Genomic DNA, 144179 nt, shown 5'->3' with positions numbered 1-144179 from the left:
AGCAAAAAGACATTCTAAATCACATGCACAGTGCCTCAATGCCACATTTTCAAGGAACACTTAAATTGGACCAAAAATATACTACAAAATTCAATTACAATTAATACTCAAGGCAACTAATTCAGCATTTTACCTGTTACCACCTCCGCCACCATGACTCTCCATTCCATATGACTGGGTCATATAAGAGTCCATAGCTCTTGGGCCACCATAGGCACCATGCCCATAGTCACGATCCATTTCTAAGAAAGAAAGTCTCATTTTAACAGAATGAAATTCCTAAGAGCCAAACATCTCCCTCAGTGAATCAGCAAATCAATGATATTATACTACAAAAGGTGTTACCAACAACAGGCAAAGAACCTGTGCCTTCATGTGGCAAGATTTGAATGGTAATTAGGGTTGGCATGTCAGTGAACTGTCTATCTAATTATTTTACAGAGTCAAATATTTAATGGAAGCTAAGAATCCCACTGTATGGACTGCAACTGACCATGTTTATTTCATTATGAAGCCATCTGTTAGCAAAGGCTGCTTGCCACCTAACCCACAGCTTTAACTGCATCTCCAAAAATGAACATAAGAAATCTCCATTAACAATGGACATTGCGCCTAGGACTACCCTAACTGCATCTTATTTGATAACAAAACAAGACTACCTCTCTAAATTATGTGGCTTTATTGCCATTCCACATTTTTTTCAAACTATATAACTGTAAAGGTAAAGGTAGTCCCCTGTGCAAGCACCAGTCGTTTGTATACTGACTTAATCCCCCCCCCCAATTTTTTTCAGTCGTCATCCACATTTAAAGAAACCTTACAATATTTAAGACTTTTAAACAACGTTAATAAATTTGTTTGGCAATCAGTACAAGTATCAAATGTGTTAACCTACCTTTTTGGTTGTTCTGATAAAGTGCTTAAAAGCATTAACTGATCAATATTTGATGAGGGGTTTTTGATCTTTTAAATGCCCAACCCAAACACTTCAATCTCCAGGATATAAACCAGCTTGGTTTTATCTGTCACTAAGCTTTCTCTCCTTTAACTCTTTGCTGCATCTTTTAAAGTGTTTGGCTGCATAGTTCTGAACACATTGATTTCATTTTTTTGCAATCCATCACAGAAATATATAGCTTCATAAAGCTTAGCACAAATAAGTGCTATTTTGGGTTGTCATAGATAATGTGGATGCCTGAGGTACTTTTAAAATATTTTGTAAAAAAATGTTGATGTCAGCTAGAATCTACTAGTAAAATAATAAAAACTTACACTCTTATGGTTTGACATATTTATGCTTGTTGGAACAAGTTACCGGTAATCACTGTGGTGGAAAAGTCTCACTCTCTTTTTAAGTTATCAGTATCAGAAACATTTATCCCTAACCTAAAACCAATATATATTTGGAAAAAGTACTTATCCTAAACAACTATAACGCAACAGCCTTTTGCTTAAAGGCATTATCATCCTTAAGGAAAATCCAATAGCAATGCAGATGCACAGGAAATAAAACGATGCATGCTTAATGTCAGTTACACCAGGGGTCCCCAACCTTTTTGAGCCTGTGGATGCATTTGGAATTCTGACACAGCATGATGAGTGCAGCATCAAAATGGCTGTTGCAAAGGGCGGAGCCAGCCACAAAAAGATTGCAAAAACTTAACTTCAGAAACACAGTGTAAATCATTGTGCTGCAGTGGCGGCTGCTGTAAATGCACCATTTTAAAAACTCTGCATAGGTAATCCAATCTCCAGTAGTCAATCAGAAACCTTGTTGGGGCAAAAGTCCTACCTGACCCCAACCACTTCCTAAAAACACTTCGGAGGCACCAGAAAAGGTGCTGGTGGGCACCACGCTGGGGACCCCTGCATAACAGAATAGGAATGTAGCTGTATGAAGAGACCCAAGAGCCAAACAGGTATACTCAATTACATTTTGAGAGATGTAATCTAGAAAATTTAGTCAAGGAAAACAGTCTACAGTAAACTGCAGCTTTAATATTCTGCTTTTATGCTTTGGATTGCCACCTGGTGGACAAAAGGAATATCACTTTTAATGCATAATTAATTTAACAGTAAAGACAAACTCCTTTAAGCCATTTCTGTCAACATGTCAATTTAGTCCTCGCTGAAAATCAGTTTCTGTGATTGGGGGAGGGGATTCTCAAATTTCTGCAGATCTGGCAAGTCAGATTTCAGGCTTCCTGTATTTTCCACACAGGAAGAGAAGTATCAAGCACAGCAACAAGCTTAAGTTCACGCTGGTTAGAATTTATATCTCACCTTTCTAACCAATGGGAACCAAAGCACTTATATTGTTTCTTGTCCACTCCATTTTATTGTCACAATATCATGTAAGGTGGCTAGGCTGAGAGTGTGAACAAGCCTTTGTCTTTAATGACATCTGAATGAAAATATGAAGCTGCCTTATACTGAATCAGACTCTCAGTCCATCAAAGGCAGTATTGTCTACTCAGACTGGCAAGGGCTCTCCAGGGTCTCAAGCTGAGGTTTTTCGCACCTATTTTCCTGGACCCTTTTTAGTTGGAGATGCCGGGGATTGAACCTGGGATCTTCTGCTCTACCACTGAGACACCATCCCCCACCCCCAAAAAATGCAGTCTAAATGAGGCAAGCAAGCCCATCTATGGAACCTTTATATACTTACTCAGAAAAAGAACACTTTTAACTTATATGCATCTTCTCTACCAAAAAGCTGCAAATAATTAAAGACATTATATGTTCTCTGCACCACTGTCCATTATTAAAGTGTCCCATTTTATGGAATGGCCTGCCTGAGATGGTCAGGATGGCTCCCATTCTCCTGGTTCACTGCAAACTATGCAAAACTGAATTATTCAGGAGGGCTTTTTCACCCAGGAAACAGGGCTAGCTGGGTTTTTTTTTAAAGGCTCTGAAAAATGTTTTGATAACAGATATGCGGCTGTGGATATACTACCATTCAAAATTTGTACCAACTGCTGCTCTAATTAAGACTACTATGGAATTCCCACATCGTTTAACACATTATATTAATAATTATGCTCTGCTTCAGATTTCTGAAATCCAAATCCTATAGCACTGTTTGCTAAATGACCAATCCTACTGATTTATTGACTTGTACTGTGTAATCTTGCTTTGAGTCTCAATGAGAGGCAGATTAAATGACGTAAATAAATAACTACTCAATATCACAAGCTATTCATGCCCTTGAAGTGTATAACTAGATCTTGTTTAGGTATACACAGCTCCAATTACATACATGGAAAACAGGAATAAAGGCAGCATGCCTCAGCACTACAAGGCGAATATTAAGCCGTTTTCACAGAGATGGAGCAGCTTCAGAAAAAGGGTTTCCGCGAGCTACAAAGAACTAGCAAGGTTACCCCTCTGAAGAGAATGTACTATAAGAATTTACGTTTAACTCTCTTACTGAAGCCTGCCAGTAATCCTTAACTTAGTCACCTGACCGTACCCCTTCCATCAAGGACTACTGCGTAGTTTGAAAGCCCGAATGCGCATCCAAGAAGCAACGGCAGGATGCGGGAACCACCTTGTTTCCACTTTTTCAAAAAATCACAGACTTGGAAGGTATCTCCAGGGACACCTAGTCCAAACCCCTGCACAATCAAGGAAATCACAAATACTCTCCCCCGACACACATCAGCTTATACCAACGTCCATCTAAACGCCAGGATACGGCCAATTCGAGAATAAATCCCGCAACCCCACGGAATTTACACCCAAATAAGGGCGGGAATATTAGGACACGAACCCTATACTGACTGCGATAAGGCGAGACTCGCTCTACACCCTCGTGCCAAGGAGACCGCCGTTGCTAGGAGACCACTTTTCGAGACCGCAAGGCCTGAATCTGTTCCCCAACGCCAGGCCATTCGACTAGGCCTCAGCCGCCATTCCCGCCCCCGCAGCAGCTCCCGCTGGCCGCCATTTTGAGTCAAAGTCAATTCCCTGCCTGTACGGCTTTTAGAAGGAACGAGGGACGCTCACCTTCCCCGTAATCCATGGCGGCTACGACCCCCGCGGCTCGCACGCGGGTAGGGACGGCGCCGGCGTTTTTGCCCTCCTGGAGACTGCTGCCACGGCCCCTTGCCCGCCTCAGGCCTCCGCGACGCCGCTTTCTCTGCAACGAGGCTGGCAAAGAGGCGGTGGAAGGAGCAGCGCCCGCCCCCAAAAGGCGCCCGCCCGCCTTCCTGATTGGCTAGCTAGGCCCGGGTGCGCGTCAGGACTATAGAGATGGCGCAACAAGTCTGTGGAGCACGCGCTGTACGGCCATGTCTGCCTCGTGGTGACAGAAGCGCCTATACTCAATGCACCACCCCCACCCGCTTTTAAAAATTGTGTTGCTAGTGTTTTATTTAAGAGCCTGCAAAACTTCTGCCGAACGCTCCCTACCAGCTAAGGGAGCTCCTAAATATAGATATAATTCTTCAGGCTTACAAAACATAATTCTGTTTCGGGCTATCACGATTTTCTCCTTCAAGAAACTAAGTCCAGGAGGGTAGCCGTGCGAGTCGACTAAGGCAAAAACTGCGGGTTCCCCCCGGCCTTAAGGCTGCAACTAGGCGCACGCTTCCCTAAGAGAAACGCGCAAGACTTCAGTCAACTGGGGCGGGGGTGGAGAAAGACATTAGGTGTACGGCAACGATGCAGCAAAGACTCTCTACGGCACCTAAAAGACTCGCGGATGTTTAGTGCTGTATTCTTTCGTGAGCCAGAACTCATTGTACCGCAGTACACTCCGAATTCGCCAATCGCGGCGACATAACATTGAGAACAGCCCCAGGACCTGCGTTTTTACGTGTAAAGAAGGGGGCAGACCGTAACCCGCGGAGCGAGACAGTTCATTATTTCAGTAAATGCAATTACACACTTACCGAGATAAGGGGGAGTGTAAGGGCAAGAGGGTCGTTTTAGAAGAGAGGGTCACTGGGTGGAAGAAGCACCGATTCCTCCCGCATTCACCCTCCTCCTCCGCCCGCGCATAGACTCTCCTAAAGCAGCTTTTCCTCAACCAGGCGCACTTCCGGTTTCAAGGCCTTGCTTGCCAGGAAGGCCTTTTAAAGTGGGGGAGGGGGTGCCGAGGTTAAGCGAGAGACAGGGCGAAGTAGGCGCGGGTAAAAGAAGGGGTCCCAGTTGCGGCCTGCGGAATTCCTGGCGATTTGGGAGCAAGACTGTGTAACCCTGAATCCACTACGGGGAGTTAGCGTTGGGGTATTCCTTATAAGGATAAAAAGGCGCAATTTCCCCGAGGGAACCTGCAGTGAGAGGTATTGCTTCCTATAAGCTACATATTAATTACTCTAGGGATAACAGAAAATCCTGTAAAGAACAGATTGAGAGACACTGCCCAAAATCAGCTGGTGAATTTTGTGGCTGAGTGGGGAGTAAAGCCCAGGTGTCCTGCATCTTAATCTTCATTCTTTAACCACATAACCTAATAATTTCTCCCTCACATCTTTATGGTACAGCAGGGATCATCTGGCTTCAGTTCTGCAGGATATTTACAAACCGCCCACCTAAAAACCCACACTAGAATCTCCCTGGACCATATAATTGTTTACAAATTACAAAGTTAAAAAATATATGCAGAATCTTGAAACAATTGGCTAAAGTAATTCAGGACTTAATCCTGGCTTTTATGAATAAATAACCTTTCTGGAACAGACCAAGCTCCATCTAGTCCAACTTTCTTTGGAAAACTTCTAGAAGCAGCGGGCTACCAGGTAATGGCTAATTCTTGACTGCTGCCTATCATTGCAGGGCCCATTACAACAGAAACCCATTGCACCCTGAACAAAGCCATTTATTCACCCATGCTTCCTAAGGTCCCAGATACTCAGGCCATTGTTCCATGGTGCCCAAATCTCCAGTCATGTTTCCCATCACCTGCTTTTATTATTTATTTCTTATGTCTCCAAAGATGGGTCCAGACAGAGAGTGGCATGACCAGGAAACCCTCAAGAACTCAGCAAGGAGGGAGAGCCCTGCTTCCTCTGGACCCTGCTTCCCCCCATTTGATCTGGCCCCAATCTCCTCTCTTTGCTGACCTAAATTTTCTGCCAGCCCTCCCCCATGTTCTCTCCCTGAATTTGTCTCCTGGTTTGAGCCACAGAATGTCAGCTGTGATTTTAGCTCCATCTAGTCCAACATCTGCTTGTACAAGTACAGTTTTATGTTAGATTTGGGAGGACTTTAGCTCAATTTTAAATTTTTACATTTTTTTCTAAAAACCTAGGGGCTATCTTAGATTTGCAGGGAGGTATACCTAAGCCCCCTTTGTTGAGTTTTTTTTATCCGACAGTCCCACTCAGCAGCTGCCTGTACACTAATACTCTCTATTGCAGCTCTCACTTTGTGCAATGGCATGCCTGTGGAGGCCCCTGAATTTGTATCATACCACAGAATGTGTATAACGGAATTGTTCAAAAGGGTGCTTTTATTAAATTACTGTGGCTGTAGTTTAAGGGCATTGCTTATATTGTATGCACTATTTTGTTCTTCCTGCTTTATTTTCCAAGTTCTGTAATCCAGTTTGTGCATTGCTTATGATATGCCATGTAACAACTCAGGGGGGTATTACCAATTGTTGCCACCACTCTGGGTTAAGGGTCCCCCTTGAGCAGGGCCGGCGCATGGGAGTCGGAGAAGTAGGCGGCTGGCTCAGGCGCCACTTCACCGCAGGGGTGAGGGCAGGCGCCCACTCCCCGTCCTTGCTGACCCAACTGTCCCTTGCCCAGCCCTCTCCTGCTTCAGAGGGAGCCGGCAAGAGACTGCGGTCTCTTGCAGGCTCCCTTTGAAGCAAGGGAGGGCTGGGCAGATAGGTTCTCCCCCCCCCCCGAAGAAGCTGCCGCCACCACACACACCCGCCAGACCAGCCTTCTTCCAGAGGGGAGGTGCCCAGAGTTACCGAGCGGCTTGTGAGGCTGAGAGCCAGGCTTCCAGGCACGCCAGGTCAGGGAGCTGGTGCTCTGCGGCAGGAGGCTTTTCGCGGCCAGGCAGCGACGGCGCCCGAGGGTGTAGGGCAGCCAGCCAATGACGGGAGGTGGAGAAAGAGGCACTGAAGGAGCTCACTTTCGCCCACCCAGACTTCACCTGAGGAGTCGCCCTTCTGCGCCGCCTTTGCTGGCCGAGCCCAGGGGTCCCATCTCCACAGGCTCCCTTCCCACGAGTGCTCAGACCCTCCCCCTGCAGGGGAGGGCAGGCTGAGCGCTTGTGCAAAGCATGCACAGCCCGATGACGTAACTTCTTGTGATGTTATCAGGCCGCATGTTTTTCGCGCGTGCAAGAAGACACTGGGGGGGGGCAGGGAACAGGCCTCAGCCTAGGGGCGCCAGAACCCCTAGCACCGGGCCTGTCATTGAGAAGGCCCAGAGTACCCTCCCAAGCCCTTCGGGCTTCCTTTAGCTTAGGCCAAATAATAAGCTTGAGGACCAGGCAGAGTGAACAACAGAAAAAAAAGTTTATTCAAAAAGATGCAGTATAAACAAACAAGGTGCATTAAACCAGGGGTCCCCAACCCCCCAGTCCATGGACCAGTACTCGTCGGTGGCCTGTTAGCAACCAGGCTGTGAGTTATATAATTAATTATATATTACAATGTAGTCATAATAATAATAATGCAACATTGGATTTATATCCTGCCCTCCACTCCAAATCTCAGAGTGGCTCACAATCTCTTTTATCTTCCTCCCCCACAACAGACACCCTCTGAGGTGGGTGGGGCTGAGAGAGCTCTCCCAGAAGCTGCCCTTTCAAGGACAGCTCTGTGAGAACTATGACTGACCTAAGGCCATTCCAGCAGCTGCAAGCAGAGGAGTGGGAAATCAAAACCAGTTCGCCTAGATAAGAGTCTGCGCACTTAACCACCACACCAAAATAAAGTACACAATTGTATCAGCTAGGGCTGCTAAGCCCCCGGTCCGGTGGGGAATCTCCCACCTGGGAGGTTCTCAGCCCGCCAGCCCATATTGGGCTGGTGGGGGGGAACCTCCCCCTGCATCTATGGCGCGATGACATCACCCAGAAGTGACATCATCAAATGGTGGCACCCGTGTGGGGCCGCTCTAGGCATTTCTGGGGAAACTCTATGGTTTTCATGGACGCTCTAGCCATTTGGGAGGTAAAACTCTATAGCACGCAAATGTCCCCCGCTGGGGGATGAAGAGAACTTGGCAACCCCAGTATCATCCCAAAATCATCGCCCCCACCCCTGGTCCATGGAAAAATTGTCTTCCACAAAACCGGTCCCTGGTGCCAAAAAGGTTGGGGACTACTTTTACTTTTAAACAGTAAAAGAGGTGAATGGAAAATAAACAAGTGCCCTAACCCGTCTGGACTTAGTGTTCCTAGACTGTCTCAGTCAAACCCTGCAGTACCCCTTCCTCAGCTCTGCCTCCTAGGAAAAGAACCAAGGTGTCTCTCCTCTCAGGCCTTTTATTCAAGCCCTCCTCTTTCTCTGATTGGCCCAAAATGGTGCCAAAACCTTACAGGGCTTCTGGGACTTGTAGGCCCTTCCCACTACTACCACTCAGGCTTTCCTGGGCCCACAGGCCTCTAGGGCACAGCCCAGATGATGACATGCCACATCATACTGTTTTATTGCTTTGCATTCTAATTTTGTAATCCAATCCTACTGCATTGCTTGCGTCTTACAATGTTCCTGTTAATTGTTTTTAAAATGTTGTAATCCACCTGAGGCTCAGTGAGAAAAGCAGACTGTAAAGTAAATACATGTACACACATGTACACAAACACTTTGGTTTCGAGATGGAAAACCAATTACTCACCTGCTTGAGATTACTAATAACCCATACATTAAATTGGATAAAGTTATTGCCCTCTTACATTGCCCATTATCTTCTGTCCTTTCCTTTTACTTACCTTTATTATAAATGTGGCCTTCGTGGCCGTTTTGGAAACTAGCTCTGCTTTCTTCAAATCAGCCATTTTAGGCTGTGACATTCAGAGTAGATAATGTGAAATAATAGTGAGTCACTGACTTGGTTTGCTGTTCTGCTGCTTTTGTATGTGGGCTTCTACTGCTATTTCTCAGTGGGTAGTACCTATGTAAATTATAAATACAGATATTATTATTAGTAGTTTATTTATATTCCGCCCATTCCCTCGTAGGGGCTCAGGGCAGAACACAGCATAATTAAAATCATATTAGAATCATATATTAATAAAAACAATTACAATTATTCCATAAACAAAGTAGCACGGCAGAACAGTTATGATGAGATGGTGCAGCTGGACAGTGCAGCAGTCAGCACATTAGGATATACAGTAGGAGAGGCCAACCAATCTAATGGGCAGATGCCCGCTGCCTCACCCAAAGACCTGGCAGAACAGCTCCGTTTTACAGGCCCTATGAAAAGCTAGTAAGCCAGGTAGAGCCCAGATCTCTATAGGGAGCTGATTCCGCCAGGTTGGGGCCAGGACCGAGAAGGACCTGGCCCTGGTAGAGGCAAGACGGGCATCTCTTGGGCCAGGGACAGTCAGCCTATCCTGGGAGGCCGAACGAAGCGACCTCCGGGGCATATACGGGAAGAGACGGTCCTGCAGGTATACTGGTCCCAGGCCATGTAAGGCTTTGAAAGTCAGTACTAACACCTTGAAGTGGATCCGGTACTCTATAGGCAGCCAGTGCAGACAATGGAGCACTGGCTGCATGCTCACCTGTATAGGTGATGCAGTCAGCAGGCGGGCTGCCGCGTTCTGCACTCGCTGCAGTTTCCGGATCAGCTTCAAGGGCAAGCCAATATAGAGCGAGTTACAGTAATCTAATCTGGAAGTGACCATTGCAGGGGTCACTGTGGCCAAGTCTTGTGGGGAGAGATATGGTGCTAGTTGCCTGATCTGCCATAGATGGTGGAAGGCAGACCTGGCAGCTGCCACGATCCATGGAAAGTGAGGCATCCAGGATCACTCCCAAGCTCTTCACCTGTTGGGTTGGCATTAAATCCACACCATCCAAGGATAGGAGCTGGGTACACAAACCCCCTCCCTCTTGACTCAGGCATTTTGATGCACTGAGACATCGTAGGCAACCTGGCAACCACCCATCCATAAGATTCCTGCAACTAGAGTTACAAATTTATGGAAGGCCAACTCTAACAAGGAGGATCAAGCCATGGGGGCCCACCCATTCCTTGGGAGGGAAGAGTCAAATTGTGGAGCTGAGAGATAAATAAGCCAATAAAAATGTTCCGTTCATCTAAGTGTACAGTTGTTTGATAATTTGAACTGCTTGCAAGTCTCACAGAACAATTGCATTTATACATACTAGCATGCCAGCAGTTAAAACTACTAAAATCCAATTTTCTAGTTTGTCACAAGTGAAAATCAAGATCTCAATAAAGTGGATAATTCTGCAGGACAATCACCGAATCCATGACAGGATATTCAAAACCCATGCAAAACAGATTATTATTCAAGAAAGCAAGCAAAACGATTGAGCTTCTGAATTCATTGCACAGAATGCTATGAAAGAGTTGTAAGGAGGGAGGGAGGGAAGAAAATCTTCAATCCTGGCAAACTTCACCTCCGGGTCTCACCCTCCACAAGCCTTGGCAAAAAGAGTGTGGCAAACTGCATGTGCTGGATAATGCCTCAAGAATTCTTCATGTGAAAGTTCAACAACTGTTCTGGTTGGTCTGGCAATGTGAACTGTTTTGAAAGAAGCCTGTCTTGAGACCAAGGTGGAGAGGTGACAGCAGAAGGAAAATCTGGTATGGGTCTGTAGAAATCAAACCAGCTTCCCTATGCAACTAGCACTGCCAACTCTGGGAAGTTCCTGGAGATCTGGAGGTGGTATCAGTGAAGAGTAAAATATGAGGGAGGAAGCTACATTTTTTCCAGAAAAACAAATAACTTGTCTGGAGATCAGCTGTAATTCTAGGGGAACTCCAGGGTCTGCCTGGAGGTTAGCAACCCTACTCCCCAGAAACTGACCTCTGGTAAGTAAAATCAACCTGACTGGTCAAATTCTACACAGGAGGCAATTCTCTATATAGCCCATCATTGGAAAGAAATGTGCTGAGGCAGGCTCCATAGTTCTGACAATTTGAACTGCTCATACTGAATTATATGAATATATGAAGTTGCCTTACACAAAATTAGACTTTTAATTCATCTAGGTCAGGGGTGGCCAACGGTAGCTCTCCTGATGTTTTTTGCATACAACTCCCATCAGCCCCAGCCAGCATGGCTGATGTCTGGGGCTGATGGGAGTTGTAGGCAAAAAACATCTGGAGAGCTACCGTTGGCCATCCCTGATCTAGGTAATATTAGCAGTGACTTTTCAGGGTCTAAGAAAGATAAAGTTCTAATGCAATGCTTGCTATCTTTTAAATGGTGCTGCTAGGATTAAATTGAGACTCATAACATGGCCTCTGCCATAGTCTATCCCCCCTCCCCCATGGAATGGGCTCCTTCAGGCCTCATTCCAGATTATTACTCATCTGTTGATGGGGCCTTGATAGCACAACCTTAGTACTCTATTTCTTGCAGGAACATCACAGTAAAATAGCACTTTCTTGCTTGTAAAAATGAAATTTTTATTCCTCTATACAGGGGAATAATTTATCATTAATTTTAATTGCAAACCGCCTTGAAAGCTGTTCAAAGGTAGTCTATATATTTTGTTAATAAATAATAAAAAGGAGATGGCTCTTTATTCCAGAGCAAAATAGTAACCAGGGTACTACAAATGGTCAAAACCACCAATCTAATTACAGAGAGACATAACCATTGGGTCCCATCTGTCTCAAGATAATCTTTTACTGCTTTGTTCTAATTACATAGTGCAGGGGTGGCCAGCGGTAGTTCTCCAGATGTTTTTTTCCTACAACTCCCATCAGCCCCAGCCATTGGCCAGGCTGGCTGGGGCTGATGGGAGTTGTAAGCAAAAAACATCTGGAGAGCTATTGTTGACTACCCCAGACATAGTGCATAGATCTGTACTATTAAATCATATATAAGGTCCAACTTTAGACTGTCTCATCATTAATGTCAAGAAAAAGGAGAAACACCTAATGAAGAAAGCACATCACGTTTGCTTATGAAATCCAATCAGAATCATTGGGAAAACTTATGACTGGATCTTATACTCCATTTCAGAAATCACAGTACCTTCTGCTGGCACAAAACTCCTTTTTGTGGGATTGTGTTCTGCCAACAAAAAGCTTCTTGCGCTTGCATAAGTTTCTACCATTAACACAGTCCAGATTCCAACCCATTATCAATAATAATTAATAATGCATCATTCTGCAGATATAAACAAGATTTAAAGGATGTCACCTGAAATACAAAGGGCACAAGTAATTATAACATTCAGGACTATGTATTTCAGTTCCAGTTGTTATGCAAATTTTGTAGGCAGAGAAAAGTAGGAATTTGGTGATAGAATAATTAGGCAAATAATGGAAAGGTTCACAATAGAAAACTTGCTGCAAAAGCAAGCCAGCACAGTGTTGTTCTGGACAAGAGGTGATTTTATCTCCACTGTTACCAGCACAGAGAATAGCGAGAACATACTTTGATATTAAGTGTTGCTGTCCGAGATAAGCAGAAAGAGAATGACATGAAACTGAATCCACCGACAAGATGGAGGGCGGAGTAGGTGTACTGTCAGAGACAAACAGGTCAGCAAGAGTGTATTGTTTTAGCCTTAGGAGCTGTCAGCAGGTTTCTGCTGGTTTGAGGCTGTGGAAAACAAAGGCTCCTCTCTTCAGGACTTCAAAAAAAGTGAAAGGCGAGGGAGGAGAAGGAAAAGAAATGGGAGGACAAAAAGAATATAACAGAACCGGATTGTATTCGCCAGCAGGGAAAAGGACTCAAACCACAAATGACTAAGCCCAGAAGCTTTCCCAGAACACTGCCTTTGCTTATGCTCTGTCTTAGCCTTACTCCAGTAACGGGAGATGGGTGGGTATTTTGCTGTATAATTCCCTGGAAGAGAAGAGGAAAGCAACTTTGTATTTATCCTAGCACCAGAACTATGGGCCTGAACCACAAAGAGAATGGATCCTGTAGAAACTGATGGACTGTAGGCATATTCCTCTCATCCTTTTAAATTCCTGCCTTCCCAACTTTGAATATCTCTAGAGTTACCAATTCAGCTTGCCTTTGTCTATCTTATAAGCCATAACAAAGCTAGGAAAATGTGTCACCACTATAATGTTTTAACTGTTAGTTTAACACAAATTTGAAGATGATACAGTGTGGGGAACTCATTCCACAAAGTCAGTTCCATATACATGCGTCCTATGCCTATCCCTGTTTTATGGCCTGTTTGGTTATTATAAATTGTGGGTTGCTGCCTTTGTATCATTTTACACATGCTGTAATGTACAGCACCTCATGCAATTTGTTGTAAAGGTGACTAAGAAATGATCCAAATAGAAATATAGTTCAATTTTTTTGTACCCAAGGAATTCCTTAACCAACCTGCAGTTTTAACATCAAGATTTTCACTTGTCTCGGGTGATGGAAGATGAAACAAGAGTCCTTCCCTTGCCCATCGCTTTGTTATGACTTTTCTATACTAGTCCTTTAGCTGGGAAATGTCACTGTCACTGGCTAGTGTTTTGCTTGTTCTAGCCAGTTACAGTCAACTCCACATTCCCAGAAAGGGCAGAATGAAGTTTGTCCTGCTATAAAGAGGTGAGCTATCTTATATATTGGAGGTTTGTTCACTGTCCCTGGACATAAGGATAACAAAGCCACAAATGAAAAAAAAGTAGATATTAAAGTAATGGAAGGAAAGCCTTATTATAATTTCAGATGCAAACAGATGATGGTATAAAAGGGCAGGGGCAGGGCTTCTGCAGAAATATCACACTTACTGACCAATAGGTGCCAATGACAGTCATTCCCTAGAACAAGATAGAGGCTAAATTATCTTGGACTGGAAGAAAGTAAACAGTCTTTGCAAAGCAAGGGAAGAGTAACAGACATATGTTAAGTGCCCTGAGTTTTGCCTATAAAATGCCTAACAATAATACTTTTTAGATTTCCAGCTTGAGCTGGAGCCCACTCTTGAATGCCAGCAACAGCTGTTATCTGATCGGCACATGAATTAAAGGGCTGCTTTTAATTAATGGGAGCCTAGCCAGAATGGCATGAGTAATACTTCACCCACTTTTCCTCTGACCTTAACTGACCCAACTCACGAGGGAGTTTTCTTTTTTTGCTAACCAAAAGCTAAGAAGTGCCAAGATGACGAACACATACGGTAATAGAGGCACAGCCTGAACTCTTGTTTTGGTCTAGGCAAATTCAGCAAGGGGAAGTCTTTCTCCACCAGATGGAGTAGTGGTGCTCCACCATTTTAAGAGCCTTTGTCTTTTTTTGATTTAAAGAACACTGCAGGTCAACCATCATAAAAGCCAAATTGTATCTAAACAAATTCAGTTATATTTGTTGGCAACCTCTAGGACCAAATTATGACCTGAAAAAGAGGCTAGATTGTGTGTGTGTGTGTGTGTATATATACACACACACATATATATATATGTATATATGTATATGTGTGTGTGTGTGTATATATATATATATATATATATATATATATATATATATATATATGTATATATGTGTGTGTGTGTATATATATATATAAAAACCAGCCGCTTGGCGCAGATTGGTAAAGCTGCAGTACTGCAGTCCTAGGCTCTGCTCACGACCTGAGTTCAATCCTGGCGGAAGCTGGGTTCAAGTAGCCGACTCAAGATTGACTCAGCCTTCCATCCTTCCGAGGTCAGTAAAATGAGTACCCAGCTGGGGAGAAAGTTTAGATGTCTGGGGAAGGCAATGGCAAACCATCCCATAAAAAAAACTCATGAAAACGTCATGATGCAACATCACCCCAGAGTCGGAAATGGCTGGTACTTGCACGGGACTACCATATATATATATACACACACACACACTCTTTGCATTTCATATCACCCCCTCCTGTTTTCCTTTAACAAATCCAGTTCTACCTCCTCAGAGCTCCCAACATAGCAAGTCTACCTGTTCTCTCAATTATATGTATATTAGATATTGTATTCTTACATTCAAATAGTCCCTTTTATTATAGCAGTGTTTAAAATATGAGTGAGGCACATTAGTGCTTGAATTTCTGGGGCACAGGGAGACCCTGGCCACCCTCCTTTTGTTACTATTTTTAGAAAGCTGTCGGAGGCCAAATCAGTGGAGCTCAAGGGAGGGGGACGTGGATTTAATTAAAGCTCCCCCTGTTTGTTGCTTCATAATTTGAGCACCATTGCACATTCTGATTAGGAATGAACATGAACTGGGAAGATGTGGTTTGGTTTGTGGTTCATGACATGCTTTGTTTGTAAACCACTAAAACGAGTTTTTAGCTACCTTTCGAGGTTTTATGAGGTTAATGGCCCAATATATGATTTGTATCCCGCCCTGAGCCACTTGCTGGGAAGGGCGGGATATAAATCATAAAATAAAATAAATAATAAATAATGCCCCCCCCCCCCATGCTAGAAATGCCAAACTCATGGGGGAATCTCTGTCTGATTCTCCATTATAATAATAATAATAATAATAATAATAATAATAATATTTTATTTTTATATCCCGCCCTCCCCGCCGAGGCGGGCTCAGGGCGGCTGACAGGCATGGGAATCCCATGAATCATAAACAACATAAACAATTTTAAATATCAATTACAGTAAAATTATTTAAAAGTTAAATATATAATAAAATAGGTGCTAAATGCTGTAGTCGTGATATCCACAAGATGACTAGTTGTCCATTCATCAAATTAGTCGGGTTCCATCTCAAAGGCCAGCTGAAAGAGACATGTTTTGCAAGCCCTGCGGAATTGGTTCAAGTCCCGCAGGGCTCGCACCATCTCCGGAAGGTCGTTCCACCAATGAGGGGCTATCACCGAGAAGGCCTGCTCCCTAGTGGCCCTCAGCCTGGCTTCTCTTGGCCCAGGGATTGTCAGTAAGTTCTGTGAGCTGGATCTCAGTGCTCTCTGGGGCACATATGGGGAGAGGCGGTCCTTTAGGTAGGCAGGTCCTCGGCCATATAGGGCTTTAAAGGTGATAACCAGCACCTTATAGCGAACACGGTAGACAACCGGTAGCCAATGTAGATCCCGCAGCCCAGGCCGTGCAGTTTCCCACCGTGGTAGTCCCTCCAACAGCCTGGCCGCCTACCAATGACGAAGGCGGGTTATTCCATCTGGCCCTGCTACCTGTCTCCCTTGGGATGGGACGCAGACTGGAAGAGGACCGAGCACTGTCTTGTCTCTTTCCTCTTCCCTTATAATATCTGCTCCCACCGCTGTATCTCCCCCTCCCCAGGAGCACTGGGATCCCTGAGCCTGCCATCTCTCGCTGGTGGCAGCTGCTGAGTTCACCACTATCGGGTTGGAGTCAAGGATATTTCCACTACCTCGACCCACTAGGTCCTAGTAATCTAATTGACCCAAGAATTTGAGAATCTTCCCTCCCTCAGTTTCTTATATATATTTGGTAAATTAACTCCTATAGCAAATTAATTTAGTCCCTCTTATTATATTAAATTAACCAGCTAAAAATTTGTACAATTCAATCCAAATATACAATAAATTAGTCTAATGCGTCAATTAATAGCAATCCGATTTAAACCAGTAGGTTACGAGGTGCAGTTGTAAAGTGCAGTGCAAAATCCTCTCATGGAGATAGTGAGGTAGCAACAGAGTACTGTGGGTATTGCTGCGAGAATGTTTAGCAGCCAATGTAGGTTAAAGTGCAAATGCAACGCCAGAGTTCCAGTTTAAAAACGTTAGCAGCAAAGTTGTTATACAGATGTTCTATAGATGTTCTGGGTGATTCTGTTGGTCGTAGGCTCTGAGTACCGGGTCTTGCGGTAAGGGGACTACCCGATGTTTCCTGCATAGGCTGGTGGGTCCGCGGTGAGTAAAGACCCCCCACGTACTCCCTCGCCACACAATGGGGTCCCCTCCCGCTTCGTCTATAGGGGCGACCAGTTCGTAAATGGCCCCATTCAGCCTGTACATCCCGTTGTAGACCACCCAGTTCACCTGCATCGGCTGACCGCGTCGCTGATTCCACCCTCGGCTCCACTCTCAGCCCTACTCCGACGCGAACCAGCGGCTCCGGCCTCCGTCGGCTGCCGGACCGCGGCGTCAATTTCACGCTCGGCCCGGGCGTTCGTATCGCTGTCCCGGTCGGGCCGTAGTCCACACCGCCGCCGCCGCAATTTCCAGCCGGCAGGCACCGCCCTCAGTCCATCTGCCTTCAAGTGGTAAGGATTGGATTTACGAGGTCTGAATTATGCCCCCCCCCCCGAAGAAGGTGCCCACAGGAAAGTGCTCTCTGGGGAAGTGACCATTCTGTCATTCATTATTTCTCCACAGGATGCTAAATGCTTTACTTTAAGCATACTGCTCATACACCTGATTTGGCTCTGAGCAATGTCATACTGAGACTAAAAATAAAATAAAATTTATTAATACATGCACCCGAAATGCTAAAGCATACTGATCCAGGGTAATGGACATTTTCCCAGCCTTGCTATCTTCATCAACACTAGTTCATTTTTATGAATGCTAATCCCTCCTAAAATGTCTGCTCTCATCCATAATAGCCCCAAGTTCAAGGCTGTTGGGAAGTTGTTGTCCTCCCTCTTTCATCCCCACAGTATTGTGCTGCAGTTGTACACCCCCTAACTTTCTCCCAATCCAACCTTCTCAAACTGCCCTTGTTCCAAAGTTTTGCAAAAGATTGCAGCAAAGCCTTGACAACTGATGTGTAGGTAGAAAAGTTCAGATTTTCCTGGTCCTGCCCATAGTTTTTCTTTTTAAATACCATTTTATTGATATATAACATTATTCCAAAAATATGACCTGGTTCTCCGAATTCTCATTTTTTTTAAGTCCCTAGTTCTTTTCCTTGTGAAAATATATGAATACACATGAAGCTGCCTTATACTGAATCAGACCATTGGTCTACCAAGGTCAGTATTGTCTACTCAGACTAGCAGCAGCTCTGTAGGGTCTCAGGCAGAGGTATATGGGGAAAAGCATATCTCTTTAACTTTAATGAAACAGAGAAGAGGGAGGGAGGGAGGGAAGGGAGGAAGGAAGGAAGGCCAGACTCAGAGAAGCTGACTCATATTTTGGTATAACAGTATTAAATCACTGATTTTTTTATTTTATTTTATTTTGTAAACCTGCTAGTGAAACCTGTTGTGTGAAAGCTCTGCTTTAGCCATAGCAGCAACAGGGAAACAGCACAGGCCTGTTCTCATGTGGTAAACATCATGTTCTCCTCTAGGATAAATTTAATGTTTTATTATAGGCCAAGACATTACTCAAAATGCTTTCCCTGAACTGTGGTGTGATTATTTTTATGTAAGAATTTCCAGCATTCAGCAGTAACAATTCCTGTGTATGCTGCAGACATAAACATTTTGAAGTTTATTGCTCAAATGTGGCTACATTTGTTCATAATTAATAAGACACATAGGCTTGTATCCATCGAGATCCACTCACAGAACAGAGTAGCACTTGCTGTCACCCCCTGAAATAGTTTCTAGGAGTCTTGTTTCTCAGACGGCTCATGTGACATAGTGGGTGCAGAAATTTATGGCTGTCTCTAATAACAGTATTTATTTGCAGTTTCATGTGAACAAAACTAAGGTGATATATTTTTAATTTCAATGGTATAACTGTCCAACAGTATAATGTGGTATACCAGTGAAGCTACAAATGATGCATTTTTTTTATTCTTAAATGGATACAGCTTAGATCTGATAACATCACTATTGCTTATATTTCACTACCTCCCAAAATTTACATTTTACTATGGCATCAGAATTTCATAAAAAGCTGGAAATGAGATTAAGTGGAGAGCACCTAGCTGACTATGGAAGAGGAAGCAGGGATGGATTTGTTTGGCAAATGGGGTAAGGATATTTGGTTTTGATTGAAGACCTTGTCTCCAAAAGGATGTGGGAAGAGGGACAACTTGGCATTTAGGGCATATTACCTAAGCAAGAGTTGTGGTCATCAGCTTTTCCAGATCCAGGACCCATCAGGTGGCAGCACAAAAGAAACTGAGCTGCAAGCCTGTGACAAAAAGTCATGTTACAGCAGTTTTAACAGGAAGAGACTGAATTATTACCTCACCAGTTGGGGGCTCTGTGTGTCACCTGGATGTTGCACATTAGAAGTTGCAGACAAGACTGTAAAGGCTGGGTGGGGGATAAAAGAAGGGAAGGGAGCACTTCTGCATTGCCTGTGTTCTTCATCACCCTCTCTACCAGCAGCAGGTCTTTTCAGAAAAGTGGGGGTGGGGAGGCTTGTAACCTAGTAAGGGGCTCTGGGACAGATGGTAAAACACTGGGTCTAGACAAAGATGAAAGACTTTCTGTTGTTGAAAAGCAGCTTGACCAATTGAAACTGGAAAGGCAATGTAAATTTTTTTTTGTTTAAAAACGTTAAGATTGGAAATAAGTTTTTCGGTTGCTTAAAATGCATAATTCCAAAATAGTAACAATGCACTATGTTATTTAACTCACTTGTTATGTCACTCAGGAATGGCTGCATACTGAACCATTTATGATAAGCCAGAAGACTGAATTTTTCCTGTTTCATATTAACATTTAAATTTCCAAAGAAAGGATTGCTCAATTATTTCCTCTGTAATCTGCAGCCGAATCAGATGACATTTCTCAAGCAAGATTCCTAAATCTGCCCACTGGAATAAGAAAGGCTGGTATTTGGAACACAAGTATATGGGATATTGGTTCTGAGCCCTCTACTGAGGTTAAAGTCAAGGTTCAGAGTTTTCCAAGAATGTGATCACTATGCTTTCAGCATCCCGGTAGTGCCTAACTAAAAACATCTTTAGTTTGCATACCTGTTGGTGACCTTCTTAAACATTTTGTTAAAAGTATGTCTTGTTTGCTAGTTTTGGAAAGACTCATTCAATTCTCTTATTTTTGGGCAGCATTTCTCTGCCTCTGCCCTTGCATAACATTACTTAAGATCTCCAAAATATGCAGAGAAGACTAAACACCCCAAATGAGCAAAAATAAAACTTTTCTCCAAGTTACATAGACTTAACAAATGCAAAGGGATGCATTTGTGTCCAAACAAGAAGCTGAAATGTATGTGGGTATTTGCCAGCCTTCCTCTTATGTAAGAGGAAGGTCATTTTGAGAAAGAGATGAAATGTGATAAAGACTTCCTTACACTTAAATTGGCTATAATCTGCTCAGAATTCATAAGGAAATACGGAAGGGCAAAGAGGGAGTCATTCCCTACTCCCATTTTCTTACCATATGTCAAGTATGTCTTATCTGAAATTGTAGATTAGCTGTAGATCAGATAATCAAATGTATCTCAAACTTTACAGGAAATACTTGGAGATGCAAGAATTTCAGGGGAAAACAACCCAAGTTACTCTGTGAAAGAAAGAGAGTGTAAAAGAAAGAGAGAGAGAGGGAGGAAGGGAGAGAGAGAGAACATGAACCAGAGTGTTGTGGCATTTTTAAAAGTAGCAAGTTTTCTTCTAGCATAAGTTTTGTTGGGCAAGAATGTACTTTGTTAGATGTATTATTTTTTCTCACCATTCACTGCTCTTTTATTGACAATTCCTGCACAGTTCTATAATAAAACATATTTTGTGGTTTTCTTGAATTCAGGAGGCTTCAACGTGAATCCAGTACTTTAGCACCCATTGGCAACAGCTACCAGATTAATTGTTCTGAGACATTCACATTGTAAACATCCTGCCTTGCAAGGGTGACATTCTTTATCTTAGTCCAGAAGGGCTGGAGGCTTTGTCCCTTGACTTTTGGCTGTCTGAGTAGTAAGAAAGGGGCTGGTGGTAGTACTACCATGGGGTGTAAGAATTCACACTACAGCCTTTTTTGCTTTGTTCTGCCCCTCCAAGGAATCCTGGCTTTAGGTCCCCTTGACAAAGGTAACTCTTCAGACATGCTGGCCCCCAGCCATGTGGGGTTAAAGGTCAAAACCAGCACTTTGAATTGGGCCCAAAAACAAACTGGGAGCCTGTGTCTACAGAACAAGACTGGAATTATATGGCCCCTTTGACCTACTTCAGTCAAACATTCTGGCTACAGCAGTCTGTACCAACTGTAGTTTCCAAACTGTCTTTCAGGTCACCCTACATAGAGCACATTATTAGATATTACCAGAACACATCCCAGAGTAGCAAGATCTTTCCAGCCCAAGAAGAGTCTTTGCGCACCAAGCAAAGCTGGTGAAAGGTCCCCCTGGCCACAATTGCCATCCTTTTAGGGTTGCCAAGTCCCTCCACTGCTCCAGCAGGGGACTTGTTCTTCTTGTGAATGATGCAATGATGTCACCTGGAAGTGACATAAGCGTGCCAGGGACACCACGCAAGGACGCTCTAGGACTCATGCTAAAAACTCTATGGTTCAGGAGGCTTCAATGTGAATCCAGTACTTTAGCACCCATTGGTGCCATAGAGTTTTACCACGATTCCTAGAGTGGCACACTGGAAATACTCTAGTATTCGCAGTTAAGTTATGGTACCATAGAGTTTTTAGTGCAACTCCTAGAGCATCCCCGATGTGATGACCTCACTTCTGGGTGACGTCATCATGCCAGGGACAGCTCACACTGACGGGACTCTTCAGGGGCAGGGATCCCCCAGTGGCCTGCTCCCTGCTGGCGGGTTGGGGCCCTCCTGGGTAGGGGATCATCAATGTTATAAAAAGCCATTGAGAGGTCCAGCAGAATTAATAGGGTTGCACTCCTCTTGTCCATCTTCTAGGGCACATTATTCATGAGGGCAGCTGAGGCCATTTCAGTACCATAATCAGGCCTAAAACCAGACTGGAATGGAGCCAAACAATCCACTTCATCCCTAAAATTACCCAGCCACCACTGTTCAATCACTTTGCTCAAGAATGGTACATTTGAGTCTGGGTGGTAGTTATTCATTTCTCCTGGGTCCAGAGCAGGTTTCCTTAGCAGTGGATACACTCATGTTACTGTCACAGTGGTTCATAAACCACAGCAATAATTTTTAATTGGCCTAGAAACTGTATTTCTCTGGAATTGATTAAACAAGGCATAAGGGGGATGGCATAAATGTTGATGTTTTACAGAAGAGGCAGTGAAGTTTTCCCATGTGAAAGCCCTGGATTCCTTAGAATAACATTCTTTCTATCCAAAACCAGGCAGTAGAATTCAGTTTTCTTTCAGTGTGCCTCACCATCTTGAAATAGCAAGATGCCCCTTTTTCAGTCTAATCATATCCTTCTGTATGCTGTGGTACAATGGTCTGGGAAGATCTAAGCTCAAACCCCCACTCTGTCATGAAGTTTTATTGAGTGATCCTGGACCAGCCTCTTTCATCCTAACATACCTCTCAGGATTTTTAGGAAGATAGAATGGAGGGACCAGGTATCCTACCCTGAGCTCACTGGAGGGAAGTGGAATCAACAACACTCATAACATTCAAATTAAACCTCATAATGAAGACATGATGACAATATAAAAATGTCCTTACGCATGCATAATTTGCCCATTTTTGTGGGGGAGGGGGAAATCACCCAGTGTTTCCCCAGGATAGCGTTTTCCAAATTGTGGTTAATTTTCATGTTCTAGATTCTGCAAGCCAGACATGCAGAATGTATTTATTGTTGGTCTGTCTCTTCTCGCAGCTAATGCTAATTGTGCTCTGTAGCAATTAGCTGCCCTTTAGAGTAAATGGTGTTAAAACTTTCAATTAACCAGATTAGAGAGATACAAACAAACTGCTGAAGCACACCAAGAGTGACAGCATAAAGATTCCCTTTACTAAAATCTTCTGCACTATTCTGCGTTTTCATTTAAAGTGCTGCCTGCCTCAACCGTTAACCCCACATTGAGAGGTGTGGTTAACACAAAGCTGGTACTTTACATCCCTCCACTGTAAATTAATCGCAGACTTGTATTAAGTATTTTAAATAAATACTACGTACATATAACACCAGCACAGCATAGCAGTCAAGTGTTGGACTGGAGAGATCTTGATTCAGATCCCCATTTGCCATGACACTTAGGGGGGGAGCTTCAGCCAATCATTCTCTCCCTTTGCCTAGCCAAAGTCATGGGGTTGTTGTGGAGATAATCTGGAATAGGGAATAGATCAAGGTGGGTAGCCATGTTAGTCTGTCTATAGCTATAGAAAGGAGCAAGATTCCAGTAGTACCTTAATTTAACAAAATTTATGGCAGGTTATGGGCTTTCATGAGCCATTACTCACTTCTCTAGGTGCAGCCAGAATGTGAGTACATCTGAACAGGGCCAGCGTGCCCATTAGGCTACCTTAGGCAGTCGTCTAGGCTAGTGGCCAGGGGGTGCGCCGAATTGGGTGTCCCCTGGGAGGGTGGAAGCCATCCCCTCCCTCCTGGGTGATTTAAATTGCACAGGAGAGGACCCAGAAGCAGCCACTCCCCTCCCCGCACCAGTGAAAGGTTCCACTGATCAACAGGATCTTTCACTGGTGTGGGGAGTGCAGCTCAGGTAAGTCCCCAGGTAAGACCATAAGGCCACTATTGGCATGACTGTACGTGTCCTTTTTATTTTATAGACATTGTTATTTGGAGCTCGTATCTTAGCTAATGCTGTTATTTCATGCCGGATGCAGCAGAGCAATATATTTGGTTTAGACTGTCTTAATCTTACTTATTTAAAATAGCTATATCTCACCTTTCTCCTAAAAGTGTTATACAGAAGCAACAAAGCTGCAGTAAAAAAAAAACCCACACAGTATGTAACTTACCACCAACTTGGCGGAGTTGGAAGCCTTCTTCTGGACTAAGGAGCCTTTTGGCAACTTAAGTTGCTTATCTTCTGGTGGAAGAGCTACTTAAATGAGACAAAGGCTCCTTAGCTTGGAGGAAGGCTTCCAACTTTACTAGGGAGAGTGAAAGGATACATTCCATTAATTTTTCAATGTTGCCCCACTCAACATACATACCATGGAAGAGCAGCTAGATCTTACTCAAGTTATTTTACCCTCCCCCCAGAGCTAACAACACCATTTCAGTCCCAAAGCCATGTAAACAAATGCTTCAAGGGCAGGTGTCCTCTCGAAAGGCCTCTAGACACTCTCCCCCTACCTGCTCATCCACTTTGCCTTAAAAGGGAAGCCTGCACACTTTTATAATTGCCTACATCCCATTGTCCAAAGATAGTTTCTTAAGAGGTTTAATCACAGCTTCCTGTAACTACAAAAGGACTAAATCTCCAAAGGAGTTAGCAGGACATGATTTTTATTTATCCATAAAAGCTTTTTGTTTCAGTTTCTTGTAAATATTCTCAAGTGCTTCTAGACAGAAACATGGTACATTTAAATAATAATATTCAGTAGCAGTCTCTTGTTTTGCCCATAACTTGCAACTTGCTTGCTGGATTAAGACATTTTGGAACAAAATTTTGCAGTTTCTAGTATAAAATTGTACAGACTTATATCAGCATGGGAGCCAGTCTCTAAACTCACGAAGCAGAGGGACTTATCTTCAAGCCAATATACAGAGGTTAATGTCTTTCTATTGGCAAAATACTCCAGGGTTTTTTTTAAAGTAAAATAACAGTATTTTTCTCATCCAGTTAAGTTCTAAGGTATTTCACTTTTCAAGGAGTTTAGAAACTTGTCTATGAAATGATGGTGACCATTATGTTATCTACAAGCAAGTGTTTTGGATTCTAGCAATATAGGCTGCTTAGTGTAATTGTAACAGGGCAAATGCTCATCCTCATGCCAGCATGAGGACACCATAATTTCATCCCAGGCCAAACAGATGACAGTCATTTCTTCTCTTTAAACATGGAGTTTGCTTCATTCTATAAGAGGCCTGTGGCACAGAGTGGTAAAACTGCAGTACTGCAGTCTGAGCTCCCTGCTCACCACCTGAGTTCGATACCAGCGGAAGCTGGTTTCAGGTAGCTGGCTCAGATTGACTCAGCCTTCCATCCTTCCGAGGTTGGTAAAATGAGTACCCAGCTTGCTGGGGGCAAAGTGTAGATGACTGGGGAAGGCAATGGCAAATCACCTTGTAAAAAGTCTGCCATGAAAACATTGTGAAAGTAACGTCACCCCAGAGTCGGAAACGACTGGTGCTTGCACAGGGGACTTCCTTTACGTTTATAGGAGGAGGAGGCTTGGACCAAGTTTTAAAAATTCGTTTTTCTGCTGGTAAAGAGCACTTCTCTCAGTGGAAATGGGTGACTTTTGTCATTACCTCTCCTGGTAAAGCAGAAAAGTTAAAGTTCAGCTCATGCTGCTTTGCTTGCTTCTGACAAAATTCAAGCCTGGGAGTCTAAGCCTTTCGCCCAAGAACCTCAAGGTAGAATCATAGCGTTGGAAGGGACCTCCAGGGTCACATAGTCCAACCCCCTGCACAATGCAGAAAACTCATAAATACCTCCCCCTAAATTCACAGGATCTTCATTGCTGTCAGATGTCCGTCTAGCTTCTGTTTAAAAACCTCCAAGGAAGGTAGTATCAATGGTCTCTCTGTACATTTTACCTTCACAGCAAGAGGTAGGTTAGGCAGACAGTGGTTCACATTACACTAAATAATGCATTTTACAACTGGATTTCTGCTATTTGTACACAGTAAAAATCCAGTTGCAAAACAGAGTATTTAGTGTAGTGTGAATGCACCCAGTGACTGTTTCACCCAGTGAGCTTCATGGCCAGTTTGGTGTAGTGGCTAAGTGTGTGGATTCTTATCTGGGAGAATCGAGTTTGATTCCCCATTCCTCCACTTGCAGCTGCTGGAATGGCCTTGGGTTAGCCACAGCTGTTGCAGGAGTCGTCTTTGAAAGGCAGCTGTGATAGCCCTCTCAGGTCCACCCACCTCACAGGGTGTCTTGTTGTGGGGGGAGAAGATATAGGAGATTGTAAGCCGCTCTGAGTTTCTGATTCAGAGAGAAGGGCGGGGTATAAATCTGCAGTTGTTGTCATTGTGTAAATTCTTATCTGCTGTCTGACAAGATGCAACCCAGAGACAGGCTTAAGAGCCTCAAACAAAACCTTGGTAGTTTGGTCAGAGATGGGCGACCGATTCAGTACTGAATGAATATCAGAGTTGCATGGTAACTCGGGATGCATGAAGCACATGAAAAATGGGTCTCACGAATGAATCATGAGCCCAGCTGTGATTTTGTAAGCTGCTGCTGTGTATCACATGGCTTGAACAAATGACCCTTATTTCTAGTGTATCATTTTGAAGACTGTAAGCTTCTTTATAGTGGGAACTCCATAATGATACTTTGAATAGTTACTAGCAGTGGTTGATTTCTAGCTATTTTATTTCACAACTACAGCACTTATTTGTTCTGCCCTTTTTTGGAAACAGTTATTTAGTGCAACATTTGAAGCACATTGGCTTAGATCCTGCCTAAAACTTTAGGTGATGGATGGAACTTCTGCCCATGCAAGTCCAACTTCTCCACCTTTCCTGTCCCAATATAGCCCCATGGGACCCCTCTGATGCTGCTCCTGGAGTATGAGAGCCAGGAATCTACCACAGCAAAGGGAAATCAGCAAAAAAATCCATATGGAAATTTTAGGCAGGATTCAAGTAAATTTGTTTTGTTTCCTTTCTCATCAACAAGCTCTGCTCACGACCTGAGTTCCATCCCCGGCAGTAGCCGGGTTTTCAGGTAGCTGGCTCGAGGTTGACTCATGCTTCCATCCTTCCGAGGTCGGTAAAATGAGTACCCAGCTTGCTGGGGGAAACGTGTAGATGACTGGGGAAAGACAGGTTGCTTACCTGTAACTGTAGATCTTCGAGTGGTCATCTGTGCATTCACACTCATGGGATAGTGCGCCTGCGCCGATCCCCGAATCGGTATATGCAAAAGCCCGGGATTTTTTCGCGCCAGGCGCCAGCAGGCATGCGCAAGCGACCCACTGCGCATGCCCACCGGCGCCCGCGCGGCAATCCCGCCAGTTCCTCCCTGACCGCTGAAAGCCCCCTTCTGGAGAGAGAGAGACCGTCAGCAGTGGGGAAGGAGGGCGGGTAGTGTGAATGCACAGATGACCACTCGAAGATCTACAGTTACAGGTAAGCAACCTGTCTATCTTCTTCGTGGTCTCTGTGCTTCACACTCATGGGAGATTAGCAAGCAAAGCATACCTGGAGGCGGGAAGACGGTCAGCCTGAAGACACAGCCTGTAGCACCGCAGCTCCCAACCGAGTCCTCTGCTGAGCATGCACGTCCAGCGCGTAATGCTTCATGAAGGCATGCGGAGAAGACCAGGTAGCCGCCTTGCAGACATCGGAGAGGGACACGCCTTTCAGGAATGCCACCGACGTAGCCATCGCCCTAGTGGAGTGTCCACGCACAGGTCCAGGTAAAGGCTTTTTAGCCAACAGATAACAAAGTTTGATCGTCTCAGTAAGCCACTTGGAAAGTCTCTGAGACGAAATCTTGGACCCTAACTTAGGGGCAGAGTAGGAGACAAAAAGCTGGTTATCTTTACGAAAACCCCTTGAACGGTTTAAATAAAACAGGAGGGCACGCTTAACGTCCAGTGCATGTAGCCTCCGTTCCTCGTCCGAGGAAGGGCTAGGGTAAAACGTGGGTAACCAAACCTCTAAGTTAAGGTGAAACTGGGAAACCACTTTCGGGAGAAAGGTAATGTCCGGGGCCAAAGAAACTCCGGCCTCCCTAAAGGCAAGGTATGGGTAGTCACACCGCATCGCTGTGAGCTCCCCCGCACGGCGTGCTGAAGTGATGGCCACTAAAAACGCAGTCTTCCATGACAAAAGCTGCAGGGAGCATGTAGCCATGGGTTCAAAGGGACGGCGAGTTAGCTTGTCCAAAACTAAAGTCAGGTCCCACAACTGTGGAGGGGATCTCGAGGGGGGATGAAGCCGGAAGAGCCCCTTTAAAAACCTCTTGGAATGTGGGTGCGCAAAAACAGAGTGACCCTCAACCGAGACATGGAAGGCAGAAATAGCTGCCAAATAAACCTTGACGGAGGAGAAAACTAACCCCTCATCGATCAAGGACAAAAGAAACTCAAAAATTTTTGGGAGCCCAACCGAGTTGGTTGGCACAGGAGAGCCAGCCACGAAGTCACTGAACTTCTTCCACTTCCTCTCGTAAGAGGCACGGGTGGAAGGTTTCCTGCTACTCTGGAGCACATGTTGAACTCTGGTGGAAAAGTCTAGTGATCGATGAACCACGCTGTCAGCTTCAGGTGTGGCACGTTGTGATGGAGTACGTGTCCGCCCTGGGCCGACAACAGGTCCGGTTCCGCCGGAAACTGGTAAAAGACCCCCTCCGACTGCTGGAGCAGAATCGGGAACCAGCTCTGACGGGGCCACCACGGGGTCACCAGAATGCATCGTGGCCTCTCCTGCACTAACTTGTGGACCACTCTCGTCAACAGGGGTAAGGGTGGGAACATGTACAGGAACCAGCCCTCCCACCGGAAAAGGAGTCCGTCCCCCAGGGAAGCTGGGTCCGCACCCCCTCTGGCACAAAACAATGGGCACTTCTTGTTCCGCGCTGTGGCGAAGACGTCTAACTGCGGGTAGCCCCAAAGTTGGAACACCGGTTCCAGGAACTTCCACTGCAGTTCCCATTCGTGTGGGGACGCTGCGCCCCTGCTGAGCGAGTCTGCCCGTACATTGAGGACCCCAGGCAGATGCGTAGCCTTCACAAAAATGCCCCACTGGAGGCACTCCCTCCAGAGATCTAATGCCAGTGAGCACAGCCTGCGAGACACTGTCCCTCCCTGCCTGTTTATATAACACATGGCAGTGGTGTTGTCCGTCAGTAATGCCACTATCTTCCCCGCTAACAAAGGGCGGAAGGAACGAAGAGCAAAGTGGACCGCCAGCAGTTCCAGGTAGTTTATGTGGTACCGGTTGAGTTTCAGTGGCCACTTGCCCCCCACACATAAGTTCTCCAGATGAGCTCCCCACCCCCACATGGAAGCATCGGTGGCGATAGTCACGGAAGGGGTTGGCAGATGAAAGGGAGCCCCTTGGCAGATGTTGCCCTCCGACCCCCACCATTGCAGGGATTGAAGAGCCTCGGATGGGATGGTAAACCTCTTCCGAGGTGAGTCTCTGAGAGGGCGAAAATGGCGCAAGAACCATAGTTGTAAGCCCCTCATGTGCAGTCTTGCAAAACGCAGCACGCTCGTCGTCGCAGCCATCAGTCCCAGCATCCGCTGGATCTGCTGTGCTGTGCCCCACTGTCGTCTTTGGAGAAGCTGTACTAGGGTCATGATGTCCTTTGCTCTCTGAGCGGGAAGAAAAGCTCTGTGCTGATCTGTGTCCAACAGAGCCCCTATGAATTGAACTGTCTTTGACGGGGTGAGATGAGACTTCTCCACGTTGACCTGCAACCCCAGGGTGCCGAGAAGGCGCAGAGTGATGGCGATATGAGATGTTAGACTCTCCCTCGACCTTGCCACGAGAAGCCAGTCGTCGATGTACGGAAAAACAACGACTCCCTGAAGACGAAGGTGAGCAGCCACCACACTCATCAGCTTCGTGAACACCCGAGGAGCAGTAGACAGTCCAAACGGCAGGGCCCTGAATTGGAAGTGACGAGCACCCACTGCAAACCGCAGGAAACGCCTGAACGCAGGATGGATGCTGACATGAAAGTAAGCATCCCTGAGGTCCAGGGTCGCCATCCAATCCCCTTGGTTGATGAGGGGCAGGATTGTTTGCAGTGTAGCCATTCTGAATTTCTGATATAGAATGAATTTGTTCAGACCCCGCAAGTCCATGATAGGCCGTAGGCCCCCGTCCCTCTTGGGGACCAGAAAGTAGCGGGAGTAGAAGCCTCCCAACCTGGCCTCCGGTGGAACAACTTCTATGGCTTGTTTCTGTAGGAGGTTGCTCACCTCCGCCAGCAGAGGTGGGGAAGGGGGAGTGGTAACTACCACGGACTGGTTTGGGGTCTGGATAAACTCTATCTTGTAGCCCTCTCGTATAATGGACAGAGCCCACCTGTCTGTGGAGATCAACTCCCAGGCAGGCAGGAAAGGGCGTAGGCGAATGGAATGGTCGACAGTGGGGGCGATGACGCGTGCTTGCGGGAAGTCAAACCCCCTGCTTCTGTGGCCGAGCCCCCTTAGATTTATTAGAAGGCTGGCCCCCATAACGGTTTCTACCGTTGCCGGAGTAGGGCGGTCGTTCAGGTTGCTGCGAGCGAGGACGCCACTGCTCAGGGGAGAACTTCTGATAGGGCTTCTTGGTCCAGGGTTTGGACCATTGTTTCGACTTCGGAGACTTAGAGGAAGGCTGGACCCCCAAGTTCCTGGATGTCTTGACGCTCTTATCAAACTCTTGCAGCGCCGCGTCGGTCGTAGTGCTGAAGAGCCCCTCACCCTCGAAGGGTAAGTCCTCGATAAAGGTCTTGGTGTCTTGGTGCAGTGCCGTTGACCTGAGCCAGGAGTGTCGCCTGATGCAAACTGCCGATGTGATGGCTTTGGCTGAAGCTTCCACCATATGTTTCGCTGCAGCCAGCTGCTGTCTGGCTACAGCGAGACCTTCCCTTTGTAATTTCATTGCCGCCGTCTTCTTGTCCTCACTTAGTGAAGAGAGGAAGGGGGAAAGCTGTTCCCACACAGCATACTGGTACCTGGCCATGCAGGCTGCATAGTTGGATACCTTGATGCCAAGTGCCCCCGCTGAATAGACCTTGCGGCCCATCCCATCGATCTTCCTGCCCTCCTTGTCCGGTGGGGAGGAGTGCACCTTCCTTGCCTTCGAGGAGGAGGAGACGACCACGGAATTCGGACGTGGGTGGGTGAATAGAAACTCAGCACCTGCTTCCTGAACCCTGTACATGTGGTCCAGGCGTTTAGAGGAGACAGGTGTGGAGGAAGGCTTGTTCCACGATTCTTTGATGGCCTGCAGAATCACCTTGGTGACCGGAAGGGCCACCGCAGTGGACGTGTTCCTCTGCATTATGTCGAACACGTTGTCGTCCACTACGGGTTCCGGTTGGATCACAGGCAGTTTAAGGGTGGAAGCGATGCGCCTCACAAGGTCGCCATAGGATTTCAGGTCTTCCGACGGCGAGATCGGGAGATCCTCCGCCGTGTTGGAACCAGGCGAAGGCTCCAGATCAGGGATCTCACTGTCCGACTCCGATGACGAGGAGTCACGCTGGGCGGAATGCTCGGAGAGCCTCGGTGTCGACTCTCGCGGTTGGAGTTGCACCGACGAAAGTCTCGGGGGAGCTTCGACCGGGACTAGCTGTCGATCCGGGGGGACCGACACCGACGCCGACGCCTTCCGGGAGTGATGCGAGACCCTCGACGTCGCAGAAAACACCGAAGCTTGTTCCCAGTCTTGGTAGTCCTCCGGGTACCACCGACAGGATTCGTATCGGGAGTAGGGAGGTTGCCACCGCCGTTGCTCCCATGGTGGTATCGGGAAGCGTTGCGGGGTGTAGGCTAGGTCCCGCCGGGGTCGGGGCTTGAAGGGCGGGTCTATGACCGGTGCCGAAGCGTCCACCCCCGACGTCGATCCGCTGCTCGACCGACGCCGCGAGCCTGAGGATGAAGACCGTTGGGTAAGGTCAATTTCCGGTTCCTGCTCCGACGCCGACAGGCGTTGTTGGGCTGCTGGGCTCCTGCGCGGGGAAACCCGAATCGATTTCGGCGGTTTTGCCGATGCCGATGCGCCCTCCGACGGAGAAGGAGTGCGGGGTCGCTTGTGCTTCTTCTTCGATTTCGCCTTTTTCGGATCTCGGGTCCCCGAGTCCTCTCGGCGTTTTTTAGCGGGCGTATCCACCGAACCCTCGTGGGGACGCTTCGTGGAGCCACGCTCTTCCGGCGATTCCAAGGTCAGAATCGGAGCAGCATCGGCCGATGCAAGCTCCTGTGCCGGGTTGTCGGTCGACTTCGGTGCCGAACCCTCCATCGGTCGATGGGGTCGAAGCGCCGATTCGGTAAGCGCTGCCGATAGCCGAGCCGCTCGGTTCTTCCTGGTCTGTTTCGAGAACCGAAGGCAATGCGGGCACGACTCGACTCTGTGCGCCTCCCCCAAACACAGTAGGCACAAGGAATGTCCGTCGGGGGGGGCAATCTTCCTCCCACAAGCCTGGCAGCGCTTAAAAAACCCCCAGCGACTTTCCATAAGCGGTCGCGCGGGAAAAGCTTTTTTCTTTTACTCAGAAACGTCTGAGAGAAAGGGAGGTCAAAAACGGAAGCGGACCACCCCAATGGGCGATCCGCCGGACTAAAAGCAAAAACGCTTCTTCTTTTTTTTTTTTTTTTTTTTCTCTAACACTAACTAACACTAATAACTGGCTAACTAACTATATACAAATCCAAAACGGGCTGAAAGAGAGAAAAAGATCGCTCTCACCGACCGGAGAATCAGAAAGGGAACCTCTCTAGCGCAGCGGTCAGAAAGGAACTGGCGGGATTGCCGCGCGGGCGCCGGTGGGCATGCGCAGTGGGTCGCTTGCGCATGCCTGCTGGCGCCTGGCGCGAAAAAATCCCGGGCTTTTGCATATACCGATTCGGGGATCGGCGCAGGCGCACTATCCCATGAGTGTGAAGCACAGAGACCACGAAGAAGATGGCAATGGCAAACCACCCCTTAAAAAGTCTGCCGTGAAAACATTGTGAAAGCAACGTCACCCCAGAGTCGGAAACGACTGGTGCTTGCACAGGGGACCTTTCCTTTTGTTTCCCATCTGGAATGATGGATAGTGTCTGGTTTTGTAAAGAGGTAGCACCAGTGATGTAACTATAAAGAAGCTGACACTAATCCTGGATTCCACTCGGCAAACTAAATACAAACTTGATTTACACTTACATGCATATTGCATGAAATATGCAGGATGGGCCCTTGTTGAACACATTAATAGGGAAGTAGTAGGCTGAGCATAGCTAATTTATCTTCTGTCCAAAAAATATGCTGAGTTACTTAATAGATGAGCTGAAATGGAAGAAAAATAAGCTATGGGGATTCAGAAAAGGACAGTATTCAGACTGTAGTCAGATTTTGGAGTCGTCCATTTTATAGTTTGTTTTTTTTGCTTAGCTCCTTTCATGCACCATAAAGAATAGTCTCATGAATAAGGTATGAACCTGGAGGACAGACTGCATCCATACTAGTTTCTGCGCAGCCTTCAAAATGTGAAGTTTGATGTTCTAATCACGCTCACCTTTGATTAACACAGGCTGCCTTTGGTAAACGTCTCAATATTTTAACTGGTTCTGAATAGGATGGTCATGCTATCATAAGGGACTCTTTGTCCAGGCTTTCAATTCAAGTCTTAGCCAATTATTTTGAGCTGGTTGTTTGATAGTCTTTGTACTACTGTATGGTTAACTATTGCTGTTTTATGACTACTGTTTGACTTCTCCAGCAACATGTTGCTGTTTTTATGCTCCTTCACCGAGGTTTTATCAACAATTTTATAGCAGTTTTTATAGTTTTATTGGGTTTTCTTTACTTTATTAGCTGCCTCAAGTAGGGCTCTGGAGAAGTTGCCTATAAATCTCCTAAATAAATCAGCAGAGTAAATCAAACCCCCAAGGAGTACTTTAAATTTTGCTGATGCTTACAAAAAACCCTTGAGTTTCACTACAACTGTATGTACTACCTGTGAGCCTCCAGACATGATTCAAGAAGGTGGTTACATCCAATGAATCCATAAAGCACCTAGGCATAGCATTACACCAGCAGTACTTCTTCCTTACATGAACCCTCCTGCCATCTCCGTAGAAACTGTTCCATATACCACCTACATGTTTGTTTAGCGAAGAGAGCTGGGGTGTGATGCCACTGGGCCGTGATAACTTTGCTATATAAATTCTCCCCATGAAGGCCAATCAAAGCCCATCTCCCACACAGGCCCCACCCCTGACCATGATCCAAACCAAATATCATAACAAAAAAAAATTTCTTGCCATTACCATGAATCTATAGTAAGAAAATAATTGGCTTGTCTGTACATCTGTGGCAAACATAACTCATCAGAGAATAAAGCTAGGAGACTCAAAATTGGTCACCAGCCTCAGGATGATTGGGGAGTTCCAGGGCCAAAACTGAAAGGCATGGGAATATCCTGACCGAGGTGAGACACCCTCAGGCCATTAAGAATAGAAGCTAAGGGTCTCTTTTGTGGCAGGCAGAGCTCATCAAATAATTATGGTATATATTTGAATATTGGTCACCAACTCCAGAATGATTTTGGGAGTTGCAGTGTCAAAAATTAAGGAATTAGAAGACCCTCAATCAGGTTATCTTAACAATAGGCAATATATAATAAGAGAGCATTTAAGCAACTGGTCTCTAATACTCAGATTCCCAATCTGCCATAAAAGGTTGCTGGGTGATGCATTCTCAGCCAGACCTACTTCACAGGGTCATTGTGAGAATAATGGACAGGAGAAAAATGCAGCTTTGGGTCCCCAGTGGGAAGAAAGACTGGGTATGACATTTGTTATAAATCTAATTTTTAATTACATTAAAAAGAGTATGTCATTTGTCATATAGCAAAGTAGCCTTTCCAAATGGCTATTACATCTTCCACCCTGGCCATTTCAGATAGCTGAAACTGAGCCCCATTTGGCTTAAAAAATTGACCCCTGTTTGGCTATTAAAATACCCAGAAAATGCCAGTAAGGTATTTTTGGGTTGTTGTGTTTTTTTACTCAGTTTATTTCAAATGCACACTGCTACTGGAAAAGCATTCAGCTGGATGCAGCATGAGGCTGACTTCAGGGGCCCTCCAGCTGACTTGGGGCTCCCCAGTTTTGTTCCTCCAGTCCAATTTTGTTCCTCTCATCCTGTTGGCAGCCCTGCTCTTCGGACTTTTAAGAAAGGAATATAAGTCTCTTGCTGTATTACACTAAATTGTATAATGGTGTTTTTAAAAGCCCAATTTCCATTTATTGCATTTAAAAATTATTTTTAGAAGCTAATTTTTAACAATTTTTACATTAAAAAAAAAACCTCTTAGTACAGCATGGCATAACATGAGGCCCATAGTAGCAGGAATTAAGTATTTAAGGTGGGTTGAGTAGTAAGTGGCTTGCAAAAGACAGGACTCTTCCAATTATTTGAAAGTGGAGACTATCATAAATAACAGTACCAAGAGAACCAGCCAAATATCCTTCTGCTGCACACCTAAGTCAAGCCATTGGCCATGATCCAGAAGACAACACTGCATGCACTATGTAGTTGACTAGAGGTCTAGAACCACTAAACAGAGATTGCTCTAACCTGCATGGCAACACCTATATCTCTATTCATGCAACAGTGCAGATGTGGTTCATAAAAGATAATTAAGTACTGGATGTGTCCACAACTCCCCCTTGCTGATGCCAATTAACATCTCACTTTGAGAAACTGAATGAAACGTTACTTCAAATAGGAAATGAACTGAGGCCCTGAAGTTATTTATAGTAAGAAAAGGTCACCAGTTTAATAATATACATTAAGCAGGCGAGCAAATTTGTAAACATTCAAAAGCGGCAGCATCCAAGTTACAAACAACTTAAAATAGAAAGAATCAAAATCGTTTCAGGTCCCCCCCCCAACCCTCTTTCCCTTCCAAAAATGTTGGAAATGATGTTTTAAAATACTACGGACACCAAACTTCTTCTACCTTCTAACAATTCTTCTTTACAAAAGAGTTCCAGATTTCTTAACGCAGGGATTTGTTAACTTATACTTCAGCACTGTCTATGGTATTCTTTTAAAGAGTTCTATCACTGTCTAAATCCCATTAGCAAAGGGAATGTTTGTGTCTTGGTTCAATGCTTCTTTGACTTCTGAAGGCAACGTGTCAAAGAGGTGATCTTCCACAATGAGTCCACCTTTCCTGAGAAGGCGACACTGCCCCAGTGTGGCCGGGAGCCGATCTAAACAGTTCCCTTTCAGCTCCAGGTGAGTAAGCTGCAGCAATTGACCAATTTTTTCTGGGATTGAGGTGATGCAGTTCTGCCCCAAACTCAAAGTCCTCAACTTTGAGCATTTAAACAACTGTTTTGGCAAAATATCAACTTTGTTTCCTGTGATATGCAAATGCTGTAGGTTCTGAAGCAAACCGATTTCCACAGGAATCACTGCAATGGAATTGTAGCTTACATCCAAGCATCTGAGTTTCTGTAAACTGAACACTGCAGCTGGTAAAGACTCGAGTTTATTATTGGAGAGATAAAGGGACTCCAAGTTTTTTACATGAGTAATGGAAGAAGGAATGTTGACTATTTTATTGTGCCACAACTTCAGACAAGTCAGTCTTTTTAAATGTTGGAAGCTGATGACTTCTTCAATTGTGCGTATGCTATTTGACTTTAAATCTAGTTCCTGTAAATTAGTGAGACTGAAAATGGCATGTGGAATTCTCTCCAGCTCACAGTTCTGCAGTTCTAGCTCAGCTACATTCATCATTTTTTTAAGGCTGTTCAGTACAAAGAGCTTGGTGCCATCGTTATGAATTACGAGCTTGGTTAGATGTGGTGCTACATCAGTGATGTTAGAGGGAATTTTGGTCAAATTGCTTTTCACATAGAGAATTTTAAGATGCCTTAGTTCTCTGAGAGACTCAAGTCCTATCATTTTATTATTTTCAGAGTTCAAGTTGCCTATCAGGTATAACTCCCGAAGATTTTTAAGCAAGTATACCCAAGCTGGGATTTCTGCCACATCTGTGAACTTCACATGCAGGCACCTCAGGTGGTCACGAAGAAAACTGAAGGCTGTTTGTTCCACCTTTGCGGGGCAGTGATAAAGATGCAGTTCTTGAAGGTTAGTCATCTGGGAAATTTTAGCTGGGATTTTTGCTTCAGGAATCAGTTCAAGCTTCAACACATCCAGATCTGTCAGATCAAACACTGCATCTGGGACCCCTGACAACATGAAGAGATGCAATTCTTGCTTATCCTGGGCATTACGGGAAACATGCTGCCGCAGCTTTTCAAAAGTCCACTCATGGTTCAAACTTATTTCCCTCAGTTTGTTTTCACTCACCTCTGACAAGAAGACACCAAACCGCTTGGAGTACAGTTGATCGTACTGGTCAACCATGTGCAAGAGAAATGCAAAATCATTCTTAACATCTGGAATATCACTGAAGCTACTCTCTTCCCTAACTTTCTCAAAAGAATATTCCTTCAGGGGTAACCGGAACAACCAAAAAAGAGTGTACAGACACACAAAACCATAGACACAAATGAGAGAAATGTAACTAATGAGTAACTTCTTCAGCATATAAGCCATATTGTGTGTGCATTCAAACTCCTGATAGCCTGTTAGATGCTCCACTTTGGGCCTACAGCTATGCTCAAAACTGATTTCATTGACAAAGTTTGCTGTGTAGCAGAGAATAAATATGAACTTCACAGTTTTTATGACAGTCTGTACAACGTAGAGTTTATAAATCAAATCACTGTCTTCTACATGGGCGCGAAATTTACGTACTTTCTCAAAAAGGGCTTTGGCTTGTTCGCCATCTTTTTTATCCAAAATGGTCATGCTGGGGACCTCAACAACTGGCTTTTCTGCTGAGAATTTGAACCCAGATTTGCTTATCATGGGGGTACTGGCACTTGGGCTGCCTTCATCACTACTGGTTGAGACATGCTTTGGTAGAGACTGGGCCCCAGTGAGCCTCTGTTTATTCTCCTCAGAATCCTCACATGCTGTTTCAGATAATGCTTTTGTAGTCCAAGGCGACTCAAAGCATTTCCCTAAAATAGAAACAAAGTGTTCAATCTTGGAGCAAGTTTTTGGATATTTGAACCAAAAATTGCTGCTGACCATTAAAATAATAGTATGTATAAGAGCTAAGTAGGGAAAATACTTTGAATACCAAGGAAGAGCCAAGTGATAACACATCTGATTAATGAAAACATATTGTTGATAATCCAAATTTGTTTTTCGGCCCAGAGAGTCTTTTTGCTCCTTTTTTGCTTCCTGGTTTGCGACAGTGGAGTGCAATGGTGAATAGGTAGTTCTGCTCAGAGGTATGTCATGTGTAACAACAGATGCCCCTTCAAAGGAAACTGTCCCTGCTGACCATGTTTTTTTCTCTTCAACAGCAGTTGCTTCAGATTCTGGTATAACATCAGCTGTTTTGGCGCTTCCTGGGGAGCTGGGCTGCACTTTTGCATTTACAGCAGACTGCAACACGGGCAAACAGACCACCTGGTCTTTGGTCAGCTGCATAGTTCCAGCAAAGATGGCGACCATTAGCATAACAACTGCTAGATAATCCATAAATACATCCCACCATGGTTTCAGGATACGGTATGTTGGCTGAATGTCATTAAGAGATGCAACTTCTGCAAGGGTAAACATTCCTGTAACAGAACAAAGAAACAAGCATTTATTGCTGGCCATCACAACTATAACAAGTTCAATTAAAAAACCATAAACCTGATAAAACTACAGAATGCCAGAACTTTTCACCTAGGTTCTTAAAATACTTCTTGATATACATGTAGAGCACTGGACTATATTTTAAATAGGGTTTTTTTTTTGCCATTAACAGTCAAAGTGGAGCTGGAAGTAATGAAAGTTGTATGTTCAAAATTATACATTACATTTTAATCATCATGTATTATGTAGTTTAGTATAAATTATGTCAGTACCAAGATACAGATTTTCATGGCAGTGTTTTCAATAGACTGGTATAGTCAATGGCAAAGAGGCATTGGGGAGACAGAGATTAAATAGACAAGAAACATTCAGCTAAGGAATATGGTTACCAAATAAATGGAAAACTATTGCCCTGACTAGTTGGGGGAATCCATTTATCTATTTCCTGAAAAGAAGGCTTGCCCTTTGTACAGATTGTGCCCATTTTTAAAAAATGACATGTGCCTGGGATGTTCCTAGAAGCCCTAAGATACATAGCGGTAGCCCTCAGATACAAAATTTAATCAAGTAATCATGGATTTTCTCCCTACCACTGAACAGGCTACTAGTGACAGCAAACAGAATGCTGGAAGGCTGCCTTTCTGATCCACTTAGAGTGGACCCAAACATTTTCATTATTTCTGAAAAGTCCCAGATCTGAATACCATACCAGTATTTGGATCCAAGATTTTTTTAGGAATCTCAATGTTTTTTCAATAGACTTGAACAAAAAAAAAATGCTGGTTAAAAAAAAATACACCCCTAGTCTTACAACCTACACACTGTCACCATGCAAGTACAGCACAGTTCTGCCCAAGGCAAGTCAGCCAGACAGTGGTCCATCTGCTTGTGGTGGAACCAGTTCATTTCAGGATTAGCTTAAATATCAGCTGCAGTGAGTGGATCAAGTAATGCAGAAGGCAGCTGAGAACACAGAAGATCTGAGCAGCAGCCGCAGCCAGAAGGGGGGAAGGAAGGCTTGTTTACTACATGCTTATTTTTGACTGTCATTCCAAGTGCTCTGCCTGGGTTGAGATCTTTACCACAGAATCAATGATTGTCCTTGCAACTTGGCACTCAGCTTTGGCACTTCCAGTCTGCAAACTGGCTAGTGGTTTCCTACACTGCCTTCTAAATGCAAGCAATATGTTGCATGAGTGTGTGTTATACACATGGCAATGGATCCTCTTTGGCTGGGATGTCTTACTTGAATTATCTTTCCTGCATGCATGCCTAGTCTTTACACTTGTTATACAACTAAACTTATGATGATCTTGGTAGACTCTGTAGACTAACTGACATCATTTACATGCACATGGCATAGCGATGGGGCACTTTTAAGTAGGGTGGGCACAAACTGGAAAAATGCAGTTCTTTGCCAAATCATGAACTGAGTCAAACCAGGAGGTTTGTTAGCAAACTTAATTTGTCTGAGGCCTTGCAAACCCCATTAAAAGGGACCACAGCCTCTTTCACGGGTGTTTGCAGAAAGCCCCCAAATAGCTGAACCACTCAGCTGTTTCAGGCAGTCTTGTTTTAAAGGGATCGCACAAGACAGCCCAAAATTGCTGAGCAGCAGAGAGCAACCTAAAAACAAGGAAGTTCTCCTCTGCTCAGCTGCTTTTGTGGATTTCACAGGGAACAGAAAGCAGGGGTTTAAAGGCCCTGATCTGGATACGTCCAGGCAAGCCCAGTCTCATCAGATCTCAGAAGCTAAGCAGGGTCAACTCTGGCAAGTACTTGGATAGGAGATCTCCTTGGAATACCGGAGCCAGAGGCGGGAGCAGGATTTATTTAGCTACTTCTCTGAATATCCTCCATGCCCCCAATAGGGGTCAATCACCATGACTTTCAGGTATGTGTGTGCACATACAGACATGCACATAAAAATGTAAAAAAACAAAACCCCCAACTCCATGGGTTTGAAGAGACTCAGAGTCCCTTTAGACCCCTGCTTTCTGCTCTATCCACAACAGCCACAAACTGATTTAAAAATTCACGGAAGTTTGCGATGGTAGACTCATCACAAACTTCAGTTCACGAATCAAGAACAGCGCAAAATTTGTGATGAATGTTGCTTTGTGGTTTGGTTCATGCCCATCCCTACTTGTAGGCAACAACTCTACATTTTCGATGGACATTTTTTTTTCATGCTGGTGTTGCCTCTTTATTTTTGGGCTCTGCCATCCATAGATTTTACTCAGATACCACTTTTTATCTGTTGAGAGCTGGTAATCTCAGCAAGGCACAGTAGTGATTAGAGAAGGACAGTGTAAGATACTAAAATCTCAACTGCTTAGTCACTGCAAGTCCTATTCAGATTATCTCCATCACTTGAACCTTTAGCACTGTCCACATGTCCAGCTTTGCCTCTGTAATTAAGACCATTTGATTTAATTTAAAACCAAGATTCTCGGGGTGCCCATTTCATATATCAAACCTATAGATTCTTGGCATAAACAAGGCCTTAGCTCTGTGACAGTGATGGAGGCATAAACAAGACCTTAGCCCTGTGACAATCTGAAAGCTTGCCTTGCTACTTAACTATTCATATAAATCACTGAAATATAAAATAAACAGGTTTTCACAATTGCCAATTTCAAGCATAGCTGGCTGGTCACTTGTCCTTGCAAACAGATTCCTATGCACAGGCCCGGCACATGGGATTCTGCCACTCCAGGCAGCCCCCTGTGCTGCGCCTCCCTCCCCAGCTCTTGTCAATTTTGCATGCGCACAAAGTGCGCACACGGCACAATGATGTCACAAAGTGACATCATTGTGCAGGACCACCTGGCTCTTGAGAGGCTTCGTTAGAAGCCTCCGAAGGGCTCAGGATTTTAGCGGCGCCCAGCCACTTTTGGATTGAAAGGTGCTGCTCAGCCACTTTCAACCCAAAAGCAGCCGGGCACTGCTAAAACACGGCACTCTTTGGAGAGCACAGTGTTTTAGTGGCACTCTGCCACTTTCTAGTTGAAAGCGGCCAGACACAGCTAAAATGTCGCACTTTAGTGTAGGGCAGTAAGGGGGTGGTGCCCTAGGCAGCTGCTTACCCCACCTACTCCCATGCGCTGGTCCTGCCTATGCAACTAAGAGGCATCAGCAACATGAAACAATACAATTCTGGAGTCGGGGGATCCATCATAAAGTGCTTTGTCCTGTGTTCAAAATGGTTTCCAACAGCTAAGAACACTTAACAAGGGAGGGACGGTGGCTCAGTGATAGAGCATCTGCTTGGGAAGCAGAAGGTCCCAGGTTCAATCCCCAGCATCTCCAACTAAAAGGGTCCAGGCAAATAGGTGTGAAAAACCTTTATCTTGAGACCCTGGAGAGCCGCTGCCAGTCTGAGTAGGCAATACTGACTTTGATGGACCCAGGGTCTGATTCAGTAGAAGGCAGCTTCATATGTTCAACAGCTCTCTGTAATCCTTTTACCTATTATTCAACCAATGGGGCTAAGAGTTTTAGACACAAATTGCAAGGTGTTTTATTAAAATGTTGATGTTCACAGAAAAATTAACATCCCAAGAACTGCCTTGCTGGATCAGAGTGAGCATCCATACAGTCCACCAGTGGGCCTCCAGATATTCAGAAAAAGCTGACCAACAGGGTATGACAGAGACAGATTATCTTGGTACTGTAACCAATGCCTGATAATCAAACGTATGATGCAGAGATTCCCTTTATAGTAATTATCACTAGAGACAACTGATAGGCCTGTCCTCCATGAGTGTGACCAATCTCTTAGAAAGTCATCTAAGCTGTTGGAATGACTTATATGAACAGAGCACTGCACTGTTTTTCTAATGTCCAGGCTCTGTGCATGATAGAGATAGTGCCATTCTTTCAGTTCACATAGGGCCAAACTACATGTGACACCCAATGACTGGCACTCCAGAACCGTAATTTGAGATGTGGCATTGGGGAAGGGCCTTTCTTCACTCCTTTCCCATGCAATTTCTTTAGGAACCAGCAGAAAAAAAATATACAAATGGTTGCATTATGTCTGTCTTCTCCCATACTGGGGGATGTGTATGTGTGTGTGTGTGTATATATATATATACACACACATACACACACCATGGATTGCTTTTAGTCTAGTATGGAAGAAGACAGACATAATGCAGCCACTTGTATATTTTTTTCCTATAATTAAACACATACCCCTTCCTTGACACCGCACTCTTGACCTATATCAGGCCTCTCTCACACCTGAAACTGTGTTTTAGGCCTAATATAATTTGACCAGGATAGCCCAGGCTAGTTCAATCCCATCACATCTTGCAAGCTAAGCAAGGTCAGCCCTAGTTAGTATTTGGATGGGAGGTCACCAAGTAATACAATTGTTGTGACACAGAGATGGGCAATAGCAAACTACCTCTGAACATCTCTTCTCTTGAAAACCCCACGGAGCTGCCATATGTTGGCTGTGACTTGACAGCAAAAAAAAAATAATAATAATTAGCTGTGTCCTGCCACAGCTCCTGCAAGCTGGAATGCACACACCTTTCTGCAACAGTCCAAAATTTAATTTCCAGGGCAGGTACAGGCTATTCAGATCCATCCAATGTGAGTTTAATGAGAAAGAGTTGTTGTCAAGTGCACCACTTTAGAGCAGGGCCAATGCGTGGGAGTAGGCCAAGTAGGTGGCCGCCTAGGGGCACCCCCTCTCCTCACCTGCTGCACCTGTTAACTTCCTGACCTTGCCAAGCCTTGGAAAACCTTGGCGAAGTCGGGGGGCGTGGCAGCAAGTATGCTCAGAGCTCAGCTCTGAGTGCGCCCGCTATCTTCCCAACCTGCCCCATGCCCAGCCCTCTCCCACTTCAGAGGGAGCTGGAAAGAGGTCTTTTCAGCTCCCTTTGAAGAGGGAGAGGGCCAAGCACAGGGGTAGGCCGAGCTCTCGTGCTTCGCACCCCCGATGACATCACTTTCAGTGATGTCACTGGGCCAATAAACACAGGGGGGGGCAGAAGTTCAGGTTTCGGCCTGGGGCGCTAGAACCCCTAGCACTGGGCCTGCTTCAGAGTCACTCATCCAAAACATTGTCTGCCATTCTACTGCCTAGTCACCTAGTCTGGAGTCTTTTCTAGTATACTTCATGGCTTTACTAGTCTATTCATGGCTAAATTGGCATCACTTCCTACCAAACATTTCCCCACCCACCCCACCCTACAGTCCATTTATTGTTAAAGACCAGTACTAGATTCAGGTGAGTAGCTGTGTTGGTTTGAAGCAGCCAAAGTTTGAGTCCAGTGGCATCTTTAAGACCAACAAAGTTTTATTCAAGGTGTAACCTTTCATGTGGATGCACATTTATTCAGATACACATAAATGCAAAAGATTAACAAAATCTTCTAGTTATTTTTTTTTAAGTGCTTACCAAGCCAGTTTACATCAATATATTAATTCTGTAGATTCTCTTACTACCCAGTGGAGGGAGGAATGCATTTTTAAAAATTTCATAACTGCTTCTCTGGTTCTTGGCAGGGGTCCTGCATTAAGCTATAACTCTCAAAGCAGAACAGAATTCTATGAATGAGCCAAAATTATATTAAACCTCGGATATGTGTCCTACTGTTTTTAAAGTTAGGCTTCTTTGACAGAACACTCTGCTTAAAGATAATCTCTTAATTAAAAAAGCCAGGGGAGAATATGGCCTGTCACGGTAATGTCATGGTAATGGAGGCAGCAGAATTAGGGACTAATAAAAGCATCTATGTCCTCTGACTACAATCCCTTAAATAATCAAAGCCATGAGTTACAGCAGCATAAAACCTTTCCATCTATAGTATCAGCAAGAGTAATTAGAAGACTGAACAGACTGGGATTATTTCCACTTTCCCATGTGAAAACTTCCTGTTTGTGAAGATCTCTATTACAGGTCTTAATCTATATGCACCTGCTCCAATTTATTTACCTAGTGGCCTCTCTCATGAATTCTGGACTCCAGATTAAAACTTTTATTTCAAGGGAGGGCAGGATATCAATATAATATTATAAAATAAAAAAGGGTTGCCAATCCCCAGTTGGGGGCAGGGGGCACTCCCTCCACTTTGGAAAATTGGGGAGGGGGTGAATGTCCACTGGGCTCTCCATTATAGCCTATGGAGACTGGTCCCCATAGGTTATAATAGAGAATCAATCCATGGGTATCTGGGACGGGGGGGGGGGCTTTTTTTAGGCAAAGCCACCAGATTTTCAGCATAGCATCTGGTGCTTCTCCCCCAAGTTTCAAATGACTGGAACGGGGGTCTTATTCTTTTAGCCCCAAAAGAAGGTGCCCCTGTCCTCTATTATTCCCAATGGAGAGAAGGCATTTAAAAGGTCCCTTTAAATGTGATGGACAGAACTCACTTTGGAGTTCAATTGCGCTTGTCACAACCTTGCTCCGGGTTCCACCCCCAAAGACCACGGATATTTCCTAAATTGGACCTGGCAATCCTATCTCTGGGTGAGGCACAATATCGTTTTTTTAAAATCTGAAGTTTTATATATGATTTCACATGAGTTTTTTTTTTAATTTATGCTGCTATGAATGTGTATGTATTTTTACAGCTACACACTGTTGCTGCTCTTGGCTCTTACTGGGATCTTTTATCATTTTTTAAACCAGCTCTTTTCTTTTGGCTCTTTGGAGTTATTTGTAGGTACTACTGTTATGAAATGTTATCAGGTTTATTAATTTATTGTTTCATAACGGTATCAGTTGTGAGTATGTGATAGAAATGTTTTAAAAGGACGCATTAAATAAACGTCCGAGAGAGATCAACAGGCCTAATCAAGTCCCTCAATAGGAATCCTGGGCTACACAGACCTCCTGACAGCCTCACCCCAGCCATGGCCCTCTAGACACAAAAGAGCTGCACTCTAGAGCTGACTAAACAAATGCCTGACTATGCCATAATGTGTGGATAGATCTCCAGTGATCTCTTCACACTGACAGGATCCATCCCAGTGTAAACAGTGTGCTAAGCACATAATAGTAGATGAACTCTCAGCTTCAAAAGATTTTTTTTCCCCATCAAGTCACAGCTGATTTATGGTGACCCCCTAGGGTTTTCAAGGCAAGAGACATTCAGAGATGGATTGCCATTGCCTGCCTCCAGGTCGTGACCCTGGTATTCCTTGGTGGTCTCCCATCCAAATACTTGCAGGAGCCAACTCCTGGCTTAGCTTCCAAGACCTGATGAAACTGGACTACCCAGCACTATCCAGGTCTGGACTCAGAGGATCATGCACATGCAAAATTTTAAAAAGTGAAGAATATACAGAAGCTGGTGTCATGTTGCAGCTAACAGCACATGATGTGACCAAAAGAGTTCTTGGTTCCAGTTGGCTATATACAATAAAATTTCTGAATGACTCACTGTCTGGTTCCAACTGCAGCACAGCTATGAACTCTTTAGTTCTGTTTAAGACCCTGTGAGGCAAAGCACCCCTGGTTTCCCCCCTTCAAGGGTTAATGTGAACAGTTACAGGCTGGTTTCATCCTGCAGGTGTTACTAATTGGCATCTACAAAGCCAGAGCTGACAACGTGGCAACTAGCTTCTCATGAGAAGCTGCAGTCCACAGGATAAGAGGGGGAATCAGGAGTGATGAGGTCTTTTCCTAGAGGATTCCAGCAAGAATGTGTTCTGTTTGAATGCTATCACCTGATGCTGCTTGGCCAAAATACTATAACTGAGCCAAGGACCTGGAGAAAGAGGCTAGGTTGGATTCTGACGGAATTGAAGGCCTGGATTATTATATGCTTATATTGCAATAGACAGAAACATAGAGAACACATGAGCTATGGCCTTTGACTTTTAGACTTAATGTTTGTGCCATCTAACACAGGTTCTGAAAGAGTGTTATATAGTTAAGCTATAGAAAAAAGCAGTAGACACGTTGCACCTGTAAGACCAACTAAGTTTTATTCAGAATGTAAGCTTTCGTATGCTCTTAAGCAAACTTCATCAGACAAAACTGGAATGGCAAGCCATCTTTATAGAGAAAAGTGGGCAGTGAGTTGGTATGAGCTAGTTTCCTTGGTTCCTTTTTTCTGCTCTACAAGTTTAGTGTCATGTTGCCTGCACAGTAAATATTTTGTTTGACAGAAATTAAATAAATCTCCACATAGTTTTAATAAAACAAAGAAAGGTTTGGTTACTTGTGCACTAACAGCCCTGGGGACCCACAGGATGCAGTTTTGGGCTCTTTGACAGGCCCTCTCAAGTCTCAACCACCTTCAGAGCTCCACCCCCCATGCCTTCAATACAAAACTACTGGCCTACCCTGCTAGGCTGTTCTAAGTGCTCTAAGCACTCAAGAAAATCACTGTATAAACATTCTTTTAAAAATACTATGAATGTTTCTAAGGCCGAGAAAAATAACATAAAAGGAGTCTCAGATGTGTTTTTCTGCAAAGAACAATGACTTCATGACTGTACCCAACTGATTTAGAAACTGAGGAGGGTTTTAAAAAAACTGTGATAGGCTGTGGGAGTCAGCTTTAGAAAGAAATTGGTGCTTGTTCATGTCTCTTTGTAAACTTAAGCAGCAGCTTGGATCTTGGCCATAATCCCTTTCAAGGCTGAAAACCACAGCTGGCCACATGAACCCTTTGCAGCATCAGTAGGAACACATCTGTCAGTAGCACTAAGAGTATACCAGCAGTCCATGAACAGGGGGAAATGCAGTAGACAGCTATTTTAAAACATTAGAAAAAGCACCTATGCAATTAATCAGCAAGCACCTGTACCACTGAAACAAAAAGAAAAAAGCACTTCCCCTTCTTTTAAACAAGGCTTTGAAAATCCAAAGAAATTACATGCAGCGAAAGCAATCAGGTCAGAACAAGAACCAGTGTGGCAATTAACACATCTATAGACAATAAAGATAATACTAAGAAACTAAATTGCAGGCCTAGGTTAAATCAGTAAGTATAACTATTAGTATAAAAATAGTTTGCCTACCCAATTCAATTTCCTTTAATTAGATGTTAGGAAAATCCCTTTTAGTAAACCCCCCACCCAGACGTTCTGTAACAGGTCAAAGTCCACAGCTATTAGACTCATTCTATTATTGAATTGAAGGTAAGATTATTTTCCATGTGAATAAAAGTTCCAGTTATTATTTTACTGTACATAAATGAAAAATTAATAACAATGGATTATTTCATCCTTATCTAGCATATCGTTTCTCACAATATTTTGTTGTTTCCAAATGTGGAAATCTGCAGAATGGGAACTTTAAGGGTGGGGAAGCTAAGATGCTATCTCACCACTCCTTGCTTTTCACAGTGGCCCTCTAAGGCAAACCAGTTGCCAGCTGGGGCTTTCTAGTTTATGTACCATGAGTGTTTTGTGGAAAACTAAATCACTTGATCCAATTTTGATTTTATATAGTTAGCATGTTCAATTCGCAAAAGAACAACAAAAAAGGCTTATATAATGAAGAACTTACACAGAATAAATCTTCAAGATGACTATCCCTATTAGTTAATTACTTGTTAAAAAAAAGATTTTCTTCAGGTGTTAGATAAGCTCTTCTTAGTGTCAATGTCAAAATGTTCTTTATAAAGATCAGAGGGAGATTACTGAACTCCTTTACCAAGAAAACCTTTCATCTCCTCTCTTCAGTTCAGAACTATAACAAACAGCAAAGATCGTAAAATTTTTTTAAAGGTATTAAACTGCAGCCAGGGATTCAAAGAATCCTTTCAAAAAGGAAGACATGTCTCAGCTGAAAAATATTATCAAGCTCAGGAATTTCAAGCCAATTACTCCAGGTTCCAAGAGGAGAGGCCTGAAATAAAAGTTTGCATATCCAAGACAGTAATTTTTACTTTTAACATCATTTTTAAAAATCCGTTATTTTTATTAGCACTAAGGGTACTAAACTACCAGGTTATGGTTAGAGAGCCATAAATATCCCTGGGTCTGATCAGTGACTAACGCTTTCAGAGAACTCCAAGTCTATTGCCATGTGTTCTATGGTGGAAGAAAGCTGGCATATTAAACAAAGTAAAAATGGGAAATCATTTTTCAATTCAACTAGACCCAGCCGTAGCTTCAACTTTCTATAGAATGGAGTATCTGAAGTGTCACAATCCTTTTACCATAAACTGAAATGCTTCTGGAACAATTCCTACATGCCAAACACCCATAATCCAATACTAGATTTCTCCTGGCTCCTGCTCACAGATCTTTCCTGAATGTTTACGTGCCTGACCAATTCAGACAGGGTATTTTCAGCATATATGGCTTCACAGGATTTATTCCAAAAATATTCTGTAATCCTTTCCATATACAGTGAGAGAACACACATTTGGCACATACAAGGGTCCCTGGGTCAACCCCCAGCATTTCCAAGTAAATAATTTCAGGTAAAAGAGCTGAGAAAGACCTCTTCCCAAGAACTGGGAGTACTGTTCCAAGTCAAAGAGTACAGGGATATACAGGCCAATGATCAAAGGCCAAATCATAAAAGACTTTATCAGTGCAGTCAGCAGTTTTCAGGTTTGAGGCAGAGGGATATCTGTGCAAGGCAAAGAACAGAAACAGGAGAGGTTGTGGGGGGGAAGAAGGAATATGGATTCAGCAATCATATAAATGAAGGCTAAACTCTTCTTGCCTTGAACAGGGAAGGAGAGAATTTGGACATCAATAGATGACTGACATATTCAAAAGGCACTAGACTCCATATCTTACTACCAATTTATCACTGATCATTAACTGCCACAGACTCCAAAGTGCAGGTTATTAGCTGCAAAAGAGAACATGTGCTAGTACGAGGCATAAGAGTGAGGCAGCAGCAATGTTACTTTGAACCTAACAACCCCAGGCTATAATGAGTCATCCAGAAAAGCACTGGATTTGTATAATCAGATATGTGATGAAAGGGCTCAAAACAAAGGCATGTCCCCAAAAGGGTCTTGAATTAAGACCTACAAGGTTAAATGCATAAAACAGGAGGGCCCGATCTTAAAATCAATAGATATAGAACATTAAAATATTGCTAATACAGGTTATCAAAAATACATGCATTTATTAAAAATGATTTAAAAGCAGTTACTGGCCCAAATGTAGCCTCATTAAGAGTTAAAATTGTACAGTATTCACAAACAGGACCTTATGTGACCCAAAATGTTTCAGCAAACTGGCCTTCTTCAGTGGTCAAGCATAAAATAATACACAGAGGCTTCAGTGTTGCAATAATAAAATAAAGTATTAATCAGTAAGGGACCAAGTGGAAATAGTAATTATTATTATTATAATCATCATCACCACTACCAGCTCAAGGCTAAGGTGTACCACACAGGTCTCATATGATATTGCCTTGTGTCCTACTCAGGTGCATATACCATAGTATTGCAACAAGATGCTTTCCTCTTTTGGTTCAAAAGATACAATTTCAAGTGCAGTCCAGGTGTGCATTTGAAAGTGTACCTTTTGGACCAAAATAGGAAAGGATATTATTGCAGTACCATCTGCTCAGAACACAAGACGATATCATATTAGGCCTCTATTGTATATCTTAGGCTTGAGCCACTGGTTATTATAATTTCACTTTTCACAAATTTTCCGGATGTCTGATCACACTGTTGCATACTCAAGCTGTTTGGGAAGTTTGAAGCATCTGCTCTATAGCTGCATTTTTTTTAAATACTAAGTTACTGATGTGCACATAAGTGCATATTTGCACCTAGGTCGTGAATCACCACCTGATGGTGAATAAGTGCTTCTGTGCATGTACAAATAGGATTTTTTTAAAAAAAATTATTATTTTTTATTTTTATTTTAGTATATTTCTATGCCACCCATTTCCCATAGGTCTCAGGACGGAGTACAACATATGCTAAAACAATAAAATCCAATAAAAACATTTTATAACAAACAAGCTCAACAGCACTCAGAAAATTTTCCATATCATCACATATTGCCCAGCCTGGTTGTCTCACATCATGATGGGAGATATGATTCCATTTTATAGCACAGGTGACAGTGCCAGCAGGGGAGGCCAACCAGATCAAGAAATAGATGCCTGAAGCCTCAACTAAAAGCCTGGCAGAACAACTCCATTTTACAGGCCCTGCGGAAGGCTAGTAAGCCAGGTAGGGAGCTGATTCCACCAGGACGGGGCCAGGACTGAAAAAGCCCTGGCCCTAGTTGAGACAAGGTGGGTGACTCTTGGGCCGGGAACAGCCAATAGATGTTGGGAGGCCGAATGTAACAACCTCCCGGGCATATATGGCTGCCAAAGCACCCACTCCGTGGCTACTGTAGCAGTAGTCTGACCATGGAGTGAGTGCATGATGAGACATGACAAGGGTGGAGTGTTTGGACAAAACTCTCAGTAACAAATAGTACCAGATAAATTTGAGGTGTGGCCCGACCTTGCCAGCTTCTGTCACCTGATTGCAGCCTATATGTTAATGTTCTAGATCTACTCGTTTTAAGATTGGGCCCCCCTATTTGTATCTATTTAATGGTTTTAGGTTCTTAATTTGTATTTCTTGGGGTAAATTTCTTGTTTCCCTTCCTTTTTGAGAGCACTTTTATTGAATTTCATAGGACAGGCATGACCACTTTAAAACTTCATTCAATTTGTGAAGTATATGAGAAGGTATCAGCACCTTTTTGAAGATGTTGAAAATCATATAGATTGAACTGTGAATGAGAATGGGACCTGAGATCTCCTGGTATTACAGTTTATTTGTTTTAATTATTTAATTTGGCTAAACTTGACTCATATATATTTTACTTATTTTATGTATATTAGCTCCCTACGTACTCTATTATCTAGGATTTTATATTATTTATATTGCTATTTTACTGCCAAATCTGTTTTATGCCAATAAAGGCTTGCTGCTGCTACCCTTCCTTTTTCGTTCTTTTTCAAAAGGGTCTTGCCCTACATTAACATCAATGAGCAGCGAGACTGTAGGCAAGCACTACATGCTATAGTGGATGCAGTTAGATATTGAAAAGCCAGGTTCAACCCCCCTCCCCGACTTGGCCATGCCCTAACAGGACTGAGGACTGAACATCTCTACATCTATAACCCAGAGTGCCTTGAAGAATAGAATAAATAACTTTATTCTTCCTTTAAATCTTCAGAAGCAGCAGCACCCACACCAGAAGGACAGAACCAACATAGGACGTGGTTTTCATACACAGGAAAGGGAGATGGGAAAACAGGCAATGCCAGCTATTGTTTAACTGACTGAACACTTACATCACTGAAAGTAGGAGATGTTGTCTTAACCTGACATGGCCAGACCTAAGCTAATGATTAGCTGACAAGCTCCCAAACCATATAACGCTTCTGAAGTATTTCATCACTTTGCCATTTTTTCTGAAGTCTGTTTACTTCCAACATCCTGTCCCTAAGAAAATACTTTCCAGAGTACTTTGTGTAACCATGATGTGGCAATGCAACGGATTAAGCATACTTAATACCCAACTGCACGTTTCTCCAGTTTCATCTGAGAGGCCAAGCTCAGGTGAAATATTAACACACAATGCAAAATGTTTTGTACTAGTCTACCAGCCTTAAAAAATGCCAATATAAGGCAACAAATGGCTACACCCAAACCAACAGTATGGAAGTACAGACTCTTCAAAGGACTGCAACACTGGACAGAGGCAGCCTCAGAGTCTGTCAGGTGGAAAAATTGCGCAATCACCAGCAAGCATTTTCACATTTAAAGAAGCTGTATACAGCAGGCACCTCCTTCTCACCAGACACCATGGAAAAGGTTAGCAGATACTGAGTTTATCCTCCACGTAAGAATATAAAAAAGAGCCCTGACCTTGACAGTTCAAGCTTTTAAAGTTTACTTATATTGCAGGGGTGGCCAATGATAGCTCTCCAGATGTTTTTTTGCCTACAACTCCCATCAGCCCCAGCCAGCATAGCCAATGGCTGGGGCTGATGGGAGTTGTATGCAAAAAACATCCGAAGAGCTACCGTTGGCCACCCCTATTATATTGGATGGAAATAACTAAACAAATTAAACTTTGCCAAGAATTCTTCCTCCTCCTTGGGCTTTGTAAATGTAATAGATATTCCCTGATTATAGTTTCAGAGAATAGCCATGTTGGTCTGCAGAACAGTTAAATTCGAGGCCAGGAGCACCTTAGAGACCAACTAGAGTTTCAGGGTGTAAGCTTTTGAGAGTCAAAGCTCCCTTCCTCAGACAACAGATACAGGGTCAGAAAGTGGGAGGGGGACTGAAAAGAATGCTTGTAAAGGATGCAAATGTACAATGCGTGTTGTAACCAGCTCGATTAGAGGAGAGGGGAAATGCTTGGGGGGAGAAAATTAGTATGTGTAGTGAGATAAAGAATGCTACGTCCCTATTCAGCCCTGGGAGAGTCCATTGTTCTGAATTTCATGTTGCAGTTTCCCCTTGACATTTCTGTTTGAGGACTGCTACTTGTAGGTCAACAATGGAACGACCCAAAAGATTAAAATGTTCTCCCTCCAGTTTTTGAATGTTGCGGTTTTTAATCTTGGGTTTATGTTCATTTATTCTTTTACACAGGGACTAACCTATGTGTCTGGAAGAGCATATCAAAATTGAGTACACCAGGAATCTCTTTATGCTGGAAGTTGCTTACTGTGGTGTATCTCTAGAAGAGGACAGTAAAATGAGAAGAGCCCTCATGACCAAGTGTGTGGATCTCTTCACAGGGCCTAGGGATTATGCTTCTGATTGGAGAAGTAGGGGAGACAGTTTGAGGGATTTTCATTATCTGTTTTTAAAACTTGTGTTAGACTGCATTTGAATGCAATAAAAAATGAACACACACTACTCCAAGTTTTACATTTTAACAGTGTGAAATACAAAGCCCCAAAGAAATAATTTTATAATTAATTAAAAATTAGTAAAATAACAGATTATTTGGCGTTCATTCACACAGAGCTTTTTTCACACCAGAAATACTCTCAGGCCTACAAAACTCAGTCATGCCTGGCTGTAAATATAGTACACCAAGGGCCCCCCCCAACATGGTGCCTGGCAACACCTTTACTGGTGCCCACCAAGTATTTTAGTAAGTGGGTATGGCCTGGTGGAGTTTTTCCCCAGTAGGGCTTCTGATTGGCCTCTGGAATTTTGATTGCCTGTGCAGATTTTTAAAAAGCTGTTTCAGCAGCAGCTGCTCCCACAGCATAAGAACTTCACTGCACTACTGAAGGCAAGCGGTATGTATGTAAGAAAATGTTTTTAAAACAACATGTTAAACCTTAAAAGACATCTTATTAAGCAGAGTTTCTGTCATAAAAGGAATCCTGTTAAACAGAGTTTCTGTCTGAAATGCTGAACAGTTACTATCAGAGTTATGCATGACCCGAGTCTCTGACATTTTGTGCTTGACTCCACCTCCTGCAGCAGTCATTCTGTGGTTGCACCCACCACACTGTACCAGAATTCCAAAGGTGCACACAGGCTGAAAAAGGCTGGGGACCTCAGCAACAGACCAGGTGTGGATTTGCAGCTCACAATTTCACTGTCCACAGCCTGACTGTGTGATGCGGCACAATACCCCTCCCCAACTGAGGTGCTGAAAGAAAAGCTAGTGGTGCAGAGCACACCAAAGAGAAGGAGAGTAAGTAATGAGCAGGAATAAAATGCTTCAACTCCAGCCTGTCTTTACATCCACCATGCCATCATCATATTCAGTGCATAGTTACAAATCTGTAGGAAATGTGTAGCTATTTTGCTACTGGGATTGCCTTCCAGTATTTGTGGATTTCATCATTCACAGTGATCTCAGGAACAAATCCTCCTCAATTGGTGACGGTCTGCTGCAAAGTGTTGTAGACTATCAACCACTGATGGCTGCCCCAGTGTACACTATGAAGCCAATGCAGATAGTTACATAGGAAGGATATGTCAGCCAGGATGCAAATCTTGACCATCTTTTGTACTCAAGAAGCATAGTTTAAAACAAAGGTGAACAGGTCAACTACTACAAGGCTTATTGCAGAGCAATACTGTCAACAGCACAGAAATAATCTAGATAGTATTCAGGACTAAATTCAGCACTAGTTAGCAAGAATCCAGGTTTTTGCTAAGAAATGAATTACTTTTGAATGCTGTTATGATTAGCTAGGCACCAGGTCAAGTGATGGATATAGACAGACTCATTCTGCTAGGGAATGAGATTATAAAATTTTACTGTTTTAAAGAGTTCTTGAGGAATTAGTTGTTCAGATTTTTTTTATTCCCTAGTTAAAGGGGAATAAAGAGGAATAAGAACACATTTTACAGGACACTGGATCCTCTGGTTCACTGCTCACCAGGGAATGTTGCTCCTATGCATGAAGACTTCTCACTACAGCAGGACAAAGAGAAAAGCCCAGAAGTACAGCAAATGATAATTAATGCTACAGGTTATCCTGCAAGTTAAAGCAATGACTTGGTGCATCAAGAAGGACCACAAAGGGCAGTTCAAGCTCCTCAGAAGACATACTACATCCACAATATTCTCCCTCCCACCTGCCCCCCCTTCCCAATCAGATCTTGGGTAAATAAACTGGTCCTTGAACTGGATGGTTCAGGCTAGACCAATCTTGTCAAATCCAAGAATTTAAGCCAGGTAGCCCTGGCTAGTATCTGGATGGGAAACCACCAAGGAAATCCAAGGTTAGTACACAGAGGCAGGCAATGGCAAAACACCTCAATGCCTCTTGCCTTGAAAACCCCGTGGGGTTGCCATAAGGCTATACATCATAATGTTTCAAGTGCATCTGCTCTTAAAAACTACAGCACTACATAACAGAGGGTTTTTTGCAAACCACTAACATAAAAGCAGGAGCCACCAAAAAGCTTTTAAAAGTTGCTTCATTTCACTTTCTCACAATTTGTGGAGAGGTTCCATCAGACACACCACATTAAGCTCTTTCAAGCTTCTCCCAGTCAATACAAGGTTTCAAAGATTATTTTCTCTCCAAAATACAGCACACTGCTTAACAATAGTCAGATAAGCTTCTTTCTTGAAATACTTTCCAAACAGCACTTGGATTATCAGGGTTTTTAACAAAGTTTTAAATGTTTGCTTCATAACTGAAAATACAACATGGAGCTCAGCAATATAACACGGAAGGATCTTGTTTAATTGCACTTCAAAATAAATTTGGTGCCCTTTATCACACCATCTAGCTTTTCAAACATTTAAAATGCAATTTAAAATGCATGTCTTTAGAAGCTCTCCAATGGTTTCACTACACTGTATCCAGATTCTAATCACCACTATTGCTATGATTCATTAATAGGCACAAAGGTTTCCACCAGGCACGATGATCAAAGGCATCTATTTAAATTTCATTTTAAGCCTTCTACTCTCATGGCCACCATGAAAGCCAGGTATATTATCAAGCAAGCAATCAGCTGAGACACAGCATGTTTACTTCCCATGGTAACACTTCTCCCTAGTACATAACTTCCCACAGAAACTTGTTTTTGCCAATCTTTGCCTGAGTTGACAGTGCTGGGGCTGCAAATATGTAAAGGTTCAGTTTGGTCCTCAGCTTGTGGCTGGTAATTCATTAGCACTCATCCATTTAACAGCTTTTCTAGGACTCCATCAACATTTACTACCTTTCCACAGGGCATGTAAGGCAGAGATGTTTCGCCAGGCCTTTGGCTGAGGATGGTGACTGGACAGTAAGTAGGCTGGTACTCCTGAGTTCCCCCCATGCCCCCTTTCCCTACCTCCTAGAAGCTCTGGGGAGTTTCCATCTTAATTCAAATCATCTGCCATCTGACATTGTTTAAGAATTGCACTGTTTTATTATTAATTTAAATTAATCAATGTAGACTGTTGTGTTTTTTATCCTGATGTAAGCCGTCCTGAGCCCTGCTTGCAGGGAAGGGCATCCTAAAAGTCGAAATAATAAACAGTCACTGACAGCAACATCGTCAGTGGTGTTGGGTAACCTTTTAGTCTTCTGTTTCTCTACAGCAATTTAATCATCATTATTTTATTTTATTTTAATAGCTGAAACACAGAGGATGTGCAAGCATTTTTAATTGCATAATCCTGCTCACAAAGTCAACTTTACATGCCTCAGCTGCAATCCTGTCTGACTCCGTAGCTGCCTATGTCAGAGAAAAAAAAAGAAACCACCCTGTGTAACCTGTTCTACTCTATTATAATCACAGAAAACAAGCACAATTATGCTTCTTATTTAAGTTCTGTAAGTGTAACAGTTATTTTCTGTCTGGAGAAGAGAACAGTTACTGTCTGAACTGAAATTTGTCTTGCTTTTTCCTGTAACACTATCTCTACCCAAAAAAGGCTTGAAGAATGACATAACTATTTGAGAGTGACGTTTCAAATTCAGGAAGAGATTTTCTGTCCATACCAAAACATAACAGTTGGATTTTGCCATGTTTTATGAACAGGGCTGCAAAATGGAGTTTTCCCCCTCATGTCTGACCAAGTCAGATTTCAGTTCACATATGCATAGGACCACAAAGTCCACCTGTAGTATAGCATTCAGATTCAAGTTATGTCTCGTCATCATCTTAACATTTTGGTTCCAGTAATAATAAAATGATGAGAATAAGGAAAACCAGCTACAAGAGCATTACAACAATCTAACTAAGTCAGTGTAGAGGGGAAAAGACAGAACACAAGCAGTATCAATAGGAAGGGGGAAATGCACCAACATTTGACAAGTAAAAATGACAAGACATAGCTAAAATCAGAGAAGAAAGAATGGAATCAAACCCTCTAACTTGAGAAAGAGAGATGAAGACAGAGCAACAATCATCTTTAAAGTTTGGCAGCTTTAAAAGACACCTTTAAAAATTGGAAGAAAGGAGTCTGGAACAAAACAAGAAATCCAGTCTTTAAACTTTTAACTTCAAAAGAGTGATAACGACAGCTATCATGAAATAGCAAGACAACAAGCTGAAAGATCAACAAAAAAGGAGAGGACACCATGGAGACAGCAAAGAATACTGAACACTGTCCTCACATATGTTATAATACCAAAAAACTGAATAGGAAAGCTGCAAATCCGGGTTTTTTGTTTCTTGAAGAAGGAAAAAGCTATAGTTTTTGATAAATACAAGGATAGAAAGATAATCCAAAGAAATCTTTGAGAAAGAAGGAAAACAAAACAAAGACAAATTAAGTCAAATTTCGGAAAACAAGAACAAAAAACTAAGGCAGGGGTGTCAAACATGCAGCCTGGGGGCTGAATCAGGCCCCCGAGCAACTGGCTGTCATCTGTTTCCTTCTCCCTATCTCTTGCTTCCTTCTGCATAACAGCTTGCTTTTCAGGGCTTGATCAATCGCACAGGAGCTATAGAGCAAAACCTCTATTTGCTCAATTGGCTGAGGCTCCTCCCTTGGGGAGGAAGGAGGAAATGCTGAGCTTGTTTTTCCAGGCTCTCTCAATTGCACAGCAGAGCTACTGAGCCAAGTCTCTCTTCCTTCTATTGGCTGAGGCTCCTCCCTCTCTTGGTCCCCTGAGGAAGGAAGGAAAGAGCCAGAGCTTCTTTTGCCCATTCCCTAACTCCCATGGGAGAAATACCAAGAAAGCACCTTTAAGACCGAGTGCTAACATTTTAAGCATGTTTTAAGCTTTTTTAAAAAAAATAATAATAATAATAATTGTGTTTGTCTGTGTCCTTTGTAAAGTTTATATCTCTGCTACCTAATCTTAAACAGGTACACACATGGCCTGACATGGCCCGGCCCAACAAGGCCTCATTATGTCAGATCCAGTCCTCATAACAAATGAGATTGATACCCCTGAACTAAGGAGTGGAGTATATGATATGTCATAAACATTCCACATCCCAGCATGAATTAAGATAATGTAATGAATTAGTAAACTAAGGCTGAGATAGAGGGAAAGAATGTAAGGCCAGAGAAAGAAACTGGCATTAAATAGCAAAATAGTCTCATTAGGGAAAGTCACAGAGGAAAAAATAAGAGGAAAAGAGCCAATGAATTAGAAGAACCAGGCCAAAGAACATGAAATTCCCTAGAAGGTTTGCTAAGATCATCAAGGTAGAATAAAAGAAACTAGTGTTGAGCCAATAAGGGAGTAGGAGAATAAATCCAGGAGGCAAAGAAGGGAAGAGCTATTATCTGTCCCAAAATAAAGGAGACAAAGTGAGTAGGAAAAAAAGAGAGCAAAAGAAGACTGAACCCTGAGGATGCTGAAATCGTCTAAAATAATGAGGCAAGAAAAATTTAATAAGACAGGAAGAAAAATCAGATTACAAATCAGCCATTCTTGAAGGCATTTGGAGGAAGAATGGATACTTGCCTTCATTAGTGTCCGCTGTAGGAGATAATGCAGCATAAGAGGTAGGCTATTTAAATACTAATTCTGGGAAGTGTTTCTGAACAGTTTTATTAAAAAGGTTTTAACAAGCTGCCCTGGATCATCAGATATTAATAATAAACCAGGAGTGAATCCAGCCCTTTGGTGCTTCCCTGATACTTCACACTTGGAATTCTCCTTTTATTGATGTCTTATTCTCCTCAGCCACAAAAAGAACTGTGATTATATGACAGCCAGGGCAAAGACTGCATTATACTCCACAGAACTGCTGTTTCAAACTGTCTTTTAGCATAGGGGGGAGGACTAACAGGACCCCAAAACTATTTAAATCTGATCAAGCAAATAAAGACTAATGAATGGCAATGAATACTTTGGATATAAAGAAAATAAAATCCACTGCAAGAACTATGAGAGGAAAGGAAGGAACAACATCTAGCTAAAACCCAGATACCTCTCTATAAAAAAAGCTGTAGATGCAGAACCAGCACCTCTGACACAACGTTGGATATGTTCAAGCTTGATCCTTAAGCAGTCTTTCACTTTTGGATTTAAGAGTGAAATTTCTAAGGACTGGAAACAAACGAACAAAAAACTGATTTTGAACATTCATTCAGAAAATAATTATCCATTTTATGTTCTATTCCTAGCTGAAGCCCCACTGATTTCATGAGGACAGTGCCTCACCTATGGCAAGATACTCAAAAGGACTTATCTTTGGATACATCATGCCCTTTATACTGAAAGAGAAAGAGACCGCGCATGCAGAAGCATGCTAGATAGAAATAACAAGTGTTATCTTACGGGGAAAATAGGAAAAGTAATGCACAGGTTGGATCCCTGCTTTTAAGATGGTTGGGCAACATCTTCAAAGCAGATTTTATCTCAAGTATATTGCTCAAACAGCAGCCACACTATATTCTTCACTGAATCCTGTGGAAATTTTACAGCATGATCTTATCTTCAATTTGGAAAAATAGCAGTGACTTGTTTGCTTACTAACACTCTCTCCCCCTTAAACTGGCCCTACAAGAGTTTCTGGTTTGAATATGTATTCTAAAATCCAAACCATTTCTGCATCATTTTTTATTTGGCATCAAGACATCATTTTCTCATTTTGATTAGATGGATATGCGATTAACAGCACAATCCGGGGGAGGAAGGCCTGAAAGCACTCTGGAAGCGGACTTACCGCTACGCCGGCGGATCCTCCTCCGCGCCAGCGGAAATGGGGCGTGAGCCACTATCTGGCCACCACAGCATGCCGCTGCCGCGGGCTGATGGCAGCGCGCCACCGTGCTGCACTTGGGGCGCAGCAGAGGCGCAGAGTGGCACTTCGACGTAGGAGTGGGCTGACCCAGGGGCGTGGCCACTGCTGGTCTGCTCCCAGAGAGCTTTTGGTGTGGGAATGCCGCCACCACCACCAGGCGCAAACTTGCGCCACGCAAAATGCTGCCGTACCCTATAGGCACTAGTGGAAACAGAAAGCATACTCCAGCACTGCCAGCACGGCAGTGCACAAACCCGTTTGGGAGCCATGTTATCGCCCCACCAATCCCCTCCCACTCTGGGCTGGGCACTGCCCCCCTCCCGCACCCAATCTGTGCCCCCCCTCCCTACAAAGGTTTCCACTCCTGCCACGCACAATTCGCCAGTGAGGGCAGGGCACACAGCATGGCACTCTGCTCCAGAGGGCCCCGCCGTGCTGACTCAGCATGAGGAGGGGTGCACTTGATGGAGGAAATGGCACAGAGAAGGATGTTAGTTAAGTTAGAGCAGCTGGACTTGGGAAGAGGTGAGCTAAGTTTGGGCTGCCTGTTTAACCACTTGTGCTTCCCAGTCCTAACAGGTCTTGCTTCCAGAGCCCCCCGTATGGACAGGTAAGTCCGGCTAGGAGTCCCCGCGGCCCCCAGCCCCCACGACTGTCCAGCATGGTTGTGGCTTCGGCCGGGGTGCCGGTCACACACATGTGCATGTGGGGGTGCACCCTGGCCACCCATCCCACTGGCGCCCCCCCCCCCAATGTCTTGGGCATCCCTGTGCCGGGGCAAATGGGATGCAATACGTGTCCCGGCTTTCTGCAACCCAGCCAGCAACTCACCATCTAGGGCAGGTCCTGCATCTTGCACCGGCCCCTGCCGCGGCTGCTGTGATTGCGGGCTTGCATGCAGGACAGCTGGAATTGTGTGGGCTGGCTCTACTGGAAGCAGCCGGGATGCTCGCCGTGCTCCCCCCTGTCTCTCCAGCCTCTGCGGCTGCCGGAGCACAGCTAGTCGGTCCCATCAGCCCCGCAGCTGTTGGTGCGACCTCCAGCAACAGCATTTCGGACTGCAGGAGCCAGGAAGCTCTACATGTGAGCTTGCTCTTCCTACTGTAGATCAATAAACTTAGCCCAGCACGCCCATCTTGTCTTTTGTGTCTTTCACTTTTCTCACCTCGCCCTGGCCCCCTGTATCCCCCGCATACTCTGCTCATGGCCGTCCCAAGGGCATGGCTCTGTGGCTGGGGGGACTCTCGGCGACCCACTTAGTGCAATTGTGAGGGAGATGCAGTGGGTGATAGCGGTGAAGGGCGGGGGCTGATAGGCAGCAAGGCAGACACTTGTTCAGGGCTGCACCATGTGTCCACACGGGGTGCCTGGGTCTGTGATGCAGCTGATAGGGGGGCTGAGATCGGGGTGGGTGCCCACAGGAAAGGAGGGGCAGCCCAGGGAGCTGACTTGTGGCTGACCAAAAATAATGGCAGCTGGATGGCAGGCTCAATAAAGAGGGACACTGGGCATGTGTCCTGCTGCAGGGCGGCCTCAAACCCACAGGCCCAGACCCTGGAGAGCCGCTGCCAGTCTGAGAAGACAATACTGACTTTGATGGACCAAGGGTCTGATTCAGTATAAGGCAGCTTCATATGTTCATATGTTCATAACGAGGTGGGGGAGTAACTCACTAAGCCAAGTTGCCTCCGCTACGTTCTGAGGTGGCTTACTGCCGCTACATGCCGGGAGCTGGCTGAGAGTGTCAGCATGATCGGCTCCTCCCGGCCCCCTTCGGAGTGGGTTCGGTGGGGTCATGAAGGGGCCACAAGCAGGGGGCGGCAAGGGGGCTTCTGGATATGCAAATGAGATAAACCTGTGGAATTGAAGGTGCACCTGCTCAGCCCAGGGAGCACGTGGGGAGGTATGAGTGGCGGCTATCATCCCCATTGGCCGTTGTTTGCTGAGGGACGGCTTTAGCTGGGAGTTGAGTCTGTGGCCACTCACACCTCACAGAATGACTGCCGTGGTGCCCTGCCTGACAGTCCCACGGCCATGGCATGCGGGAACCCTGCTGAGGCGCGTCCAGCATTGCACAGGGGTTTCCGGGTCCCCTCCCTATGTTTTTCTACTTTGTCTTTCTTTTTTGTGTCTCCCCCAAGGACTTCAGCTCTGCCTGCCATTTTGTCGTCTTCCCCATGCCTTTTCCAACAAGTGCATGAATTTTTGAAGGGATCCCGAGAGTGGTCCCGACAATTCTGGTTTAATAATAGAATGAAGTGCCCAAGAGGCATCAGCATACATGAGAATGCGCAGTGTCCCCCCAGTGGCCCCGGGTGTGTGAGCGGCCACACTCACAGCATCCTCTCATCCCTGGGTGCCCTGGCTGCATGCTGATTGGCTCATATGTGAGCTCACACATGCTCCTGATGCAAGTGACCCCCAAAGTTCTGCTGGGCGGCAGCCCATGCCCCCACCTCCTCATTCTCCCCCATTGGTGACCCGGGGTCTGGGAGGGGAAGGTCCTGGAAAGCTGGCAGGCATTGATGGGTAGCGATGTTGTGTAGCATGACGCACACAGCGACCAGCTTAGCCACAGACAGGGGCTGCATGCTGCATCGGCCACCTGTGTGGTGCAAGCAGCGGAACCTCATCTTCAGCTGCCTGAAATCCCGGGGGCCTGGAATGTGGGGGGGCCATGCATGGCAGACTTGTACGCAGGGCAGCCCTTGTCCCCCCCCCCCCCCGAACCCAGACCCTAACCAGGGGGAGCCACTGGGGGATGCAGAAGGTGGCAGTGATGCAGAAGGCTGTGCAGGTAGCCAGGAACCAGGACCCAGGCCTCGGGGACCATGACCAGCTAAAAGAATCCCCGCCACCCTGTCCTCCATGTGGGCAGCCATAGAGTGGGACCAGCTGGAGGGGCACCAGGAATGGCGGAAAGCAATGACTGCAGGCCAACGCTGGATGGTGGGGATGGAGGGGACTGTGTCCACGGCCACTGGCCACCTGTCCAGTCTCCTGTTCATGGTGAGGCAGTCGCAGGAGTGGGGCGCGAGGGTGCAGCGGCTGCATGCCAATATCGATCAGTCCTTGGTGGCTGGTGGAGGGGCTGCTCCCAAGGTGGGCCCCCCCGGCAAGGCGGGCGGGGAGATGCTGCACATGGGTGCCATTGGGGACGATGTCCTGGATGCCGCATCCACCCCTGATGGGACCAGCCGCCTCTGCCACAGTGGCTCGAGATGGCTTCCTGCAAGTGGGCTGGGCGTCAGCCCCTCTGCAGCCCAGTGCTTTAATAAATCTTATCCCCGCACATTGCATTGAGTCCTTATTCAAGGCGGATCTGTGGGTGGGGGGAGGCGAGTCCTGCACAAGGCCACTTCGAAGCCACCTCGCGCCCCTCATAGGTGTCTGATTCTCTGAGGGTGGGCACGAGCGCAAGCCACTGCAGCGACTGTTGCCAGCACCTTTGGTGCATGGGTGCCTGCAGCGGGTGACCTACTGTGTCCTGGCAGGGGGCCCCCGCGGCATTTGGGATGCCATCCGGCCATGCAGCCCACGGGAGGGACACTGACAAGGGCTTGGCTTCACCCCTTTGGTGGGTAGGCTGCTCCATGGAGCTAGTGGTAAGTGCTGACCGGATGCTTTCCCAAGGTTTACACAGTCACACCATGGGGTTTGGTGTGTGCGTGATGGGGGTAGGGCATGCGGGCAGCCTATCACCAGGGAATGCTCTCTCTGCCTCCGAGTGTCACGCTGGCCGGCTCCCTAGCCGCCACCAGCCAATCCCTGGCATCCCTGCGGAAGTGCCCCCTCCTGTCCCCACCCTCACGCCTCTCTGGGAACCCACACTCCAGCGTATTTTACACATCTTCAGGCGGCGGCCTTTGGAAGCCAATGAGCAGCGCCATAGATCCGCCCACGCCTGAGTGCCCAGCCGCCACGTATGTCTGGATTGGGCTGCCCGTGAACGCAAAAGAAACACCAAGACAGAAGTGTGCACTCATAGTTAAATTTGCAGAACCTCAAAGATCTGTATCCTAACTTAAAAGTTGAACTATCTGGGGGTTACATTGTATAAATATGAAGACCATTTATATGAGCTATAGTAAGTAAACAAAAAAAATCCAGGACAGAAGGATACCATAGATTTATATTCCTTTCACAATTTCTAATCAGCAAATTTGCCTCAGTTCTAGACTTTTACAGATGGTATAACTGCAAAACTGTTTGTTTTTCTAGCCTTGAAAAAATACATTTATGACTTACATAAAAGCCCTTATCTTCAGAAAACCTCAATCCAATCTCTATATTAAACAGACTTAGTTCCCACTACAACTCTCTGCTAACATAACAGAGCTCAAAAAATTTCATTGCACATATAAATAGCATAACTTCATCCTCATTAGCATAATTTATTTGCTTCTTCCATACTACAAAACAGAAAGGTATAGAAGGTATACAACTAAGCATTTTTCAATGTGCAACAAATAATATTCTCACTAGTTTATGAGACTGCCATAGTAGGACTTCCCAGAGGCATTATGCCATAAGTTTAAGGTTATAACCAGGGCTATTTTGAGCAGGAACGTGCAGGAACACAGTTCCAGCTGGCTTGGCATCAGGGGGTGTGGCCTAATAAGCAAATGAGTTCCTGTTGGACTTTCTCTACAAAAAATGCCCTAGTTATAATATTAAAAAAACATAATAAAAACAATAACAGCTTGATGGGCTAAAGACATGTATTTGAGCTGGCGAAGCTGAGTGAGAAATCTGGATCTGAAAAGAGACTTAGCAAGTTCAGTGGACACATAAAGAAAAGTTCAGGAATAATCAAAGCTTTGACTAGAGATTAGAAAAACTCAAGTCACAAGTAGAGTAGGCATAAGGTGCTGTTATGCTCTTCAGGAAAGTCCTTGAAGGGGAATCTGTTGTTTACAGCAACAAAAAACTTCCTACAAGTTCTGCTTAGAATGCCAAAAATCCTGGGCTTCTTTCTTTTCACAGCCAGTTTCTAGCCCTCACTGTAATGAAGACCAAAGTTTGCTAGCAGTGCATCCTAATGATGCAAATACAATGACAAGAACTTAATAGGCATACATCAGACACATGTACAATTTCTATATCTACATTGGTCTTAAGGAACATTTGTTTAAGGTCCTTGCTGAAGACTGATCAGTATTTTCTGCCCAGGATTCCATACATCTGGCATTAGCAGAGCTGCAAATCACTTACATTTATCCCACAGAAGCAACTCTTTTGGTTCCACAGGAATGTTTCTTGAGATGAAAAATTATGATAGGACATGCTATGGAAAAAGAAACTTCCTACCCTGAAGCACCAAAACTGCATGCAAAAAACACAACAGCAACAAATCCCGAGGTGCTCCTTTGCTCTCATTACCACTGACATCATTTTAGCATATAAATAATGGCCTACTGTGTATTTCCCCCAGTTTATAGTATATAGCAGGGGTGTCAAATTTGTGGCCCACAGAATGTAACTAGCTTGTCCAGAGCTTTAATCAGACCCACGACTATTTTCTCTCCCCCATTCCTCCTGTCCTCACCCTATGAAGCTCTGAGGCTGCTGAAGTTCCCAGGTTCTTCTTTGCCTGCTTCAGCAGGAAGATTTTCTGGGCTTGCAAAGAAAATGTGAAATAGATTTTCCATTAAGGTCTTTGCACCCAGAAAGTCTATCTGGACCTTAATAAAAATTCATTCCATGTTTTCCTTGCAACTTTGTCTGTGCTGCAATGTGTTTCAATGAAGTGGAGCTCAGTTTCACTTTCCAGCTTTCCTGTGGTCAGCTGAAGCTGTTGCTTCCTGGAGCTTGTCCTTGCAAATTAAGGGCTGATGCTGTGAGCCAGCTTGTCTCTACTGAATGAACCTGAGAACTGGTGCCTAGTGAGTACTCTAACCTGGGAATCCACAATCAAAGGGAGATATTACACTGGAGAATCACTGCCAATCTGAGAAGTGCCAGGGGTGGGGAGAAGCTTGCAATGCCCAGTCATTTCATATTTTCCTAGGCTCAGAGCATGTTATATTTTAATTGATATTTTTAGTTTCTGCTGTGATCCTTGTGCTTTTTCTTGATGTTTTATTTTAAAAATTGCATTGCCAAATTCCAAATCCCAAATTGAGTTGCCAGATCCTACTATTCCCCCATCATTCAATATTAAACAAAATATCACAAGATTTTAAGTATATTTGTATTTTAAGTTTAAAAAACCCCTTTAATTGTGTTTGTATTCTTTATAAAGTTTATATCTCCACTACCTGGCATTACATTTAATGACCTGGCAGCACAAAATCCTATTTATGTCAGATCCGGCCCTTGTAACAAGTGAGTTTGACACTCGTGGATATAGCATGCAATCATTCAACAAGGTTTAATACTACCATAGACAGAAAATGAGGTTCTGTTTCAGTTCTGGATAAAGCTACTTGTATGGAAGCTCTCCACTCTAGCTGGCAGCAAGCAGACCTCAGTGGATCTAATACCAAAAGCAGCCAAAAGCCTAGGAGGTATGAGATGGTTTTTAAAGCCCCTTCCTACTGGCACTCAGCATTTGACTGAACCCCCGCTGGATTTCTTCATTGCACAGTTCTGCTACTGGATGCTTCTGGTATCCCAATGAGCATCAATCCAACATATTTACTTTTGGGGAAAATGGGTGCTGCAACCAATTTGTAAAATGCTTCAGTCATTGCCCTGGAAAGCTCATTCATTGTGTTTCTATCTTAACCACCTTTTGCAGCAAGTACAGTTATTTATTAAAACATTTAAACCTCTCTTTTTCCCTACTGGTTCAAGATGGCTTTACAAGCCCCCAGTTTAAAAGCATACAAAATATGGTAAAACCACAGTTTCCACCTTCCCCAAGAAAATCTGTATATCTTAAGTACCATTAAAAGTCCTCACAAATAATAGTCTTACAGCCGATTTTGCATTGCAGCATTTTTTGCATTGCAGGCACATAAATTTTCTCCAAGGTAGGAATAGTACTCAGGCTTTGGACCCTCAGCACCTTGGACAGCATTTCTTAAGGGCACTGCCCATCATGAGTGCCATGCATTTTTATTTTGCCTCAAGAACATCAATGATCTCACTAGCTAATGCATAAGTTTTGTGTTACAGCCACTGTTCTGGACCACACCACCTACACTAAAACTGTTAGCCTTCAACCTGCAGTTTGGCCGCATGCAATAAGCATAAGGATTAGTTCTTGAGTTGTCTGGGGCCTGCATATCTTCATGCACGCCACCTCTGGTAGGTACCCATAAAAGCTCTATGCTCTGCTGAGAACAATCTACAGGTGGTCCATGGTCTTAAAGATATTAGGCTGTTCTCAACTAGAGTCAGGGCTTTTTCATCTCTTCCAAATACCACCAGGACCCTCTGCAGGGCCTGTAAGGCAGAGATATTCCACCAGGCCTTTGGTTAAGGACATTGACTGTTCCACCATAGCTGGCATCCTCCTCTTTACTTCTACCTCCATCTTTGTTTTGGCCCACTCCTTGCCTGCCTGCAAGATGATGGCGCAGTCCAGAGTGGGGTTGTAAATATCTGATGCCGTCCAAAGTAGTGTAGCTGGAATTTTTTGTTCTGTTTTATACTGTTTTCATCAGTTGCAAATTGTCCAGAGCTTTGCACCAGTAGGGAATAAGCAATTAAATTCAATAATTAACAACAACAGCTACTACTACTGCTGCTGTCTTCTGGAAGAATAAGGTTCAGATGAAACCTAAAACTCTTCCATTACAACAAACGAAGCGCACACAGCCATATAAAGTATGGTGCAACAGAGGGACTCCGTTTTACACCTAAATTAAATACTTTTAATGATAATTTGTAAACACTATGAAATGAAAACGCCCCAAATGATAAAATCATTTTATGTTAGAGGCTTGGCTTTCTACAACAAGGGATCTGCCAGCGGTGATTTTGTGGGCTTTTGCACCCTGCCCCACCCCCCAAAAGTCAGGCAGATGAAACTGATGCAGTTAACTTTTCCTATGGCCTAAAGTAGAGGATTAACACTAGCAACAGGTAGCACAATTAGCAGACACCATGGGGGGTGGAGAGAGAATATAAATTATATCCAAAAGGGGGGAGGGGAATTTCTAAGAAAACAGTAAAAAGGTGGAGGAGGAGATTGGATTCATACCCCACCCTTCACTACCCGAAGGAGTCTCAGTGCGGCTTATAATCTCCTTTTCCCTTCCCCTTCCCATAACAGACACCCTGTGAGGAGGTAGAGCTGAGTGAGTTCTGACAGAAACTGCTCTTGAGAGGAACAGCAATGCGAGAATTTGTGACAGACTTAAGGTGACATCAGCAGATGCATGTAGAGGAATGGAGAATCAAATCCAGTTCTCGCAGATAAGAGTCCGTGCACTTAACCTCTACACCAAACTGGCTCTCAACTGTGTTATATTAACTGGAGGCCTGGAACAGAAAGACTGCTGTCTCCCATTGCTGCGTCATCCACCCATTTACAGACACACCACAAAGCCCTCCATAACCACAGCCACAGAGATCCAACAATTATTCCTCTCCTAGAACTCATTAAAAAACCCTCTCATGGCACAAAATACTGGTGCATGGATACACAAAAGAGACAGGCAGTATTTTCAAATTTTAATTTCAAAAAAGTGCCTGATAATACAAGAATAGGCAAATTACTCACCCCAGCCTATCACATATGCAAACATTTGAGCTCAATTTAGGAGCATCTTTAACCAAAATACATACCTACGGTTCTTATTTTAACACCTGAGAAAACAAAACTTCTCACTTAGGACAAATGATCATAATGAAAGTGCAATTTTCAACAAGTGACTATAAACTGACATTTGAAAACTAGAATGCACATGTCACAAACTGTTTCCCTCCACAGAAGAGGCAGTGTACCAGCCAGTTCCTTGCCACTCCTGTCTTTTCACTCTACGCAAAACAAACGAAATCACTTTGACAAAGTCAAATAAAGAAAACTCGGCTTGTCAAACAACCAAATATTTGACCTCCACCACAATCAACTGCAGTCTAAGATGATGGTGTCCAGGAACAGTTTTACCATCTGTTTATGTAAATGAGACCCATGTAAAAGAAACCCACAAGCAATATTTTTCTTATGTCACTTCTGGCGGAGGAAAATACTTTGTCCTAAAGCATGAAAGAGGTTTTTAATAACTTACATTTCTGTTCAAGAATATCACCTATTCTCTGCTGAAGATAGTATTTTTGAAAATTTGGAAGCTCATTCACAAAAAAACCACGAGCCCTGTCATCATAAACCTATGACAGGAAGCATACACCATGCTACAAAATATCACAAAACACCATCTGCTCTGATTTGATTCATATTAATGACCTTATGTGGTTCATTTTGAGAGATTTCTGAGAGAAACAGTACGTTTTTGAGGTAACTGGACAACATGATGTCGTATCCTGAGCACAGTTGCACTCTTTTAAACCCATGAATCTGGAGGAACATAATGCTGATTAGGCTTACACTGTATATTTCTTACCTTTTAAAAAAACCTTACTGTGGCAAGAATACACAGCTGTATGAATGATCCCCAACAAATCTGGTTTTGTCAACGCTTATCAGATATGGAAACTAATTGCATGTACCTATTTAATTAGCTAGATATTTTCCTTATTTAGCCAAGAATTTAAGGTTGTCAGTATAATATGACAAACATCATAGTGCGCTAATTTACTATCTGACAAACACTTTCAATGTTATCAAACCAACAACACTAAAATTAATTCCAATTTATAAAGCTGTCCATTCTCCATCTGTCTCCAAAACAAAGCTGTTGTGACCCTTGCACTAAAGGAAAGACTTGCTACTTACTCACTGAAGAACTCAGAGAACCCTCAAACCTCAGTTTGATAGCTGAACACATTAAAGAGCATAATTAAAAGTTATCCTGAGTTTTTTTGTTAGATCTTAAAAGGCTGTAATGTTTATTCGACAAAGTAATCAAATCAAGCTGTAATTAAAAACTCTGCAATGAAAAGGTTGTCCAGATGAGTCAGGCAGTTTATTTTTTAAAATATTGAATATTAAAATAGTTTTAATACAAGGACGCAAGCACCATCACACAAGAAACATCTCTCATAAACAAGAGAAAATTCCTCTTCTAAAATGACATCTGCCATAACACATGAGCAAATCTTAGCAAACAAGCTTACAGAGTAAGCATATGTTGCTCATTCTTATAGTAAAGTCCTATGATGAATTTCCTGGGAATAGACATGAATAGGATTCTGAGCAGACCTGCTTAGGAATGTTCTTTAACCTGCAAATGGGATCTGCTGGGACATTACAAGATCTTCAAGATTCCATTCAGAGAGAGACTAGAAGAATTCCAGTCCAGGAACTTTATTCTTACTACAAAATAATAACTTCTTTTGTGAGCAGGGAAATGGGAGGAAAGACCATGCAAACCTAATACCTACTTCCTCACTCCGGATAAAACTGTGTCACTCACATTATACTACCTAATCCAATGAAGCCAGTTTTAAGATGAACATGCGAATTTTCTCCACAAAGAAGCATTACATCTGAGGTGATACCAAAGCTCTGAGTCATCATTAGCCATTTCAGCTTTCGAGTGTCAGGCAAAATAAAGGATAATGGAGAAAAGAACACCAAACAAAACATGTTTCTCAAAACAAACAACCAAACAATTTATCAATTACATCTATTATTTTATTTACCCTTTGTATACTAACTTGCACACATTCACACACACAGCCAGTTAGTTTGCAGTCAAAACTGGCTCCCAATATGGTACGCCTTATAACAAAGTCCCACAATTCTACTACCAAATAAATTCTGTGCATGGCAGAAAAGATATAGCAATATTTTTGTACCCAAACATTACCCAGCACAGAGGACTTCCAGGGTCATTTTGCAGATGTGAGACAGCTGCCTTCTCTCCTCATAAAATACCTTCCAAATGTCCACAGTCATAGGACTTTATAGAGAGGGGGAAAGGCCAGACAGTTTTGGAAGCTGAAAATAGTAAATGAAAAAGAGCCTTGCAAAAGGATGCAAAGCCTGCTTTCAAAACAGCTAATCAGCAGCTGTAAGTTGTTCTAGAAACACAATGTGTAGGCCTTGTGTTCCTTGACAATGCCAGGAAGTAACAAAAGCCTCCCTTCTGGAGGCCTATACATAAAATATCAAAAAATAAGATGCCTAAACAAATGCTGAAGTAAAAACTGAGATGAGTTGGATCCCAATTTTATGCCAATTTGAAAAGTATAGGGACATGCCAAATTCAAACCAAACCTATCTGGATTCCAGCTGCTGGGTGATGCCAAGGCTTTTTTTTGTAGTAAAAGCCCAGCAGGAACTCATTTGCATATTAGCCACACCTCCTAACACCAAGTCATCCAGAACTGCGTTCCTGTGCATTCCTGCTCAAAAAAAGCCCTGGGTGATGCCAATCGGAAGTTTCCATTCTATTCACCTGAGGTAGGGTTTGAGCAACCCTTTTTAAACAGAGTCTTGCAGGCTGCAACTATAATCTGGATCCTATACTAATAAACTGAACTGATCCTGCACAAGCTAACTGCCAACCCATCCCTAAAAGGCCTTTCTGCCATTGAGAGCAGGGTGGATTGCTAAAGAGGGTACACTCTGATACAAGGTTTATTACCCAGCTACAACAAAAAAAGAGCAGATTTGAGTTCAGGCACACATGTGACATGTTTGTAGAGAATATGGTAATCAATGCAACTTGTGAAACTCTCTAATGTACACAGCAAACATTCCATAACAGCTGAAACTGCATTTTACCAGAAAATACTATGACCTGCATCACTCCTCTATCTCAGTTCTGTCACTCACCACCAGCCACTGCCCTTGTTTTTATTCCTGAGTTGCCTTCTCAGATTCATTAACTTGGTTAAGCCTCCAGACTTGTATCCTACAGCTCTGCTCTGCTAAGGCCAGCACATGGATACAACCCCTAGTTTCAAGCTTGCACCCAGTGTTCACACGCATGTACATTAAGACTGCCTAGAAGCAAGCAGTTAAAAGTATACCACCCAGCTTCTGTGACCCATTCAGGAACTCATTGACTCTGATCTCCCATCACTATCAGATCCTGCCCTTACACACACAAACACACTTTTTAGCACGCTCTCTCTCTCTCTCTCTCTCTCTCTCTCGCTTGCTCACGCACACACACACTCATCCTTCCTCCTTTACAAGTTAGGAGACAAATCTAAACAGCTCTGAACATTCAGGTTAAATGACTCCCATGCAAAGGAATACACAGAACAATATCTTTTACAGTCTATCATTCGTCTCTCAGTGAGCAATGTTGTAGATTCAAGGGAAGGACAAAATGGGATACAAAGGGTTGCAGTAAGAAGCTACTGGTCTCAATTGCACTATTATATGGAAAATTATATAGGCCATAGCCCACTTTCTCACTGCAAAAAGTTCCCTAGTCTTTTAGATTGATTCACTAGCCATGTGCATCATAGACAACATGCTTAATGTTGCAACAGGCAAAAGAGGCAGTTAATTAATTCATAATGGCAAAGGTGTGCTTGTCAAGTAGACTAAAAGCTATAAATGCTGGAGATGATAGGTAACCACTAAAAATGGTACCTTATTCTTCACTTGCAGATATCAAGTGGAATTAATAGATCAGTGTCATCCCTAACCACTACAAGACAATAAGCCCTAAAACAGTCAACAGAAAGCCCCACATCATCTGAAGAAACTGTAGCACAAAATAAAGGCACAGAAATCCCAAGGAAACGATAACACAGAAAAATAAAGCTTTTCTTGGAGATAAATAAAGGTCACCCTAGGGGAGATTCTAATTTACTTTTGGCCCATTTTATTTATTTAAGGTAATGAACGTATCACATTTCCAAGGTTTCTTGAAATGGTGCCCAAAACACTTATCTGCAGCCCCTCAATCACGGCTTCCTGGAGCAGACAGCTTCCTGGAGCAGCAAACAGCAATAGAAGGTCAACAATAAAATTCATACTTCAAACAATATAAAATTTATTCCATCAATAAAGATAAATTTTAAATTCAATTAAAATCCAACTGATAAAACTGCAATAATAAAAACCAATGAAGCAATACAAAAAATACAGTATTTATTGCATATCAAGAATTGTGGTGGGTTTTTTCCAGGTATGCCATCAAAAAAGGTGGTTTGTCTTATATTTATGTTGCAGTTATGTCCAGTAAGAGAAATCTTTTTCCTTAATGTGCATTTTTTATTTAAAGGGGGGGAGTCATCTTACATTCTGGACTGCCTTCCTTTCAAGTAATTACAATATATTTATACAGAGGATTAAAGGAAAAAAACCTCAATCACACCACCACCTTCACAGCTCACCATTGCTTTAAATGTCTTGTTAAATAAATATGCTTTCACCTGGTGCCTGAAACTAACAGATCAGGCACCAAGCAAAGTCCTGAGGAGAGAACATTCCATAGATGTGGAGCTACCATGCAAAAGGCCCTATCTCTCTGGCTGCACCCATCTTACATCAGAACACAGAGACACAAAAAGTAGGGCCTCACTGGAACAATCTAAGATGACAGCTAGCTACTACATTATATAAAAATTATGCCCCACAAAACAAACCATAATAATGGGGGGGGGGGAGGAATCAGCTTAAGACAGCATAAAATAACAGCACTAAATACTACATTGAAACCAGCAGTAAAAAGGTTCAACTGAGAAACCTGTTCCTGAGGCAGGATCTCCTCCTGTACAACAGCAATTGTTTAAAACCAGAATGCAGTGAAATTCTGTGTAAGTTCTCCCAGTGACAATTTTAGGACCAGACTTCACTAAGATATTATTGTTCGCCTACCTAATTTGTACCAAAAGCACAACTAGTGATATTTCATACTAGCCCCTTACCCCAGGCAAAAATAAATAGTAAGAATTTATATAAAATATTAAGTATGTCTAGTCAAGTACAACCCTTATCTTTACCACCACCCCATCGACATCTTCACAGATTGATGCTTCATTTCTTCGAGCACTTTGGGTTTTAAAAAGGGTACTTAACCCTGCTCTAGCTTACTCCACCACCTATATCTGCCAGAACAAGAGAAAACTGGCCCAGATCAATATCTAGCTGCCTAGTCATGCCAATATTTTGAAGGACGGATGCAACTGAAATAATTTTGCATAAAGCAGAAGGGAAAACTGCCAAAGTAAGGGAGACAGGCAGAAATGTTATATACAGTTCAACAATTATTTCAGTGGACTGGCAGACTTTAGGTCTTTTTTAGTTGCTTATCCGAAAATTATAGCCACTGAGGAGAACTCATTCTTCTGTTAACTAAATATGACTGCTCAGTCAGTTCAGAAAGCCTTTTGGATTACTGGACAGGATCATCAGCTAGTGAAGAAGCTCCACACACCATTTTCACAACTCCCTCGAATGTACTACCACTGGTTGCTCTTTAATGCTGCAAGAAGTAGGTGTATAAAAACTGGTGATGAACATGCATTGCTGTTTAGTTCTGAGCACACCAATGACCCACTTACTGTTACTATATGTGCTTCCTTTCATGTATATTGACACATGTAGGCTGCAGTCACACATGCTACATAATGCTGTTTCAATCCACTTTCAATGCACTTTCCAACTGGATTTTACTGTGTGAACTGACAAAACCCAGTATGAAAGTGGATTTAAAATGGGTTGAAATGGCATTATTTAGCATGTGTGATTGCAGTCGTAGACTCTCTAACTTGAGTTTGGATCACTTGCCCAAAACCATAACCACTTTGGAGGAGTTAAATTCAGTGTCAGGCAGAAACATCTTCCTGCTTCTACAGTCTGGCTAGATTGGAAAATGGACACACTCACCAATTCTGTACCAGGGAATGGCTACAAGGAAAAGTGAAGGGCAATTTAAAGAAGAGAAAAAGAGAGTTTTTAAGAGAAGAGGAGTGAACAGAGAAGGAATCTTCCTATCCTCAGTCTGCTGACCTTGGTAGAATATCCCATCTCTTTAGATTATTCAGAGTAGAGGACTTAGACAGAGCTCCCAAAGGTCCCAAGGAAATAGTAAGAAGTTTTGTGGATTCCAAAGAGTAGAGCCACCAGAGGGATGAGACGGCACAGTTTTGGCAGGCAGTGAAAGTTACAGAGGCCCACATAAAAGAATATCAAAGATAAAATCATAAAGACCAAGAATCCAGGTGAGGCCAGGATGAAAATCTGTGGATTTCCTGACTTTGAGTTAGGAAGGGTGACTGCACCTAGGCAGAGTGGACGAAAGGGCCAGCAGGATGGAGGCTTTACCTATGCCTGAATCAGGTTGGGAGGAGACATTCAGACAAGGTCAGTAAAAGTAATCAAGCCAACCTGATTGCTTGATAGTAAGTTTTGTACTCAGGATGACTGGCCCTTGCTGATGAAATTTCATTGATAGATCTAGATCAGAGTTATCAAACTCACGACCCATGGGCCAGAATTGGCCTGCCAAGGGCTTTAATCTGGCCCACAGCACACTTCCCCCCACTCTCTCCCCTGCCTATCCTCACCCTTTCAAGAGCAAGCTGCGTGGTTGCTGGCTTCTCCTTTGGGCTCCAAGAAAACACAAAAAAAGTTGCAGAGTGGATTTTCCGATCCCAGAGCACTCAGTCTGTGCCCAGAGACCTTAATGGAAAATCCATTCTGCATTTTCTTTAAAACTTTTTGTATGTAATGGAACAGTGTTTCCTCCCTAATATCTGTATGGTTTAACACAGTCCTACTGGGTGGAGCATTTGTTTCAGTTTCGTAATTTTACTCCAAAAACCAATAGCTTCAGCTGTCTCCTTGCAAATGGCTGATGTTTTGAGCCAGCTTGTCGCTGCTGAATGGACCTGAAAACAGGTGTCTGAGTGTGTGCTCTAACCTGGAGTACCTTTGTGTCTGCACGGAATGATATATGCTCAAACCAGAATCTGCAACCAGATAGAAGCAGATTTGCAAACTCACATTTCAGATTAACAGTGGCTGGTCTAAAGAGGAAAGGGGGGGGGGGTATCTGTAAAACATGGGGGCAATTGCATGACCATAATTTTCCACTCATGGTTAGGAGAATGAGAACACTATACCTCTCCCTAAGCCTAGAAGCTAAACCAAAAGGGTATCTTTTAAATTTTATTTTACAATGCTCTATTATGGAGTGAAAAAGACATAATTCTGTTGCAAAGTCCAAAGCCATTAATTTCACTTGAAGGTAGGCAAATGAAGATCTGTCTCCAACAAGACTTTATTCCAAACAAATGATGCTGCCAAGGTTATTACTAGACAGGGTCAGAAAAAAATGGAACTGATGAACAAGGTCTTGAAGATTTACTGCCAGATTCAAAGAGGACCTTGTTGTTGAACTCATTCTCACCTCTTTTTCTTTATGTTCTTTTTAAAAAGAGACTCAAAAGATCATGGGAGTAGTTTTTGCTAGTTACAACTTAGCAGTCATCCTCATATGTGATTTTAGGTGAATGGAATAAAATGCACCATCAATATAAAAGACTCGGACAGGCATTACATAAGCAGCACCATTCAAAGGACGGCCAGACCATGAGAAAACACAGCAAAGATACTGCTGTTACATCAATAAACTTGCATAAATGACCCAGTAATGTGTTCCATCTCCTAGCTTTGCTTCACATATTATGAAATTTCCTGTCAAGGAACATGTTGAAAGTGTAGGGGAAAAGACAGAATACAGGGGAGGAAATGAAAACTAAACTATGAAAACAACTTGTTCATTTGTTCCTATGAAGACTTAATATGAGGCTCTGGATAGAAAAAAAAATACTATGGCCCAGATTAAAATATATATGTTATGTTGAAATATCTCAAGATGGCTCTTTAGATTGTAACTTCTATATTTGTGGGACATCTGAAAGTTTTGTGTTATTTACCTGTGCTTTTATACCAGTACAGATCTCATGAAGAGCATTTATATCAGATGACTGCTCTGGATAATGCAAATTCTAAAATCATGAACAAATTAAAAAAAACTGGGAGAATACTATGGAGTGATCTGTAAGGAGTGATGTTGGATTCTGATCCATATTCTGATCAATATCACAATCCTTAATGCAAGAACATTTTAAAAACAACAAAATTATTTTCCAAAGTAAATGATTTTTTTTGCACCACAATGTAGAGACTTTTCTTCGAACAAAACACATGGGGAAGAGTAATACTCTTGGAACTCTTAGACATCTCAGTAGTTTTCTATCAGTCATGGTATCCTCCTGGAACATTTGCCTGGCATAGAAAATGGAGACACCATGGGTCAGATTGTTCCATTCCTACCAAGCAGATAGGTTCCAGGAAGAGGTACTGGAAAACTTTTCCTTTACTCCATGACACATTATGGAGTACAACAGGAACACACATTTCCCCCTTGCTATTTATTAGGGACATGTGTATGGCTAAATCCAAGCTGAAAAATACCTTATTGGTATTTGGGGGTTACTGATTCAGGCAGATATAGATTTTGGATATTATTCATCTATCCAAAATGGCCAAGCCCTAAAAATATCTGGGATTTTCAGGACCACTGGATAGACAATGGGCATTTAAAGGGATTGCAGTCCCTTTAAACGCCTTCACCAAGCTGCACAACTCCATGGCAAGTGAACTCCAAAGGACTATAATGGTCCTCATAGGGTATAATGCAGCCATCAGGTTTCCTGAATACTTCCCGAATCCAAATACCATACTAGTGTTGGGATATGGAAATATCAGGAAATACCAACAGTTTTCGGGTTCAGTATCCTTGAACCCCAAAAGTACTGTTGTTGGCTTTTCTGCACATCTTTACTGTTTAACATCTAAATGAAACTAGTGGATTAGGTTGTCTGCAGATCTGGAATTTATTTCTCTTTCCCCTCTGATCCATGGGTGTGTGTGAATGTTCTAAACCTGTTAATGGACTGAATCTCAATCTAGAAGCGATATAGTTTGTGCATTCTGTTATATATAGGGCTATATATACATTTAAGAACCATGCTCACAGTTTAGGGGTGCTATTAGACACAGGTCTGTCTTAAGATAGCAACTCTGATTGTTTCCATCATCTTGAGCTCATACACAAACTTCAGCCCTAACCAGGAATATCAATCTTGCCATTTGTTCATGTGCTGATATCATCTACATTGAACTACCACAATGTATTAGACATGCAAAGGCCTTTGAAGACCAGAGGGGAAAAGAGTAAATTGGTTTAGAATACAATGGCCAGACATTTAACCCACCAGACTGAAGATATTTTGGATCCTAATTTGTTTCTGAATATGATTTACACAGCTTGTTTTGCACTATAAAATCCTGAACAGCTTGAGACAAGTACGGTATATTTGAAAGACCATCTTCTCTCATATGAACCTGGCCATTTATACTAGGGCAGCAGTGACTGGAGAGAACTTCTTCTATGATGGCACCCAAATTACAGAACTATGCAGATGGCAAATTAAAATGGTTCTGTTTTCCAGGTTTCTAAGAAGGATAACGCTTATCTTGTTCTACTGTTGTTTTATTTTTATCACTTCTAAGGCATTATTTTGGAATTTATTGTCATTTCACTGTCATTGCAAACTGCTTGGGGTGGTGGTGGCAGAAATTAAATTAAGCCTAACAAGACTTTCATTTCCTCAAGCAAAGGAACTGGAAATTATGGACATAAAGATTCGTAACAAACATGCATGGAGTCACCTCTAGCAAAAAATAAAAAACCTTTTCCCAGGTCAAGCTAGACTGTAGTACTTTGGTACTCCTTACCTCTGCTATGCTATACCCTTAAAGCTGATTAAAAGAGAGATCCCCAAAGCAACCACCCCTCAACCTCAGAAATTTAGGCTAATGATTTCAATAACTGGGCTAAAAATGCACAGTTGCACCTTTCAATGGCTTCTGCCCACCTTGCCAGGAATCAGCTTATTCCCCACTATACATCTTTTATTAAATTATTACTTTTCCACTTACAGTTCTGAAAAAGTCCAAAAGACCAAGCATGCATGCCTTTTTACCCTGCCAGCAGCACTCAGACCATTCCCACCTACAACCACCCCAATTCAGAAATCTCCATTTGATGCAAAGAGTCTTTTGATGTTCTTGAAGAAATGTTGCAAGCCAGTGGACAGTCATACTGAGATGGGGGGTTGGTGCACCTTAAGGTGCCCTGAGTTGGGGCACGGTGATAATGGAGTGTGGACATAAAAGAAGATAAAATAAAAGGAGTACAAGAAGAAGGAGTAGCAAGTCAGCAGCAGAGATAAGGGTGGGTTAGAACAGGCCCACAGTGGTCACCAGCAAGGGCACCTTCTTGTGAGCACCAACCAGTTTGGAAGACTAGTTTAAAGGCTACTCAGGCAGCTTAAAAGACAATTTGGGAGTAGGGTAAGAGTCAAGAGGTAAGAGGTAAGTGAGGCTGGAAGCAAAGGCAGAAGAAGAAGCAAACTGTAAAGGAAGATGCTAATATGGTAGGTTCAGACCATTCCAGGAGCAAAGGAAAAGTCATTCCTGACTGGACAGAAAATATTCACCACAGGCTGCTCCATCAGGGATAGTTGAGGGGGACCTCCCTCAGGGGGTGATACTGGAGTGAATCTGAAGCAATACAGTGACTGGAATAAGAGGTGGAATACAATACAGAGGTGGAATAAGAAAGACTGTGAAAAGTTCAGTCCCTCAGAAGCAGATGTGAAGACTAGCCCAAGACAAGAATGAAAAAGGTTTTTTTGTTGTTCAGTCGCACAGTCAAGTCTGACTCTTTGTGACCCCATGGACCAAGTCACACCAGGCCCTCCTGTCTTCTATCATCCTCCGAAGTCTGCTCAAATTCATGTAAGTTATATCAGTAATGCTGTCCAGCCATCTCATCTTTTGCTGGCCCCTTCTTCTTTTGCCTTCGATCTTTCCCAACATCAGGGTCTTCTCCAGTGAGTGCTCCCTTCTCATTTGGTTGCCAAAGTATTTGAGCTTCAGCTTCAGCATCTGACCTTCCAGGAAACAGTCAGGGTTGATTTCCCTTAGGACTAACTGATTTGATCAGGCTGTTAATAAAAGCAAACCTCCTTGCTCCAGCCTGGCCACTAGGTTAATGAACTCTTAAAAACAGTACTGCATTAAGAAAGAGACTCACTAGTATTGCTGTGGCCAGAGGAGCATAGGCTCTCTCTCACACAAGGAAACAGGCCTCTGACCCAGGAAGATTCATAGGTTCTTCCTGTAATGTTCAACAAAGTACTTCTAACCCCTTTCCTCCATCAGGGTTTCTCTTTAAAAAGAAGCTCCAACTGAATGCAAAAAGTGGACACCACATTTGAGTGAACGGTGCTTCTTCACAAGCCCCTGAAGCCCCTTAGAATGCTACAACTTCTCTGCCAGACACAGTGTAACTTACGAAAAAATATTTATTTGCTTCCCACCAGGCAAACTTCCCCCTATCTACATGGTTTCATATAGAAGACATGAAACAGTAAAGGCACAAAGTTCCTGGTTACAATCAAGAGCAGCACCTTGTTATCTACACAGACAAAATATTCCTTAAAGAATAGGACTTATCGTGCAAAACATACAATAGCAGAGAACTTAAGATAAACAAATGCTGTGTAATTGATCTCCGGAGGCTCCAAATGAAACAGTGGATCACTGCAAGTTGTATGAACAAAAGGCAGTATTTTTCAAATTCTTGGAAGTCTGGGGGAAATGAAACAAGTCACTGAGATGAAATACTGAAAGGAGGCTGAAGAACTATCTTCCCCAAAGATCTACTTTTCTGCAGCTTAACTCCACTGACTCATATGACTTCCAGCGTTTAACAAAAAAGAAAGAACAACCACTCTTCATTTTTTCTTCCAGTTGCCTTTTAAAATGTATGAATATAAAGATGAGAACACCCAAACCCGTAACCTAGCATTATAGGTAGTGTTCATTTAGGATTATCATAACTCTCTTTCGTTTCAAAGAATCTCATTAAAAGGCCAAGCCAACAAATAAAGATTGTAATCATAAAGTCATTAATTTGAAACCTTCACATCACCTGATTTATTTCAGCCCTGGCATGTTCCCAGGGCTTAGGAGAGGCAGCACCACTTAAAAACAGTTTGTCCCTAAGATACACTACATTAAATTCAGAATTAGGCTATTACAATCTGTCCATGTAACTACCTAAAGTGCATGAAAAGCTCATTAAGAGTCTGCAGATGGTGACCCACAGCAAGCCAGTCATGTACCTCAATTGCCATTCAGAATCACCAGAAAAAAAATGTGGACATGATTTCAACTCAGTTGAACTCCTGGGTATAGCCCTCATAGTTCACAACCACCCCACCATATTTAGGGATGGCCAAGTACACGTGTTTTTTTTACCCAGCTCCTGAAAAAACATCTCTGTGTAGTCATGTTGACAAGTCATATCATCATGCTGACAAGACAGCATAGCCCAAAGAGTGGACTCTCAGCTCAGCTCAGGTTTTGATAGGATGTCACTTACTTAAGCTATAGCTGGCCATGTGGCAAGTCACTCTGGGGCCAGTCATGTCAGGGTGCATGTGGAAATAAAGTAATAACTAACTTACCCTTAAACACAAACTAAATATGACAATATGACACCAGAATGTTTAAAAGCAGATGTGCCCCAGTCACATAAGAACAGCGGGATGGATGTTCATCCTTAAAAGCAGGATCCTCTTCTTACCTACAGCTTATCTTGCTGCAGACTCCCTGCTACTGGAAGTGTGCATGGCTGGTAGAAAAGCACTTGGGAACAAAAAAGTAAAATTTCTGGAAATGTTGATGTCACAGGGGAATTTTTTTCCAGGGAAAAAACGTGAAATTTTGGGGAAAACTTGCATTTTCATTTTCCTTCTTTTACTGAGTGAACATAAAATGCATAATTTATAGTTTAGGGAGCATACAAAATTGTACTGCTTTGGAATATTTACAGAATTAAAAGTATAAATGCCCTCATTTTTAATAAGAAAAATTAAAAGTATACCCAAACACTTGAAAATGAGTTGCAAAACTGCTGCGCCATATGGTAGCACAGCATGTATATCTTTAATTTTTGCCATCTCAGAGGTAGAGAAAAAAAAATAAAAGTTGGAAGTAGAAAACAAATTCTATAGTGAACAAAAATATATTGTTGTAGATTGAGACTCTCATAAAACATATCAGGCAGGACTACCAGCCAATGTTCCCTCTAAGCTGCAGAGTCTTGTGAGCAAAAATTTTACTTTGTGAACTACTGGCATTAAAGTTGTGAGCTACTGCATAAATAAGTATGCTCTGGGGTCATCCTTCCTGAACTAAGACAAAAATCTGTGAGCTAGCTTACGCTAACACAATTTAGAGGGCAGCACAAACTGCTGCCAGCATGTTTGAATATTAAACTAAACTCTAAACCCCTGAAATACTGAACTGCTGCCAGCATGTTTGAATATTAAACTAAACTCTAAACCACTGAAAATACTGAACTCTTTAAAAATATATTACTCTGAAATAAATTATGAAATATTAATTGTTACCAAAATTATTTATATTTAACCAAAAATATTCTTGAAAATGTTGTATATGTCTACAGTATTAAGTGCCTCCCCCCCAGCATCTTCCAAAAATATCTCAAACTTTCCATTGGGGAAAATTGATTCTTATTAATGCTGAACATATGGAATGAGACTGTCAGACAAGGTGTTTCCTCACACAAAATGAAGAAAACATTTTAGGAGTTTTTTTCTTAGTACTCCCCAAAAATTTCCTGATCCCACCCCCCCAGGAAAACTGAAAGTCATCAGGCTTTTTCATGACACATTTTGAGAGTGAAAAATCTTGCCTGAAGAAGCAAACCTTAGTCTAAAAGAGACAATATCTCATAGGAGATGCATTTTTTCCCTCATTGCTCCAAACTTTTTCCATTTTCTTTATCAGGAAAAAAATGGGGTGGGGGTGCCCTTGAAGGAGAAAAATGACTTTCCTGGGTCTTCAGCTTAGCGATAGATCGAGGGGGAGGCTAAATATTCATAATCCACCAGTTAATTCTCCAGTGCCATGGTGAGACACACCATTTAACCCCTTAGTGAGGCACTCCTGTTTTTGTTCGCCCTTACTTGAAACACAGTTGCCCAATCAGACATCCTGACCATAATCCACCTTGCTGAGTTCCTGTGCCATCACTGACCGATCAGACAGCCCAGCCTTTGCACATGTGCATAATGCTACTGATTGGCTCGCCCACATAGGGACTATTTTCTAGGAGCATGAACTAAACAATGATTGTGTTACTCACAAATCTCAACCTAAAAAAAAAAACTTGAAAAAAGTGTTTGCGGTTGCTTGGAATGTGTCTCTTGCAGTGCTTGAGGCACCCACCACCTTTCACCGATTATGCAGTTATGCATGTATTGCTAAAATTTCTTAAAATGGCACTGAACCAGGATTGACGGGGAAGGGAGTTGCGATGGCTTGATGATGTTGGAGCAATCAATCAGACAGGGAAAATCTGTTCATGGCCCATCATCAAGTGTTTAAGGACCTTATTTGAGCTGTCAAATTAGTCCAGAACTGAGTCAGGGCAGAGCAGTTTGCCCACAACTCACAGACCATTCCCAGATGTTGCTGTCTGGACGTGCACTTTAAATATAACAGGCATCCATGGCTATGTCAGATATAAATGCACATCTGACTGCAGTCAGATAAAAATGTAACATTCTTCTTTTTAATGTGATGAGGTAAACAGAAATTTCACAGTAAGACCAATGGATCATGCAGGAATGGATTTTCAGTAATTCCCAATAAGGTATCATGGGTGCCTGCAGACTCATTGATGTGCTTCCCAGCACCCTCTTGCTTCTTGAGTATTGGGAATACAATCAAAAGGGTCTCAAATGGAATAGGGAAATAAGACAGAGTGCTTCAGGGGGTGTCACTGTCATTTGTTTTTGACAACAGACACAAGCTTTCTTACAATTCTGGGTTTAGAAATGTCTCTCTGTAGGCATTCAGGGTACAAACTATCCCCTTTTTTGAAAACTGAAGCCAAACAGCATCTGTTCTCCAAAGTAAAGAACCAATCCTGGGTTTTTTTCTCCATCTCCTTGTTGCAAGAGATTGTTTTGAACAGCTCAAGAGGCACTGCCTCCCCATCTTCAGAGAGAATCTACTAGAAGCAGCTGCTTTTGTCATAGGAGGGCAGGTGTCCTGGAATCTCACACCATCTTGTAGACCTTCCATCTGCTATGTCAGCCATTTTGTGACTGTCTTTCCCCACCTGTGAGAGTCATTTTATGACTGCAGCCACTACCTCTTCTCTAAATTCAAAGACTGCCCTCAGCTTAATAAGGGTGAGGACCTCTGGGTCAACTGCTTGCCTAGGCAGGAGGAGAGATCAAATCTAAGTTGATCCCTCTCTCTGTCAGGCATACGTCTTCTAATATTGGAGCAGCCAACTAGCAGAGGAAAGAAAACAGTAAAAACTCATAACAACAAAGCAAATAGCAGAGCAGACTCAACAAGAGATTTGTTCAACGGTCTGTTCAGAGATATGTAAACACCACACATCCACTGTGAATCATAATACAGAAACAAACGATTGGGACTGCATGGTTTACCTGTTGAACAATGAAGTCACACAGCTGCTTCAATTTTGCTTTCTTATACAAGTGAGAAATGGGGAAGGCAATGGCAAACCACCATGTTAAAAAAGTCTGCCATGAAAATGTTGGGATGTGACGTCACCCCAGAGTTGGAAAGGTATGGTGCTTGCACAGGGGACTATCTTTACCTTTTTTACAAGTGAAAAGAGATCAGACATGAATGGGCTGCCCTAGAATAGTGCCTATAACAGGGATCTTCAACATAGTGCTTGTGGGCACCATGGCGCCCAACACCTTTCTTAACACCCACCAAAATTTTTCAGAAACTGGATGAGGCAAAGTGAGGTTTTTGCCCAGAGTGGCTTCTGACTGGTTACTGGAGATCAGATTGTGCACATTCAAATAACATTGTTTCAATGGCAACAGCCACTGCAGCATTGGTTTTATTGTCTATCACTTCTTATTCCCACAGTATCTTTAAAGTTTTCCCCTTTACTTGGACTACTACTCTCTGTGTGTGGCCTTCCTGACAGCCATTTTGTAGTTGTGCCCACTACCCTGTGTCAGAATTCCAAAGGTGCCTACAGGATCATAAAGGCTAGTCAAAATCTGAAAAATGATGTCTTTCAGGACTTGCTAAAGAAAGTCTCTGCTTAGGTCCATGCAACTATTTGGTGATGTTGAACAGAAGTAGACAACTGAGAGGTAGGATGACAATGTAGCTTATGAGGGAAGTTCCAAAGACCACTGACAGCCAAACCAAAGCCAAACAATCAACTGCTGTCAGTGTTGCAGGGGCTATTTGGCTTGGACCATTCAGCACCAACAATGGTTACTGTAAGCTCACTAGTTGGTTCCTCCAGTTCAGTGAGGGGACATATAGCTGGGCTTACCCCTGGGCCATTTTAACTCCTCAGTCAGTCCATAATAGATATCCTCCAAGGAAACTTTGAATTTGATACACTACACTGACATGCTACCAGATCCAGCTGCTGCTGATACATCCAGAAAACCTGAGAGCTCAGCTTATGAAACATAAACAATGCATCTGACAGTCAAATCTCCGTGGCAATGTCCACATAAATGTTAGGAACCCTACACATGTCAAGATGGTAAAGTCTGGGCAGAAGTTCAAGAGAACAATTAATTTTGAGAATAAGCAAGGAATCTGAGTGTAGCACTATGTGGTTTCCACTGTCTTGACAGACACTTTTGCTACTAAAAGTAGCACCTTCTATATGAGCTTTCTCAGAAGGATGAAATAAATAAGCTCAAAGGGAGAGCTCATTCATCTTGAAAAACAAGGGCAAACATCCTAGATCAGGAAACCTCCTGGCAAAATAGGGTTGCGTAGTGCCTTTCTAGTGCTGAACTGAATAGCCCAAGTTAGCCCAATCTTGTCAGATCTTGGAAGCTAAGCAGGCTCAGCCCTGGCTAGTATTTGGATGGGAGACCTCAAAGGAATACCAGGGTCATGACACAGAGGCAGGCAATGGCAAACTACCTTTGAATGTCTCTTGCCTTGAAAACCCCACAGGATCAACATAAGCCAGCTGTGACTTGACAGAACCTTCCACCAACAGTGCCTTTCCTGTTCTGATTTGGATAGCCCAGGCTAGTCCAATCTCATCCGATCTCAGAAGCTAAGAAGGGTCAACCCTGGTTGGTATTTGGATAGGAGACCATCAAGCAAATCCAATGCAGAGGCAGGTGATGGCAAACTACCTCAGAACGTCTCTTGTTTTGAAAACCCTACAAGGTAATCCTTAAGCTGGTTACAACTTGATGCTATTTTCCACCACCAGTGCCTTAACATGCTGACTGCAAGAAATTGACAATTTCCATGATACCTTACCCACAGTCAAGTACTATGCAGAGCTGAACCTTTATAATGCATTAGGATGGAAAGGGAGAGCAGAAGCTGCTCTTGTGACTACAGTTCTGTGTGTATGTGCACACACGCTTTCACCCTTGGCATCAAGGCCTCAAACAGAAACTCGAGGAGCTGGAAGAGAGGGAGGAGGAAAAGGGGAGAGGTGCGCCTCTCCCCTTGCCAACATTTGCAACTTTATGCTTATGTCCAGGGCTTTTCTTCCTGCAAAAAGAGGTGCTGGAACTCTCAAGAGGGAAATGAAGGGGAAACATGTGTGCTCCCATGAACTTTTAAACACTTTCTGAGAATTTTGTTTCCACAAAGACGTTCCAGAACTCTGATCCACTGTGTTCCCCCAGGAAAAAAAAAGCCCTGCTTATGTCCTTTGGCTAGAACTGGCCTCTTTTAACTACTGACCTGCTCAATCAAAGAGCCCCGTGGGGGAGAGCATTAAAGCTGCAGTACTGGCGGTCCTAAGCTCTGCTTACGACCTGAGTTCGATCTCCGGCAGAAGCTGGGTTTTCAGGTAGCCGGCTCCAGGTTGACTCAGCCTTCTATCCTTCCGAGGTCGGTAAAATGAGTACCCAGCTTGCTGGAGGGAAAGTGTAGATGAGAGGGAAGGCAATGGCAAACCACCCCATAAAAAGTCTGCCATGAAAACGTTGTGAAAGCAACATCACCCCAGAGTCAGAAACGACTGGTGCTTGCACAGGGGACCTTTCCTTTCGTTTCCTGCTCAATCATTTCAGCAGCACAGAGAGAAGTGAGTCCCTCTTGGCTCTGCCTTCAGGCTGAAAAAGAAGTTAACTCTTTCCTGATTGGGCCCTTTACTTTCTTAAATACATAGATCTGCCTCCCATTAAGTTTCATTTGGCATTCAGAAAAAGGCTTGGCAACTCAAGTGCCTATGAGCCTCATGGTTCTTCAGAAATCTTCAAAGGGCAGAGTAAGTACTTTTTAAGATTAGTAGTTAAAAATTCATTACTAAAAATGCAACACATGCCTTTATATTTTCAGTACTGGCAAATGAGCAACCCAAACACTGAAACTAAGATGTTTTGTTCTCTTCAGGCTCCCTGCACACTCAAGCAGAGCACATATTTTGCTGGAAATTCTTTGCACTCCTTAACTATATTCTTAAATTAGAGGGTATGTGTGCTCTCCTGCGCACATAAACTCCTGAAGCCTTGGGTATTTAAAGGATTTTTACAAAGATGTACACAATAAAACAAGTATTGAGTCATTTTCAGCAAAGCTGAATGCCTCACACCTTTGCCCACCATCAAGAACGCCAACTTCAAGAAGTTCTGGCAGTGCAGCAAGAATGGACAGTATTGTAATGGATTCCTCAAAAAAGGAGGGACTGGGCGCCTTGTGCTTTTAACAAGTTGGCTGAATTTTTGCAAACTGGGCAGTGAAACCTTCCCTGACATGAAAATGAAACAATGAGAAAAGCAACAGAACAAAGTTTGAGTGCAAAGCTTCTGTGTGCAAGCACACTTCGTCGAACACACTGAAACATTACCTGCTATTTTCCCGTGTGTCAGATACTCATCTAAAAGGCATAGGAGCCTTGCTTTCGTTTGTTTTGTAAAGCTGGCAACCCTGGAAAGTCACACTGCCAGAAATGCCAGAAGACCTGTTGATTTCAGCTATAGCCCATCAAACTGGATTGCAAAAAATGCTATCAGTTTTATCACTGCACAGTCTGACATTTGGATGAGAAATTCCTAAACTTTTTGTTTTTACCTTCAGCAACCAACCACCATTACATTCCGCAATGGAAAAATGGATGTTAGGTACTATTGCAGGATTCAACAGTAACCTTGACCACCCTAAAGAAACCACACAGTAAGTTTTCCCATTATCAACCATGTGCAGAGTTACTTCACTATACATCCATTGGAGTAACTCTGCAATGAAGTTTCAAATGAGAAGTATTACATCATTACTTGCTGCAAAGGGAAAACTAACACCCAACAAGAATATCAGGAAAGGGGGGGGAGGTTATTAAGATATAACAACAATGAAATGTACATGTAACATAAGCAAAATTATGATGCGGAAAGCTAATGCAGGAATGGACTCTCATGTAGTTATTCAGGAGAGAAGGGGTAAGTCAGGTGTGGCTGCAATTTTACTTGGGTCAAGCCCTATGCACAGACAGGGCACCCAGTCCCATAAACAGTAGTGCTGACCAAGAAGTCTTTATTATACAGAAGACAACTCAGCTATCTGTCCCAAAGGCAGCACTTTATCGGCTGTTACTAAACACAACCAGACTGCTTTCTTTCTTCTCTAATCCTTGTTTGATGTACACCATAATTGTTCTATGTGGGGGAAATAATGTCTATTCACTCATTCTACTCACACACTCCTACATTTCCAACAATAAGAGTGCTCTTTACAAACACAAGAAAAATTATTAAAGGAACCCACCAAACCACAATGTTCACAAAAACAGCAGAGAACATTGCACCTGGACAGAAATGCACTTCCCCCCCCTCCCTGCCACCGCCAAAGGGTGCTTTCTTCAGTAGGTATTTCAAGGCAAGAGTGGCTCCACTCTTCTTCACCAACACCCCCCCCCCCTTTTCAGCCTTTGCTTACCTACACCAACTTCAACCACATCTTGCCAGCCTCTTGCAAGCTTGCCAGATGGCTAGACAACTTGCAAGAGGCAGCAAATGGAGGGAACACTGAAACGTAGCAGTATTGATCGATGCAGGGACATCAGGGCACAATGACATTGACCTGCAGCAGTCAGTGGCAACAATCTCTGGAGCTAGGATCTTTAAAGGGGAGGAGTATTTTACTCATATGTACACCCACAACAGCGGCAGCTTTCGTTCATATTACACTCTTACATGCAGTTTTCAGATATGTCGCCACTCATCACAGCTCGGAGTTCGAAGCTCTGAGAGAACAGGATGCAAATCTGAATAAACTACGGGGGGGGGGGGGAGCACATCAAAAAGACAGGCCACCCACCTTCGACGGCTGAACCAGAATAACTTTGCACCGAAAACCTTTGACATCCCTTACTCATCTCCAGAAACCCATTAAAAACCTAACACAATTAGCCCCCCCCCCTTTTTTTTTGCTTCGGTGCACCCAGGGAAAACTTACTGCTTTGACAGGGAAGAGGCCACGAAGCCTCTCCCAGGCCTTCTTTCTCTCTTCCTTTTTTTAATCTACAAGAGACGACCGGGCGATCCCGGAGTTGTGCCTGCTGCCGTTCAAAGTCGCGTCTTCAGTTCAGCGTTGCTTCCCCTCCTCCTCTTCCAGCAGCAGCTCCTGGCCGAGGCCGGCGTGCCCTGATGCTCCCGGCTTGCTTTCTGCTTCCTGGCCGCCGCTGCCACCACCATTGTGTGCGAGGCTCCCCGGGTCGTGATCAAATCCCTCGGGTGCCGGCACGGACGAACAAAGGGCCAGAAGCGACAGCCGGCGCTCGCAGGCTGGAATAAGCCGGTCGCGGGGAAGCATGCTCACTGCGAAGCCCTGCTCAAGGAAAACAACGTGCCGTTTCCCATCGCCGCTCGCTTCTCCCGCCCCCTTCTCCCGCCCCTCCAAGCCCGGCTTGCCAACTGCGCATTTGCGCCAGGCGCGCAGTGAGCCAGCTGCTGGCGTTGCCAGGATGGAGGCAGGCAACAAAACGGGGGTGGGAGGATGGATGGGAGGCTAAAGCTATTTCATTCACCTAAGGACGAAGGGGCCACTCATCAATCTTGCACTCAACCTCTCCCCCCCCCCCCCCACCTTCCGTACCTGATCAAACCGCGCTCCTCTTCCTGCTGTGCGCCGAGGCTGCAGTTCCGGGGGGACACAAACGGGGCCGCGGACCAAAAAAAAAAAAAAACCAAAACAGGCGAATCCAAGCAGTCACTCAGTCATTTTAGCCAAACCTTCAAGCGCTTCCTGTTAAGCAATGAAACGGAAAGAGAAAAGATCCAATTCGCAGTCGGCTAGTTACTAACTGGCAGCCCTTTTCGCCCCATTTCCTAGCCCTACAGATCCCCTTTGAGCAAGGATTTTCGGCTTCCTTCAGCGCCCCTTCATGCTCGTTGAGGTCTTGGCTGCTGTTTGGGCTACCTGCCCGCCTTCCCTCCAACCTTTAAAGCGCACCCGTGCTGGCGCTCTCCCATTCCCCCTCTTCGCCCAAACGAGTTGAGGAGGCTGTTGTACAACCGGCAAAGTTCCCCATTTCTGGCATCGTTTGCCTCCTCTCGCATAATCTCCAACCCAGGCCGATTCCCGGGGTCAGGATGGGAAATCATCTGCATCTATATACTTTCTGCAGACTTTGATAAGGGGGCTGGGCTGGGGCGGGGGGGGGGGTTAGGCGCTGGAGCTAGAAGGCTTGGACCGTTGCGGCCAGCAGTGGAGAGTGCTGCTCGTTTTGCATAAGTCACTAGGTTGGGCCACTGCAAGTCTGAGCATCTGTGTGCTTGCATAACAAAAATGTTCTTAATAAAGGCTTGCATCGGGCTGCCTATATCCTTATTTAATGTAGCAAACTCTAGCGCCTACTGAAGAACCGACCACTGCAGCAGATCTTGCTGCATATTCCTGCAGCTTTGGGCAGGGGTGGCACTTAGGATGTATCCTTGATGTTTTCAGTCTCAAAACATCTCTTCCTCTGTGGTTATGGATTTTTTTTTTAAACACACACCACAAGCGCTCTTAAAATGTGTGGGGATGTACCTTTCTTGTACAAATCTGCAATGGAGGCTGTTTTTTTTTTTTTTAAATCAACAAGGTGCAGACAGGTAAGTAAGACATTCAGGCTAAAAGGTCAGGGAAATAAAGACAGGAATGGACTAGACTAGTTGTAAGCACTATGCCTTACCACACCCTTCTCCCTCCTGGAACAACCTGTATTAGCATAATCACTGAAATGCAACCCAACTATGGACAAAGCAGAAAAGAGAACTGAAAAGAGAACTGAGGCAGGAAGTACAAGAGACAAGTGCACAGAACAAGTCTGCCTTTCCTGTTCACTGAATACCTTTGCAGTAGGAAGATCAGAGAACTTGGTATTTATTACTGGCTGCTAAGAACATCTTCATGACTTTAAGAACATAAGAGAAGCCATGTTGGATCAGGCCAATGGCCCATTCAGTTCAACACTCTGTCACACAGTGGCCAAAACACACACACACACACACCAGGTGTCATCAAGAGGTCCATCAGTGGGGCTAGGACATTAGAAGCCCTCCCGCTGTCCCCCACCAAGCACCAAGAATACAGAGTAACACTGCCCCAGACAGAGGGCGTTTTCCCACAGAGCTTACCTCGGAGCGACGTCCCTCTTCACCGCGCAGCATCTGCGTGGATTTCCCACCAACTGCTCCGCATAACCAGGAAGTGCCGGACCTTTTGCGTCGCAGATGTAAACCGCTAAAAAACAGTTTATGTTAGTGACGCAAAAGCCGCAGCTCTTCCTGGTTATGCGGAGCAGTTGGTGGGAAATCTGCACAGACGCTGCGCGGTGAAGAGGGACGTTGCTCCGAGGTAAGCTCTGTGGGAAAACGCCCAGAGAGTTCCATCAGTACACTGTGGCTAACAGCCACTGATAGACCACTGCTCCATATATTCATCCAATCCCTTCTTGAAGCTGGCTATGTTTGTAGCTACCACCACCTCCTGTGGCAGTGAATTCTATGTGTTAATCACCCTTTGGGTGAAGAAGTACTTTCTTTTATCAGTTCTAACCCGACTGCTCAGCAATTTCATTGAATGTCCGTGAGTTCTTGTATTGTGAGAAAGGGAGAAAAGTGCTTCTTTCTCTACCTTCTCTATCCCATGCATAATCTTGTAAAACTCTATCATGTCACTCCTCAGTCTACGTCTCTCCAAGCTAAAGAGCCCCAAGTGTTTTAACCATATGGCTCAGATGACTGGAGAGGCAATGGCGGCGGATTCATGACGAAGCAACCAGAACATCTTAAAGAGAGTATATGAGAACCTATGAGATGGCAGTCAAAGCCACAAAGAAAGTTTACTTTGCGGCCAAGATTGCATCCGCGAATTCATGCCCGGCACAATTATTTAGTATTATTCGGGCTCTTACAACTCTGCCACAAGGCAGACCAAATCATAGGGAATTGGAGATAGGCTGTGAGGCCTTTGCAACATTTTTCGCGGATAAAGTCTCGTTGCTCCGCCATGACCTCCCTGCCACAATTGAAACAGTAAGTGAACTCGAGGCTCCGTGCCTGTTTTCGGGATCAGCTCTAGACAGTTTTACAAAACTCAGCTTGAAGGAAGTTGACAGAATCCTCGCAACTGTGTACACCCAACAACATGCGATTTGGACCCTTGCCCATCCTGGCTGATTAAAGCATGCCGGATGGAGCTCCAATATCCTGTATGGGATATTGTGAATAGGTCCCTCTCGGATGGGCTTTTCCCAGAGCCTCTCAAAGAGGCGATAGTCCATCCCCTCTTGAAAAAATCAACACTAGATCTGGCCGAATTGGCACACTATCGGCCGGTCTTGAATTTACCCTTTTTGGGTAAAATTATCAAGAGGGCAGTAGCATTACAGTTGCAGAGTTTTCTGGAGGATGCTTCCGTCCTAGACCCACAACAGTCCGGCTTTCGCCCGGGCCATGGAACGGAGACAGTGCTGGTCGCCTTAATAGATGATCTCCAGCGACAACTGGAGGCGGGTCAGCAGTACTGTTGTTGTACCTGTCAGCAGCGTTCAACATGGTCAACCACCGGCTGCTGGTTTACCGCCTCGCCGACACGGGGATTCCGGGGTTGGCCTTGCAATGGCTTTCCTCTTTCCTCTGTGGTCAGGGACAAAGGGTGGTGATTGGGGGACGATCGTCCCAGAGGCATCCACTTAATTGTGGGGTGCCTCAGGGGGTGGTGCTTTCCCCGATGCTGTTTAATATCTATATGCGCCCCCTTGCCCAGATTGTCCGGAGATTTGGACTGGGTTGCCATCAGTACACTGATGACACCCAGCTCTATCTGCTGATGGATGGATGGCCTGCCTCCGCCCCAGAAAATCTGGCCCTGGCACTACAAGCTGTGGCAGGGTGGCTCAGGTTGAGTCGTCTGAAGCTGAATCCAACGAAGACAGAAGTCCTTTGTCTGAGCTGCGGTGGCCTGGGAAGGGAAATCCCTTTACCAGTCTTTGATGAGGCGCCACTGATATCGGTGCCCAAAGTCAAGAGCTTGGGGGTGCTACTGGAGCCCACATTGGCTATGGAGGCTCAGATAACAGCCACTGCGATATCCGCCTTCTTTCATCTTAGGTGGGCATGACGGCTCCCTTCCTAGAGCATGGTGGCTTAGCAACAGTGATTCATGCAATGGTCACCTCGAGACTAGCCTACTGTAATGCCCTCTACATGGGGCTGCCCATGTTCCGAATCCGGAAGCTGCAGCTGGTGCAGAATGCGGCAGCCAGGCTGCTATTTGGTCTCCCTATGCGGGACCATATACAGCCGGGGCTGAGGAGACTGCACTGGCTGCCAATAGAATTCCGGATTCGCTACAAGGCGCTGGTTATTACCTTTAAAGCCCTATATGACCGAGGACCTGCCTACCTTAAGGACCGTCTCCCCCCATATATTCCCCAGAGGGTACTTAGATCTGGATCACAAAACCTATTAGTAATCCCCGGGCCGAGGGAGGAGAGATTGAAGGCTACTAGAGAAAGAGTCTTCTCTATTGTGGCCCCCCACTGGTGGAACCAACTCCCAGATGATGTTAGAACCTTGCAGGACCTTACCCAGTTCTGCAAGGCCTGCAAAACAACATTATTCCGAATGGCCTTTAACCAGAGTACAAAGGTGCCCAACACCACTGAATGTATGGCATGGAACTTAGCACCAAAACTGTTGTTTTAAAACTGTTGGTTTAAAATTGTACTAATAATTTTAAATGATAAACTGTTAAATTTAATTGATATTTAATTGATATTATTGTGATTGTTTTTACTGTTTTATTGTTGATATTACAATGCTATTAGCCACCCTAAGCCTGCTTCGGTGGGGAGGGCGGGATATAAATACAATAGATAAATAAATAAATGTGTTCCAACCCTTTGATCATTCTAGCTGCCCTTTTCAGGACTTTTTGCAATGCTATAATATCTTTTTTGAAGTATGGTGACCAGAATTGTACACAGTACTATAGCCACATTATTAAAAGTTTTGGGCACAATGTGAATGGAGAATGAAGTGCACATGCAAAGGCATGAGGCTGAACAAACAAGAAAAGACCCAAGGAGTGGGACACAACAGAAGGTTGGGTCACCCTATTCCTTCTTTTATTTACTAGCATGCAAAGCAGTGATTGAGACCTGTGAAATACCTATGTCTGTCCACTCACCCATATCAACTCTATCATCACTTACTAGCAAAATAGAAAAGGAAGGCAGCACTACCTAGCTTCCCCTCCCCCCATATTTGTCTTGCTGTTTCCCTGCCTCCTGTCCTTCCCATGTGACACCAAATGACTCAGGTCCCACTGCTCAGGGAGCTGATTCTTGATCCTGGCAACAAACGACTGAGTGTTTTGACAATGGAAACTCTCAGCGGAGGAGGAGAAGGTTTTGTGTTGCCATCCACTAAAGTGCAGCCTGCAGAGTGGGTTGGGTACCTCCAAACCTTTCCTTTCCCATAGACAGAAGATCCTTCACAGGTACACAATACAGTTTTAACTAGTACACATAACATGCACAATAGGTTCATGTACTAATTTCATTGTGTGTACATCATAAAAGCAGGTACTGGAGACCTATGATTAACTGCTGGTCTCATCAGCATGTTTTCATGGGGTACATGTGACAAAGATATGTGTATCTACCTTTTTTGCTATGGTGTCCTCACAGCAACACACTAAATCTTTAACTTAAGTCCTGTAAAATGTATGAAGCAACTGACCAAAGGCCAAGAAACAAGTGTGAAACACACAGTACTTTCTGCTAGAATACATCCATACACCATTTCCTCCATTAAAGTGCAATGCATCTTCATGACTCAAGGGAAGCATCCTAAAGAGCATATTTTCAGCATGCGCTTCTATGGGAAATACCATTGTGTCCTAAATGAACAAAATATCTTGATTCTCTGCCAACCATTCAAAAACTACCTTGAATGGTATTTATTTGACCATTTCCACAGCTATATACTATACAAACAAACAAGGTAGTGATGGGGAGAAGCAGTTATCCAATGGAACCAAAAAAAGGAAAACTTCACAGATAGGGCCAGCCCTAAGATGTGCGGTGCCCTAGGCAAGCCCACCACCCCTGCCACCCTCCTTTGCAGCACTGCCCTATGATGCCACATCCTGCTGCCTGCACCCTTCCCCCCTGGGAGGGGGCTCACAGTGAAGAAGGGCAGGGAGGGGACCCGGGTGGCTGACTTTGCACTGACTGGCTTCCTTTGCCTCCCTTCTGATTCCAGAAGCCAGCAGTTGAGTGCTGGCTAGCTTCGCTCGCCTTGGAGCAAAGTCAGCAGGCATACAACAGCTGGGTAGCTTCACTTCACTTCTCTTCTGAAAATCAGAAGGGAAGCGAAGTGAAGCCAGCTGACCGGCACATAAACCCAGGCATTTGCCTAGGGCACCAGGAGGGTAGGAACACCCAATTCAGTACCCCCCAGTCCGGTGCCCTAGGCAAATGCCTAATATGCCTAGTTGAAGGGCTGGCCCTGCTCATCTACAAGAGAGAATACTATGCAGGAGAATTAAACAATAAAGTGGTTTTATAAAGTATCATTCGTAAAGCTAATGACTACAAATTGACCTATAAAAACTGTATTTAACCAATCCATTAGGTTTTACTCCCCCATGATCCAGTTATACACTTTGTACTCCAAAAAACATGCAATGCATTTTTCCTCCTTGTGGCACATATTCCAGCCATTGCAATAGTTAAGGCTTTTGTACATATACACAGTAGGGAAGCATTTCCAAACTATGGGCTGTGAAACCTGTGAAACTGGTTCCCAGGCTTTTGCAGTGTTATGGATTTGCTTGGTTTTTTAGGGTTTCTAACTACTAGCAAGTGGCTGGAATTACAACTGGTCTCCAGGTTACAGTTTCCCCAGTTCTAAGGATGGTAGAAATGCTGTTGTCCTGCTTGCTGTCATCTATACATGAAATAAAATTACTGTTTTGAAATTATAGTTCTTGCGCTGCACCTCAAAAGTCATCTGGTCCTGTGGCCCCACACAAGAAACCCTGTGTGGTCCAAGTGACTTTTAGATATTTGTGAGACAATGAAATGGTTCTGTTGAATTTGTTCAGTTAGTATGTGACATATTTTCTTCCAAGTATGGAGAGCACACAAGCCAAATATGACTGGCAGTCCTCCAAGGAGATTTTTTTTGAGGAGGGGGGGCATTCCATCAGCAATCACACAGTCCACAGTAATTGGTGATCCACATTCCTTTCTAGTTGTTTTGAAGAGAATAAATTAAATATTTTGCATCACACCATCAATAAGACAGAAAGCAAGTAATATGGGAGAGCAGACAGCACAAATGCGAGTCATGTCCAGTTTTCTTTCAAAATTAAAGCATAGGATTTTCACTCTTAAAGTACATGGGACTTTTCTGTCAACATTTCCTTCTCTTAAAAAAAAACTTTTCACTCTAGAAAACAAAAGTAGACCTTTGGAATAGACCATTGTAAAATCATTGCAAATTCTTACTAAGTGGTAAACCTGTGTGTGGGTTGTACTTCAGACTAGGGGTGTGCATTCAGTTCAGCCTGTATACAGAATCGCATACAGCCGATTCCAATTGGGGCCCATTATGCGGGAGCCAAGTATGGCTCCCCGTATACTTCCGTATATATATTCGGAAGTATACGGAAGTCAATGGAAAAGGTGGGAAAGGGGCTTCTGCAGCCTCAGGGGAGCTGCTTGCCTCCTTTCCCGCCTTTGTTAGCCTTTTCCCGCCTCTCCCATAGCCTCCCTGGGATCAGGGAGGGGGGGAGGGGGAAGAGGAGCCCCAGCAGCCAATCCAAAGCATGCATTTGCAAAATGCATTGCAAATGCATGCTTTGCAAGGCTTTTGTGTAGCTGATCCCCCAGCCATCAGCAACATTGTTGTTCTTTTGATCTTTTGCTTACTTGGGTATCCAAGTAAGCACTGTTGTCTGGCCAATCACAGAGCAGTGCTATTTTTTGAAACTGCTCTCTGTAGGGCCAGAGAACCTTTTTAAGGAGTCTGCCTGGCTGGACTCCATTCCATTGCTCCTGTGTTGGTGTGAGAGAGAGATTGTGCTGTGCTGGCCCTTGGCCTCAGCTGCTGCTGCTCTCTCTCAGCATTACCAGACTTCCCTGGAGTAGAGAAGACGTCTAAAGGTAAGACAGTCTTGGGGTTCTTGTTTTTATTTTAGTTGGTAAAAGGACTTTTTAAGACTCAGAGTCCCTTTACTTATCCAGATTTGGGTGGTAGGTACATGTGGCTGGGAATACAGGTGGCAGGAAGACTCACAAGAGGGGAAGAGTGCATGGGTAGGTAAGGGCAATAGTGGGTCTGTCGGAACCCTTGAACCCTGGAGGAATACAATTTCAATTGTCTATGTGGAGTAAGAACCACTAAAACTTTGCTGCATTTTTAAAACTTTGTGGACTAACACATACATCCACACAAAATGGGACAGATTGCAAATCTCTCTCTCTCAAAGATACTTTCAGAGGGTTGGAGTACTCTATAAACTATAAAGTTACCCAAAGTTAAGACTTTCATTTCTTGTATTTATTTATATTACATGTTGCAATGGTGTGAAAAATATGTGCCTTATGAAGAGGGCAAAAACCCCTTACAGTTCTTGTCCAGTTATTAAACACAGATACATTATGGCCAAATACCATCAGTAATAAGGAAGTATCTACATTTATAGGTTATACACAGGCCTCAGATTCAGTGGGAGCTCACAGGAATGCAGCTCTTGAACCTTTCTAAGAGTTCCACCTCCTTGTCCATTGAATAGTATGTGCAGCTGCATAATAATCCTTGGATGAGCTCCACCACCTATTTTTCCACAAAACTACCCCTGGTTATACATATACTTCCAGAGTCTGAACTTGATATCTGATACAGTAGCTGAATATATTAGCAAGATTACTCCCAAATAAAAGCTAGTTTTGCCTACAACCTAACTGGCTGCAATTTGCAATATATAACATTAATTGTTACCCATACTATGGAAGGTCCCCGTTTCTCTATTTAAAAATTCTGCTATGTTTGCAGTCAGGGAAGCATTGTCCTGGGCACCACACAAATTATTATCAGTGCTAACTGGTCTTGTGAACTCCTTTGAAAGGAATTAATATCAGTGGTATTTTAACTCTTTTCAGAAAGGTGGTGGTGGGGGTTGCATGGTAATATATACAAGGCCTGAACTATACAGTACAGAAAGCAACCTCCAAAGACAATCTGTGGGACTATCAGGAAGGTGTGTGCTTCAGTGGTTCAAGTACATCAATTCCTTTGCATTTGTGTATACAGCAATTCAGGCTATCGATATTCAAAGCTCTTTCACTAGGTAAGCAGTTGCTAGTAAAAATGTACGTAATTCTCTAGTCGACTGATTTTCAAACAAAAGACCTTTGTAGGGAAGAGAATTGGTACACTATGCACAGGCACCACAGAATCTACTTTTCAAAGCATTCCATGTGGCAGCTACCTGTAAAGCTGCTCAGCAGTTGGATGAGGTGCTTTCTGAATACCACCGCAGAAGGGGGAGAGCGGAATCTGCTGTGATGTGCTAAAAAACCAGCCAGAGCACATAAATGTGGAGACCATCACCATGATACATTTAAAAAGGCTTTGGAGTGATATCCATGTTGGTTTCAGACCACGGGAAGCTTCATCAGAGACAGTTTCTGTTACTTGAACAGAGAGAAATGTCAGAAGACACCGCAAAATAAACAGCAAGTTCAAAGTATAAACAGTGAAAATTAGGAGAAAGATTCTCACTGTCACAAGCATTTGACTGATTCTAAAGTAAGGCTTCTAGGCCTGTGTCTGCAGATCCTGGAATTTTGTGGGAGTAGCCCCTGGATAGGGGAGTGTGAGAGATGCTCTAATATCATTGCTGGATGATTGCCCAGAAGTGATGTCACAGCTTGCTAGATATACTTTAGAAAAGTGCAAAAAGCACAGCAGAAATAAAGCAGCATCACACACATGTGTGTTTAGCTTCTAATAAAAAGTTTACTAAAAGAAAGGGTTACATGGGAAGAGAAAGCAATAACAGATTAACGCATCTTTCTTATACTAACCTCATCTTGGTTCTTTCTGTGACTAGAGTCTTGTGCTTCTGTGTGCAAGAACAAAGTACAGGAAGTTTCCCCCCAAAGCTCCACTCCTGGTGTACATGCAAAACTGCATGCACCAACTTCCAATATACTGATTAACCTCAGTCAATCCTAAGGGAGCCTCATAAAGAATAATACTTCCCCCTTTCTGGGAGAAACATTTACTCAGTATTTAATTGGTTCTAAGCTAACTACCTAACATTAGCATACTGGGACAACAGCTTAACTCTTTCATGACTGAAGGATGATGACACTAGGAAAACCCAACACAACCCCTGCAACACTCTAGGAATTCCCCCAATATCCATGATAAATATCACAGAAATTAGAGGAAATTCCTAGAGCATCACTGATGTGTAATGTCAGTCCTGGGGAAGTGATGTCACATTGTCTGCAAGTCTCCCATTCCACCATTTTTCATTCACTGCTCAAGCGATTAAGCATGGGCAGCTGAGAGCTGGGGCGGGAGTTCACTCATCTTGGGTAGGCACATGGTAAGCCTATCTTGAAGAAAACTGAAAGTAAGGTCATGGTATTATCACTGTATACTGAACTTTGGTGTATACATGCTCCAGCTGACTTCTTAACTGACAAGTGTTATTTAGTGTTGTTGCATGCAGCTCCAGCATGATATAACATGTTACCTGAAACACAGCACATGCTATTACAGTATCTTCTATACAGATGCTAGACTGCTTTATCGATTAGACTAAAAGTCCTGGGAAGCAAAGAAGCAGAGCATGGCATGAAAGTAGGCTTCCCAATCCCCAGAGCCCAGCAGGGGATCCCCCGGTTTTACAGGCTTCCCTCCTCCCCCAGCCAGCTGGCCGGCGGGGGAAGCCCCGCCCCCAAAGCCATTATGCACCTCCATGAACAAGTCCCATAGGGAATGATGGGGAATTGATCTGCAGGTATTGGGGGCTCTGGGGGGGCTGTTTTTTGAGATAGAGACGCCAAATTTTCAGTATAGCATCTAGTGCCTCTCCCCAAAATACCTACCAAGTTTCAAAAGGAATGGGCCAGGGGGTCCAATTCTATGAGCCCCAAAAGAAGGTGCCCCTATCCTTCATTATTTTCTATGGAAGGAAGGCATTTTAAAAGGTGTGCTGATACTTTAAATGTGATGGCCAGAACTCTCTGGGAGTTCAATTATGCTTGTCACACCCTTGCTCCTGGCTCCGCCCCCATGTCTCCTGGCCCCACCCCCAAAGTCTCCTGGCTCCACCCCCAAAGTCCCCAGATATTTCTTGAATTGGACTTGGCAACCCTACATGAAAGAGTTTTGCAATTCCTTCAGGTGTGGTTCCAACATCTTCCCAGAGGCATACTGCCTATGAATACTGAGGTTCTATTCGGCTTTCCCAGTTAGTAGCCATCAATGGAATAATAAATAGACAAAAGGCTCTGAAAATCAATAGCCTCTAAATTTATCTATTTTCTTGTTTAAAGCTGGCCACCTGCATGGATAGATATGTGCAATACATTTCCATATTATGAGTACACTGCAGATCAACCTTTATCACTGCAAAGACACTCAATTTCTTACCGTTTTGCCTACTTCCTCCACTGCCAGTTAACATGTTAACACATCCAGAATCAGCAATGTTGTATTTGAACAGCAATACAGATATGACAACAGGATAAAAGGGATACAGTCACTGTATTCCATTCTGATTCCATTCTGTTAGCAGGTTCAATAATTTACCTTCACTTTGCATATTGCTATTGTGCAGAGCAGAGTTCTGCAGCTGTGCTGAGCCTGTGGGCACTTTGAAATTTTGAGAACAGCTAATGGGTTGTGCACAAAATGGCTGCAATGGGGGCAGTGCATAGTTATTATCAGTACAGTAAAATTAACAGGTCACTGTTTCCAAAGCAAGGGAATTAAATTATGCCTTAAGATATTCATCATATCCTATGAAACAGCTAACATTATAATTCAGCAAAGGTTAAGCAGTTCATTTAATGCTTTTGCATGTAAACAGAATTACATAGGTTGTACTTTGGCCTGGATCTTACATTTCATTCCATTAGCACCTGTGTGTTCCTTCTGGAAGTGGTAGCTGCCTTGTGCTGGAGAATTCATGAGACGCAAAAGTATTTAACTTTGGCTGGATTACCATTTCTAAGAACAATGGGCATTGCCAGTGCACAGAAATTGCATCTTTAAAATTCAAATTATGCACCAGCAAAAAGCTTCTTTATTTTATTTTCTCAATAAAAAAAATTAGATTTTTTAAAAATAAAATGGAAAGCAGGAATTCATATTTTCCCATTTTCTGGACTGTAGTAATGAAGAGTTCTAATGTACAGTTCTAAACATTTATTAAACATGAAGTCTGGAACCCTTGTGAATATTTTATGAAAGCAATTGGAAATATGTGCAGTAAGTGTTTCTAGCTTACTTACTAGCAAACAGGCTTCAAAATATGTTCATTTGTTAAATATGTTCAATAATTTGGAACCTGGGGAGGACAGGGACTACAGAGGGGTACAATAACATAGAGTCCACCCTCCAAACTGTAGGTGGCCAAGCTGCAGCTCAGGAGCCACATGCAGCTCGTTCACACATATTGTGAAGCTCCCACAGGAGGAGAAACTTGATGCTTAGCACTTGGACCTCAGTCAGCCTCTGTGCACTGATGCATACGTAGGCAATTGAAGTAGGGAAGGAGGGGGAAATACGCAGGCTTGCAAGCTCTTCTCTGCCACAGAGGTCACCAGAGACTAGAGTGGGGAAAGAAAACACAAGAGCTGATGGATCCACTGGAAGGAGGGACAGAGTTGAAGAAGGCAGCACAGAGTTCCCCCTTAGTTTCACAGCTCTTGTAGGAACTGTATTTACTAATCTTCATGTCAAGGCACAGAAAGGTGCATAATGATGTAAATGGTGGTCACTGATTTATATGGTATATGTGCGTTTCCTTCTCCCACTGGTGCCAAAAATTAATTCCCTAACCTTTCCCTATCCTTGGTCTTATGGGGACTGTTATTCCCAGCTTTTGTTTTTAAAAAGTCTCCTCCTAGCATTGTTGTGTTGTAAAATACATATATATGTATCTTATCTTTCTGTGCAAAAGTATTAGGAGTTTTAATAAAGATGTGTGTGTAATATTTGTTCATGCCTTTCAGCTCTCAAACATCTGACGTTTATTCTGTGTGGCTCTTATGTTAAGCAAGTTTGGCCACCCCTGCTCCAAAGCACCCATTTTCTCCAGAGGAATGAATCTCTGTAGTCTGAAGATGAGCTGTAATTCCAGGGGATCCCCAGGTCCTACTAGAGGCTGGCATCCCTACAGAGCACACTCAGGAACAATAAGACAGGTAAACAGCGGCTTAACAGTCAGTAAGGGTGATCTGTGAAAATCACTTCCCCTTCCACTGGTAGAAAACGACCCATGGATCCAACTTCATGAATTAGATAAACACATAGAAACAGTAAATCTCCATTCATTTGAACACTAATGTTCAGATGCTAATAATGGGTAAGAATTTTTAAGGTCTAATACTACAGCAAACCTTGCAAGCAAGTTTATGTCAACATATTACTCCATCCTGCTTCTGTTCTCTTTCGTAAGTGAAATCCAGGCTGTCATCAGTGAGGGACTAAAGTAAAACCAGAGTATAATGATGTGAAATTCTTTTACATAAACACAGCATTATGTGGATTTCAATAAAAGCTAGCAAAACAAAACAGATCACAAGCAAATACGCTGGAAAAGGTTAAGCCATTGGAAAACAAAACCAGGCATTCTAAATGTAATTGGATTTCCAATTCTGCATACATCTTACTGTATCACATAAAAGCTTAGTAAGCTACAGAAAGTCTGCTAGTTTTGAATGTACCACAACACTCCCTTTTCTATCTGGGTGTATGGGAGAACTTGAAGGCAGTAACGTCCCACACTTTCCTTTCATTATGACTTAAGGGCCTGTATAATCATGGCCATACTACATGAAAGTCAGGCACAATGTGTTCCTACAGAATGCCTAAAAGGAACCCCACTGGGACTCCTCGTCAGCCAAAGTAAATCCCCTCAGAATTCTCCCATGCATGTCTTAGCCTTTTCCCTCACTGAGAAAAGTAGGCAGCAGGCGTTGGGGTCGTCTTCTCTGCCCAGAAAAAAGGCTCTGGTCCGCTCCCCTTTTGAGAAGCGGCTCAGCTCTCCATGATCCAACCCCAGAAGTCACCCAGCTCTATCTGTTGATGGACAGCAGACTGACTTCCACCCCTGAACAGCTGTCCAAGGTGTGAGGAGCCGTGGCTGGATGGTTACAGCAGAGTCGACTGAAGTTAAATCCAGCTAAGACAGAGGTCCTGTACCTGAGTTGAGGGTGTGTGGGTTCGTGAATCCAGCTCCCAACCCTGGGCAGTGCCGCTCTGGTACCGGCCCAACAGATGAAGTCTGAAAGTGATTCTGGATGCCTCCCTCTCCATGGAGGCCCAGGTCACAGCTGCTGCTGGGTTTGCCTTTTTCCATCTGCGGCAGATCAGGCAGCTAGCACCATATCTATCCCCCCAAGACCTGGCCACAGTGACCCATGCAATGGTTACTTCCAGACTGGATTACTGTAACTCGCTCTACGCTGGCTTGCTCCTGAAACTGATCCAGAAACTGTAGACAGTTGCAGAATGCAGCAGCTCACCTGCTGACTGCATCACCTGTATGGGTGAGCATACGGCCAGCGCTCCGCGGCCTGCAGTGGCTGCCTATAGAGTACCAGATCCATTTCAAGGTGTTAGTTCTGACTTTCAAAGCTTTGTGCAGCCTGGGGCCAACATACCTACAGGACCATCTTCTGTCATATATGCCCCGGAGGTCACTTCGCTCGGCCTCCCAAGATCTGCTGATAGTCTCCAATCACTAATATTGCCAACTGCATCTTTCAGTTCTTTAACTTCCCATTATTATACAGATTCCAATCCTCATTCTGCCATAAAGTATTCCTGTGACTTTGGATCAGCCACACTTTCAACCTAACCTATCTCAGGATGAGCAGAGAGCAAAATAACAGTGAGGAAGATAATTATGTATGTCTCCCCTGAGATCCTTACAGAAAGAGCAGGATAAAAATTCAGTCACTGTGATATAAAAAAACTCTAGAAACAATGATTAATTTTTTGTGTGTGTGGAACAATTAAATGGAAAAGAACGATGTAAGCCACTTTGGATTCCCACCGGAGAGAAAGGCAGGATATAAATTAAATATAAATAAAATAATATGTCTAACTGTTACTGTATATACTTATGACAGTGTTATGAAAACGATGGCCTTCTGGCTTCTAGTATTTTGAAAGGATTTCTTCATAATCAGCTGGTTTACATGGTATAAGATTGTGAACCTGCCATCTATTCAATTTAAACATGCTTTCAGTTCTATCTTGTTTTCCCCTCAAAGCTGAAGTATTCCAGATTCTTGTCTCCTCTCAAAACCAATTCTTCTTGGGTGGTTTGCAGGCCAATGAAGTACAGGGAGCCTCAGATGTTTTAGATAACAGGAAGAAACAAGAACTAGCCTAATTAAGTAATGCAGATGGAACAAACAAGACCAAGAATGTCTGTACTGAATATTGCCACTGCAGTACTGCTGGTTTCATACTGATTATGCCACTTGCCTTAGCATACAGAAAGTTCAAGAGCAGCGCCGGATCGGGGGGGGGGGGGGGGGGGAGGGGGCAGAGGGGGGTGCTTGTCCCAGGCACCGACAGAGGGGGGGCGCCAAATTGGGTATGGAGTCCATTGTATTCTATGGGACCATAAGACAGAATGGCCCATAAGGGGGCATCATTTTTTAATTTTGCCCCCCCCCCCCAAAAAAACATGTAGATCCAGTCCTGTTCAAGAGATACAATCTACACCCTTAAAGAACATTTTGGGGCCCTAAAGCTTTTCTACTGATGCCAAATGAAGGTCCACTCAGACAAACTTCTACAGTTGTTTGTCAAAGAGGCTGGGAAACCACTTTCCAAGGCTTTAAGAATGCTGTTGGGAGAAAACACAGAGGTACTGCTGTACTTCAAAAACAGCTTTGATTCCCCTGCATGAAACAACGTTTGGCAGAAGAAAGAGAGCGAGCAGGAAAGGCCATGCCTTTTTACAATTAGTGATGTGGAAAGGATCATTTGCAACTGTGCTGAACTATTCGTTTGGCAATTTTGCCAAAGCAAAAGAAGTTTTTTTCCACTGTAAAGGTGAATAAGGCTGGCTCAAGCACTCTTGTCTAAGGGTCAAGAGACATGCTAGGCAGAAGAACTGTAACTAACACTACCATGTTGTGGTGCTTGTGTGAGGGTGGAGCTGTTGATTTGACCAGAGCTGCAATATCTGAGGAAGGGAGTTTAACTCTTTATCCAATGTCATATTCTCCATTCCCGCCCCCCTCCCCCCCAAAAATTGGATTGTGATAGTTTGTATATGATTAAGAGCGCAATCCTAAGAAGAGTTACTCCATTCTAAGACCATTTATTTATTGGTGGGGAGTGTATTTATATGTGCATGTGTCCATCTGTGCCTGTGTGCGTGTGGACCTGGAAGTCATGGTGACCTCTGGTGAGTGACCCCTACTGGAGGCCTGGAGGAAATTCAGGGAGGTGGCTGAATAAAGCCTGCCTCCACCTCCCAACTTCTGGTATTCCAAGGTCTCCCATCCAAATACTTGCTAGAGTTGACCTTGCTTAGCTTCTGAGATCTGATAAGACTGGGCTTTCCTGGGCTATCCAGGTCAGGTCTAAACCCATTAATTTCAATGGGATTAGACTCGAGTAATTCCGTGCAAGATTGCAGTTAGGGGACCAGCAGCCCTCAGTAGCAGCTAGAGACATGCCTTCTGTGCTTACATGCTTCATTTATGAATATACACACATGTCTATACAGACAGAGCATAAAAACACATAATCCTATCATTGCACAGAAGTGCATGACAAATCCCTGCAGCTCAAAATACAATGGCTTTTCACATATTATGAGATAAAGGGCAGTAGATACATTTGCTGAAGAAAAAAATTATAGGCTACTATTGGAAGATTCCAAGTTACCTCAGAAAACCTCAGGCCCAGGATATTCAGGAACCTGTGCAACTGAAGGAGTCTCCTAGACATTTGAAACTGAAAGCTAACTTAGTGCTAACTTTTCAATTGGTCTTAGAAGTGGATTGAAATGGGGCAGCCATCATGCAATGTTCTCTTTCTTGAAAATTTCATCTACTAATCTCTGCATATCAAGCTGCTTCTGAAGGCACAACAGAAGGCCAGGCCAACTTTTTTCTGACCTGAGTTGTGGCTCAAGACTATGGAAGAGATGCACCTTGGTTGCAGGGGTTTTTTTTTTTAGAAAAAGCCCAGAAGGAACTCATGTGCATATTAGGCCACACACCAAGCCAGCCAGAACTGCATTTCTGTGCATTCCTGCTCAAAAAAAGCCCTGCCTTGGTGTCTCTCTCCTTCTGATGAAGGAAAATGCAACAAGATGTTGAACTGCAAGGGTCTTTTGCTATTCCACATAGAAATTCTAGAAAAGTAAATTAATATGGAAGTACTAATATTACCAATCCCCAGGTGGGGCTTGGAGATCTCCCAGAATTTCAACTGGTCTGGACTACAGAGATCTGTCCCCCTGGAAACTACTGCTGTTTCCAAGCATGGCCCGTATGGCATTAATCCCTGCTGAGGTCCTTCCTCAGGATCCACCCTCAAAGTTCCAGATTTTCCAATCCAGAGTTGGAAACTCTAGGAGACACACTGTGAAAGAGAAAAAAAAAAAACTTGGGTCGGTTTGTTTTTACAAATCAAGGAATCCTTAGGAAATTAGAGGAAAAACTACCCAAGCAATGGCATTGGGACACAGATTCTGCTTCAAGACAATGGTCCATTCTGCGTACACAGCTTACTTCTGATTTTCACTGAAGTCAAGCCGGTTGGGGTTTACCTCAAATGCTGTTGTGACGGTAAGGTATGGGTTAACAGAAAACCAAGGGGGGAAAAAAAGACGCACAGAGCCTGCATCAGGTGACCTGAGGGTGGGGGCCAGAGGGCTTAGAACTCTCAGTGTGAGATTGACAGCTAACGGCTGAGGAGAGTCAGTTAGTGTCCGACAGAGGCTGAAGTGAGTTAGTGTCTGACAGAGCTGGAGAGAGTTGTTGCCTGACAGAGTCTGAGAGAGTTGGTCTTTGAGGGAGCTGAGACAGTAGCTAAGGAGAGTCTTCGTGAGAAGAAAAGCTGACTGCTAGCTCTATAAAAACAGCAAGGGGCTGTGTGTGACTAAAAGGAAGAGTCACCGTGAAGACCTGAACAGTCACAGACACATATACATCTCTTAAGAGCTAGAGAGGTGGTTGAGGGAATATATGTGGGTCTAAAAGTCTGAAGGGCTGGGAGTAGAAGCTCCAGAGGTGTTGGAGAGTGTATTATATGTGAACTGAAAACCTGAGAGACCTAAGAGAAAGAAAAAGATATATTAGAAAGCCTGGAACAACTGAGCAACTTGTTAACTGTATGAGATACTTTATAGCCCGTGTATATATCACCCATATCCCCAGTTTAAGTCTTTGTGTTGAAATAAATATCTGCGGTTTACGTTAAAATTCTCTGGTGCCTATAATTTCGGAAAACTGTTAAAACTGCTGTGGTCCCCTACAAATTGAACTAAATATCCATCTGAAAGCAAAAACCCCGAAGAAACTAATATAGAGAGAAATCCAAATCATACTCACCCCTTGAATACTATATTCCTGAGGTAAAAGTTTTAAAAGGAAGAACTGAGGAGAAAGAGGGGCTGGGGTAGCCAAAAACAGCACATAGAAGCGATCCAGTGGGACCGTGAGGTGGGTGCTGTCATAGCTGTGCCTGCATTCTACATCTTTTTCTCTCTCTCCAATTTCTAGTGAGAATTGTGGTGTATATATTCTACATAACAATGAGAAAACCTGGGTAATGTTCTGGGATTGGTTTCTCCTGAATGGTTAGTTTTACACTGGGCATGCCTTGCGAAATAGGGGATTCTTCCAGCTGAATTTACTGTGGGATCGCCATTACTGCCCCCCCACCCAGTAGTCAAGGAGTTTGCTGGAGAAAAAAACACTGGCAGACACAGCTTTAAGAATTTAGTGAGAGAGGGGGGAGGGGGAGACATCAGTGCTTGCAGCCTGAGTTCTCTCCATTGTTATTTAGAAATGAGATGATAAAAGGGGAAGAGACTGCTGCCGCCACAAAGTAGGTTCTGCAGCATTATTCTCACGTTTGAAAAGTTTATGGTCAGAGTCAATTTAAAAGGAAACTTTTTTTTTCAAATACAAAATTGCCCCAAAGAATTAAACTTGCATAAGAACATAAGAACATAAGAGAAGCCATGTTGGATCAGGCCAACGGCCCATCAAGTCCAACACTCTGTGTCACACAGTGGCAAAAAATTTTATATACACACATACACTGTGGCTAATAGCCACTGATGGACCTGTGCTCCATATATTTATCTAAACCCTTCTTGAAGGTGGCTATACTTGTGGCCGCCACTACCTCCTGTGGCAGTGAATTCCACATGTTAATCACCCTTTGGGTGAAGAAGTACTTCCTTTTATCCGTTTTAACCTTTCTGCTCAGCAATTTCATCGAATGCCCACGAGTTCTTGTATTGTGAGAAAGGGAGAAAAGTACTTATTTCTCTACTTTCTCCATCCCATGCATTATCTTGTAAACCTCTATCATGTCACCCCGCAGTCGACGTTTTTCCAAGCTAAAGAGTCCCAAGCGTTTCAACCTTTCTTCATAGGGAAAGTGCTCCAACCCTTTAATCATTCTAGTTGCCCTTCTCTGGACTTTCTCCAATGCTATAATATCCTTTTTGAGGTGCGCCGACCAGAACTGCACACAGTACTCCAAATGAGACTGCACCATCGATTTATACAGGGGCATTATGATACTGGCTGATTTGTTTTCAATTCCCTTCCTAATAATTCCCAGCATGGCGTTGGCCTTTTTTATTGCAGACGCACACTGTCTTGACATTTTCAGTGAGTTATCTACCACGACCCCAAGATCTCTCTCTTGGTCAGTCTCTGCCAGTTCACACCCCATCAACTTGTATTTGTAGCTGGGATTCTTGGCCCCAATGTGCATTACTTTGCACTTGGCCACACTGAACCACATCTGCCACGTTGACGCCCACTCACCCAGCCTCAACAGATTTCTTTGGAGTTCCTCACAATCCTCTCTGGTTCTCACCACCCTGAACAATTTAGTGTCATCCGCAAACTTGGCCACTTCACTGCTCACTCCCAACTCTAAATCATTTATGAACAAGTTAAGGAGCATGGGACCCAGTACCGAGCCCTGCGGCACCCCACTGCTTACCGTCCTCCACTGTGAAGACTGCCCATTTATACTGACTCTCTGCTTCCTATTACTAAGCCAGTTTTTGATCCACAAGAGGACCTGTCCTTTTACTCCATGACTCTCAAGTTTTCTAAGGAGCCTTTGATGAGGAACTTTATCAAAAGCTTTCTGGAAGTCAAGGTAAACAACATCTATCGGGTCGCCTTTGTCCACATGTTTGTTCACCCCCTCAAAGAAATGTAACAGGTTAGTGAGGCAAGATCTTCCCTTGCAGAACCCATGCTGAGTCTTCCTCAATAACCCGTGTTCATCAATGTGCCTACTCATTCTGTCCTTGATAATGGTTTCTACCAACTTTCCCGGTAGAAAAAGCATGCAATAGCTCAGCATCTTAACCAAGCTAACTTGATGTTCTTGCAAATGAGTCAGACAAAGACTTATTTTCCTAATCTCCTATTTCAAAAAACGTGTGTACTGTGAAACTGACCAATAAGAACAGACCAATTAGCTTGCCAGGGGAGGGGAAAAAATCTGAGGAAATGTTTCTACTTTTAAAGGATTGAAAGTGAATTAAGAGAAGAAGGTTATTTTGGATTTATATCCTGCCCTATACTCTGAATCTCAGAGCGGTCACAATCTCCTCTACCTTCCCTCCCCCACAACAAACACCCTGTGAGGTAGGTGGGGCTGAGAGTGCTTTTACAGCAGCTGCCCTTTCAAGGACCGCTTCTATGAAAGCTATGGCTGACCCAAGGCCATCTCAGCAGGTGCAAGTGGAGGAATGGAGAATCAAACCCAGTTCTCCCAGATAAGAGTCCATGCACTCAACCACTACACCAAACTGGCTCTCTAGGAGGGAAAATAGTGCTCTGAAAAACCATTCTTGGAAACTACAGAGATTCAGCGGAGTGACAGCAGAATGTTGGGAAAAGGATGTTGAAGGAATTTCAAAATCTGATGGGAGAGTGGGGTGAGTGTGTGAATATGGAAGCAGGTTTTTGAAGCAGTGGAAGTGGGAGGCAAGAGCCACAGTACACAAAAGCAGAAAAGGCCAAAGAATCACACAAAATGCTTTAATGATACGGCAATGCCAAAATCAGTTAAGTTACAATTGTCAAATTTTTTATGCTTAGAGTGGTTTCACTGACTCTAACAGCACAATTCCATAATAAACATTGAAGGTTATGACACCCTAAACTGTTTGTCCTCCAAACTTGTTTTCTAGATCTCTCTCTCAACAGAGAGAGACACACATTTGGTCACAGCTAGTCCTCTCCAGTGTTTCTGTCTCTGTTATGATCCCTAAGTAAAAGATCTACCGTACCTATTTGTTTGAATGCTTCTTCTCCAGACTTGTGAATGGATGACCTCTTTTGTGCAGCCCATACAATACCGGTTGGGGGAACATTGTTGAGAATTGTTCAATTTTGTATTTTTAAAAAATGAAAGTTTGTCCCATCTAATATAGTTGCTTGATCTTATGGGGGAGAGCAATCGTTTAAAAATAATTAATATTTTAACTGCCTTTGTGAAAGCCTTTGTCTATATGTTTTATAGATTTATGTTCAATGTCTCATAGTTTTGTAAGAAAATGGGGCCCCCCCAATTCTTTTGTGCTTGCAGAACTGATTGATTGCTGCTTCAGTGCCACTCCCAACAAGCAGAGTCATCTTCTTAATAGTACTGTCACATGGAGAAGGATAAGATGACAAAAGAAGCTAGCTGCCAAAAAAAGCACATGAGGCGGGAAGCATGGAAGACAAGCTCCCCACCAGATTTGTTTAGCCCTAAAATTTAGTTTTAGTCAATAAAAGAGCCAATGTGGTGTAGTAGTCAGAGTGTCAGACTAGGATCTGGGAGATCCAGGTTCAAATCCCCACTCTGCCATGGAAGCTTGCTAGATGACCTTGGGCCACTCGCACACCCTCTCAACCTAACCTGCCACACAGGGTCACTGTGAAGATAAAATCGAGGAAGGGAGAATGATATAAGCTGCTCTGGGTCTTCACTGCAGAGAAAGGAGGAGCCAGTTTGGTGTAGTGTTTAAGAGAGGTGGACTCTAATCAGGAGAACTGAATTTGAAGCCAGCTGCATGACCTTGGGTCAGTCATAGTTCTCTCATAGCTGTTCCCTCAAGAACAGTTCTCTCAGAGCTCTATCAGCCCCACCTACCTCCCAATGTGTCTGTTGCGGCGAGAGGAAGGGAAGGTGATTGTAAGCCACTCTGAGACTCCTTTGGGTAGTAAAGGGTGGGGTATAAAACTTCCCCACCAAATGTTCAGTACAAAAATGAATGTACAGTGAATGCTCACACCAGAGTGGTATCATACGTGGCTGGTCCTGCCTGCCACCTTTGAATTCCATGTAGCTTTGTTGAAGAGACCACACAAACTGCAAACCATTCCTACACTTTGCACACAGGTAGGGCCTTTCAGAAGTTATACTCAATACAGAGAAGGGGGGGGGGGACATTAGCAGACACATCCTACTGTTCTGTATATGTGTTCACTATATATGTGCTGTTAGTACAGGAACAATGGAAGAAAAATCAGCACAGTGCAGATTAAAACTGTACAACAGCACACACAACCCAACCCCTTAGGACCCTGTCCAGAGTCTAGGGACTAAACAACATTCTCTTGGATTAGGGTTGCCAGCTCTGGGTTGGGAAATACCTAGAGATTTTGGGGGTGAAGCCTGGGGAGGGCAGGGTTTAGGGAGGTTATAATGTCATAAAGTCCACTCTCCAAAGCAGCCATTCCCCCCAGGGCAACTAATCTTGACTGTCCAGGATCAACTGTAATAGCAAGAGATCTCCAGTTGCCGCCTGGAGGTTGGGAACCTTATCTTGGATAAGGGCATGCATATTCCTTCATTGCTGATAGAGGCATATAAAAGAACAAATTAGTAAACATGGCAACAAGAAATGTTTTACAGCTGGTAGAATGAGCTATGACTAAGTATTCTAAAACCATAAGAAATTCCTACATCAGCTCACCACACAGCTAGATGGGGAAATAACCAAAAAGCACATGACCAAGAAAAAGAAAGAAATGTAGTACTTGAAACAAGACTTGACTCATGCACTACATACTTCAAATTCAAAGGAAGAAGCAGGAACAAGATCTGGAGACAAAGTAGACCCATCAGTGTAGCCATGACTGGGGGAGGGGGGGATACACACTTGAATATTTATTCAAAGGCACAATAAGTCTACAAAATAAGGGTATATGTTTTTTTTAAAAAACTCCACAATTGAAAATGACATTTGCAATGATCTCAAACCAAGGAACTCAAAAAAGACCCTGTTTAACTAAATAAGGATATTCAGTTTGACATCTTGAATTTTTCATGGAAAAAGTACAAAGGCAGTATTAATAGTGTTCAAAAAATGGAAAAATGTCAAGACAATGGCATTTGAAATGAAGTTTCAATTAAGCTTGGTTTAGATGAAATCAAAGTTCTCACAAGTTCCCCATCTTATTAAATGAATATCAGTAGGATTTTTTTTTACTGTATGCCCATTTGAATTATTTTTCTCTACCACCATCACTCATGTTTTGTTCTCTCCAGCAGCTGAACTTGTTTCTCTTTAAGAACATTAGTTTTTTTCATCTTGACAGAAATAGAATTTAAAGGAGCCAATGGTGTGATAAGTCTGAAAAACTATTATAACATATTTAACCAGGCTCTTGAACAGTGTCTACTTCAGTCTTTCTCATGCCAAGGACTGAGGTGATTTCCCATTTGCTACTGTCTCCCACGAATCTAGGACTTTCTATGATGATAAAAACAATAAGGAGAGTGTAATCTGTGAGTAGCGGAACTATGGCATTCATGGCTTACCAGAGGAGTTTGTGTTACACTGGAAAGCAGATATGATTGCAAGATTTACTACAGAATAGGCCTGCCCATTCTGATGTACCCTGTTCCCTGGTTACAACAAAACCATCCAAAGGAATAAGTGGAGTCAGAAATGAAAAATTTCTGGCACTTTTGAAGCCATGGGAAGTGGGGGGGGGGGGGGGGGTGGCAGGAATGCTGGAAGATACCAGTGATGTGGAATAGAACATTTTCTAAAACAGGGTGTCAAGTGGGGTGGAATTCTAGCAGGAGCTCCTTTGCATATTAGGCCACACAGCCCTGATGTAGCCAATCTTCCAAGAGTTTACAAGGCTCTTTTTTGTAAGCTCTAGGAGGACTGACTACATCAGGGGTGTGTGGCATAATATGCAAAGGAGCTCCTGCTAGAATTCCACTCCTGAGTGTTGAATTTATTTGTTTTGAGAGCCAGATCTGACATAAATGAGACCTTGTCAGGCCGGGCCAGGCTGTGTTGGGCCGGGCCATGTGTGTACCGATTTAAGATTAAGTAGCAGAGATATAGACTTTTTAAAGGACACAGACAAACATGACTAAAGATTTTTTTAAAAAAAACTTAATAAAACATGCTTAAAACATTTGCACTTTTTGGTCTTAAAGATGCTTTCTTTGTATTTCTCCCATGGGATCCAGGGAACTGGGCAAAGGAAGGTCTGGCTCTTTCCTTCCCTCTCCAGGGGATCAGAAGAGGGAGGAGTCGCAACTAATGGAGAAAATCAAGGTTTTGCTTTGTAGCTCCAGTGTGATTGAGCAAGCATGGCAAAACAAGCGGAGATGCTGAAGGAAGCAAGAGAGAGGGAAAAGGAAGCAGACAACAGCCAGTTGCTTGGGGGCCTGATTTGGCCCGCAGGCCACATGTTTGACACCCCTGACTAAACATCTTCCAACACTACATTTTTTCTGTGGAAAATTTTCTGCCTTATACATTGTGCCTTCCATATATAAACATAGCCAGTGTTTATAATTGTCAGGGCTGTTTGATGGGCTAAATGTGCAGGATTGCCAACTCTGAGTTGGGAATTTCCTACAGACTTCAGGGCAGAGATTGGGGAGGGCGAAGTATAATATCACAGTCTACCCTCCAAAGTCTCATAAAAACAACTGAAAGCATAATACATATTAAAGCAAATTAAAAATATTTGCACCACAGGACAGGGAGGAGGGATGATTAAGAGAATGCCCATCAAAACAAAAAAGTCTTCACCCACTGGCAGAAGGGAACAGACAAATATGGAGTACCAAATCCAGTTCAAGCTCTGGTATTAACCTTCAAAGCCCTGAGTGGTCTGGGACCTACATATCTACAGGACTGCCTTTCCCGCTATGTCCCTCAAAGAGCATTATGCTAATCTGAACAACAGCTGTTGGTGGTCACCCAGCCCAAGGACATCAGTTTAGCCTCAACTAGAGCCAGAGCCTTCTCAGCTGTGGTTTTGGCCTAGTGGAACACTCTCCCAAATGAGGCCAGGATCTGCTTCAGTTCTGCAGGGCCTGTAAAACAGAGATGTTCCATTGCACCTGTGGCTGAAGTGATGCATATCCCATTGTTCTGGCCTCCCCTGCCTCACCCCACTTCTAACTTAACCAGGGCTTTTTTGTAGAAAAAGCCCAGCAGGAACTCATTTGCATATTAGGTCACACCAAGCCAGCCAGAACTGCATTCCTGCTAAAAAAAAAAAGCCCTGCACTATTTACTACTGCTACCGGGGGGGGGGGGGTTGCCCCCTGCCCTTTCAATCTTTGGCACTTATAGACCTTGAGCCATCTGGATTTTATTAAGTACTGTACCATAGCATTGTTTTATTGTTTCATACTATTTATGTTTTAAACATGTTGTGAGCAGCCCTGAGCCCTGCTTGCAGGGAAGGGTGGGATATAAATCCAAGTAATAAATCAATATCCCTGGGGAGAGCTCCATGGTTGAGAGGGTGGGATATAATGCCTAATCACAGAAGATAGGAACACCTGAAGAAGGGCCTCAGAAGATGACCCCAGCAGTCAGGAAGGTTCATATGGGAGTAGGCAGTCCTTCAGGTATGCTGGTCCCAAGCCATATAAGGCTTCAGACAACACCAAGACCTCGAATTGGGATTTAGCAGTCATTAGCAAATGCGTCAAGGCTGGCATGATATGGTCCCCACAGTTACTGTACACACAATGTGGATAAAATTAGTCACATTTAAGAGATAAATATATCCTAGAAAATATTGTTTCTGTCTGGCTCCTTTTATAGCATGAACCTCAGTAAGGGGCATAGGTAAGAAGCAAGACAATTTTTTCTTAACAAATACAACTTTATTTCATAGGCACAACTCAACAGTGAATACAGATTACAGGACTAGCATGCAGACTAAAAAAAGAAAATGAAACTTGGAACGATTGCTAAACTAACTTGGAATCTCCCCTCCCCAGTGGGAGATTCAAATGGATGTATGTGTAAAGAGGACGCTGTCTTTCACATGGTCACAATTCACTCATGGCCCCAGACACATATATAGAAAGGACAACTCCCTTTCAGGTTCTCCAAATTGGAGAGCCAGTTTGGTGTAGTGGTTAAGTGTGCAGACTCTTATCTGGGAGAACCGGGTTTGATTCCCCACTCCTCCACTTGCACCTCCTAGCATGGCCTTGGGTCAGCCATAGCTCTGGCAGATGTTGTCCTTGAAAGGGCAGCTGCTGTGAGAGCCCTCTCCAGCCCTACCCACCTCACAGGGTGTCTGTTGTGGGGGAGGAAGGCAAAGGAGATTGTGAGCCGCTCTGAGACTTCGAAGTGGAGGGCGGGATATAAATCCAATATCTTCTTCTTCTTCTTCTTCCATGTCACAGATAGGCTTCCTAATCCCCAGGTCCCAGCGGAGGATCCCCCGGTTTTACAGGCTTTCCCCCTCCCCCAGCTAGCTGGCCGGCGGGGGAAGCCCCGCCCCCACAGCCATCATGCACCTCCATGAAGGATTCCCATAGGAAATGATGGGGAATTGATCCGCGGGTATAGGGGGCTCTGTGGGGGCTGTTTTTTGAGGTAGAGGTGCCAAATTTTCAGTATAGCATCTAGTGCCTTTCCCCAAAATACCTTACAAGTTTCAAAAGGATTGGACCAGTGGGTCCAATTGTATGATCCCCAAAAGAAGCTGCCCCTATCCTTCATTATTTCCTATGGAAGGAAGGCATTTAAAAAGGTGTGCTGTCCCTTTAAATGTGATGGCCAGAACTCCCTTGGAGTTCAATTATGCCTATCACACCCTTGCTCCTGGCTCTGCCCCCAATGTCTCCTGGCTCCACCCTCAAAGTCCCCAGATATTTCTTGAATTGGGCTTGGCAACCCTAGTCACAGGTGTATAAAGTCCTATAAAGAGCCAGTTTGGTGTAGTGGTTAAGTGTGCAGGCTCTTATCTGGGAGAACTGTTAGAGAATTTTGCACGCAGCAGAAAACACTGAAGGAGAGGGACAGGCAAACACAGGAATTAATAGACAAGAGAGATAACTGTATTCAATGGTAGAATATATTACCAGGATAGTATCCAATATTCAGAGTCGTTGCCAGGCCAAGGTCATACACAGTAATCAGTACACACTTCAGTAGATAACAGTATACAGCAGTAAGTATACACAGCACGATCCAAGCACAGTAGCATAGGATCCAACACCAGCAGTGTTTGCTGCCACCCAGACAGTGAGCCTCACAGTACCCACAATCCTTACAGGCAGACAGAGCAAGCTCACTGAGCTTCCCTAAATACACACATCAATGATGCAAGCTCACCAGAGGTTGCATCAGCTCTGTGAGCCAGCACAAAGCCTAATTTCAGGTGAGGTCATTTCACCTTACCTCAGTAACAGGTAACAGCTGGATCATGATGCAGCATGACTCAGCATGACATTGCAGAAACAACATTTACTATTACTAAGATGGAATCAGTCAGCCATTTTAGGAATGAGTTCCAACAAGAACCCAGTTTGATTCCCCACTCCTCCACTTGCACCTGCCGGAATGGCCTTGGGTCAGCCATAGCCATTGCAAGAGTTATCCTTGAAAGGGCAGCTGCTGTAAGAACTCTCTTAGCCCCACCTACCTCACAATGTGTCTGTTGGGGCGGGGGGAAGGCAAAGGAGATTGTGACTGCTCTGAGATTCAGAGTATAGGGCAGGATATAAATCCAATATCATCATCATCTTCTTCTGTCCTCAGGTTCTGTCAGCAATAGCCCACGAGAAACTACTGAGCCAACAGAGAGGCGCTACTATATCAAAGAGATTCCATGTTTTAACTTCTGGCTGAGCAAATATGACTATCTGGCCACCACAAACAGATTTCCTTAAATGTCATCCCTCATCTACTCTCATCCACGACATCTCTTATCAGTTCTTATTCTCTAACGCTACAAATTTTTACATTAAAATCTTCATGCTACATTTTTTTGAATAATGAAAAACCTGGTCTTAAAAAGTATTTCATTCATTCCAAAAGGCAACATATTGCATAGGATTCCCCCCCCCCCCCCGCAATACTTTCCAAAATTTCCAGTTTCTATATTTGAAAAGATGAAAAATGGTCCTGAGAGAGAGGGGGGGAAAGAAAAAGTGGCTTGCATCCCCAGAAAATTTGCACCTATAGAAGGGATTTCTGTAAGCGGAGAAGGACTGCCTTGTCTCATCTACCCACTGCAGCCCAAAATGGCCCCTGTAAAGCTATTCCTGAAGGATCAGGAACCCCCCCCCCAAAAAAAAAAACTACATGGGGGAGTCAGAGAAGGAGGGGGGATACACAGAAATCTGCCCCCTTTCATCAGTGAAAATTTTCTGCTAATCTCAATCTAGGTGTTCCTCTAAATTCACTTTTGCCTTCACATCTCAAATAAGATGGAGTGGGGTGGGAGCCCCTTGTATAACGTGGTGGATACTAGAATGGAGTGATCTCATACTCTGAACTCATGGCACACTTGCCAAAAAAGGTGTTCTCCAATTCAGCTGCCTAGTTCAGGGCAGGGCCTAGAGCTGCCTCTTTCAGTCTGGTAAAATTATAGGCTCTGATGGAGAGGAAACAAGTAGGACAAAAGCACTCATTGCAACCACTATGCATTCGTTACAGCTATGATATCTAATCATCATTAAATACAGAGCTAGAAAACAGACATTAATGCCTAATGGTAAATGTGGTACATTAGAAGAGTTTCCATTTCCTGAATGGATCTTATAAAACACAAATTCTATGTACTAGATTGCTATTGAATAATGTACAATATCTTTTTTTTAAAGCATGTTTAATGCTGTTCTTGTTATTCCTGCAGGCTGTTCTGGATGAAAACGGCAGGGTGAGAACACATAAGTAAGTAACTATTTGGCATGAGATGTTGCCTTCACAGCATGTTTAAAATGTTATACTTGTATGAACAATCCATAACAATGATAAAATAGATGGCAATTGTACACTTACCATCTTACCACAGATCAATGGATGAAATCCAGGTTAAAGTGTGCCACAAACACAGAGGAAACCATGTAATAATACAACAAAAGAGCATATAACATGACAGCTTCAGACTATGGTCGACTAATCTGGTTGTACTGTTGTAACTTATCTGGAAAAACAGATTGAGACTGACTGTCCGTTACAAATCTCTGAATTTTTTTTGTGGTAACACAGGAACTGATCTTGAAACCATGTAAACTGGCACAATTATACTTAAGAATGAAGTGTGCTCTTTCCTCAGTTAAAGTGTTGGCCAATGGGTTTTCTGTAACACTACTTTTAATAATAGCAAAATGTCCCTCTCAGTGTGCCACAGTAAAAAAGACAAACTCTATGCTGAAGATAGTTAGGAAGCAGACTGAAAATAAAATGACTGATATTATAACAACCTCTTTTGGAATACTGTGTGCAGTTCTGGTTACTGTATCTCAAAAGGACATCACAGAGCTGAAAAAAAATAGAGAAGAGGGCAACTAAGATTATTTGGGGGTTGCATATGGGAAAAGGCTGAAGAATCTTAGGAAAAGGTTTAGAATATTTATTTATTTAGATTTCCAGTCCTCTCACAGGGTAGGTTACAACAATAAATATATACAACAGTTTTAAAACAATTTAAACATAATTTAAAAAGTGAAGGTAGTAGTCCCCTGTGCAAGCACCAAGTCATTACCAACCCATGGGATGGAGTCACATCATGATGTTTTCTTGGCAAAAAGTTACAATCCATGACTGCAAACTGATGGAGACTCAGATACGTCTGAGAGGAGTACCTGAAAAGGAAGATGGTGACCTGAAAGAATATATAATAAAAAATAATTGCAGAATTTTTGGAGGAAGATCCTGAAGAGACTAAAAATATGTATGATTATATGTATAGAATGAACTCACTCTATGCCAAGAAAAATAATTTACCAAGAGATGTTGTCATAAGATATATGACAAAAGAAATGGTGGGAAAGATCATGAACAAAAACTTTGAAAAGACATTGATAGTGGGAGGAAGCAGAGTAAGAATTATGAAGGAGTTGCCAAGGCAAGTGATAAATGATAGAAGAACATACAAAAAACTGACAGAAAAATTACGGGACAATGAAATGAGGTTTAGATGGATAATACCTGAAGGTTTGAGCTTTGAATTTCAGGGGAAAAGAATTACAATTACAAATGCACAGGAATTGCATAGATTTTATGAAGAACATAAAGAATTTGCACCATGATGGATTATAAATTATTGTCTTGGAATGAAAATGGACTAAATTCACCACAAAAAAGAACGGCAATGTTTCATTGGATTAAAAAGCAAAATTGTAATATAGTTTGTTTACAAGAAGTGCATATTAAACAAAAGGATTACAAATTTTTATGCAATAAACAATTGGGGTTAGAATTTTTTTAATTGGCTGAACAGAAGAAAAGGGGAGTGATTTTTTATATTAAACAAGAATTGCAGCCAAAATTAGTATTTAAAGATAAAGATGGAAGATTTGTTGCAGTAGAAATAATATTAAATGCAAAAAAAGGTTGTTATTGGGATTGTATGTGCCTAATGGTGCAAAGAATGCTTTTTTAAAAGACATTATACAACAATTTGATGAACTGACTATGACCAAGTTTTGATAATGGGAGACTTTAATGGAACAATTAAAAAGAAAATTTGGAGGACATGTGGAGGACATTTAACCCTGAAGTGTGGGACTATACCCTTTTTTCAGCAAGACATAAAACTTTTTCCAGAATTGACATGTTGTGGGGCACTAAAGATTTAGGTCTTATAACAAGGAAAATAGAGATTTTACCCAAAATTGGGGCTGATCATAACCTAATAATGTGGATTACAAAATTGTCTAAGAAGTTGAGAAGATGGAGATTGAATGATGATTTACTACAGAATAAAGAAATAGTGACATACCTAGAAAATGAAACTAAAGCTTTCTTTCAAGTGAATGACAAAGAGGATACAGAATTTCAGATGGTCGGGGATGCCTATAAAGCAGTAATGAGAGGAATATTGATTACTTTGAATAATAAGACAAGAGAGCAAGAAAAACAGCTGTTGGACATTTAAAATGAAATAAAGAAAAAAGAAGGGGAGTTGAGAAAGAGGCCAGGGAAAAAAGAAAATTATAAGGGAAATTACAATATTACAAACGCAAATGCGACATTTGTTAAATAAAGAATTGGAATGAAATTTGAAAAGACTGCAGCAGAAATATTTTGAAGGAGCAAATAAACCTGGAAAGTATTGGCTTGGCAACTGAAGAAAAAGAGAAAATAAAATTATTAATAAAATTGTGGTAGATGGAAGAGAGGTGGTTAGTCAAGAGGGAATAAAAAGAGAATTTTTTAAGTATTATGCCAAATTGTTTAAAGGTGTTAAAATAAAGAAAGAAAAGATGGATGAGTATCTACAAAAGATAAAATTACAACCCTTAACAGAAAATATGCGAAAAATTTTGAATGATCCAATTGAAAAAATAGAAATTGAAGCAGCAATTAATGCAATGGAAAATGGAAAGGCACCTGGGCCAGATGGATATACAGCTAAATATTTTAAAACCTTTAAAGATGAGTTAATACCAAAATTGCAGAAGTTGATGAACATGATAAGAATGAAAGGGAAAATACCAAACACATGGAAAGAAGCTGTTATTTCGTTGATACCAAAGGAAGATAGAGATGTCACGAATGTTAAAAATTATAGACCAATTTCACTATTAAACAATGACTATAAAATATATAAAAGAATCTTGGCAGAACGGCTTAAACAACATTTGATAAATTTTATAAAGGAAGATCAAGCGGGGTTTCTTCCCAAAAGGCAAATAAGAGACAATATTAGAACTGTTGTAAATATTGTAGAATATTATAAAAGACATCCAGAAAAGGAAGTAGCATTATTCTTTGCAGATGCAGAGAAAGCATTTGACAATTTAAACTGGGACTTTATGTTTGCAGTAATGGAGAAAATGGAGCTGGGAGAAAGCTTTATAAGAATGATAAAAGCAATATACACTGAACAACGTGCAAAGCTATGTATAAATGCAGATCTCACAGGATATGATAATTAGTAAAGATACAAGACAAGGTTGTCCGCTTTCCCCATTGTTGTTTATAATGACTCTTGAAATATTACTGATGCAGATCCAAGAAGATAAATAGAAAGATTAAAAATAAAAGGATTTACCTACAAAAACAGAGCATTTGCAGATGATATAATGTTTATAAATGAAAACCCCATACAAGTCACACCTTTGTTGTTAACTAAAATACAAGAATAGGGGGAGTTGGCGGGATTTTGTATTAATAAAGAAAAATCAAAACTTCTATGTAAAAATATGCAAATAAATAAGCAACAAGAATTACAGAGACTAACGGGCTGTGAAGTTACCTCCAAGGTAAAGTATTTGGGTGTGGAGATAACAATGAAGAATATTGATCTGTTTAAAAATAATTATGAGAAGCTATGGCGTAAAATGGATGAAGATATGTTAAAATGGAATAAACTTAGGCTTCCCAACCCTCCTGCCCTGGCGGGGGACCCCAGGATTTCCACCCTCTTCCCCTGCTCCCCCAAAAAATGGAAGCAGGGGGAGGGGGTGGAAACGGCGCCGGGGAGCATGGCCAGCCACCGCATTCCGGAGCCGGCGAGGCCGCTGCGCCGCTGCTGCCCCCTCCCCTCCCACCGCAGCTGCTCCTCCGAGATGAGCCCAGGCTGAGCCCATCTCAGAGGAGCAGCCAAGAGGCGGCAGCAGCGCAGGGGAGGGCAAGGCAGGCCAGGAGCATGGCGAGCCGTGAATCCGGGCCCTTCTAGGACCCGGACTCGCGGCTCGCCATGCCCCCAGCCCGCCTCCACCCCCCTCCGCTTCTACCCCAGAGGCAGAGCGGGCGAGGTGGCAGCGGTGCGGCGGCCTCTTCTCTGCTCACCGTGGCTGCTCCTCCAAGATGGGCTCAGCCTGAGCCCATCTCGGAGGAGCAGCCACAGCGAGTGAAGAGGCCGCCGCGCCGCTGCCGCCTCTTCTCCGCTTGCCGTGGCTGCTCCTCTAAGATGGGCTCAGCCTGAGCCCATCTCGGAGGAGCAGCCACGGCGAGCGGAGAAGAGGCGTCAGCTGCGCAGCAGCGTCGCACGCTCTGAGATGGGGCGGCTCGCCGTTTCCCCCCCTCCCCCCTAGCTCCACCCCAGTGTCTCCTGGCTGCACCCCCAAAGTCCCCAGATATTTTTGGGGTTGGACTTGGGAACCCTAAATAAACTTAATTTGTCATTGCTGGGTAGAATAGCTGCAATTAAAATGAATATTCTACGAAGAAGAATGTATTTGTTTCAAACTATTTCCCATTGTGAAAGATAGTAAACAATTTGATAAATGGCGAAGGAAAATTTCAGAATTTGTGTGGGGTGGGAAGAAACCAAGGATCAAAATGAAAATGCAAAAGAGAGAGGTGGATTTCAACTACCGAATTTAAAATTATATCAGGAAGCAGTTTGTTTAGTGTGGATAAAAGAATGGATATCGCTGTTAAACAAAAAACTCTTAGTGCTGGAAGGTCACGGAAATAAATTTGGCTGGCACGCGTATTTGTATTATGGAAAAAAGAAGATGGACGTTTTTTCTCTCACCATTATATAAGAAATAATTTGCTAAATACATAAGAAATACGGAGATGAGAGAAGACCGTTATGGATAGTGCCAGCTGAAGTAATAAAAATAACGTCTGAGATAGGTGAAGAAAAGTGGTTGTCATATAATCAATTATTAAAAATACAAAGTGGCAAAATAGAATTGAAAACTGCTGAAGAGCTGAATAATAAATGATTGGTCCCAAATGCAACAAATAAAGAGCTTGGTGGAAAATGATATTAAAACTGAAGGAATAAGAAAAGAGCAAACAGAAATGGAAAAAGTTCTGCTTGAAGATAATGAAAAATTAATTTCAAAAATATATAAATTACTTTTAAAATGGTCTACGGAGGATGAAGTAGTGAAATCTCAAATGATTAAATGGGCAATTAATGTAAATAAAGAAATACAGATGGAAATTTGGGAATACTTGTGGAAGAATTCTATGAAGCTTTCAACGTGTCATAGTATTAAAGAGAACTGTTTTAAAATTATGTATAAATTGGCAAAGATGAACAATAAGATGCCAGATAGATGTTGGAAATGTAAAAAAATGAAGGTTCTTTCTACCATATGTGGTGGACTTGTGAAAGAGCAAAAAAGTATTGGCAGATGATTCAGCAAGAAATTTCTAAGATCTTGGGATATGAATTTAAGAAAGTTGCAGAGACTTTTCTGTTGGGATTACAAATGGAAAAATTTCCAAAAGAAGATAGAACTGTAATTTGGTACTTGCTTTTAGCTGCTAGGACATTATATGCGCAGTTGTGGAAGCAAGAAAAAATACCAGAGAAATGGGATTGGATTATAAAAGTTATTACATGGAGTGAAATGGACAAATTAACAAGAATATTAAGAGACTATGATTTAGAAATTTTTAAGACGGAGTGGGAAAAGTTTAGAAGATATATAGAAAAAGAGTGGAAAATAAAAGGACATTGGACAATTTTTGATAATGATTAAGTTTTAGAATATAAATTTTTGTTTTAATAGTTAAGGGTACCTTTAAATATTAGCATTTTAAGTAAATAACACCAGCGGGGGTCAAGTAACAGGGGGAGGGGTGAGTAGAAAGTAATATATGGGATAGATAAAAGTTATTAAAGATGTAAGAAATAGATTTATTACCATATGTTATCAATAAAATTGTTTTAAACCAATGATGTTTTCTTGGCAGACATTTTATGGAGTGGTTGGCAATGGCAAACCGCCCCGTAAAAAGTCTGCCGTGAAAACGTTGTGAAAGCAACATCACCCCAGAGTTGGAAATGACTGGTGCTTGCACAGGGGACCTTTCCTTCCTTCCTTGCCATTGCCTTCCCCAGTCATGTACACTTTGCCCCCAGCACTATATTAAAAACCTATACAGAACATCAGATAATGCAACTCACAAAATGGCAAATCAGGCACAAGTTAAGAAGTGTTCCCAAGAAAAACTGTATGTGTGCCCAAAGATGAAACCAGATACTGGGCAAGTGGGTAAAAGGCCACAAACAGTAGTGCAAAATAAAAGCAGGGTAGGGGAGGCCAATGTAGTTAGTCCTCCACTGTCTCAACCATAGACCTGGCAGAACATCTGTTTTACAGGCCCTGCAGAATTGCAACAAATCCTGCAGGACCCTGATTTCACTTGGAAGAGTGTTCCACCAGGCCAGGGCTTCTCTGGTTGAGGCTAAGCGGATGTCCTTTTGGCTGGGAACCACCAGCAGACTGTAACGTTCTTCGAGGGACATAGTGGGAGAGATTATCCTGCAGATATGTTGGTCCCAGACTGCACAGGGCTTTAAAGGTTAATACCATAACCTTGAGCTTGATCCAGTATTCAGCTGGCAGCCAAAGCAACTGGTGGAGCACTGGCTGTATAGGGGTTCTTAAGGACATGTGCCACTGCATTTTCGACCAGCTGAAGTTTCCAGGTCAATCTCAAAAGCAGCCCCATGAAGAGTGATTTACAGTAGTCCAGTTGGAGGTGACCATTGCATGGATCATTGTGGCTAAGTCATGAGGGAAGCGATAGGGAACCAGCTGCCTGACCTGCCCAAGATGGTAAAATGATGATCTGGCAACATTTGTAATTTGGGCTTCGATTGAAATTGAGGCATCCAAAATCACACCCAAGATGACTATGTAAGGAAATGATAGACATTCATAAAATTATGCATGGGGTAGAGAGAATGGATATAGAGAGATCTTCCTCTCCCAAAACACTGGACCTTGTGGGTATTCAATGATGTTGATGAGCAACAGATTCAGGATAGACAAAAGGAAATACTTCTTTACACAAGTGATTAGAATATGGAATTCACTGTCAGAGGAAGTACAGAGGAAGAGGAAGTTTGACCACTACAAGGGCAAGAGCTTTCTCTGTGGCTGCACCTGCCCTCTGGAATGCCCTCTCTGAGGAGACTAGGGCCCTGTGGGATTAATCACAATTCCGCAGGGACTGCAAAACATATCTATTCAGGCAGGCTTTTAGTAACTAAATGGAGGTACTTTAACATCTATAGGGGTGTGTACTATCTACTCCACAGTATCACAAATTAATTCAAAACAGACAGTACACCATCTGGACTGTATTTAAACCGTTTTAGTATTTTAATGTTTTAATAATGTTTTATTGCTATAATGTGAATGTGTCATCAAATTGTGACTGTTGTTAGCCGCCCTGAGCCCATTTGGGGAGGGTGGGATACAAGTGAAATAAATAAATAAATAGAGGTATATGCACCTTTAAAAAGGCGGATCAGACAAATTCATGGAGGATAGATTTCTCCTTGCCTCCTAGCCATGGTGATTAAAGGGAACCTCCACGTTCAGAGGCAGTAAACCTCCGAACACCAGTTCCAGGAGGCAACATCAGGGAAGGCCTCAGCCTCGTTGATTGGCTGGCTACTGTGTAAGACAACATACTGGACTCAAGGGACCACTGGTCTGATCCAGCAAGGCTCTTCGTATGTTCTTAACAGATGGCTTGAGAAATCCCTATTGCAGGGGATAGAACTTAAAGAGAAATTAGATTTGAACCTGCAGCACAGGAGAAGGGAAAAAGGAAAAGGCCTAGACTCATAAAACAGCAGGGTATATGTGTGAGAGAAGACAATTAAACAATTTTTTAAAAGAAAAACAATTAAGAGTAGACATGGAGTCTCATGCATACAATACCCCAAAAGTAAACAGTATACTAAATGATAAGTAGGAAAAAAGTACACATGGCACTGCTGGTACGTGAGAGGAAAGAATTGCCAAGCAAATAATAATTGTCACAACCATATGGAATTGTGATGCTCAGCAACCCCATGCCACAAAACATTTTACCTTTAGGAAAGGTCACATTTCCCCCAAATACAAAATATTATGGTTTCAGTAATGCAAAAATCCTACTTATCATTTAGTATACTGTTTACTTTTGGGGTATTGTATGCATGAGACTCCATGTCTACACAACAGTAGCACAACTAAGAGCAATGAACAAGCATTTATAGCATGGCAGATTAATCATGGCATGGAAAATTTGACTGTACAGAGCAACCATTCCCAGATCCATATCTTACAGCTTTCACGGTTTTCAAAGAAAAGGTAAGGCTTACTGTGCCATCCTGTTGGTACAGCAATAGAATGGCTTTCCCATTTTTCTTCCCATAGAACTTCCTTTCCATCATTATTCCAACAGAATGCCTAGTTGTACTCTGACCTCAATGGCCCAGACTAACCACCAAATATCTGAAGCTAACCAGGGTCAGCCTTGATTAGTATTTGGATGGGAGATTATCAAGGAAATCCAGCGTCACTATGTCAAGGAACGTCTCTTCCTTGAAAATGGGGGTTGCCATAAGTCAGCTGTGACTTTACAACACTTTAGATACACACACACAGTTTCACTCAGCCTGGAATTTGTTTTTAATCATTCAGTGCAAGCCATCTTACTGCAAACTTGCCAATAGGAAGGAACGTATACCTATTGGTATATAAAGAATGCCTGTTTCTTACTAAGCATAGCTTCTGCTAAGCCCTTACATTCACCTTCCCCACATCTAAAATTAGGGCTAAAGGACTGAAGAAGGCATAATGCTCAGACACTTAAACCCCTTGAACCAATTAGTACAGAAAAAGAACTACCAGTACTGCACTCTACATGCAACTATGTCTACAGAAAAGGTCTTTAGGGGAAGCATCTAGATACATTCAAGCTGGGGTGGTTTTTCTTTCAAAGCCAATGTTCAATATTTCTGGGCAAGGACAAAGTGTGTGTCCATCATTCCATGGAAATAACAGACCTTTTACCTGCCTCATATTGGAAGATGAGATTCTAGGTAAAATTAGTTTAAGGAAAGTGAAGCTCTTGCCACTCCCCCCCCCTCCCCAGTTTTAACTGTTAAAGCTATTAAACTGTTAATCCATGTTCCCCTTCTCCACGGCCCCCTTTCCCAACAGTTCTGAACCCTAACCAACAAAGCATCTCATAACCATAGACACAATTTAAAAGGAAAAAGGTTCTTAGTAAGCCTTCAGGCAAATAGTCTCTTGTGAGCTGATGGTATAAATTGGAAACAGTTTCACAAAGCCTAAAAGCATGATTTTACAATGTGTGTTGTAAATATGTGTGGTTTTTTTGTGATGTTATAGCATGATACTCCTATCCAACACTTAATCCTTTTAAAAACTAAAAATTAAGGAATCACTAACTAAGCATTAGCCAAAGCTAAGAAAGCACTCAGGAGATACCTTGCAGTAGCCTGGCCATCACTTCCACTTAAAGGACAACCTGAGTTCAATTTTTTTAGAATGAAAAATTTATACTACTTCATTAATATCACTCATCAGAGTCCTCTCAAGCCTACCAGAAGCTAACTGCAATACTGCTGCTGAGAAGGAAGCTGTCATCTTATGTACTATTACTTCCTCTGCTGTTTTGCCAAAAGTATTTTGATAGTTGTCCCTTGCAGGGTTTATAGATCTTCGTCCCAAACACGGCATGCATAGTTCTGGTGATTATGAAAATCCTTTACAAAGTATTCTCACCTATATGTTTTCTTGTACTTAGTGTAAACTTTGCCTCCTTATGAAAGCATGTTCAGGCACTGTACAAATAAGATTATCTTTCCAGATAAAAGAATGATGTTGGGTGCTTAATTAAATATTTCAATCAAATTACAATAAAGCAGGGGTTCCCAAGATTTTTGAGCCTGTGGGTTCAAAATTCTGACACAGTGAGATAGATGCAGTCACAAAATGGCTCCCATAGGAGGCAGAGTCAGCCACAAAATGGCTGCTGCAGTTTTCCTTCAGTCACACAGTAGCAGCTGCTTGCCAATACAAAACTTTTAAAAAATCTGTGCAGCCAACCAAGTTGGGTATCTTTTGGAACAAAAGCCTGATCTCACCCTGCCCACTTTCTAAAAACACTTGGTGGGCACTAGGAAAGGTCTTAGTAGGCACAACATTGGGGACACCTAGGGCTTTTTTTGAGCAGGAACGCACAGGAATGCAGTTCTGGCTGGCTTGGGGCCAGGGGGTGTGGCTTAATGTGCAAATTAGTTCCTGCTGGGCTTTTTCTACAATAAGCCCTATGTAAAACAATGGTTATATCAGGGGTGTGGCCTAATATGCAAATGAGTTCCTGCTGGGCTTGTTCTACAAACAAAGCCCTGGGGACACTGGCAATAAACTGTCAGAAGATGATGCTTTCATTATCATAATTATTTTTAAAAAACCCACAAAGTTTCAAAAAGATTGGACCAGGGAGTCCTATTCTATTCTATAATCAGGCAGTTTTAAAATAATCATTATCCAACAGTGGCAGTTCTGGTCCTTAAATTACCCTCCATACATTTTACAATTGCCAATCCCCAATTGGGAGTTTAATCCCCTGATTTAGAGCCCCACCCACTTCAGGGTAGTAGAAAGGGGGGGGGATGTCTGCTGGGCACTCCATTATACCCTATGGAGACCAGTCCATAGGGTACATCCAGGGTATCTGGGGCTCTGGGGGGTGTATTTTTTGAAGCAGAAGCACCACAAATTTTCAGCATGGCATCTGGTGCCTCTCCTCAAACCCCCCCCCCCTCCAAATTTCAAAAAGATTGGACCAGGGGGTCCTATTCTATGAGCCCCCAAAGAAGATGCCTGTATCTTCCATTATTTCCAATAGAGGGGAGATATTTAAAAGAACGGTCCCTTTAAATGTGATGGCGAGAACTCCCATTGAAGTTCAATTGTGGTTGTCACAATATTGCTCCTGGCTCCACCCCCTAAAGTCCCCAGATATGAGTCCCGAGTTGGACCTGGCAACCCTAGTACATTTAGTTTATTTAGCAGTGATCTCATTATATTCTGTGAGACTTATTCTCATATATACATGATCAGACTCCAGAGGCTGCAGTTGCCATGGCCATAAAATGAAGGCCAACAACACAGGAAACCATTTGCAGCTTACATATATGCACTGTAAGTATTTGGTTTAAAGACAATTCTCCATAGATTTTTGCGCTCTCACACCTTGCACCGGTTGATTCTAAACACACGGGCTCCAAAAGGAAAATTCCCCTTAGTCCCCTCTGTCAACAGCTTGCAGTTCCAATCTGCAGCCAATACATTCTGTTTTCTCTTCACTTGCTCTTGCTGAAGGCCATTCTTAGGGGAGGGGGAGGTTCAGTACAGTCAACTCAGCCTCATGCTTTTGATAACCATGACTCAGCAATTCCTGTTCTTTCAGCCGTAGCAGCCAATCAGTTCTTACTGAAATTTTGTCACACTTTCCTCTAAATGGTTTTTTTAAAATGATCCCAGTACTCGCTCTATGTGACCCGCTGATCTGAACATATGGCATCCTATCTAGGAACTCAGCAAAGTACCCCTTCTTCCTGCCTGCCTGGGCAGCAAAAACTGTCAAAGACAGGATATTGGGCTAGTCAGCTATGCAAGCCCACTGTAATTCTACTCTCTTTTCACAGTCATGCTTATACTTGATTTGGTCTTAAAGATTTCTTAAATGGCATCAAAGAAGCATTAAGACACTAACATACCTTGGCACCTGCTCTATTCACCTGCATTAAATGCAGGTTACTCATTACGTGCATTAAACTTCCAGCACTGTAATGTTTTTTCTATGATGGGCTGTATTCCAAAACACACTACCCAATCTTGGATGGGGCCAGAAGGCAGATGTCATTCAGCCAGAAACTCATACTAAAGCGTCATCCTCTCTTCTGCAGCTGGCACATTGGTACAGGGGTAATAAATCACCTTTATCTTCAAAGGGGAGGGGGACAGAGAGTAAAGCGTGCTTTGCTGTACTTTAAGACCATTCCATAATGCTTTCATAATCTGTTGCCAAGCTGTCATTTAATAGCAAGGGCACAGCACCTGTAAACCAATGAAAAAGTCCACTTATTCATCAGAAGCCAGCTCTTGTAAGCATGAAACCAGACAGGAAACAAGTCTCTACTCTGCTTTGTGCAGTATGAGAACAGTGTGAAAGCTACTGCTGTTGCTCAGGGCACAAATTACTGAGGGAGACATCATGAATTAACAAATCGACACTTAATTAAAGGGTCTGAGGCAAAGGGCTTTGCATTCTTACCTTGGTCTGCATTTCCAAAACAGATTCCCTTGTTGACACCTGCATATCCACAGAGCTATATACTTTTCTCTGTCTACTAGCAGAGCAGAGATTTCTTCCCAGTTTAATACTCTCCAAACCATCCTATTTTTTTACCATCTGCTGCTGGAAAGTTACCCTTTCCATTCACAGCAGCAGCTGCTATTCCAAACATTTATAGGTGTCCCTGAGGCAACTTGCTGTTGGCAGAAGAAGAAAAAGAGAACAAAGGACTTCAGCAAAGGAATTTAAACTGAGGAGATATTAACCTTCCTAACATATTGGACTTCGCTACTGCTGGATGTGTCCCAATTCCTCTGCCCTCCTCACTATCGCCATGAGCTGGAAGCGTCAGATCTGGGAACAAAGCATTTCATCTCTATGTAATGCAACAAAGGGTCTGAGCATTTCTCATCGATCAGAGCCATCTGCCTTCAGCTGAGTGGTCACATTAAATGCCTCATTAGCAGATATTTGCATTTTTAATTTATTCTTAGAAGCTGGTGGGGTAACACTCAAAACAGACCAGTTCTGGATTTGCTTCTCAAGCAGATATGGCAGAAAACACTGCCCTTAAATCTACCTGGACTACTGGAGGGGTGCAGAAACGAGACACTACCAATCTGACAACACACCTAAAGAATTCCAAATGTTTCAGGCCTTCTGAAATAGGAAAAATCCATTCAGTTCTATTAAACAAAAATTAGTTAGTGATAAGGCAGATCTTTTAAATTCCCTACTTTTTAAAGGGCACATCTAATGCAGTTCAGATATACTCAGAAACATCCTTAATGGATCCTTTTTCTAAGTAAGGGTGCACAGGCAAAACCCGCCACTAAATATATATTTAATTGAAGATTACAAAGTAAGTTAGTAAGTGTAAGAATATCTTTTTTTTAATTTTTAAACGTTACTTGACGTGCAAGGGATGGAGGGGAGGCTGTCTGGGCAAAAGCCTGTTCTGAAACATCTTCTAGACGAGAATCTCGGGTTATGTTATGATCCAGAAGAAGCACTCTGTACATTGTCTGAGGCCCTTTTGCATTTATTACTTCACATATTTCACAACTGAACTCTAGCATTTAAATGAGACTGGGAGGGAAGGAAGGAACCCTAAAGCCATTAACGTTCCACGCTCCTGTGCTAATAACGGAGGACCCGAGAGGCAGGCTCTAGTTTGCCACCCTGTGACGCGGCAGCGCAGGGCGAGTAGGCAGAGCCCTTGAACCGCGCTCGTACGCACCTCAGCTTGCCGGGCCGGGCCACCGGAAAAGGGGCTCACACTGGCGGCGAAGCCATGCGGGCGGCTCCAAGAGCGGACCCGAGCTCGTTTCTTTGGCTTGGGCAGAAACACTAGAAGTCTCCACCGCCTTTCACTCTCAGTCGGCTTCCCCAGCGCAGAGCGCAGTTAGTGGCCAGGTCTCAGCCAATGGCATCCGCAGCGGAGTCCATGTGATTGCCGGCCTTCCCTCTCCCGACGCAGAGGCTCAGGTGCGGCTAGAGCCGGCTGGGGCCGCTTGGGGAAGTTGGCGGCGGGCTGGGCCTTCTTCGCCTCCTGGGAAGGGTCGTGCGCCACTTTTGCCGTGGCAAATTCGGCAGGAGCACGTGGCAATTTGGAAGACATTACCCCCCCCCATCTGTCCTGCTGACTGCCTCATTGAGCAGGGAGGGGGGGCCTCCAATTGAGAGCCTAGCATAGAACCGCTTCAGGGCCGTATCCAGAATTTGAAAGTTGGGGGGGGGGGCACTGACACCCTGCCCAGTACCCCAAATAACCTTCCCTCTAGTAGCTTCCTCCCTGCCTGCCTCTCTCTTGCCACCGCCCTTCCCTCCTCCCCAACCAACTTGCTTCTGAGCTGGGGGCAGAAGCAGCCCCCCCAGCGAGATAAAGGGCCCATGGATCAGCTGTTTTGCTGACCCTTTAACTTGGGGGGGGGATGGGCTGGGTTTGGCTTCTGCTGCCAGTCCATGTGCTGTTTTAGTGGCAGGGAACAGAGGGCTGCAGTGAGCTCACCACTGCCCTCTCTTCCCCACCAGTAAAATAACACACAGGCCAGCAGCAGAAGCTGGCCCCAGTGCCAGTTAAGGGCCCGCGAAACAGCTGGTCCACGGGTCCTTTAAGTAGGGGGGGGGGGCTGGGGGCTGTTTCTGCTACCAGGAGCAGCTCCAGGGCAAATAGGCCCTAGTCAGACAACCCCCAACGCAGTGCCCCCCAGCCGTGGCACTCCGTCTCCACACGCCGCTGTGGTGCTCCACTCGCCCCCCCCCCCCCGCTCACCACCCCTCCTCCCCCGCAGGGAACAGAGGGCTGTAGCAAGCTCGCCACCGCCCTCTCTTCCCCACCAGTAAAATAATGCACGGGCCAGCAGCAGAAGCAGGCCCCCGTGAATTAAGGGCCTGCGAAACAGCTAGTCCACAGGCCCTTTAAGTAGCTGGGGGCTGCTTCTACTGTCAGGAACAGCTCTAGGGCGAATAGGCCCTAGGCAGGCGACCCTTCTGGCGCCCCTCCAGCAGACATGCTCGGCTCATTCCCACCCGCTGTTATGGCACTCTGCTACTCGCCCCCTGCCGCCACAGCACTCCACCGGCTCACTGCCCTTCCTTCCCCACTCGCCGTGACTGCTGTCGGCCCCCCTGGCGCCCCCCAGTTGCCATGCTCTGCTCATCCCCACCTGCCGTCACGGCGCTCCGCTTGCAGTTCTCCCCCCACTCACCCTCTCTTCCCCACCAGTAAAATAACGCATGGGCCAGCAGCAGAAGCTGGCCCCAGTGCCAGTTAAGGGCCCGCGAAACAGCTGGTCCACGGGTCCTTTAAGGGGGGGCTGTTTCTGCTAGCAGGTGTGGCTCCAGGGCAAATAGGCCCTAGTCAGGCAACCCCCTCCCCAGTGCCCCCCAGCCGTGGCACAGATGTGTTTGCAAGCTGCAGAGTTGTCTCCGTCCCCACAGGCCGCTGTGGCGCTTCACTCGCTCACCCCTCCTCACCCACAGGGAACGGAGGGCTGCAGCAAGCTCGCCACCGCCCTCTCTTTCCCACCAGTAAAATAATGCACGGGCCGGCAGCAGAAGCAGGCCCCCATGAATTAAGGGCCTGCGAAACAGCTAGTCCACAGGCCCTTTAAGTAGCTGGGGGCTGCTTCTACTGTCAGGAACAGTTCTAGGGCGAATAGGCCCTAGGCAGGCGATCCTTCTGGCACCCCCAGCCGACATGCTTGGCTCATTCCCACCCGCTGTTACGGTGCTCTGCTCACTCGCCCCCCGCCGCCGCAGCGCTCCCCCCGCTCACTGTCCTTCCTCCCCCACTTGCCACAACTGCTGCCGACCCACGCACTGTTTTAGTGGCGGGGAAGGGAGGGCTGTGGTAAACTCACCACCGCCCTCTCTTCCCCACGAGTAAAATAACATGCGGGCCGGCAGCAAAAGCAGCCCCCAGCCCGCGCATCAGTTAAAGGGCCTGTGGATCAGCTGTTTCGTGGGCCCTTAACTCACGCAGGGCTGGGGGCTGCTTCTGCCACCGATCTGCACGTTATTTTACTGGCGGGGTAGAGAGGGTGGCGGTGAGTTCGCCACAGCCCTCCCTTCCCTGCCACTTCAGCAGCATGCGGGCCAACAGCAGAAGGAGCCCCCAGCCTCCTCAAGCTAAAGGGCCCGCGAAACAGCTGATCTGCGGGCCCTTTAACTCAGGCCAGAGCCTGGGACTGCTTATGCCTTCCGCCCCAGAAGTGACCTCTCCACTGCCTTGGAGCCATGGCAGAGGCCCCAAGGGCTGGTTGGGGCCCCAGAGTCAGGGGGCATCTTCCAGAAGTCGGGGGGCTGTGCCCTCACAGGTCCCCTCGTAGCTACGGGCCTGAACCGCTTAGCCACACACCCTTGCAGTGCGCCGTTTACCTAATAATGGGACTGCATCCTTCTTGATTTATTTAAAAGAAAAACGTTTCAGCAAGTAGTATATCTATATACATGCAGGCATGTACGTGCAGGTATGTTTATGTATATTGGAGATATCACATATGGAGACAGGTACTGTGTCTAAAGCAAGCCACAGCAAGCTTTCAGGAGGAGGTTGCCCATTGATAAGATTGATAAAAGCTTGCACCTGCTCATAATACATTTCGTTGACATGGGAGGGGGAGAGAGAGCTCTATAGCAGCGCACATAGCAGTTCCATAGAAATGCATTAGCTCTCTTGCCCTTAGTGGCTAAGGCAAAGAGTACTGGGATCTCAGAAGAGTTATGAGAGTCTCAATAGGAATGGGCTGTGGAGAAAATTAATTGCCATCTCTCAGCTAAACCGTTCTGGACGGGTAGCTACAAATCTGAAGCAGTGAGCTCTCAATTACAAAAGTTAATGCTGGAATAAATGTTGTTAATCTTTAAAGTACCAGTGAACTTCTGGTTTAGTTGACAGGACAGGAGGGGGGAAGCAAAGTCAGCTACCACCTTTAGAGTAGAATGGCTACAGTCAGATCTGGATTCATACTTGTTATGTATGTGACACAGTGCATGAGTGTTGGGTTAATAGTTCCTACTTGATTAGGGTTTGTAGAATCTTTCGGGCTCAAGTGCCGTGTTCTACTGGAGAAAGTTTTCCTTCCAGACGTTTCGTTCTCAGCTGCGGAGAACATCCTCAGTGGCGTTGCAGCCGGAGCAGGCGCTCTGACCTTCTTGGCTGCTGTGCATTGAGCCTTTAGGACTGAGCTTGGGGTCACTGTAACAATGGGAAGCTGGATCCAAATCTCCGCTTCCCCAGACCTATAGCAAGCCCTCTGCTGGTTCAAATCATCCAATGATGTTTAAGCTTGGGAACTAGAGTTGTATATAGTTGACACAGTTCTCCAGTCTTAGTTTACTGATTGAAATGCTGTAATCACAATAAAGAGCTGTGATCAGCCATACTAGAGCTTCCTCATGTATCGAACCCAGTATTTTACAATACTCAAGTGCAGGCCCATAGCCAACCCCCCCTTGGACCTTTATGGCCCCTCCGTTCCCCAGCCCCCGCTCTCTCAGCTCCGGTTTGGCGGCCCCCACCCCACTCCGCGGACGCCTCCCCCCTCCCTCCCAACTCACCAACATGGGGAAACAGTGAAGAGTGAGCTTCAGGGACTATTTCAAGGGGGGGGCGGGCCCGGCGGTCATGTGACCGGCAAGGACAGCAGCTCTGAGGCCGGGTGTCATGAGCCCTGATGAGGAGGAGCTGGAAGGGTTAACAGACCTGGAAGAGTTGCCAGCCAGTTCCTCAGCTGAACAAACAGCAGCTGGCCCATCAATCACACTCCAGGCACCAGTGTCAGCTGTTGATGATCAATCTCCTCCAAGCTCTCCTCCTGCCATCTCAAGAGTTCAAAGCAGGCTCTGGAAAGAACTTTCAGAGCGAAGACATGAGACACGCTGATGCTTCAGATCTCTCAGCCCTGAGTTCTAGCAGAGTCACTGCCACCCAAGGAGCAGGCTGATTGAGGCTCTCATATAGCTCCCATGATAACCTTGTGGAAGCAACAAGTCTATTCTCTGGCTTGCATCCACACTCCTTCCTGATCCTAAACTGCTTGATTTCCTTGACATCCTGACCTTTTGGACTTCTGATTCCGGTTTGTGATTCTGCATTGGTGATTTGGCTCCTGCTTGATTTCCTGGACTTTGACCTTGGACTGGCTTTGGACTCCTGCCTGCCTGCACCCTGAGAACGTGACACCAGCAGTTTGTACGCTGGCTTTCTGGTGAGCTCAGCAAGTTCAGCGCTGGGGCGGCCAGCACTGAACTTGCTGAGCATGCCCAAAAGTTGGGGTATAAGCCTTGAAGCGGCTTTTCCCACCAGTCACGTGATCAGCGGGAGGGCCGCCTTGAAATAGCCCCTGACGCCCGCTTTTCACTGTTTCCCTGCGTTGGTGAGTTGGGAGGGAGGGGGAGGTGCCGCGCGGAGGGGGAGCGGGCCACCACAGCGGCACGGAGATCGGGGCTAGGGGGGCCACCACAGGGGGGGGTCTCCATCCAAAATTTTTTCCCGTGGAATTTTCCCCCATTTGGAATTTTCTGGCTACAGGCCTGCTCAAGTGAAGTAAGTGACAATTTAGATGCTTGGATTATGAAAAGTGTCTAAATACAAAAACAACAACAAAATAAACCCAGAATAAATCACCATTTGGGGAGATAATGTATTATATAGTTTAGGGCCTCAGCATATCTTAATCTAGCCATGACTGTTCTGGGAAAAGGGGAGCTAAATGGTGATTGCCCCCAACCAGGCCAATTTTTACGAATTTATTTGTTTACTTAATTCATATCCCATTTTTCTCCCAAAGTGTCTTACAGCATGCTTCTCTCCATTTTATCCTCACAACAACCCTGTAAAATAGATTAGGCTGAGAGGGTGTGGATGGCCCCTGAGTCTGCTTCGGCGGGGAGGGCGGGAAATAAATAAATAAATGGGTCACTCAGTGAATTTCCATGGCACAGTGAAAATGCAAACACCAACCGCTACAAAAATCTGTCACCAACTAGGCTATCAAAGGGATGCGAAGGCAGCAGCCAGACAGTCCTCCATTGTGCCTGGATCCAGTTGGGCTGAGAATCCACTCCTCAAAGGATATTGATCCCAAAAGTTTATTTGTATGGGTTATTGTTCCTGTCAGCCACTTTAGATGGGAAGCAGAGTAAAAATACCAATGTCTCTAATAGCACTGTACAACAGTACCACCAGGCTACAGGGCAATGGCAAATCAGGAAACTTCCAGATTGGCAGAAATGGCTGAATCTTTTTAAAGGAGGCGAGAAAAAAGCTTGGGTGGAAAAAATAGACCTCTCTCTGAATCAATCTCAGAGTGGTTCACAATCTCATTTATCTTCTTCCCCCACAACAGACACCCTGTGAGGTAGGTGGGGCTGAGAGAGTTCTCACAGAAACTGCCCTTTCAAGGAAAACCTCTGCGAGAGCTATGGCTGACCCAAGACCATTCCAGCAGCTGCAAGTGGAGGAGTGGGGAATCAAACCCAGTTCTCCCAGATAAGAGTCCGCACACTTAACCACTACACCAAACTGGTGTGTACAGGAGTGTGTACAAGAAGGTGTGTACAGGAGTGGTGTGTACAGTGTGTGTACAGGAGTGGTGTGTACAGTGTGTGTACAAGAAGGTGTGTACAGGAGTGGTGAGAAGCAGTGTTTTTAACCCTCCCAGTTTGGTAGACACCACCTACCTCTGTCAACATTGGAAAATTTTATTTTTTAGGGCTCCAAAGTCACTTTATGACATCTCCCCCACACAGGCAGTCTATAACAAACACTTGACAGGGATGCTCTAGGCTGATCCTGCATTGAGCAGGGGCCTATATGGCCCCTTCCGACTATAATTCTGTGATTCTATCTCCTCATCTGCAACAAAGCAAGAGCATTTGGGAAATCTCTCTTGGATTGTGCAGTGTGGCCACTGAGAACAATAAAATGTCAAGGCTGATCCTGTTTTGCCCACCATGTAGAATTCGTTAGCATTTTTGCACATGTGGTTTTGCCTATGCTACGCTTTGCCACACTTTGGAAACAGCTCCCATTGATCTCAATGAGAATCACTTCTGAATAAACATATATAGGACTAGAGTGATCCAAGACAGTCTTTGTTCAGTCCCTTGTCTCCCTTTTCATCTGTAAAATCCTTTATCCTTCCCAAGTTGAAAGGTTTGGAATATCAATTGCTTTACTGGACTCAGTATCAGAGTCCTTTCCAGCCCTGTTGAGACACCAGAAAGTCAGGCAGACTAGAGATTAATGGCATGACGGACCAATAGATGGGTTTAGTATATATCCATCTCCCAAATGTGGCCATAACGTTCACCCTGAGGGTGCTGTTTCAGGTATACTTATCTGGGAGTAAGATTATTAATCTCAGTCGGACCTTCTCTACCACTAAGCCAAAAGCCACGACTCTGGAAGAGCACATGAGTTCCATGTAGAACACCCTCATTCAATCCCTGGCATATCCAATTTAATGACAATCTGGCAGCTAGTTTAGGAAAGATATTTTTCTACATGGAAAGCAGCTACCAGAGAGGGTAAGCAGTAATGAATTTGATGGCCCAATAGTCTGACTCAGTATAATGCAGCAATATATGGTCACATGTACTTCTTAATTTTTTTTTTAAAAAAGCATACAACTGGGTGTATTATATACCATATGAGAATTCTTAACTTATGACTGTCCATTTAAAGGCCTATGAAGTTTCCAAGAAGCAATGATTAGCTTCTGAAATCTAAAGAAAATTATACCAATTGTTTAAAACATCTGCAGTGGTATTTTTAACTCTGTTTTCCTTTATAGCAATTAATTGTTAATTTCAGTCTTTTGAAATACTTTGATGGGTTTTGGTGGAAAGTTTTCCTCTTCTTTTTTTAAAATCCAGTTAATTGTACTATTTTTTCCACTTGTTCAGTCCTCATCTTTATTATTTTTGGCCAGTTGGGGAAGTTCAGAAGTCTCCCCCCCAGGCTATTTGTTGCATTTTGTTTTACTAACTACAGCATGCTGTGTTTGGTTTTTGTTACTTGCAGTCCATGCTGGTGAAGGATCAACGGGGGAGGAAAAAGTGGGAACTACCAAGTGAAGAAAAATAATTAAAAAGAAATTGGCAGGAAAGCATCAATGGGGAAAACAAACTGATATTTCACACTGACTCAGGCTGTTTCCACACAACCAGGATTCTGCACATTGCCTTAATTGTTGCTGCAGATATGCATTGCCAATGAAGTTTCCACATGTGGGGGAGTTTTCTGTGCACTTCTCCTCTGTCTTTTTTCCAGGATCTCCATATTTGATCTGCTGTGGCTCCACATTGGCTCTTGTTGCTATTTCTCATGCATGCACAATAGTGTTATAATACTTCTATCAAAAACTGAAATAGAAAAATGGCAATAGAGTCTTATAGTAATAATGAAATAGTAACACAAAAATAGTATTATTCCAGCCATCTTGCAGCTTTCCCTCCCCCAATTCTTTCCAGGCAGCTGGGACAAAAACTGCCCATGCCTTTCCCATTGAACAATTAACTTCATTTTTAAAATAAAAACTGAGAATTCGGAGGAACTGAACCTTGGAAATGGAAAGAGATACAATATGACAGATTGTTACATTGCTGCAGAGCAACAGCAATTACATCTTCGTGTGCTTTAAAAAAACTGCAGGAATCTCTGTGCTGGCATTGCAGGAAAATATTGTAAAATGGTACCCATGAACAATGTACCCTCTTAGCTGTGGAGTCTTGTGAGCAAAAATTCTACGTTGGGAGCTACTGGCATTAAAGTTGTGAGTTACTGCATAAATTAGTTTGCTCTGGAGCTATTTTTTCCTGAACTAGGACAAAAATGTGTGAGCCTGAGTTTAAAAAACCATGAGCTAGCTCACACTGACTCAACTTAGAGGGAACACTGCCCATGAAGGTCTGCCAGTGGAAAATAGTGCAAATGCAGGCAGGCATTTTGCAGCAGGAAAGTGTGCACCGTTCCTTCCATATGCTTTGACTGTGTCCTCCCCCTCTTGAAAAAAAGGGAGGGTCACAGTAAAGCAGGTCTGGAAAAGACCCTGTTGAGAAAGGGGAAAACCTGGAAAGAGCACCATGTTATATGAATGCTCCAAAAATATAAATGTGTTGTAGTTTTGAAGATAAGACAGGGAAAATCCCATTATGTGGAAGCAGTACGTGGCAATTAATTAAACATTTAAGAGATTAATCAGAAACTCTGAGAAAATAGCAATGAAAACCCCCAACATTTTTATCAGTTATCTATTTTTACAGTTATGGACATTATCAAGAGATGCTTCCAAATATAAGATTTTTATTCTGTACATTTATCCCACTTGCTTTGCGTGGCTCAAGATAGTGGATGTGGAACTTCACTCCCTAATTTTATCCAGTAAGAACCTTGTGAGATCGGTGAGGCAGAGAGAGAGGTCCACAATAACCCTGTGAGCCTCAGACCTGAATGGGGACTTGAACTGGAGTCTCCTCCCTCAGTCCTAGTCCAGTGCTCTAACCTCTTCTCCACACTAGCATATGTGCTTTCTTAAGTGAAGATACTGGAAATGCTGACTAGTCAAGGCCCAGAAGGTACAAAATAAGCATTCAGGCTGATTCCAGAACTGTGGACAGTTCCCAGGTAATAAACACAGACTAAAGCTATGCACATTTATTCCAAGGTAGATTCTACCAAAATCAGTAGGACAAGTTACATTCCATTCCAGGGCAATGCAATACAATAAACATTTGTTGATCAAAGCAGAGGTCTGAATAGACTATCATCCTCAGAAATAAAGCAACGGAGTCTGGTCTCTCCATGCTTCTATCAGAATTCCGCTTGTTCTTCATGAAGAAGTAGCATTATTGAACAAGGTTGTTTCCACTTCAAAAAAGCCTTATAAAAACAAAGAAACTTCTATTTAACACTTTCTTCTCAAAGTGCATAGGTCTTCTGCCTTTGATATTGCAGCCCTGCATTTCTTTGGGCAATATGGTACTAGCACCTAAAGACAAATTCAGAAGACTCAAGGCAAGAAAAGCCAAATGCTGTTTAGGTAACAGCCATTTCAGGACAAGAGTTACAGGAACTTTCATAAGAAGCGGAAAGATCATTAGGGGTGATTTCATATCTCTGTTGGTCTTTCAGTTATGATTTGGCCCTTGAATGTAAGTCACTGAAATCAATATTAAATGTTTTGTTTCTATTTTATATTAATTAAGTTAACAGGTAGCCCATCCATAAACTTCAGTGAAATTGATTTCCTTTGTACATCCATAAGGAAATAACAGCACCAGATGCAACTTTTTTGTAATGATGAGTTTGGGGAAATAAAGCTCAATTTCCATGAAGAATCAATCCACTTTTCAGGCTTTGCTGGCAGAAAGGAGATATTGTAGTTTTGTCTGAGTGCAGAGCAAGGTCTTTAGTAAAGCAGACCACTGTTTAACAAGGTTATTTAAGAAAAAACAGATGGCAGAAGTAGGGAGGTTGGTCCCCCTCACTTCATTAGGTTGGGGTGGGGGGCCCTGCAAGGACTTGCAGGGGGCATCTCAATTATTTTTGTTCCTTCCCTTAAAGCCTCCATAGCTTTTTCCTGCTTCCTTCTCTCCTTTCTGCCCTCCAGCCAACCTACCTGTACCTGCTATCAGTCTTCGGCTTTCCCTCCTTCCTTTTTCCTGGCAGCTTTTACCAGCTGGGAAAATTATGGCCAAGTTATTATCTTGCTCTGTGTAGTCAGGTTGCCTTGAGAAGATATTGGACCCATGGGGCCTGATGGCAATTTCAGGGGCTAGCAATGAAGTCTCCTTTGCAGGCTCTGGCAAGATGGCATCTGGCTCTGCTGGTCCGCCTCAGTCTCTTCTCCTGAGGACTCTGAGTCACTGGGCAGGTCAGAGGGGGTCATGGCAGTTATTTAGTGCTTGTTGCCAGGCCCAGTGCAATGGTGCACTTGGTAACTCACAAAGGGGACACCTCACTTCCCCCTCTATCCTCCTTCCCACATTATTTCCTATTTACCTCTTCCTGGAAACTCCTCTCTGCTTCCTTCTCTTCTTCCCACCCACATACCAACCTACCTTTTATATGCCTCCCATCTTCAGCTATATTCTCAATTTACTTTATGTGGGTTAGGCTAAGAATGTATGCCTAACACAAAGTCACCCAGTGAGTTTCCATGGCAGAGTGAGGATTTGAACCAAGGCCTCATGGATTCTAGTCTGACACTTTAAACCACTACACTATACTAGCTTTATGGGCTTGCTGTTGAACTGTACCAAGCAGCCAATCTGAGGAGAGTAATGAAAATTGCATGGTGTCAAGTAACCTGCTGGTTGCTGCTAGACCTGACCCTAATGTCCTCCCTCAAAGGCCAAAACAGCCCTGGAAAGTGCTCTGCCCTCCCCCTGTCTTCAGCTGACAGAAACCAAGGTTGAAGACTGGCAATGCAATACTGTTGTTGCCTAGCAAGCTCCATTAACAGCCATTATGAAAACATTAACTTTTTAAAGTTTCAAGCCCTGCTTCTATTATTTGGAGGGGGTAGCCTCTCCTCCCATTTTTATTTTTTAGATTTCAAATTCTTCTGCAACCTGGGCCTTTTCAGGTTGTAGAAAACTCTCTCTTGTCTATTCATGGCTGCATTACTGGGATTTAAGCAGCCACAGATTTGGTCATATTGAGAATTATATATATTGATATTGTCTAAGCATTTGAAGCCTGATCTTCTGTAAGATCCAACTCAAAAATGTGACCAGATATACTCCCTTAAAAAAGAAATGGAACTATTATCCTTAGAAGGTAATGTTAACTAACAACCAGGGCTGTAAGATTGTACAAGTTCAAAATTCCAAATTAACTCTGTACATAACAATAAGTAAGCACAGATATTTAAGAAATAAGTTGCAGTGGATCAAAGATTAATTAGTTCTGAGTAGACACAGCATCTTATTTTATTACATGGATTCCTTATTGAAGATAAAATGGCATATTTAGAGAATCAGAATTGCAGAAAAGCTTATGACGTATGCTTTCTTCT

The 144179-nt window shown here is 43.6% G+C and overlaps 2 protein-coding genes across 9 annotated transcripts in view; both read right to left on the bottom strand.

The window, feature by feature from the left end:
- Window positions 1–4187, bottom strand: part of LOC132590785 (DBIRD complex subunit ZNF326-like) — a 23643-nt gene extending 19456 nt beyond the window's left edge. For all 5 annotated transcript variants that reach the window (XM_060263713.1, XM_060263709.1, XM_060263710.1 and 2 more), the window contains exons 1-2: window positions 4012–4187; window positions 134–242 (exon numbers count right to left, since the gene is read on the bottom strand). In XM_060263713.1, the coding sequence (XP_060119696.1) occupies window positions 134–242; window positions 4012–4027 (125 nt within the window). In that variant the 5' untranslated portion in view covers window positions 4028–4187. The remainder of the gene's footprint in view (window positions 1–133; window positions 243–4011) is intronic.
- Window positions 4188–35450: 31263 nt separating this feature from the next.
- LOC132590784 (volume-regulated anion channel subunit LRRC8D) lies at window positions 35451–133031 on the bottom strand. Of its 4 annotated transcripts, none has more exons than XM_060263707.1 (3): window positions 132890–133031; window positions 90226–90375; window positions 35451–38360 (listed from the first exon to the last, which is right to left on the bottom strand). In XM_060263707.1, exon 3 carries the CDS (start codon window positions 38356–38358, stop codon window positions 35773–35775), a length of 2586 nt encoding a protein of 861 aa, XP_060119690.1. In that variant the 5' UTR covers window positions 38359–38360; window positions 90226–90375; window positions 132890–133031; the 3' UTR covers window positions 35451–35772. The 4 variants fall into 4 exon arrangements, with proteins under 4 accessions (XP_060119690.1, XP_060119689.1, XP_060119691.1 ...); XM_060263706.1 differs by lacking the exon at window positions 132890–133031 and adding an exon at window positions 95287–95402; XM_060263708.1 differs by lacking the exon at window positions 90226–90375 and having other exon boundaries at window positions 132890–132989.
- Between the last annotated feature and the right edge of the window lie 11148 nt (window positions 133032–144179).

Source organism: Heteronotia binoei, unplaced genomic scaffold (genome assembly GCF_032191835.1).
Source record: "Heteronotia binoei isolate CCM8104 ecotype False Entrance Well unplaced genomic scaffold, APGP_CSIRO_Hbin_v1 ptg000753l, whole genome shotgun sequence".
Taxonomy (NCBI): domain Eukaryota; kingdom Metazoa; phylum Chordata; class Lepidosauria; order Squamata; family Gekkonidae; genus Heteronotia; species Heteronotia binoei.
The sequence above is the reverse complement of the archived record's forward strand: the minus strand, read 5'-3'. Positions and strand labels throughout refer to the sequence as shown.

Coding starts and splice junctions, on each gene's coding strand:
- LOC132590784 (XM_060263707.1), bottom strand. CDS start 38,358: ATGTTTACCCTTGCAGAAGTTGCATCTCTTAATGACATTCAGCCAACA.